Raw genomic sequence first — 144179 nt, 5'->3', positions numbered from 1 at the left:
GCTGTCTCCTGTACTGAATCTAATCTCCCCCTTCCTTTAGTCTGCAGGCTTGTCTTCAGCAGCATCTCAGTGCTTGCTGTAACCCCTTCCTTGCTATGCTGCTGCTGTATATACACTGTGTTGTCACCTGTACTGTTTCTATTCGTCCTCTCTGCAGCAGCTCAGTGCAAAGTGTAACCCTTTCCTTGTTGTGCTACTGATGTTTTTTTTTCCATATCTGCTCACCCAGCACTTTGAAAACACTGTGCACCAGTAACACTTTCTGACCCCATGTGCTATCTATAGTAGTGTCCTATATAAAATATCTGTAAGTACAGAGATACTTTAAATAAAAACCTGATCTGAAGCTCTGGACCTTAGACTGGGGTGAAGATTCACCTTCCAACAATACCATGCCCCTGAGCACACAGCCAAGACAAGACAGTAGCAGCTTAGGGACAACTCTGTGAATTTCCTTGAGTGGCCCAGCCAGAGCCAAAACCCAATGGAACATCTCTGGAGAATCCTGAAAATGGCTTCACTGATGGTCCCCATCCAACCTGACAGAGCTGAGAGGATCAGCTGAAAATCCCCAAATCCAGGTGTGTAGACCTTGTGGTTTCATCCCCAAGAAGACTGGAGGCCGGAATCACTGTCAAAGGGGCTTCAACTAAGGCCTGAGGAAAGGGTATGAATACTTATGTCACTGGAAGATCTGAGTTTTCCTTTTTTAATAAATTAGTAACGATTTGTCACTTTATTATTATTGGGTATTTTGTTATTTTAGCAATAGAAGCAACAAAATGTGACAACAGTGAGACATTTACAGAGGTTCATCCAGAAAAATAAGGTGCCGTGTGTGTGTGTATATATATATATATATATATATATATATATATACTGTGTATATATCCCAGGATCTCTGCACTGCGGGCCGGTGTAATGACATTATAGATAAATGGAAAGTGAAAGAACGTCTTACTGGAAATCAGATGTAATCCCGGGATACTGGTCCGGATGACTAAAAATAGACAGTATATTGGCTGGAGACACAATTTGTTACTGTATCATGATGATTTACAACTTGTGGCTCTCTAGCTGTCATAAAACTACTAAACCCAGCATGCCATCAGTTGTCAGTGCATGCTGGGGGTTGTCATTTTGCAACAGTTGGCGGCACTCTGGTTGGCCCTTGGCCCCCCCACGGGATGCCACCCAGAAATGCCTATAATCTGATTGACGAGTAGGTCTAACACAGTGTACCCCAAACAGGGTGCCTCCAGCTGTAGCAAAACTACAATACCCAGCATGCCCAGACAGCTGGAGACACACTGTTTGGAAAACACTGGTGTACTGTGTCCTGCACCTTAGAAATGCAGTGGACCGGTGGCTCTCAGAAATGCATTATGGTCTATGGCACATTTCCAAGAGTCCTAGTGACGGATTGTTCTGCCAGTGCCCGCTACAAACGGAATGTCCTCCCGGAATATCTCTGTAGTGTGAATGAGCCCTTATTCTCTCTCTCTCTTTCTCTCGCAGTCTCACTATATAGGTTTGCTTGGCCCCCGGAACCACCAGTCCTTTTGCTATCAGCTAAACACTCCTTAGTTTTAGAGATCATTGGGGGTCCCAGCACCTGGACCCTCACCGATCAATACTTTTCCCAATGAGTTGGGTGAATCCATCACATTGTTTTGATTGCTGCCCATGTTACGTTCATGTGTGCTACCCAAAAAAAACATCTTTAGAAATCACCCGGTGTCCCCTATGTGGTCAATTTTTGGCACACATCAATGCGTTATCCTGACGGCACGATGGGGTGTGTCCGACCCCGCAGCACGAACACAGCGTTTGGAACTAAATGTTCTGAGCGCTGGCCAGTGGAGTACCCCTTTAAATTGCTCACATGGCTTTATTTGCATCCATCATAGACTGCACACCAGTGGAAAGCTGGCAAGTGGAGTACCCCTTTAACACTTAAATTGCTTAGATAGCTTTTATTTCCAAACCATACCACCATGTTATACATCCCGCCAGGCTAATGAAGACCCTGGCATATAGACATATTTGCCAAATTTTTAAAAGGGAGATGGAGATACCTATGAGAATAAGAACTAGTGGCACATGTATCACACAATCTTCCCCTGGCTAGATTAAGGGTGCGAGGGGTAAGGAACTGTTAACCTATCAGTGCCCTTCCACTAACTCAAGTACAAATAACTCCAGGGACCCACAGGTGACGTCTTTTCTGATCAGAGTCTTTCTCTTTCCTTTTCTTTCCAATTATCCCAGACGGCCATGATGATATGTTCCAGCCACAATTTATCTCTCCAGAACCGGATGGAAGAACACCTTAGGGTCCGCACTTTTTATTTTAGCACCACTGTCACCTATAGTGCCCCCAAGGGTCATTATGCCTCCCTTGAAGTCCCACACAGTTAATTGGATAGGTATGTAGGTTGGTGTGAGAAGTAGATGGCTTAGGGAAGAGTAGGTAGTTCTCCCCACTAGATAGATAGGTTGCTTCAGTAGTTTTCCCCATGTAGGTTATTCTTTCCCTGTAAGTAGGCAAATTGCCCCCTGTATGCAGAGGCAAGTTAACCCCCCTCCATTACACACCCCGTATGCAGTCCTCCACTGCACAGTGCATCTGGACCCCTCATATCAATAACCACACTGACGCCCCCCCCCCTCACATGGGTGCGCCAGTGATTATGACGGTACCAGTGTTTTGGTCCAAATGTTAGGGTTAAAGGTTAGGGTTATACTTTAGCATCGGAGGGGTAACAACCCAAGACTCGTTCTCAGCCAACTGGCAGAGGATATTTATGGACATTTATCAACGGGTTTAGTCAGGTTTTCTTTACTATAATCGTCGCAAAATTGTCGCAACTGCGACTACGCGATTTTTTGTGCGACATTTTGACTGGAAATCGAGAAAAGCAAGTTTTCAAAAAAATTTACTACGTAGTAATAATTTTAAAATGGACTACGGGTAGTGAGGTATTTATTAACTGCGACAGTCACAACTGCGCAAAAAAAAAGTCGCAACAGGGTTAAAAATTGACTAAATTTACTCCAGCTCAAACATGGAGCAGAAAAAGCTACTACCAAAGTAAAAAAGGAAAAATTGCTTACGTGAAAGAAAATTATCAACAGGCTGAAAGCAGTTAATAAATAAGTCACAAAAAAGCAAAAAAAAAGTAAGGAAAAAATTACTAAAAAAAAGAATACAGAAGCAAACATTGATAAATGTCCCTCATTGAGGCTACTCATTTCTTCAGAAGTAGCTTTCATAATAGGAGAAAAACCTAAAGGGCCCAGTGCAGGGACTTCACCCTCTGAACGCCTGTTGTACATGGGCTGTTTCTGTTTTATTAAACTTTTTAAACAAATGTATTTTTTCTGGTGGCCTAAAACATCAATGTGCAAAGTCAAAAGACTTGCAGAGTCTGAAGTTGAGACCCATTGACAGAAGAGCTCTGCAGCCACTTGGTGAAGGTATGTCCGTCAGATTAATAACATTGCAAGGTTCTAAAACCGTGGCTAGTCCCTTCATGAGACTCCCTTCCTCTTTGTTGTAATGGCCCCATCTCTTCCTGCCTCGATGCCTCCGCATCTTCCATCTAAACGGGATGGACCAGGGGCTGTAGCGGCTAACAGGCTCGTCGGATTGGCTCGTATCAAAGCCTGTGGTCCAAAAAATCAGAAGGTTGTCCAAGTGTATTTCCACGTCTTCTATTATGGGGACCTCTGCGATTTCGTATCGGTTGTTTTTTTAAAGAGGTACTCCGCCCCTAGACATCTTATTCCCTAGGGGATAAGATGTCTGATCGCGGGGGTCCTGCCGTTATCTCCCTGGTGCACCCGACGTTTGTTTACAGTGCCGGGTGAAGTGCCGGAGGCTCGTGATGTCATGGCCACACCCCCTCAGTGCAAGTCCATGGTACGGCTGTCACGTCCCCTATCATAGACTTGCATTGAGGGGGCATTGCCGTGACATCACGAGCAGGGCGTGACCTTGATGTCACGGGCCTCCTCCCCGCATCGCCAGTCATCCGGCATGGAGCGAAGTTTGTTCCGTGCACCGGATGCCTTAGGTGCCGCAGCCAAGATGTTGGGGGTCCCCAGCTGTGGGACCCCCACGATCAAACATCTTATCCCCTATCCTTTGGATAGGGGTAAGATGTCTAGGGGCGGAGTACCCCGTTAAGCATTCCAGGTAAAAACTTGAGAACTTGTTGTACTCGCTTTGGTTGTTCCTGGGTACTATGTTAGTTAACTTCGCTGCGTGATCCAGGTGGGCTTGGTCCCATTCATTCATAAATGTTATGCAGTGTTTTGTGTTGGGGGTCTTCCCTATTGAAGTCAATGGAGAAAAATACTGTGAGACTGTAACTGATGGAGCGTGCAGCAGCCCTGTACTGTGGGGGATGCTTCCAATAATGATGAAAGTGAACGCCCGCACAAACTAGGCAACGATTGTTTGGGGCGCCATTAATTCCCGACAATCCGGCCGTCTTAATGGTCCTTTGAAAGAGCGAAACGAAAACTATGATGTCCTGTTGACTAGAAATGATGCTATTATCTATAATATAGGCAACAAGGGGGAAATCCTGTATGAATACAGATATCAAATCAAAATATAGAAACAGGAAATAAAGAAATGGGAAATTCAAAATTTTATAACAAAATTAGAAGAAAAACAAACAAAAACACTGCACATGTTGTTTATTGTTACACGAAAGCCAATGGCTCTTTGTAAGGCCCTTTAGAGTTCCCCCTCCAACCATTAAAGGGGTCATCAGAATATTAAACATTATCCCCTATCCATAAGAGGATCGCGAGAATTTTATGACGCTTCCAACATGGCTAGTATAACGTATTCCCTTTATTCTTTGGCTACGATTGTGGCTATACCATATTTACATCCGTTTTATGCTATACTTATTTTTGCCTTATTCTAAGACCTGTAACTTTTTTATTTTTCAGATGTGTGGGGGTTTGTTTTTTGTTTCTGATCTGGTGTTTTTTTTTTTTTTATATATATATATATATACAAGTATAGGACAGTGGTCTACAACCTGTGGATCTCCAGATGTTGCAAAACTACAACACCCAGCATGCCCGGACAGCCGTTGGCTGTCCGGGCATGCTGGGTGTTGTAGTTTTGCAACATCTGGAGGTCCGCAGGTTGAAGACCACTGTTAGAAGAAGTTGTACTCACCTGTCCCCGCCGTTACGGACCGTCACCGCTCGTCACCGCTGCCGGGGGTTGTAGTTTTGCAAGATCTAGAAGCACCCTTGTTGGGAAACTGTTAGACTCACCGCTGTAAACAGAAACACGGGAGTTAGTAGATCCGCTGGACCTGTGTGGCAGATGACACGGGCCGTGCCAAGGAGCAGAGTCTAAAGTGCCGCTGGTTTTCACCAGAGCCCGCCATAAAGTGGGATGGTCTTGCTGCAGCAGGCGGCACCAAGGTCGCTACAACTGACACGACTCGACCACACAGGCGGCTGAGGTGATGCGAGGCACAGGAAGGATGAGACAGGACATAGTATGGATAGCAGGAGGTCAGGGCAGGCGGCACAGGAGCGTAAACAGGAACGTTGCAGAAGGTCAGTAGGCAGATGGCAAGGTACACGGTCAGGTCACAGAATACAAGGTCTGGTACACAGTAAGGAAACACAGTATATCGCTTTCTCTAAGGCACTGGGGCAAACAAAGATCCGGCAGAGGTATGTGGGAGGTGCAGAAACGTATAAGTGTGTCACAAAATCTCCTGCAAGCGCGCGTCCTAGGAGGCGGGGGCATGCACCCTGGTGCTGAGAGGAAGCAGCGGAGGATTGAGGTGAGTGAGGGGCTGGGATTCGCATGCAGGTGCGTCCCGCGATGCGAATCCCAGCCCCGCCAGCTGGGGAAGAGAGGGGGACAATGCACTCACGGCCAGAGTGAGTGGCCAGAGCGTAGGTTGTCACAAATACACTATCCTAGACAGATTCTTGGAGGGGGGTTGTTGATCTTGTTTGGGGTCCTCCTTGTCTCGTCTTCTCTCCTTAAACAGCTTAGTGTCCAATAACTTGGCCGGGACATGTGACAGATGTAACCAGAGACCCTGACATTGTAGGAAACCAAAATAGTCAGTGCAGAGCTGTGAGGACAGTGAACCCTCCTGCAGCCTGGACTCATATACTGAGTGCGCCCTATATACAGGACCTGGGGTGATTCCTCCGACTGTATCATGTACCTGAAGGATACGACATGGAGCCCACTCATGAGGTGAGGAACATAACATTTGCTGATCTCATATCTATATATTCCTCAATTATGAAGATGAGGATTTTGTTGCAAAATTTGAGACTTTTTTTTATTGATTTCCAGGAGACAATTTTTCTATGTACGGGTTGTGGTCTGCATTGCAATAACTTAAAGGGGTACTCCTGAAGAAAAAAACTGTTTTCAAATCAACTGGGGCCAAAAAGTTATTCAGATTTGTAAATTACTTCTTTTAAAAAAAATCTTAACCCTTCCAGTACTTATCAGCTGCTGTATGCTCCAGAGGAAGTTGTGTAGTTCTGTCTGAGTAGGAGAGGTTTGCTATGGGGATTCGCTCCTACTCTGGACAGTTCCTGATACGGACAGAGGTGGCAGCAGAGAGCACTGTGGTCAGACAGGAAAGAACTACACAACTTCCTCTGGAGCATACAGGAGCCGGTAAGTACTGGAAGGGTTAAGATTTTTAAATAGAAGTAAATTACAAATTTGTATTACTTTCTGGCACCAGTTGATCTGAAAAAAATAAAATAAAAATAAAAATAATTCCCCTTTAAAAGGGGTACTTCGGCACTTAGACATCTTATCCCCTATCCAAAGGATAGGGGATAAGATGCCTGATCGTGGGGGAACCCTCTGCTGGGGACCCCCAAGATCTTGTATGCCGCACCTCGTTAAAATCAGTCCCCGAAGCGTGTTTGCTTACTGTCGATCATGGGGCCAGAGCATTGTGACCTCACGGCTCCGCTCCGTGTGACGTCACGCTCCGCCCCCTCAATGCCCTCCCATAGGCTTGCATTGAGGGGGTGGAGCCGTTACATCACAATGCTCCGGCCCCGTGATCGACAGTAATCAGACCCGGAGCGAACAAGCTTCGGGTACTAATTTTAACGGGGTGCGGCGTGCAAGATCATGGGGGTCCCCAGCGGCGGGACCCCCGTAATCAGGCATCTTATGCCCTATCCTTTGGATAGGGGAAAGGATGTCTAAGTGCCGGAGTACCCCTTTAAGGCTATTCAGGATGCACTGTCTTGTGTGTGTACATGAGGAGCAGCGCTATTTTTGCCCATTATATTATTTGTATATGGTATTTCCCAGAAGATTTCTGCTCTGCAGGCTTCATCAATAATTTGCAGTTCTCCTAGAGCTGGTGGGCAGAGCTTCCCGCCCCATAGACTTGTATTGGCTTGTCTTGCAGACACAGGACAAAGCTAAGCTGATTTTCAGAGTGGAATACAGCCTCACAGCAGAGGGAAGAAGCTTGATAACATGAGAAGAAGCATTTTTCTCTAATAAGATATATTTCTTAGTTTCTTATATTCGTTTGTACGGTGAACCCTCAACATACGACGGCCCCGACATATGGTAGTTTTAACATATGATAGACTCTCGGAACCCAATACAGCAACAACTTACAATGCCTCTGTATGTCAGAGCCATCGTGTAAGACGGCTATCCGGTGGAGCTGATTTTTGCAGCTGCCGCTGGGCCATTTTGAGTGCAAAACTACAACTCCGAGCATGCCGGTGTTGTAGTTTTGCAACAGCTGGAGGCACCCTGGTTAGAAAACACCACTTTAATAAGACGGATCAGGGCAGATCCTTCCTTGTGTAGACTGACTGCAGATGTCGGCGGATTAATCTGTAGCCGAGGACACAAAGGAATATTTTGTCAACAAACAGATACAGCTGAAACACAACAAAAAATTTTAGTGTACCCAATTTTTTTTTATTTGGCATTTTATCCCCTACATTTTTCTCACTACATGTCATGTGATTTTTATTTATTTTTTTGTCATGTGACATAAGAATTTCTATTATAGAATTGAAGGGAAAAAAAATGCCCCCCCCCCCAAAAAAAAAACTGTCGAAGTCTATAGGAGGAAAAATGACACGCTCCCAGCTAACATTTAGCCATAGCGTTTTTTTCATAAATATAAAAAAAAGCCACAAATGGCAGCAGTTGATTAAAAAAAAAAAAAAAAAAGGTTTTCCAGTGAAGTACCCCTTAAGGGACAGGAAGTACTGCGCATGCTCAAAAGCCATCCTATTCACGACTATTGAAGGACAGGAGGTACTGTGTATGCTGGGGAGGCATTATATTCACTTCTATGGAAGGACAGGACGTTCTGCACATGCGCAGGAGCCATTCTATTCACTTCTATGGAAGGACAGGATGTACTGCACATGCGCAGGAGCCATTCTATTCTCTTGTGTGGAAGTACAGGATATACTGCACATGTGCAGGAGCCATTCTATTCACTTCTATAGAATGACAGGATGTACTGCACATGCGCAGGAGCCATTCTGTTCTTCTATGGAAGGACAGGATGTACTGCACATGCGCAGGAGCCATTCTATTCACTTCTATAGAAGGACAGGGCGTACTGCACATGCGCAGGAGCCATTCTATTCACTTCTATGGAAGGACAGGACATACTGCACATGCGCAGGAGCCATTCTATTCACTTCTATGGAAGTAGAGGACGTACTGCACATGCGCAGGAGCCATTCTATTCACTTCTATAGAATAACAGGACATACTGCACATGCGCACGAGCCATTCCATTCACTTCTATAGAATGACAGGACGTACTGCACATGCGCAGGAGCCATTCTGTTCTTCTATGGAAGGACAGGATGTACTGCACATGCGCCGGTGATGTAAAGTATTGTCCAATCTGTGAAAAACGCCATGCGCATGCGCGAGTTTAACTTTCCGGAGCCAGTTGATTTAAAAGAATAAAAGGTTTTCACCGGAGTAGGGGTTCAATGAGTAATACCTTGATTTATGTTGTCCTTATCTTTTTTGGGGGTTTACTTACTTATTACTTTGACTTTTCTGCTTCTTTCCTCAGAGACACAGTACCCTCACAGCTTACACAGTTAGCGTAAAGCGTAACTACGCAGTTAGCGCAGCCTAAGTGCTACTGCGCATGTGGGAGATTGGACTTTTCCACAATAAATCTAAAGTATTTTCCAATCTGTTAAAAACGACATACGCATGCGTGAGTCTACACTATTTGCGTAGACCTAACGTACACTACGCTAATCGCGCATGCGTATGTCGTTTTCCACAGATTGTAAAAAACTTTATGTAATTTTTCACAGATTGGAAAATACTGTAGATCTATTGTGGAAAAGTTCAATCTCCCACATGCGCAGTAGCACTTAGGCTGCGTTAACTGCGTAGTTACGCTTTACGCTAACTGTCTAAGCTGTGAGGGTACTGTGTCTCTGAAGCAAAAAAGTCAAAGTAATGAGTAAGTAAACCCCCAAAAAAGTTAAGGACAACATAAATCGAGGTATTACTCATTGAACCCCCCCCCCCCCTAAAAAGCATCTGAACAATTAAGGGAAAGGACACAATTAAAGGATAGAAGGCCATAAATAAAGCAAATGAACCCTCTTGCTGTTGTGGTACAGTGCAACAAACTATTAACGCACTGCGCAGGCGCGGTTCTATATGCAGTGCACATGTGCGATATGAAAAATCCACGGGTGATCCAAGAAACTACACCTACGCTGATAACAAGCAAGTAATGCACTGCACAGGCGCGGTTCTATATGCAGTGCGCATGTGCTATATGAAAAATCCACGGGTGATCCAAGAAACTACACCTACGCTGATAGCAAGCAAGTAACGCACTGCGCAGGCGCGATCCTACGCTAGAACTACTGCGCATGCACGATATTACGCAATTAGCATAGCGTATGCTAATAGCGTAAACTCGCGCATGCGCATGGCGTTTTTCACAGATTGGACAATACTTTACATCACCGGAGCCATCCTATTCACTTCTATGGAAGAACGGGACATACTGCACATGCGCAGGAGCCATCCTATTCACTTCTATGGAAGACAGGATGTACTGCACATGCGCAAAGGCCATCATATTCATTTCTAGTGAAAGCTTGAAGCTCCTGTGCATGGCCTGGCTAATGCACGCTCCTAATGACCCAGCAAATACATAGGAGACAATGAAGCATGTCCATCGCTATCAATGAAAACCAAGCAAATCCAGTGAGTGACACAGACTACAGGACAACCTGTAACACAGGAGGTCATTGTGAAAAGGAAAACGTTACACCAGGAAGAAGTCACGAAGATGAAGGTGGATCATAAATATTAATATATCCTACCGATATAGACTGCGCCCGCTGCTAATCCTGGGAGGAGAGCGAGGAGCTCAGAGGCTTTTATGTGACTCATTGGGAAATCTAAACAAAGGAAAAAGGTGCGAACAAGAGGTGAAATATAGGAAATTCCTGTCTGTGTCCATATACGAGGAAGAGAAATAATACTAATGGATTACAGGGGGCTGGAGGGGGCTGCACCGAGGACTCGGGAAACTCCAGAATCCATCTCCATTCTGGAACTCATTAACCAAGACGAGGGACGATTTTTACTTTACTATTTATATTGGGCACAAGATTAGGAAAACATGGAAGCGCCATTCATGTCTGTTACTGCAACTCTGCAGAATGGGGATGAACTGCAATACCAGTCACAACCATGGGAGAGGTGTGGCGCTGTTAATGGAGTAAAGCAGAAATGTTTTTCTAGTAATCATAATAATAATAATAATTAGAGATGAGCGAACTTACAGTGACTCGATCCGTCCCAAATCTCACGGCTCTGCGTTTGCGGACTTTATCCTGCAGAAATTAGTTCAGCTTTCAGGTGCTCCGGTGGTTGGAAAAGGTGGATACAGTCCTAGGAAAGAGTCTCCAGCCACCGGATCACCTGAAAGCTGAACTCATTTATGCAGGATAAAGTCATCAACTGCCGAGCCGAGAAGTTCATGACGAATCGAATTACTGTAAGTTCGCTCATCTCTAATAATAACAGTAGTAGTACTACTACTACAACTATTACTACTACTACTAATAATACTAATAATATAGCGCACACAGATTCCACAGCGCAGTACACTCAAATCGGTCCCTGTCTCCATTGGGGCTCACAATCTAAACCTATCTCTATGTTTTGAAGATATGTTTTCTAGCATTTTTTTTCCTCACTACGCCATCTTTTTTTCAGCACGGTAGTCTAGAAATAACTTATGTGTGATGGAATAAAAATAATAAATTGCATATGATAGGAAAAAAAAATTGTGTATAATAGAAAAAAAGAATAAATTGTGATGTCACTTTAAAAGGCTTTTTTCACCTAATAAACTTCTAAAAAAAAAAAAAAAAAAGCAAAAAAACAAAAACAAAACAAAAAGCAAAAATTTACTAAATTAATCAAGCAGTTACCACTTTGTCCATGTATAGGCAATAAAAAATGCCATATTTATCAGTTTTTTTCACCCTTAAAGGGGTACTCCAGTGGAAAAAAAAATAAATAAAAAAAATATATATATATATATATATATATATATATATATATATATATATATATATATATACATATACCGGTATTTACATATATATATATATATATATATATATATTTTTTTTTTTTTAAATCAACTGGTGACCAAACGTTAAACAGATTTGTAAATTACTTTTATTTCAAAAACTTAACCTTATCAGCTGCTGTATGCTCCACAGGAAGTTCTTTTCTTTGCATTTCTTTTCAGTCTGACCACAGTGCTCTCTACTGACATCACTGTCTGTCTCAGGAACTGTCCAGAGCAGAAGCAAATCCCCATAGCAAACCTCTCCTGCTCTTGACAGTTCCTGAGACAGACAGAGGTGTCAGCAGAGAGCATTGTGGTCAGACAGTTAAGAAATAAAAAATAAAAAAAGAACTTCCTGTGGAGCAAACAGCAGCTGATAAGTACTGGAAAGGTTAAGATTTTTAAATAGAAGTCATTTACAAATCTGTTTCACTTTCTGACACCAGTTGATTTAAGTACAATTGTTTTTCACCGGAGTACCCCTTTAAGTGGGCATGCATGTCTGGCATTTGTTTCCCCCTTATTCCTCAATAGGAATCCTTTAGTCACATGATGAAATAATCACATGAAAAACATAGTGAATAAAAGACAAATAAAAAATTGCCTATACCAATACGCGGAAATTATTATTTTTTGCGCATTGTGTACCAAATTTAGCTGAAACGGTATGCGCGTTATTAGAGTTGCATTTTCTGATAGCTTACGCATAATTTTTACTTTGTTTCCACCATATTTAAAAATAATTTAAAAAGTGGGCGGGACTTAAACTGCAACAAAAAAACTTATAAAATGGAATTATATCCTGCCTTAGGCCAGGGATAGGCAACCTTCAGCACTGCAGATGTTTCAGACTACATCTCCCATGATGCTCTTACAACCAAAATGTTGCCAAAGCATCATGGGAGATGTAGTCCAAAACATCTGCAGTGCCAAAGGTTGCCTATGCCTGCTTTAGGCTATGGCTAAAGGGCGACATCCAGCCATGCAACATGCATCGTGGTCTGAATTTGCTTTGGCTGCGGTGTGCTGCATGATGGCTAGTGGGACTGGATGCAGTAGAAACGCGATCAGCGCGACACGAAAAATCGTAGATTGAGAGGCCAAAGCTGCTACTTAGCCTCGATCTTAGGATTTTCGCAAAGATAATATATAATCAATCTACAAGGGTTTTGACTGTCTGGAACGTGTTTCCTAGCCAGTGTGCCTCCAGCTGTTGCAAAACTACAACTCTCAGCATGCTCGGACAGCCGAAGGCTGTCCGGGCATGCTGAGAGTTGTAGTTTTTGCAACAGCTGGAGATATCCTGGTTTGGAAACACTGGTATATACAGATAAGTATCGGTCTAAGATATTCACTATATACAGATAAGTATTATCCTAAGATATTCACTATACACAGATAAGTATTATACTAAGATATTCACTATATACAGATAAGTATTATACTAAGATATTCACTATACACAGATAAGTATTATACTAAGATATTCACTATGTACAGATAAGTATTGTCCTAAGATATTCAACATATACAGATAAGTATTATCCTAAGATATTCACTATATACAGATAAGTATTATCCTAAGATATTCACTATACACAGATAAGTATTATACTAAGATATTCACTATGTACAGATAAGTATTGTCCTAAGATATTCACTATATACAGATAAGTATTATCCTAAGATATTCACTATATACAGATAAGTATTTGTTACGCCGAGCGCTCCGGGTCCCCGCTCCTCCCCGGAGCGCTCGCTACACTCCTCTCACTGCAGCGCTCCGGTCGGTTCCACGGACCCGGGGCGCTGCGATACCGCCTCTGGCCGGGATGCGATTCGCGATGCGGGTAGCGCCCGCTCGCGATGCGCACCCCGGCTCCCGTACCTGACTCGCTCTCCGTCAGTTCTGTCCCGGCGCGCGCGGCCCCGCTCCCTAGGGCGCGCGCGCGCCGGGTCTTTGCGATTTAAAGGGCCACTGCGCCGCTGATTGGCGCAGTGGTTCCAATTAGTGTTTACACCTGTGCACTTCCCTATATCACCTCACTTCCCCTTCACTCCCTCGCCGGATCTTGTTGCCTTAGTGCCAGTGAAAGCGTTTCCTTGTGTGTTCCTAGCCTGTGTTCCAGACCTCCTGCCGTTGCCCCTGACTACGATCCTTGCTGCCTGCCCCGACCTTCTGCTACGTCCGACCTTGCTTCTGTCTACTCCCTTGTACCGCGCCTATCTTCAGCAGCCAGAGAGGTTGAGCCGTTGCTAGGGGATACGACCTGGTCACTACCGCCGCAGCAAGACCATCCCGCTTTGCGGCGGGCTCTGGTGAAAACCAGTAGTGACTTAGAACCGATCCTCTAGCACGGTCCACGCCAATCCCTCTCTGGCACAGAGGATCCACTACCTGCCAGCCGGCATCGTGACAGTAGATCCGGCCATGGATCCCGCTGAAGTTCCTCTGCCAGTTGTCGCTGACCTCACCACGGTGGTCGCCCAGCAGTCACAACAGATTGCGCAACAAGGCCAACAGCTGTCTCAACTGACTGTTATGCTACAACAGTTACTACCACAGCTCCAGCAACCATCTCCTCCGCCAGCTCCTGTACCTCCTCCGCAGCGAGTGGCCGCTTCTGGACTACGACTATCCTTGCCGGATAAATTTGATGGGGACTCTAAGCTTTGCCGTGGCTTCCTTTCCCAATGTTCATTACACTTGGAGATGATGTCGGACCAGTTCTCCACTGAAAGGTCTAAGGTGGCTTTCGTAGTCAGCCTGCTGTCTGGAAAAGCCCTAGCTTGGGCCACACCGCTCTGGGACCGCAATGACCCCGTCACTGCCTCTGTACACTCCTTCTTCTCGGAAATTCGAAGTGTCTTTGAGGAACCTGCCCGAGCCTCTTCTGCTGAGACTGCCCTGTTGAACCTGGTCCAGGGTAATTCTTCCGTTGGCGAGTATGCCGTACAATTCCGTACTCTTGCTTCTGAATTATCCTGGAACAATGAGGCCCTCTGCGCGACCTTTAAAAAAGGCCTATCCAGCAACATTAAAGATGTTCTGGCCGCACGAGAAATGCCTGCTAATCTTCATGAACTTATTCACCTAGCCACTCGCATTGACATGCGTTTTTCCGAAAGGCGTCAGGAGCTCCGCCAAGATATGGACTCTGTTCGCACGAGGCGTTTCTTCTCCTCGGCTCCTCTCTCCTCTGGTTCCCTGCAATCTGTTCCTGTGCCTCCCGCCGTGGAGGCTATGCAGGTCGACCGGTCTCGCCTGACATCTCAAGAGAGGACACGACGCCGCATGGAGAACCTCTGCCTGTACTGTGCTAGTACCGAACACTTCCTGAGGGATTGTCCTATCCGCCCTCCCCGCCTGGAAAGACGTACCCTGACTCCGCACAAAGGTGAGACAATCCTTGATGTCCACTCTGCTTCTCCACGTCTTACTGTGCCTGTGCGGATGTCTGCCTCTGCCTTCTCCTTCTCTTCTGTGGCCTTCTTAGACTCTGGATCTGCAGGAAATTTTATTTTGGCCTCGCTCGTCAACAGGTTCAACATCCCAGTGACCAGTCTCACCAGACCCCTTTACATCAATTGTATAAACAATGAAAGATTGGACTGTTCCATACGTTTCCGCACGGAGCCCCTTCTAATGAGCATCGGATCTCATCACGAGAGGATTGAACTTTTGGTCCTCCCCAATTGCACCTCGGAAATTCTCCTTGGACTTCCCTGGCTTCAACTTCATTCCCCAACCCTGGATTGGTCCACTGGGGAGATCAAGAGTTGGGGGCCCTCTTGTTCCAAGGACTGTCTAAAACCGGTTCCCAGTAACCCTTGCCGTAACTCCGTGCTTCCTCCAGTAACCGGTCTCCCTAAGGCCTATATGGACTTCGCGGATGTTTTCTGCAAAAAACAAGCGGAGACTCTACCTCCTCACAGGCCTTATGATTGTCCTATCGACCTCCTTCCGGGCACTACTCCACCCCGGGGCAGAATTTATCCTCTCTCTGCCCCAGAGACTCTTGCCATGTCTGAATACGTCCAGGAGAATCTAAAAAAGGGCTTTATCCGTAAATCCTCCTCTCCTGCCGGAGCCGGATTTTTCTTTGTGTCCAAAAAAGATGGCTCTCTACGTCCTTGCATTGACTACCGCGGACTTAATAAAATCACGGTTAAGAACCGCTACCCCTTACCCCTCATCTCTGAACTCTTTGATCGCCTCCAAGGTGCCCACATCTTTACTAAATTGGACTTAAGAGGCGCCTATAACCTCATCCGCATCAGAGAGGGGGATGAGTGGAAAACAGCATTTAACACCAGAGATGGACACTTTGAGTATCTGGTCATGCCCTTTGGCCTGTGCAACGCCCCTGCTGTCTTCCAAGACTTTGTTAATGAAATTTTTCGTGATCTGTTATACTCCTGTGTTGTTGTATATCTTGATGATATCCTAATTTTTTCGGCCAATCTAGAAGAACACCGCCAGCATGTCCGTATGGTTCTTCAGAGACTTCGTGACAATCAACTCTATGCTAAAATTGAGAAATGTCTGTTTGAATGCCAATCTCTTCCTTTTCTAGGATACTTGGTCTCTGGCCAGGGACTACAAATGGATCCAGATAAACTCTCTGCCGTCTTAGATTGGCCACGCCCCTCCGGACTCCGTGCCATCCAACGTTTTTTGGGGTTCGCCAATTATTACAGGCAATTTATTCCACATTTTTCTACCATTGTGGCTCCTATTGTGGCTTTAACCAAAAAAAATGCCGATCCCAAGTCTTGGCCTCCTCAAGCGGAAGACGCCTTTAAACGACTCAAGTCCGCCTTCTCTTCGGCTCCCGTGCTCTCCAGACCTGACCCATCTAAACCCTTCCTATTGGAGGTTGATGCCTCCTCAGTGGGAGCTGGAGCTGTCCTTCTACAAAAAAACTCTTCCGGGCATGCTGTTACTTGTGGGTTTTTTTCTAGGACCTTCTCTCCGGCGGAGAGGAACTACTCCATCGGGGATCGAGAGCTTCTAGCCATTAAATTAGCACTTGAGGAATGGAGGCATCTGCTGGAGGGATCAAGATTTCCAGTTATTATCTACACCGATCACAAGAACCTCTCATACCTCGAGTCTGCCCAACGGCTGAATCCTCGTCAGGCCAGGTGGTCTCTGTTCTTTGCCCGATTTAATTTTGAAATTCACTTTCGGCCTGCTGATAAGAACATTAGGGCCGATGCTCTCTCTCGTTCCTCAGATGCTTCTGAAATTGAACTCTCTCCTCAACACATCATTCCTCCTGACTGCCTGATTTCCACTTCTCCAGCCTCCATCAGGCAAACTCCACCAGGAAAGACCTTTGTTTCTCCACGCCAACGCCTCGGAATCCTCAAATGGGGTCACTCCTCCCATCTCGCAGGTCATGCGGGCATCAAGAAATCTGTGCAACTCATCTCTCGCTTCTATTGGTGGCCGACTCTAGAGACTGATGTGGTGGACTTTGTGCGAGCCTGCACTATCTGTGCCCGGGATAAGACTCCTCGCCAGAAGCCCGCTGGCTTTCTTCTTCCTCTGCCTGTTCCCGAACAACCTTGGTCTCTGATTGGTATGGATTTTATTACTGACTTACCCCCATCCCATGGCAACACTGTTATTTGGGTGGTCGTTGATCGATTCTCCAAAATGGCACATTTCATCCCCCTTCCTGGTCTTCCTTCAGCGCCTCAGTTGGCTAAACAATTTTTTGTACACATTTTTCGTCTTCACGGGTTGCCTACGCAGATCGTCTCGGATAGAGGCGTCCAATTTGTGTCTAAATTCTGGAGGGCTCTCTGTAAACAACTCAAGATTAAATTAAATTTTTCTTCTGCATACCATCCTCAATCCAATGGACAAGTAGAAAGAATTAACCAGATCTTGGGTGACTATTTACGACATTTTGTTTCCTCCCGCCAGGATGACTGGGCAGATCTTCTACCTTGGGCCGAATTCTCGTATAATTTCAGAATCTCTGAATCTTCCTCCAAATCCCCGTTTTTCGTGGTGTACGGCCGTCACCCTCTTCCCCCCCTCCCTACCCCCTTGCCCTCTGGTCTGCCCGCTGTGGATGAAATTTCTCGTGATCTCTCCATCATATGGAGAGAGACCCAAAATTCTCTCTTACAGGCTTCTTCACGCATGAAGAGATTCGCGGATAAGAAAAGAAGAGCTCCTCCCATTTTTTCCCCTGGAGACAAGGTATGGCTCTCCGCCAAATATGTCCGCTTCCGTGTCCCTAGCTATAAGTTGGGACCACGCTATCTTGGTCCTTTCAAGATTTTGCGCCAGATTAATCCTGTCTCTTACAAACTTCTTCTTCCTCCTTCTCTTCGTATTCCTAATGCCTTTCATGTTTCTCTTCTTAAACCACTTATCATTAACCGTTTCTCTCCCAAATCTGTTCCCCCCACTCCTGTCTCCGGCTCCTCGGACATCTTCTCCGTCAAAGAAATTTTAGCATCTAAAAAGGTCAGAGGGAAAACCTTCTTTTTAGTGGATTGGGAGGGTTGTGGTCCTGAAGAGAGGTCCTGGGAACCTGAGGACAATATCCTGGACAAAAGTCTGGTCCTCAGGTTCTCAGGCTCCAAGAAGAGGGGGAGACCCAAGGGGGGGGGTACTGTTACGCCGAGCGCTCCGGGTCCCCGCTCCTCCCCGGAGCGCTCGCTACACTCCTCTCACTGCAGCGCTCCGGTCGGTTCCACGGACCCGGGGCGCTGCGATACCGCCTCTGGCCGGGATGCGATTCGCGATGCGGGTAGCGCCCGCTCGCGATGCGCACCCCGGCTCCCGTACCTGACTCGCTCTCCGTCAGTTCTGTCCCGGCGCGCGCGGCCCCGCTCCCTAGGGCGCGCGCGCGCCGGGTCTTTGCGATTTAAAGGGCCACTGCGCCGCTGATTGGCGCAGTGGTTCCAATTAGTGTTTACACCTGTGCACTTCCCTATATCACCTCACTTCCCCTTCACTCCCTCGCCGGATCTTGTTGCCTTAGTGCCAGTGAAAGCGTTTCCTTGTGTGTTCCTAGCCTGTGTTCCAGACCTCCTGCCGTTGCCCCTGACTACGATCCTTGCTGCCTGCCCCGACCTTCTGCTACGTCCGACCTTGCTTCTGTCTACTCCCTTGTACCGCGCCTATCTTCAGCAGCCAGAGAGGTTGAGCCGTTGCTAGGGGATACGACCTGGTCACTACCGCCGCAGCAAGACCATCCCGCTTTGCGGCGGGCTCTGGTGAAAACCAGTAGTGACTTAGAACCGATCCTCTAGCACGGTCCACGCCAATCCCTCTCTGGCACAGAGGATCCACTACCTGCCAGCCGGCATCGTGACAGTATTATTCTAAGATATTCTCTATACACAGATAAGTATTATACTAAGATATTCACTATATACAGATAAGTATTATCCTAAGATATTCACTATATACAGATAAGTATTATCCTAAGATATTCACTATATACTGATAAGTATTGGCCTGAGATATTCACTATATACAGATAAGTATTATCCTAAGATATTCACTATATACAGATAAGTTTTATACTAAGATATTCATTATATACAGATAAGTATTATCCTAAGATATTCACTATATACAGATAAGTATCGGTCTAAGATATTCACTGTATACAGATAAGTATTATACTAAGATATTCACTATATACAGATAAGTATTATACTAAGATATTCACTATATACAGATAAGTATTGTCCTAAGATATTCACTATATACAGATAAGTATTATCCTAAGATATTCACTATATACTGATAAGTATTGGCCTGAGATATTCACTATATACAGATAAGTATTATCCTAAGATATTCACTATATACAGATAAGTATTATCCTAAGATATTCACTATATACAGATAAGTATTGGTCTAAGATATTCACTATATACAGATAAGTATTATCCTAAGATATTCACTATATACAGATAAGTATTATCCTAAGATATTCACTATATACAGATAAGTATTATACTAAGATACTCACTATATACAGATAAGTATTGTCCTAAGATATTCACTATATACAGATAAGTATATTAACTAAAAGCTGTCTGGGAATGCTGGGAGTTGTAGTTTTGCCACAGCTGGAGGCATTCTGGTTGGAAAACACTAGTCTGCCAAATGATGTATGTAATTTAATATTCTTCCTTATCTGGGATTGAGCTGCACCAGTCGTCATTCCACAAATTCCTTCCTAGAACAAGGAGTAAGCAATGTGTAAGGAGTATATACACCAGGCACCTATATACCAGGCCGATGTACGGCTCATGTATGTAACAGGCTCCAATCGTAGGGAATTTTCCTTTTATGTGGAATCCAGTGGTGGGGAATCCCATATGCTGACACACACACACACACATATATATATATATACAGTGGTCCCTCAAGTTACAATATTACAATATACTCCCTGTACTGTAGGGGGCGCTACCAGACACCAGTCAGTGCATGCACTTCAGTAATACAGGTAAAGAGTACAGAACATGTAATACCTCCCTGTACTGTAGGGGGCGCTACCAGACACCAGTCAGTAATACAGGTGTTTTAAAAGTAAAATGCCCATTCTGATTGGTCGGTTCTCCCGGCCATTGACACATTTCACAGATCTGGACAGTCTGTAGCATTGTATGTTGAGTTTCAGCCACTGGGTTCCAGAAAGTTAAACAGATTTGTAAATTACTTCTATTTCAAAATCTTTACACTTCCAGTACTTATCAGCTGCTGTATACTACAGAGAAAATGTTGTAGTTCTTTTCAGTTTGACCACAGTGCTCTCGGCTGCCACCTCTTTCTGTGTCACGAACTGTCCAGATTAGAAGAAAATCCCCATAGAAAACCTCTCCTGCTCTGGACAGTTCCTGACATGGACAGAGGTGTCAGCAGAGAGCTTCACAAATTTCTCTGTAGTATATCTGTAGCATACAGCAGCTGATAAGTACTGGAAGTGTTAAGATTTATGGAAGTCATTTACAAATCTGTAAAATTTTATGGCACTAGTTGATTAGAATTTTTTTTCCCACTGTAGTACCCCCTTAATTGTGAGCTGCAGTACTTTTGGTTCTTTTCGATTAATGTAATAGTTCGGACAATATTACATGCAGTGAAACCCAATTTTTTTTTTACATTTCTATTATTTGGAAAATGGGAATAAATGGGGTGGGGGTGTTTTGAATTTTTATTAGGTTATATATATATATATATATATATATAAAATTGTTATGGTAACTTTTTCTTTAAACACTTTTAATTGCTTATTGAAGGCCTATGTAATGCATAAACATCACATGGATCTATTAGATCGGCCCTCTATTAGTACAGCCTGCCTGAGTAAACAAAATAAAATATATAGCTGCTTTGTTCCAGATATATATAACAGCATCACTCTTCACTTCAGTTTGGGTGTGGTATTGCAGCTTCATTAAAATAAACGGAGCAAAGCTGCAATACCACACACAACCTGAGAACAGGTGTGGCGCTATGTTTTGGAAGAAAGTAATTCTGGATTACTCCTTTAAGAAATGGCAGTCTGCCACATTTGCCATGGTGTTCCGGAAAATGATATGCTGCCACCCTTTCCAGTTAGGAGTTGTGTGCTCTTTATAATTGTATATTGTTTGTCTATGTATTTATTAGACTTTGCGCATATTGTCACCCAATGACCTCAGTGTCTGGTGGAGACACATGGGAGCATTGTGTGATACATCAATCTGCAACATTGTATCACAGGTGTATCACCTGCCAGGCAGAAGTAGCCGATCGTTCCAGAACAGAGCTGGTTTTGTTGTGATCTAGTGACATATTTGTTGTTATTATGTGACACTTATTATGTCTGTTTATGTTTCTGTTATTGTAAAGAAGGATGATGAAGATGTCTTTGGTGTTTATTACATCCGGTCTCCCTGCTCTCTTCTGTTATTACTGTATATAAGCAGTTCCTGGGCTTATACACAGCAGCCAGTCTGAAAAAAAGCAAGTGGAAAGCATGGGGGTGTCAAATGGGCCCAGTTTTTGATTGAACAAAAGACAGATTTCTAAAGCAGCTCAGGAGCTGCTGAGACAACACCACACTGACAATGAGAGGACTACACAACTTTTTGTCAGGAGAGAGGGAGGAGCTGGGGAGTTGCTAAGACCATACCATACTGATGATGAGAGGAAAACACAACTTCCTATCAGGAGAGAGGGAGGAGCCAGGGAGTTTCTAAGACCACACCACACTGACAATGAGATGAAAACATAATTTCCTGTTAGGAGAGAGGGAGGAGCTAGGGAGGTGCTGAGACAACACCACACCGGCAATGAGATGGCTACACAACTTCCTGTCAGCAGAGAGGGAGGAGCCAGGGAGTTGCTAAGACCACACCACACTGACAATGAGATGAAAGCATAATTTCCTGTTAGGAGAGAGGGAGGAGCCAGGGAGGTGCTGAGACAACACCACACCGGCAATGAGATGGCTACACAACTTCCTGTCAGCAGGGAGGGAGGAGCCAGGGAGTTGCTAAGACCACACCACACTGACAATAAGATGAAAACATAATTTCCTGTTAGGAGAGAGGGAGGAGCCAGGGAGGTGCTGAGACAACACCACACTTGCAATGATGGGATTACACAACTTCTTGTTAGAAAAGTGAGAAGAGCCGGGGAGTTGCTAAGACCACACAACACTAACAATGAGAGGAAAACACAACTTCTTATCAGGAGTGAGGGAGGAGCCAGGGAGATGCTGAGACAACACTACACTGATGAGAGGACTACACAACTTCCTGTCAGGAGAGAGGGGGGCGTAGGGGGGGGGGACCTAAATACATATAACTTGGTGAAAGTTGGTGGCAGTTGCCAAAGAAACAAATCCTGTCCCCAGCCGCCTCCCCCTGATCACGTGCTGCCCTAGGCACAGGACTTGTTGGCCTAGTTAAAGATACAGGGCAGCCCTACTGCACATGAACGTATATTTTTTTTTAGCTCTGATTGATTTGCATTAAAGGGGTATTCCAGAGTAAGAGAGTTATGTCATATCCATAATATATGAGATGCAGATTCAAATGGGAGTTGTTGCTATGTGGATATTTCAGGACTTTCAAAGCTGCCACGTCCAGGCGGAGAATGAACAAAAGTGGCCGCCCATGTGCACAGCCCACTCCATTTATTGCTATGAGAGTTACAGAACCTGCTGAGCATGCATTGAAGAACACTGCTCATCCTGATCCACCTGATTCACAGACAGAAGGTCAGGATCACAGTCTAGACTGGCATATATACAGATTAGATGCTGTTAGGACAAGGAGATACATGGTGCCTTCTGTATAACATAGAAAAATGCTTTTATTCTCTGGAGTAAAGAGTCAAAGGGGTGGTCTCAGGCCCCTGAAGTGCTGAAGGCTAGAACACCTCCTTGCTCTCCCTCCCATTACTGTCCCTGCTTGATTGACAGTCAGCTGGAAGCCAAGCACTGTTTTCAAATCTAATTTCTGCAAACGGTTCGTATTCACAGACGGCTCGCCTTCCAGCTGACTGTCAATCAAACAGAGACAAAGATGTGGGGTGGGGGAGGGGTTAGTGAGGAGGCGTTTTTAGCCTTCAGTACTTCAGGGGCTTAGGAATGCCTCTTTGACACTTTACATCAGAGAATAAAAGCATTATTCCATGTTATGGATGCACAGACAGATATACGGAAGCCGCCACATGTCTCTTTGTTTACAAATCTGTTTAACGTTCTTGCACCAGTTGATTTTAGAAAATTGTTTTTCACTGGAGTACCCCTTTAAGGACAAGCTTCAGTGTCAGACACTTTCATCATCATCATTGTTTTGTTTACTTGCAACATAATCCTCGGCGCCATATAATGCTGAAAGAGTTACTTAACTATGGAATGAAACAACTTCTTCATTTGGAGCTTATGCATCGTGTGGAAACTTAAAATAACACTGGGAAATCCCTCCAAGGAATCCTTTACCACCGGACATTCAGGGGCCACAAAACATGGCAAAAGGAAAATCTGCTGCTAGATAGGTGTCCATGTCATACACCTCCCCCGGCCATCCTCCCAGAGCTCCTGATCAGTGTCCTCTCTCGGTTACCCCATATAATATAAGACACGACCACTTAAAATAATGTATATAAAGAACTTAACATAAGTGGATCATAATGGACAAGCCCACGCTGGACCCATATAATGGACAAGCCCACGCTGGACCCATATAATGGAAAAGCCCACTCTGGACCCATATAATGGACAAGCCCACTCTGGACCCATATAATGGACAAGCACACTCTGGACCCATATAATGGACAAGCCCACTCTGGACCCATATAATGGACAAGCCCACTCTGGAACCATATAATGGACAAGCCCAGGCTGGACCAATATAATGGACAAGCCCACTCTGGACCCATATAATGGACAAGCCCACTCTGGAACCATATAATGGACAAGACCACTCTGGACCCATATAATGGACAAGCCCACTCTGGACCCATATAATGGACAAGCACACTCTGGACCCATATAATGGACAAGCCCACTCTGGACCCATGTAATGGACAAGCCCAGGCTGGACCAATATAATGGACAAGCCCACACTGGACCCATATAATGGACAAGCCCACTCTGGAACCATATAATGGACAAGCCCACTCTGGACCCATATAATGGACAAGACCACTCTGGACCCATATAATGGACAAGCACACTCTGGACCCATATAATGGACAAGCCCACTCTGGACCCATATAATGGACAAGCCCACTCTGGAACGATATAATGGACAAGCCCAGGCTGGACCAATATAATGGACAAGCCCACTCTGGACCCATATAATGGACAAGACCACTCTGGACCCATATAATGGACAAGCACACTCTGGACCCATATAATGGACAAGCCCACTCTGGACCCATATAATGGACAAGCCCACTCTGGAACGATATAATGGACAAGCCCAGGCTGGACCAATATAATGGACAAGCCCACTCTGGACCCATATAATGGACAAGACCACTCTGGACCCATATAATGGACAAGACCACTCTGGACCCATATAATGGACAAGCCCACTCTGGACCCATATAATGGACAATCCCACTCTGGACCCATATAATGGACAAGCACACTCTGGACCCATATAATGGACAAGCCCACTCTGGACCCATATAATGGACAAGCCCACTCTGGAACCATATAATGGACAAGCCCAGGCTGGACCAATATAATGGACAAGCCCACTCTGGACCCATATAATGGACAAGACCACTCTGGACCCATATAATGGACAAGACCACTCTGGACCCATATAATGGACAAGACCACTCTGGACCCATATAATGGACAAGCCCACTCTGGACCCATATAATGGACAAGCCCACTCTGGACCCATATAATGGAAAAGCCCAAGCCTAACAATTACACAAACCAGTTATAGGTTCTCCAGGCACCTCAAGCGCTCAAGACTACTTCTTTGGCCCTAAGCCACCTCCATATATACACTTTTGTTTGCCCCTACTGTGAGGTTCTACCATCGCCATACACTCAAGTACATCAGCATCAACTTTTACCATTGTAGTCTACTGTAACAGGTCATGGTGGTTCTACCACATACCGCCAGCCCCTGAAGCCCATATCCTCGAGGAGCACAGAGACTGCTGGGAACATGAAATACAACAATATATACAAAAACTGCATTTACCCCATCAAACAATTTAAAGGCCAACAAAGAACCGTTGAGAACATTACATTGGTGGCTCTGACCAGTCTTTCTATTCTTGGTTTGAGAATGTCCTGAAGTAACCCCAGATCATTCCCATATCTTTCTCCAGGCTGGTTCGTATAATTCCCATATCTTTCTCCAGGCTGGTTCGGATTATTCTCATATCTTTCTCCAGGCTGGTTCGGATTATTCTCATATCTTTCTCCAGGCTGGTTCGGATAATTCTCACATCTTTCTCCAGGCTGGTTCGGATTATTCTCATATCTTTCTCCAGGCTGGTTCGGATTATTCCCATATTTTTATCCAGGCTGGTTCGTATAATTCCCATATCTTTCTCCAGGCTGGTTCGGATTATTCTCATATCTTTCTCCAGGTTGGTTCGGATTATTCTATATCTTTCTCCAGGTTGGTTCGGATTATTCTCATATCTTTCTCCAGGCTGGTTTGGATCATTCCTATATCTTTCTCCGGGCTGGTTCGGATTATTCCCATATTTTTATCCAGGCTGGTTCGGATAATTTCCATATCCTTCTCCAGGCTGGTTCGGATTATTCCCATATCCTTCTCCAGGCTGGTTCGGATTATTCTCATATCTTTCTCTGGGCTGGTTCGGATAATTCCCATATCTTTCTCCAGGCTGGTTTGACTTATTCCCATATCTTTCTCCAGACTGGTTCAGATTATTCCCATATCTTTCTTCAGGCTGGTTCGGATTATTCTCATATCCTTCTTCAGGCTGGTTCAGATTATTCTCATATCCTTCTTCAGGCTGGTTCGGATTATTCTCATATCTTTCTCCAGACTGGTTCGGATCATTCCTATATCTTTCTCCAGACTGGTTCGGATCATTCCTATATCCTTCTTCAGGCTGGTTCGGATTATTCTCATATCCTTCTTCAGGCTGGTTCAGATTATTCTCATATCCTTCTTCAGGTTGGTTCGGATTATTCTCATATCTTTCTCCAGGCTGGTTTGGATCATTCCTATATCTTTCTCCGGGCTGGTTCGGATTATTCCCATATTTTTATCCAGGCTGGTTCGGATAATTTCCATATCCTTCTCCAGGCTGGTTCGGATTATTCCCATATCCTTCTCCAGGCTGGTTCGGATTATTCTCATATCTTTCTCTGGGCTGGTTCGGATAATTCCCATATCTTTCTCCAGGCTGGTTTGACTTATTCCCATATCTTTCTCCAGACTGGTTCAGATTATTCCCATATCTTTCTTCAGGCTGGTTCGGATTATTCTCATATCCTTCTTCAGGCTGGTTCAGATTATTCTCATATCCTTCTTCAGGCTGGTTCGGATTATTCTCATATCTTTCTCCAGACTGGTTCGGATCATTCCTATATCTTTCTCCAGACTGGTTCGGATCATTCCTATATCCTTCTTCAGGCTGGTTCGGATTATTCTCATATCCTTCTTCAGGCTGGTTCAGATTATTCTCATATCCTTCTTCAGGCTGGTTCGGATTATTCTCATATCTTTCTCCAGGCTGGTTCGGATCATTCCTATATCCTTCTTCAGGCTGGTTCGGATTATTCTCATATCTTTCTTCAGGCTGGTTCGGATTGTTCTCACATCTTTCTCCAGGCTGGTTCGGATAATTCATATTATTAAATTAAGATAGTTTTGGACATGGCTGTAGTGGATGGACAGTGCCCTCAGATGAATTTGTCAGAACTGGTCACATGTCAGTAGAAGGCATCCTTATTGTAGTATGGTGAAGACTTTGTGCGGTAGATGTCACCGGGTAGAGGAAACCAAGTTCTCCTATTCCTAGCACGAGACCATATTTACAGATCACTGTCTCTGACTCTATGTAAAATTAGATGGCCAAGTCTTCATGAAGGTCAGAGTCACTATTTTTGGCAGGAGACACTTTTTCACCAGATGGACCTCTGGAATTGAGCCGCCAATAACACTGTTCACAAGAACTACGCACATCACCAACATGAGGACACTGGTCTGGGGGGGGGGGGGGGGCGCATTTCTTGGACCTTTTGTCAGGTGCCCTGAATGTCCTGGCCCACATGTTTGAGAGAAGCCTATCTGCAGGAGGTGGACTTGGCATGGACAATAAGCCATGGGGGCACTGAGGCCGACAAAGGGGGCATGGTGGCTGCACCATGGGGACATTCATTCTGACATAGGCTGGTATGGGCACATTGTGACTAGCATAGGGGGCACTGAGGAAATTGTTGCTGGCATGGAGGGCATATTGGCTTTTATGAAAGCAATATGACTAGTATAAGGGACACTGAGGGACATTTATCAATGTTTGCTTATGTATTCCTTTTTTTAGTAGTTTTTTCCTTACTTTTGTTTTGCTTATGTGCGACGTATTTATCAACTGCTTTCAGCCTGTTGATAATTTTCTTTCACGTGAGCAATTTTTCCTTTTTTACTTTGGTAGTAGCTTTTTCTGCTCCATGTTTGAGCTGGAGTAAATTTAGTCAATTTTTAACGCTGTTGCGACTTTTTTTTGCGCAGTTGCGACTGTCGCAGTTAATAAATACCTGACTACCCGTAGTCCATTTTAAAATTATTACTACATAGTAAATTTTAGGAAAACTTGCTTTTCTCGCTTTCCAGTCAAAATGTCGCACGAAAAAGCGTGTAGTCGCAGTTGCGACAATTTTGCGACAATTATAGTAAAGAAAACCTGACTAAACCCGTTGATAAATGTCCATAACTGAGAGTATTGTCGCGGATAGGGAGGACCTTCTCGTTGCCATAGGGAACCCTGTGCCTGTAACTGTGGGTGCTAGAATTGTCATAGGGGCTTGCGTAAGAACCAGTGATAGCATTGTGGCTGGTATGGAGGGCCTTGTGGCTGGCATCTTGGACATTGTGGGTATTAAGACTGATATGGAGGGCATAATGGCTGTTGTAAAAGATGTTTTGCTGGCATAGGTCAATTGAGACCATTGTAGCTGGGCCTTGTGGTTGACATAGAGGACATTGAGGGCATTGGGCCTAATACAGGGGCATTGTGTCTGGCAAGGTGGCATTGAGAGTATTTCAACTGGCATAATGGCTGTTATGAAGGCAATAGTGCTGACATAGGTGAAATTGAGACCATTGTGGCTGGTATGTAAGGCCTTGTGGGGACATTGAGGGCATTTTGGGCATCATGGATGGCACTATAGCTGCCAGGGAGGCTATTGTGGCTGTTATAGGAAGCATTGAGGGAATTGTGCGTGACATGGGGGCATTGTGGCTGGCATAACTGGGATCAATGGCACTTTGTAGACCAATATGTCCAAGTGTAGATAGGACCATACAATTAATAACAGGAGAAGTAACACAACCATGTACTGTATATATCCTGTGTATATATATATAGTGCTGAGGTGGGAATTCTCCTCTACAGGAATCCGTCTCAGCGTCCTTCAGCCTTAAACAAACATTGTTGAACTTCTCACAATATGAAGTGGCCAGAAAGTAAATGTGAACGCTGAGAATCTCTCTAGGCAGGAAAACCTTCCAATTCTTCTGTATATTTTATTCTAAAAATAACATAATAAATTACATGATGGAAAATGAATAATATTTGTGTTTGTCCTTAGTTTGGAGTCACCGACAGCAAGCGGAGATCTTCAACATTTACTAACGCACGTGCGCCTGGAAACATAGCGCAAAATGGCAATGTAGACCGAGACTCTGCATTCTCTGCCTTTATTGAGCCACTTTCTGCAGTGTGCGCCAGGGACCGTGTTCAGTGCGTACAGTAGACGTGGTGTCACTGGCTCAGCTTTTGGCACCGGATTCATGGTCTTTTTGAAAAGTCACAAAAAATTGCCCGAATCCCAGGCCACCCCTGACCACCGCTAAATAACTGCACTTACATTGAAGTAACCAACTCTGTTAGCAAAGAGGATCTGAGATGTTAGGTTTGTTCTGTATTCTGAGATTTTACTGCAAAGGGGTCACCCCTTATCCACAGGATCCACAGGAGAGGGCAGGGTCTCCCTTCAGGTGCTGTCCCCTCTCTCTTACCCCCCCCCCCTTAACCCTTCAGGTGCTATCCCCTCTCCCCCCCCCTGTTAACCCTTCAGGTGCTATCCCCTCTCCCCCCCCCTGTTAACCCTTCAGGTGCTATCCCCTCTCCCCCCCCCCTGTTAACCCTTCAGGTGCTATCCCCTCTCCCCCCCCCCCCTGTTAACTATTCAGGTGCTATCCCCTCCCCCCCCTTAACCTTTCAGGTGCTATCCCTTCTCTTTCCCCCCTGTTAACCCTTCAGGTGCTATCCTCTTTCTTTTCCCCCTGTTAACCCTTCAGGTGCTATCCACTCTCTTTACCCCCCCTGTTAACTATTTAGGTGCTATCCCCTCCCCCCTTAACCTTTCAGGTGCTATCCCTTCTCCCCCCCCCCCCTGTTAACCCTTCAGGTGCTATCCCCTGTTTTTTTTTCATCCCTTTAATCGAATTAATTTTCCAACTAATCGACTTTGACAATAATGGTTGGTTTCAGCCCTAAAGCCAAGTAAAGAAAACCTTTAACAAACCCTGTTGCCCCTCCCGGCTTGTGGGCCTCCAGCGATGCAATATTCTGCCATCAGTATGAACTTCCAGAAGTAAACATGGACTGGACCTTTAAGTAGCTAAAATATTGATATACAACAAACATGATTTCCCCCAGCGGTCATACAGCCCAATGAAAGAATTCTGTGCATGACATAATAATCCCATTCCCAGTGCGTCCCCGAGGGTCTGGAAATTCCATAAAAATACTTTGTCATAAGGCGGCCAAGTCCATTACCATCTGTTCCACTTACAGGCTCATGTCTGCTCTGTGGGGTTCTGACCGCTGCTGTAGACTGAAACCCACAGCCATATATAAGTGCTGATCTCATGGAATATAGAGGGATCTTCCCTTGTTTATGGTGTCAGCTCCTTATAATGTGCAGTAGATGCTACAAGGGACTGAGCACAGTTATAAAGTATATGTAATTCTTCACCGTGGGATCAGGTTCACATACATTATAATGTTACACCCAGGTCTGCTCCTCCTGCATAGAATAGTACAGTAGAGCAGAGGTCCCCAACCCAGACCTTAAAGGGGAACTCCGGTGGTAAACAATTAATTTCAAATCCACTGGGGCCGAAAGTTAAACTGATTTGTAAATTACTTCTATATAAAAATCTTAATCCTTCCAGTACTTATCAGCTGCTGTATGCTCCAGAGAAGGTGTGTAGTTCTTTCCAGTCTGACCACAGTGCTCTCTGCTGCCAACTCTGTCCATGTCAGGAATAGTGTTGAGCGGCATAGGCCATATTCGAATTCGCGAATATTCGCGAATATATGGACGAATATTCGTCATTTATTCGCGAATATTCGCATATTCGTTATATCCCCGTTTTATTTTCGCGTATGCGAAAATATGCGCATGCGAAAATCAACATGGGTGGAAATTCGCATATGCGAAAATTAGCATATGCTAATGTTCGCATATGCGAATGTTCGCACGCCAGTCTCACACAGTAGTATTACAGCCTTCTTTACACCACACAAGCTGGAAGCAGAGAGGGGTGATCACTGTGATGTGTACTGTGAAGAAAAAAAAAAATAAAAAAAAAAAATAAAAAGAATATTCGTAATTACGAATATATAGCGCTATATTCGCGAAATTCGCGAATTCGCGAATATGCGATATTCGCGAATAATATTCGAATTGCGAATATTCGCGAGCAACACTAGTCAGGAACTGTCCAGAGCAGGATAGGTTTGCTATGGGGATTTGCTCCAACTCTGGACAGTTCCTGACATGGACAGAGGTGTCAGCAGAGAGCACTGTGGTCAAACTGAAGAGAACTACACAACTTCCTCTGGAGCATCCAGCAGCTGATAAGTACTGGAAGGATTAAGATTTTTAAATAGAAGCAACTTACAAATCTGTTTTACTTTCAGGCACCAGTTGATTTGAAAAAAAAAAAAATGTTTTCCACCGGAGTACCCCTTTAGGACCACCAACATTCTGTTTTTTTTTTAGTTTCTTCATTGGAATAGAACAGGGAAAAATTTGAATCGTGGCTGTTGGTGACCTCGAGGACTGGGTTGGGGACCTCTGGTCTGGTTAGCACTGGACTCAGGCTCCTTGGGTCCACCAGACTAGGTAATTTTGGGTCGGTCCTCCATCTTTATGCAATATTAGTAGCATTATTTGCAATCTTTGTTGATATCACTGCGCATAGATCAACAATAATATATAATGGAATATTTGTGATCCAATGTGAATCCAAAGCCACCTCCATATGGGGTTGTCTTCTGCTGGATCTTCATGGTTCTTGGTTATGTCCGGGCCCACCGGAGGATCATTTAGTTTCCAGTAGGTCAGTCCGATCCTGGGTCCTTTCCATTTTATTCTTCCAGATAAATATTTCGTTTGTTGCCTCCCTGTTGTTAAATACCCTGGCAAAGACTGGTACCCGGGCATATTCCATGGCACCTTCAACTACACCCATGGTTAATAGGACCTATACACTCTACTCTACAAAGCCGGCATTGACAGTGAAACCTCTTTGAGAAGAACTTCCAAAATTGTGTTAAAAAGTCTTCTAGGGAGGTGGTTTTCTCAAAGAACATGGCTACTATGCATAATGAATGGTAGCCATCTAGGGAGGTAGTCTTCTCAAAGAACATGGCTACTCTATATAATGCAGTGGGTTTAAAAGTGTTATCCAGGAATAGAAAAACTGAGCTAGTTTCTTTCAAAAACAGCCCCACGTCTGTCCCCAGGTTGTGTGTGGTATTTCAACTTGGCTCCATTCACTTCAATGGCACTGAGCTACAGAACCACACACAACCTGGAGACAGATGGGAAGTGGTTTTTGAAAGAAATGAGCTCTGTCTTTCTATTCCTGGATAACCCCTTTAACCCCTTAAGGACTTAGCCCTTTTACACCTTAAGAACTCGGCCGTTTTTTGCAATTCTGACCACTGTCACTTTAAACATTAATAACTCTGGGATGCTTTTACTTATCATTCTGATTCCGAGATTGTTTTTTCGTGACATATTCTACTTTAACATAGTGGTAAATTTTTGTAGGAAATTGCATCCTTTCTTGGTGAAAAATCCCCAAATTTGATGAAAAAAATGAAAATTTTGCATTTTTCTAACTTTGAAGCTCTCTGCTTGTAAGGAAAATGGATACTCAAAAAAAATTTTTTTTGGGTTCACATATACAATATGTCTACTTTATGTTTGCATCATAAAATTGATGAGTTTTTACTTTTGGAAGACACCAGAGGGCTTCAAAGTTCAGAAGCAATTTTCAAATTTTTCACAAAATGTTCAAACTCCCTATTTTTCAGGGACCAGTTCAGGTTTGAAGTAGATTTGAAGGGTCTTCATATTAGAAATACCCCATAAATGACCCCATTATAAAAACTGCACCCCCCAAAGTATTCAAAATGACATTCAGTAAGTGTTTTACAGGAATAGCAGCAAAGTGAAGGAGAAAATTCAAAATCTTCATTTTTTACACTCACATGTTCTTGTAGACCCAATTTTAGAATTTTTCAAGGGGTTAAATGGAGAACATTTTTACTTGTATTTGAAACCCAATTTCTCTTGAGTAAGCAAATACCTCATATGTCTATGTTAATTGTTCGGCGGGCGCAGTAGAGGGCTCAGAAGGGAAGGAGCGACAAATGATTTTTGGGGGGCATGTCACTTTAGGAAGCCCCTATGGTGCCAGAACAGCAAAAAAAAAAAAAACACATGGCATACCATTTTGGAAACTAGACCCCTCGGGGAACATAACAAGGGGTAAAGTGAACCTTAACACACCACAGGTGATTCACGACTTTTGCATATATATATATATATATATATATATATATATATATATAAAATTTTTTACCTAAAATGCTTGGTTTCCTAAAAATTTTACATTTTTTAAAAGGGTAATAGCAGAAAATACCCCCCAAAATTTGAAGCCCATACTGTTTTGGAAACTAGACCCCTCGGGGAAGGTAACAAGGGGTAAAGTGAACCTTAATACCCCACAGGTGTTTCAAAACTTTTACATATGTAAAAAATAAATAAATTTTTTTCCTAAAATGCTTGTTTTCCCAAAAATCTTACATTTTAAAAAGGGTAATAGCAGAAAATACCCCCAAAAATTTGAAGCCCAATTTCTCCCGATTCAGAAAACACCCCATATGGGGGTGAAAAGTGCTCTGCTGGCGCACTACAGGTCTCAGAAGAGAAGGAGTCACATTTGGCGTTTTGGAAGCAAATTTTGCTCTGGGGGCATGCCGCATTTAAGAAGCCCCTATGGTGCCAGAACAGCAAAAAAAAAACACATGGCATACCATTTTGGAAACTAGACCCCTCGGGGAACGTAACAAGGGGTAATATGAACCTTAATACCCCACAGGTATTTCACGACTTTTGCATATGTTAAACATTTTTTTTTTTTTACCTAAAATGCTTGGTTTCCCAAAAATTTTACATTTTTAAAAAGGGTAATAGCAGGATATACCCCCCAAAATTTGTAACACAATTTCTCCCGAGTACGGCGATACCCCATATGTGACCCTAAACTGTTGCCTTGAAATACGACAGGGCTCCAAATTGAGAGCGCCATGCGCATTTGAGGCCTAAATTAGGCACTTGCATAGGGGTGGAGATAGGGGTATTCTACACCAGTGATTCCCAAACAGGGTGCCTCCAGCTGTTGTAAATCTCCCAGCATCCTTGGACAGTCAGTGGCTGTCTGGCAATACTGGGACTAGTTGTTTTGCAACAGCTGGAGGCTCCGTTTTGGAAACAGTGGCGTACCAAACGTTTGTCATTTTTATTGGGGAGGGGGGCTGTGTAGGGGTATATGTATATGTAGTGTTTTTTACTTTTTCTTTTATTGTGTGTTATAGTAGTGTAGTGTAGTGTTTTTAGGGTACAGTCGCACGGGCGGGGGTTCACAGTAGTTTCTCGCTGGTAGTTTGAGCTGCGGCTGAGTGTACCCTGTACATTCACATTGGCGGGGGGGGGGGGGGGAGGGGGGGGGGACATCCAGCTGTTGCAAAACTACAACTCCCAGCATTTACGGTCTATCAGTGCATGCTGGGAGTTGTAGTTTTGAAACAGCTGGAGGCATTCTACTTTGGCTGGGGATGCTGGGGATTGTAGTTTTGCAACAGCTGGAGACACACTAATTTACTACTTAACTCAGTGTTTCACAACCAGTGTGCCTTCAGCTGTTGCAAAACTACAACTCTCAGCAGTCACCGAAAGCCAACGGGCATGCTGGGAGTTGTAGTTATACAACCAGCAGATGCACCACTACAACTCCCAGCATGCACTTTAGCTGATTGTGCAAGCTGGGAGTTGTAGTTATACAACAGCTGAAGGTACACTTTTCCATAGAAAAAATGTGCCTCCAGCTGTTGCAAAACTATAAGTCCCAGCATGTCCATAAGGGAATGCTGGGAGTTGTGGTGGTCTGCCTCCTGCTGTTGCATTACTACAGCTCCCAGCATGCCCTTTTTGCATGCTGAGATCTGTTGCTAAGCAACAGCAGGAGGCTGTCAATCACCTCCAACTGCTGCTCCATGCCGCCGCACACAGGTCAGTCCCTCGTCGTCGCCGCCGCTCCTGGGGCCCCGATCCCATCATTGACGCCGGCGATCGGGGTCCCCAGCTGCCGGGGTCAACTTCCCGCACCCGTTCACGTCCTCCGAAAGAGGGGCGGAGCGGGTTGCGGGAGTGACACCTGCAGCAGGTGCCCTGATTGGTCGGCCTGTAAACCGGCCGACGAATAAGGGCGATCGTGAGGTGGCACCAGTGCCACCTCACCCCTGCTGGCTATGGCTGTTCGGGCCCGTCAGAGGCGGCCCCGATCAGCCAGTAATTCCGGGTCACTGGGTCACTGGAGACCCGATTGACCCGGAATCCGCCGCAGATCGCTGGGCTGAATTATACAGCGATCTGGGCCATCATGACCCCCCCTGGGCGATATGCCGGGAGGCCTGCTGAACGATTTCAGCAGGCATAGGGCACCGGCTCTGCTCCAGCTGGCTGCGGGGGGCCGGGAAAGCTCATGACGTTCTCATACGTCATGAGTCCTTAAGGACTCTGAAATGAAGACGTATGAGAACGACATGAGTCCTTAAGGGGTTAACAATGATTGTTTTTAGACAATTTTTCCTTCCTGGAATTCCCATCCTACTGTAACAGAATCTATTCTGCTATTACCTTAAGAGGCTTTACCAGGTCGGCCCCATCCACCGCTCCTGCACGTAGCCACATTTGATAAGAAAAATTCCATTGTGTGAAAATACATTCTCAATCTACACTACATGGCCCTAAATATATCTTGTGGCCGATTACGACTCACATTCCGTCATGTTCTCGCCCAGCGCTCTTTCTATTTAGGAAATGTACCATAGATATAGCTGAGGGTGTCAGGAGGCCACACACATGGTGTCAGTGGAATTCATAGAACGCCAAAGGAATGTTTAGAGCAAAATACTTGTCTTTCCGCTATAATTCTCAATAAGGCTTTGGCGGTCTAAAAATCTGGTGTTGTTGAACTAATCCGACCAATGGAAATGAAATATAAGCTGGCTTTTATTGAAACATTTCTGTATATGAGGTCTTTTGTCAACGCCACATGATGCTGCATGCAGTTACTCATATTAAGGCATCGCTACATTGACGATTTTTTTTCTCATTTCTAATATTCGAAAGGTTTGCTCAACTCTATTTTGTGTTTTTGTTGGCCAATTGAGGTCTAAATCACAGAAATGATAGAAAAAATACATAGGTGGAGATTTATCATTGCATTTACAGCTTTTATTTCACTTATGCCGGGCGCACAAAATGTTGTGTAAACACTTTTTTTTTTTAAAGACTTTTGTGGGCACCAAAGGAAGAACCAAACAGCCTTACCTAAACAACTTTCAGTTTTCACTTTGCAGTGATCACGAATTTATGAAAAAGGTTCAAACCCCCTCCGAAAAAGTCACAAGTCAAAGCCAGGCTTACAAAACTACCTTTGGAGGGCAAAGGTTGCTCAAAAAGTTGCAAAAAAAGTCAAAGAGGAGAGGGGGAACCATACAAAATGATCTTCTGAAGTGATTTATTGTTTTTTGCTTATGTGCCCCAAATGTATCTACCCCCTTGATAGTATGATAAATGTGTCACACATAAAACCAAAGCAAAAAAATAAAGAGAGAACCGCAGCACTCCAGGAAATCCACGAAACTTTTATTGTGTCAACATGTGAAGTGGCTACAGTTTGGCTCTCTCCAGAGCCATTTTGGCACCCTGAGGTTTTTTTTAAATTATAATACACCTATTCTCTTGTCCCATGATGAACCAAAGATTTGAAAAAGAAGGGAAAAAACATGTCGGGACAAGAAGTGGCCAAATAAATGTCTAACTAGGTACATATTTCCAAACAAAAAGGGGCAGCCACACTTTCCAGATGGAGGTCAGGCAAATGGGTGCCGATGGACATAAAGGCCTGGTCCGTGTGGTCCTACATTTACAGTTCCAAACACAGAGAACTGCAGCACTCCAAGAATTGTAAAAAAAAAAAAAAAAAAAAATGTTTGTTGTATCTTTATGTGCAGAGACAATGTTTTGGCCCTCTAGAGCCATTTTGGCACTCTAAGTTTTTTTTAATCTATTACTCCTATCCTACTTATCTTATCCTATGATAACCCTAAAAAAATGTTAAAAAGGGAAACACGTCGGAATATGAAGTGGTTGAATAAATTGCTAATTAGGCATAGGGCCTCTATATTTTAAGATTAATTGCTTCCATTTACCGAGAGGGGTATTAAAGAGAGATAAAAGGGAAATTATTATATGTAAAGTAACTTACTTTGTTTTTTGGAAATCTGTAAGAAAACGTGAAGGAACAATCCTGATGAAGGTCTGATTTGAGCTTAATTCTATAAAATATATTTTTTCCTTTAATATTTGTACATTGGTATATAACTGTTTATGGCGCTAACTTATATGATGGGTGTTACCGATAAATGTTAGATTTTACCCAAGGTTTAGTTAAAGTGTATCTGTCATTTCAGGTGACTTTTAAGGATAAGCTGCGCTGTGTGTGTACATGGGGAGCAGCATTATTTTTGGCCAAAATTTACCTTGCATATGACATTTTTCAGCAGATTTCTGCTCTGCAAGCTTCATCTATAATTTGCTGCTCTCCCAGAACTCGCTGGCTGAGATTCGCCTCTCCCATCCATAGACTTGTATTGCTTGTCTTGGTCTCCCTCCTCCATAGACTTGTATTGCTTGTCTAGAGTAGTGATGAGCTTTTTTCCATGCAAAATTCGTATTGAAATTCGTATAGTGCGCATGCACGATTATATCTTTCAACTATCTGTGGGCAACTTTCCTATTGGTTACTAGGGATGTTGCTAACCTCTTACAATTGTACTTGCATGCTTCCCATTGGCCCACAAGCTAAAAGAAGGGAGGGATCAGTGTCCTTTGGAAGTGCCGATATTTGCGAATATTCGCATATATGAAATATTCGTGCTCCACACCAACTCACACAGCAAATAATATTGGAGCCTTCTTTGGACCACAAGCTGGAAGCAGGGAGGGATGATCACTTTTTATTTACACAGTACACATCATTGTGATGTGTACTGTGAAAAAAAATAACAAATATTCATCATAACAAATATATATTCTAAATATTCGCGAAATTGCGTAGTGCCAATATTCGCGGTAAAAATTTGCATTTTTAATATTTGCGCTCAACATTAGTCTTGAGCTCCCTCCTCCTCCCTCCTCCATAGACTTTTATTGCTTGTCTTGAGCTCCCTCTTCCCCCCTCCATAGACTTGTATTGCTTGTATTGAGCTCCCTCTTACCCCCTCCATAGACTTGTATTGCTTGTATTGAGCTCCCTCTTCACTCCTCCTCCTTCCTCCATAGACTTGTATTGCTTGTATTGAGCTCCCTCTTCCCTCCTCCATAGACTTGTATTGCTTGTTTTGAGCTCCCTCTTCCCTCCTCCATAGACTTGTATTGCTTGTATTGAGCTCCCTCTTCCCCCCTCCATAGACTTGTATTGCTTGTATTGAGCTCCCTCTTCCCCCCTCCATAGACTTGTATTGCTTGTATTGAGCTCCCTCTTCCCTCCTCCATAGACTTGTATTGCTTGTATTGAGCTCCCTCTTCCTTCCTCCATAGACTCGTATTGCTTGTCTTGAGCTCCCTCCTAACCCCCTCCATAGACTTGTATTGCTTGTCTTGCAGACACAGAGCAAATCTAAGCTGATTTTCAGAGTGGAAAACAATCTTACAGGAGAGGGGGAGAGGAAAGAAGCTTGATAACAGGAGAAAGAAGCATTTTTTGTCTAATAAGATACTGTACAAAGTTTCTTACTTGTGCTTGTACTATTGATCTATGCCAAGTTTGTTCAAATGACACAGTGCTCTATATTTACATTACAAGAATTCATTACTCTGGATGACAAACACTCTACATTATACTGGTATTGATGGCAGGATGCCATTATCAAAGCTTTGATTGCATAGTGTTTCTTTTTATTATTCTACCCCAATGTTTCCCAGCCAACTGGCCTCCAGCTGTTGCAAAACTACAACTCCCAGCATGCCCGGACAGCCTTTGGCTGTCCGGGCATGCTGGGGGTTGTAGTTTTGCAACAGCTGGAGACACACTGATTGGGAAATACACTCTTCTTTTTTTCGGGTAACTCATGATTACTGGCTTGTGATGCCCATGGCCGCCCCCATCCATTTTGTGGCCGACTGTTTTCTTCTTCCTCTTTTCAACCTATCACAGGACTTTGATTTAAAAAAAAAAAAAAAAAAAAAAAGGCGCGGATCCGTTTTTCTGTGCCCCTTCTTTTCTGCCCGGCTTTCAGGTCCCGTGTTGATCTCTAGATTTAGAGAAGTTGTTCTCACGCAATAGAAGACTGAAAGGGAATGACACCTGTCAAACTTTTGGTGATATATGGGGAGACCGGCTTTCAGCCGCATTTATGGGCAATTAAGTGATTAAATGGGCACTGTCAGATACAAAAACTTTCAATATGTTGTAAAGCATGTATAACCAATAAGTTTTGCAATGGCTTTTATTAGAAAATGTTCAGTATTTCATACAGAAGAAGCCAGTCAACTAACTGCCCCCCCTGCCTGCTTGGACACATACTAGTCCTGCTGTGTCCATGAGTCATCACCTATGTCATGGACACACTTCCTTGATTGACAGCTGTGAGTGCAGGTCTCACACCTGGAGGAAAAATCCTCCCCCTGTCAGCTTGTGTCAGTGAGGACAAGCTGGGAGTTGTAGTTCTGCTAATGCTAGGGGAGATGTGAGCAGACAGCATACTGAGGGAGGGGGCGGAGACCTGCACAGTGAGGCCACGCCCCCTTCCTTTGAGAGGTATTCAGACTAGTGAGCTAAATTAACCACGGAATCCCAATTAAAATCAATAAACAGGAGATAATGGCGTCATTTCCAGCGGAATTCCTTTGCAGGATTCCGCATAGAAATTCCGCCGTGTGAACGTACTCTTAAGAGATGTTTTAAAGTTGGAGAAGGTAAGGTGGGGGAAGTGCTGCACTGTTGAGGGTTAAAGGGGTACGCCGCCCCTAGACATCTTATCCCCTATTCAAAGGATAGGGGATAAGATGTCTGATCGTGGTGGTCCCGCTGTTGGGGACCTCCGCAATCTCCCTGCTGTACCTGGCATTCGTTTAGAGCGTCGGGTGCAGTGCCGGAGGCTCGTGACGCCACGGTTGCACCCTGCTTGTAATGTCACGACCATGCCCCCTCAATGCAAGTCTATGGGAGGGGGCGTGACTACGTCACGCCCCCTCCCATAGACATGCATTGAGGGGGCATGTCATGACATCAAATATATATATATATATGCTTGAAAATGGCTCCAGGAGGAGTTGAAACGTTGTAATGCTGACATGAGACATTAAATCACCTTTTTGTTGGAGTGTTTTTGTAGAACGGGGGTCCGCCATACTCACTGTCTTCCGCGATCACTGTGATTCAAGTGAGAAGATAGAAAGCTGTACACAGTGATCGCGGAAGGCAGCGAGTACGGCGGGGTACTCCACTTTAAAATATATATTTTTTTTAATCAACTGGTGCCAGAAAGTTAAACAGATTTGTCAATGACTTCCATTTAAAAAATCTTAATCCTTCCAGTACTTATCAGCTGCTGTATGCTACAGAGGAAGTTGAGTTGTTCTTTTCTGTCTGACCACAGTGCTCTCTGCTGACACTTCTGTCCATGTCAGGAACTGTCCAGAGCAGGAGAGGTTTTTAATGGGGATTTTCTCCTACTCTGGACAGTTCCTTAAAGGGGTATACCCGTGGAAAACCTTTTTTTTTTTTTTTTTTTTTAAATCAACTGGTGCCAGAAAGTTAAACAGATTTATAAATTACTTCTATTAAAAAATCTTAAACCTTCCAGTACTTATTAGCTGCTGAACACTACAGAGGAAATGGTTTTCTTTTCGGAACACAGAGCTCTCTGCTGACATCATGACCACAGTGCTCTCTGCTGACACCTCTGTCCATTTTAAGAACTGAGTAGGAGAAAATCCCCATAGCAAACACATGTTGCTCTCATCAGTTCCTAAAATGGACAGAGATGTCAGCAGAGAGCACTGTGGTCGTGATGTCAGCAGAGAGCTCTGTGTTCCAAAAAGAAAAGAATTTCCTCTGTAGTATACAGACCCTAAAAAGTACTGAAAAGATTAAGATTTTTTTAATAGAAGTCATTTACAAATCTGTTTAACTTTCTGGCACCAGTTGATTTAAAAAAAAAAAAAAAAAAGTTTTCCACGGGAGTACCCCTTTAAATGGACAGACGTATCAGCAGAGATCACTGTGGTCAGACTGAAAAGAAATTCAAAAAGAAACTATCTTCCTGTGGATCATACAGCAGCTGATGAGTACTGGAAGTAATTTACAAATCTGTTTAACTTTCTGGCACCAGTTGTTTAAAAAAATAATAAATAAATAAATAAATAAATAAAAAAAGAAGTTTTCCAGTGGAGTACCCCTTTAAGAAGGGAAAGAGGTTTTGTATCTATATCATGCTGGGGTCGGGGTTCCTCCCATGTTTTTTTTTTAAGACTAAATGCAGGATGTAGAAAGGCCTGTCCCATCACGTATCACCTGCAATCACTAGAATTAAACCCCTATTGCGTTTTCCTTAAATAAATAATTTCCTTGTGAGATTAATGATAAGGAACAAAAAACTTCCCTGGAATTAAAAGAAAAAAAAAAAGAAAGAGAAGGTGTAAGGATGTGTGGGAGGAGCCTGCGCCGTGTCTCCGAGCTGGAGCGAAGAACTAGACCAGTGGTCCCCAAACTGTGGCCCTCCAGATGTTGCAAAACTACAACTCCCAGCATGCCTGGACAGCCAACGGCTGTCCAGGCATGCCGGGAATTGTAGTTTTGCAACATCTGGAGGGCCACAGTTTGGGGACCACTGAACTAGACGGTGGGAATTGTCCTGGATGAAGAGCCCGCCGCTCGCTGCGCAGAACCAGGGACCCAGATCTGTCGTCTCAATTCTTGTAACTGCCATACAGTGGGGTAGCTGAGTACCCGGTGTTGCCCGTTCTTTGTACCTAAACCTTGAGGAGTGCCGGGAGGACAAGCAGCCTATCACTGCTGGGGTTTTCTGAAAACTGGGAAAGCTGGGTGGCACACTGTGAGTCACCCAGCTTTCCCAGTCTCCTGAAGCCCCAGCAGTGATAGGCTAATGGACCTCCCTGCGTTTCTCACTGCAGCTAATGCTGCCAAATGGGAATCGTGGCAAATTGTCCATAACCCAAGTGATCTAGAACAGTGTTTCCCAACCAGGGTGCCTCCAGCTGTTGCAAAACTACAACTCCCAGCATGCCCGGACAGCCTGGCACCGGTTGATTAAAAAAAAAAAAATGTTTCCACCGGAGTACCCCTTTAATGTCGGCCAGCTTTCCTTTCTCAGAAGTAGACAATACATAACAGAATACTAGCAGACAGATGGTTTCTGTACATGTAGCAGAGCTGAGTTTGTCAGTGTAGCAGAGCTGAGTTGGTCATTGTAGCAAAGCTGAGTTTGTCAGTGTAGCAGAGCTGAGTTTGACATTGTAGCAGAGCCGAGTTTGTCATTGTAGCAGAGCCGAGTTTGTCATTGTAGCAGAGCTGAGTTTGTCATTGTAGCAGAGCTGAGTTTGTCATTGTAGCAGAGCTGAGTTTGTCAGTGTAGCAGAGCTGAGTTTGTCATTGTAGTAGAGCTGAGTTTGTATTGTAGCAGAGCTGAGTTTGTCAGTGTAGCACAGCTGAGTTTGTCATTGTAGCAGAGCTGAGTTTGTCATTGTAGCAGAACTGAGTTTGTCAGTGTAGCACAGCTGAGTTTGACATTGTAGCAGAGCCGAGTTTGTCATTGTAGCAGAGCCGAGTTTGTCATTGTAGCAGAGCAGAGTTTGGCATTGTAGCAGAGCTGAGTTTGTCAGTGTAGCAGAGCTGAGTTGGTCATTGTAGCAGAGCTGAGTTGGTCATTGTAGCAGAGCTGAGTTTGTCAGTGTAGCAGAGCTGAGTTTGTCAGTGTAGCAGAGCTGAGTTTGTCATTGTTGCAGAGCTGAGTTTGTATTGAAGAAGAGCTAAGTTGTCATTGTAGCAGAGCTGAGTTTGTCATTGTAGCAGAGCTGAGTTTGTCAGTGTAGCAGAGCTGAGTTTGTCAGTGTAGCAGAGCTGAGTTTGTCATTGTTGCAGAGCTGAGTTTGTATTGAAGAAGAGCTAAGTTGTCATTGTAGCAGAGCTGAGTTCGTCATTGTAGCAGAGCTGAGTTTGTATTGTAGCAGAGCTGAGTTTCTCAATGTAGCAGAGCTGAGTTTGTCATTCTAGCAGAGCTGAGTTTGTCAGTGTCGCAGAGCTGAGTTTGTCAGTGTAGCAGAGCTGAGTTTGACATTATAGTAGAGCTGAGTTTGTCATTGTAGCAGAGCTGAGTTTGTCATTGTAGCAGAGCTGAGTTTGTCATTGTAGCAGAGCTGAGTTTGTCATTGTAGCAGAGCTGAGTTTGTCAATGTAGCAGAGCTGAGTTTGTCATTGGTCACAACGCCCCATTATCCAAATAAACCATCTCCTAAAAGCAACAGCAGAAAGGACAGACCCAACAGTTCTGCATCTTTTCTGTATCGCAAGGCTTTTTGGCTGCATTTAGAGGAAATGTTTTTTTTTTTTTTACAGACCCTGTACGGCAGTGGTCTTCAACTTGCAGACCTCCAGATGTTGCAAAACTACAACTCCCAGCATGCCCGGACAGCCGTTGGCTGTCCGGGCATACTGGGAGTTGTAGTTTTGCAACATCTGGAGGTCCGCAGGTTGAAGATCACTGCTATACAGGACCCTAGGAGGGATCAGAGATTTTTTAATGTGGGGTTTTCCGAAGTCATGGGAAGTTTTTGCATGCTATGAGGTTTGGGTGGGAGGACAGTGGGTGTAGCCGACTCATCTTTTATAAGAGCAGAACAGGATGCATGGAGCTCAGTCTGTACCAACCCCACAGCTATACCAACACAGCCCGCGCCTGGCACCACCGCCACACCAGGTAAGGAAACCATGTGTCACCTGTACCCATCTGTGTCGTCCTCTTTGTTACTTTTCTTTCTTTAAAACGTGTTGCCGTGCTGCAGCAGTGATGCAATAGTGCTGCAGAGCAGGGGCGCAGCTATAGAGGTAGCAGAGGTAGCAGTCACACCGGGACCCTGGTGCCTAAGGGGGCCCCAAAACACATCTGCCCCATAAGAGACCAGTATTATATTTGGCATATGGGGCCCTGTTGCAGATTTTGCATCTACAAGCGACTTCTCTGCTGCATGGTGTCTGCATAATGACATATCCGGCTCTGCTACATCTATAATTTAATTTCTGATTCTTTCTATTGCTCCCTGTTGTCAGCCGGGGGAGAGGCTGCCTGCGGTGTTAGTTGGGATTTACAGTGTTTACGGTGCCTCTAGCTTTGCAAAACTACAACTCCCAGCTGTCCGGGCATGCTGGGAGTTGTAGTTTTGCAACAGCTGGGGGCACACTTGTTGAGAAGTATCCCTGCCTGCCCCCCTGATCTTTACTGTATGTCATATGTCCCTAGTGCTGAGAATTCCCAGACCTTGGTTATGTGTCCATAGGTCAGTGTTTCCCAACCAGTGTTCATCCAGCTGTGGCAAAACTACAACTCCCAATATTTCCGGAAAGCCTTAATCCAGTGTTTCCCAACCAGTGTGCCTACAGCTGTTTCAAAACTACAACTCCCAATATGTTTGGACAGCATTAGTGCAGTGTTTCCCAACCAGTGTGCCTTCAGCTGTTTCAAAACTACAACTACCAGAATGTCCGTACAGCCTAAGTCCAGTGTTTCCCAACCAGCGTGCCTCCAGCTGTTTCAAAACAACAACTACCAGCATGCAGAGAGTTGTAGTATTGCAACGTTTCTAGGCACCCTGGTGGGGAAACACCCCTATAGGCTGACAATAGCCATGCAGCTCCTTTAAGTTTCCCCCACGTGTCTGGCACAATCACTCGGCCATTGTTTCCGAAATTTTCCCATTGTGAAACCTTGTGCATTTGAGAACAAAGATCACAGATTCGATTGTAGCCGCAGATTGTGAGAGATTTGAAATTTGTGACTAAGAGGTTGTGACAGGACCCTATAATGTTCCTCATTTAAAGAGACAGTCCCTACAGTCTGTTTCACTATATATTCCAAAGCATCAGGGCAGGAAAGGGTTAGACAAATAAAATTGATAGTTAACAAAATAATAATAATAATAATTATATATATATATATATATATATTAATTCTAACTATATATATATATCTAACTATATATATATATATATATATATATATATATACACATACACACACACACACACACACACACACACATATATATATATATATATATATATATATATATATATATATATATAATTTAATACAGAACATATAAAGAATAAAGTGGGTGCCAGATACCTATGCCTTTTGGCTAATGTGGTCACACGCACAGGTTTTCACAGCAAGCTGATCTATGTGGAGCGCACTTGCGCACTTGTCAGTCGGCCCGACGCAACCGCCTGTGCCCGGTCCTGACTGGAGTGATCCGTTGCGCCAAAAAGCACGACTTTTGCAAAAGTCACATGTCGTAAATCAGTGGCTATACTGTGTTCTTGGGAAATCATGCCCAAACTACTCTCACAAAAAACGCCCACTGGATTGGCCGGCGCAGAAAGCCAAATACGCTGGCGAAAGACGCGCCAGACATACGGCGGACACTGTGAGACGCAATTTTGCATATATGGATATATTAAAAAATAATAGATTTATTAAAAATGATTTATGGTTAAATAAAAAAAATATAAAAGGCATTGGCGTAACACCCAAACTAAAACCCACAATTTGGATTTATTTATTTATTTTATATTTATTAATTTTATATTAATTTTATTTGTATTTATTTATTTATTTTAATGAGGCGCCATGTTTTTTTTCTTTGTGCCATTTTTTTTTTAGATCTTACTAAAAAAAATAAAATAAAAAAAAAGACAGATTATGATGAATATTATTATTATTTTTATTATTGTTACTTATCTACGGGATAGATGATAAGATGCAACTGCTGGGACCCCCACTGATCTCAAGATGGGCTCCAATCACTAGGGCAGTGTTTAGCAACCAATGTGCCTCCAGTGGTTGCAAAACTACAACTCCCAACATGCCCGGACAGCCGTTGGCTGTCCGGGCATGCTGGGAGTTGTAGTTTTGCAACCACTGGAGGCTCACTGGTTGGGAAACACTGCTCCTGAGCAATTAGGGTCAAAGACCTCTCAACCTCTTCAATTCAGTGAGACCTGCATAGATCTGTATACAATGAGCTCCCTCTAGTGGTGGCCGCTGGTGGTGTCTTTAAAAACACATTACTGAAGACCATTATGACATTTTTCGGCATAAAATAGAAGCAATTATTTATGGATTCCTTATATGACAAGGGGCAGATGGTATTTGTCTGTCTATGTTACGTCTACAAAGGAAACATTGTGATCATTGCTCCATCAGTGATCAGACCCCCACCAGATTCCTGATACAGAGCTCCAAACCCCCTGCTTAGATAACGCGCTGCGGTGGAAAGTTTATAAACTTCTAATTAATCTGACGTCGCAGATCGTAATCCTCAATTATATTCAGGATAAACCGGTTCTACTTCCGTGTTTAGTAGAACATTTTCCCTGGTGGCGTCGACCGGTCCTGGTGAAGAGCTCGGAACGTTGAATCCCTATCATACATGGGGGTAAATATGGCTTCATCCCAGGACAGGAGCAGGATGGCGGTGTTGGCAGGCGGGGTGGGGTTCCGGCAGCCTCCGGTGGCGGCTGTCATGTGGCGGAGTAGAGGCGGTTCTAGACTTTGTGAGGCCTTAGGAGAAACTTGATCATGGCCTCCCCACCCCCACCCCCGGGCCTGTGAATTTTATAGAGAATGGCGGTTTATACAGTGTATGCATCGGCGCTAATCTGGGGAGCACGTAGGAATTTATTTTTCAAGGGTTACGGTTTAGAAACGCAAAATAATAATACCTCCACACCAGGAAGATATAATACTACTGCAGTGACTGATACCATCATAATGTTATTACCTAAAAAACACTATACAGAGACCAAAAACACCACTATACAAGGGACAGATAATACTGCCACGCCATGACCACTATCATTACCACCATATAGTGAAGGGTTAATACTACCATACTGATACTGAATAAAACCACTGTACACCGACAAGGATTACCAATAATGTCACGATACAAGGGACAAATAATACTGCCACACCGTGACTACAGTGACTGGATAATACCGCTATACTGATACTGGATAAAAATCGTGGCACTGTAGAGTGGCGATGGGTACATTGTGTACACTCAGGGGGCTGCGAGGAGGCCTTAGGCGGCCGCCTAAATTGCCTATTGGGAGAGCCGCCTCTGTGGTGAAGCTGAAGTTCCGGAAAACATACTGCATACTTTTATGAGTATTTCAGAAGGATACTGGGCTCTGCTATCTCATAGGGCTCTACTACCCGATAGCGCTCCACTACACCACAGGGGTCCGCTACACCATAAGGTTCCACTACCCCGTAGGGCTTCGATACACGATAGGGTTCCATTATACCATACGGTTCATAAGGAGCCTCCGCTACGCCATATGGCTCATAGAACTCCGCTACGCCATATGGTTCCGCTGCACCATAGGGCTCTGCTGCCTGATAGCGCTCTGCTACCCTATAGGTCTCTGCTACCCTATAGGTCTCTGCTACCATATAGATTTTTGCTACCCCATATGGCTCTGCTGCATTACAGGGTTCCACTACCCCGTAGGGCTTCGCTAACCCATAGGGTTCCACCATAACATACGGCTCCGCTACATCATAAGGCTCCGCTATCCCATAGAGCTCTACTACTCCATAGGGCTCCGCTTTCCCATAGGGCTCCACTGCATGATAGCGCTCTGCTACCCTATAGGTCTCTGCTACCATATAGGTTTTTGCTACCCCATAGGGCTCTGCTACCATATAGGTTTTTGCTACCCCATAGGGCTCTGCTACCATATAGGTTTTTGCTACCCTATAGGTCTCTGCTACCCCATAGGGCTCTGTTGCATTACAGGGTTCCACTACCCCGTAGGGCTTCACTACCCCATAGGGTTCCACTATACCAAACGGCTCCGCTACATCATAAGGCTCCGCTATCCCATAGAGCTCCGCTTCTCCATAGGGTTACGCTGCACCATAGGGCTCCGCTTTCCTATAGGGCTCCACTGCATGATAGCGCTCTGCTACCATATTGGGCTCTGCTACCATATAGGTTTTTGCTACCCCATAGGGCTCCACTGCATGATAGCGCTCTGCTACCCTATACTGCATGATAGCGCTCTGCTACCCTATAGGTCTCTGCTACCATATAGGTTTTTGCTACCCCATAGGGCTCCACTGCCTGATAGGGCTCTGCTACCATATAGGTTTTTGCTACCCCATAGGGCTCTGCTGCATTACAGGGTTCCAATACCCCATAGGCATCTGCTACACCATAGAGCTCCGTTACCCCACAGGGCGCCATATACCCAGTATCCTAGGAGGATCCGCTGCTTGTTTATTGCTGACCCCATGGCTTTCCCCCACCCTTGTTTGCTATGACAAGAAGTGAATATGAGCTGACGCTTCATTTTCTATCAAAGCCCTTTAATGTTTAATTTCTTGGAACTAAAGGAAAAATATTATCTTCTTTATCATTGGGGACACGCAAATGCTCATCCGAGCTACAATGTTTCCTTTGTAGATGTAACATAGATAAAGACACATAACATCTGCCCCTTGTCATATAAGGAATCCATAAATAATTGCTTCTATTTTATGCCAAAAAATGTCATAATGGTCTTTAGTAATGTGTTTTTAAAGACACCACCAGCGGCCACCACTAGAGGGAGCTCATTGTATACAGATCTATGCAGGTCTCACTGAATTGAAGGGGTTGAGAGGTCTTTGACCCTAATTGCTCAGGAGCAGTGTTTACCAACCAGTGTGCCTTCAGCTGTTGCAAGACCACAACTCCCAGCATGCCCGGACAGCCTTTGGCTGTCCGGACATGCTGAGAGTTGTAGTTTTGCAACAGCTGAAGGCACACTAGTGGGGGACACATTGCATTACAGATGGGTTCTCTCACTTTTGGAAAAGATTTGGGTTTAGCCAACAATCTCCAGTCATGTTTTAAGGCTCTAAAATAGGTCACACTCTTGATGGCAGTTCTGCCCTCTGCAAGAAAGTTATTTCTCCAGGTCCTGACATCTGCAAAACTGTCACCCCAGTAGTAAGGAGATTACATGAGGAGGAGGTTTGTTACAGTGTGTCACCCCAGTAGTAAGGAGATTACATGAGGAGGAGGTTTGTTACAGTGTGTCACCCCCAGTAGTAAGGGGATTACATGAGGAGGAGGTTTGTTACAATGTGTCACCCCAGTAGTAAGGTGATTACATGAGGAGGAGGTTTGTTACAGTGTGTCACCCCAGTAGTAAGGGGATTACATGAGGGGGAGGTTTGTTACAGTGTGTCACCCCAGTAGTAAGGAGATTACATGAGGAGGAGGTTTGTTACAGTGTGTCACCCCAGTAGTAAGGGGATTACATGAGGAGGAGGTTTGTTACAGTGTGTCACCCCAGTAGTGAGGAGATTACATATGGAGGAGGTTTGTTACAGTGTGTCACCCCAGTAGTAAGGAGATTACATATGGAGGAGGTTTGTTACAGTGTGTCACCCCAGTAGTAAGGTAATTACATGAGGAGGAGGTTTGTTGCAGTGTGTCACCCCAGTAGTAAGGAGATTACATGAGGAGGAGGTTTGTTACAGTGTGTCACCCCAGTAGTAAGGAGATTACATGAGGAGAGATTTGTTACAGTGTGTCACCCCAGTAGTAAGGGGATTACATGAGGAGGAGGTTTGTTACAGTGTGTCACCCCAGTAGTAAGGAGATTACATGGGGAGGATGTTTGTTACAGTGTGTCACCACAGTAGTAAGGTAATTACATGAGGAGGAGGTTTGTTGCAGTGTGTCACCCCAGTAGTAAGGTGATTACATGAGGAGGAGGTTTGTTACAGTGTGTCATCCCAGTAGTAAGGAGATTACATGAGGAGGAGGTTTGTTACAGTGTCATCCCAGTAGTAAGGAGATTACATGAGGAGGAGGTTTGTTACAGTGTGTCACCCCAGTAGTAAGGAGATTACATGAGGAGGAGGTTTGTTACAGGGTGTCACCCCAGTAGTAAGGAGATTACATGAGGAGGAGGTTTGTTACAGTGTGTCACCCCAGTAGTAAGGAGATTACATGAGGAGGAGGTTTGTTACAGGGTGTCACCCCAGTAGTAAGGAGATTACATGAGGAGGAGGTTTGTTACAGGGTGTCACCCCAGTAGTAAGGTGATTACATGAGGAGGAGGTTTGTTACAGTGTGTCACCCCAGTAGTAAGGTGATTACATGAGGAGGAGGTTTGTTACAGGGTGTCACCCCAGTAGTAAGGAGATTACATGAGGAGGGGGCTTGTTACAGTGTGTCACCCCAGTAGTAAGGAGATTACATGAGGAGGAGGTTTGTTACAGTGTGTCACCCCAGTAGTAAGGAGATTACATGAGGAGGTTTGTTACAGTGTGTCACCCCAGTAGTAAGGAGAATACATGAGGAGGAGGTTTGTTACAGTGTGTCACCCCAGTAGTAAGGAGAATACATGAGGAGGAGGTTTGTTACAGTGTGTCACCCCAGTAGTAAGGAGAATACATGAGGAGGGGGTTTGTTACAGTGTGTCACCCCAGTAGTAAGGTGCGGTGTGTCAATGGGAGGAGTCAAGGGGGCAGCAAAATTAGCTTTTGTCCAGGGTGGTAAAAATCCCTGCACCAGTCCTGGCTAGAAAGGCACCGGTATAAATACACGACCCTAGACCATCAAATATGCGATCTTGAGCATCATGGGAGTTGTAGTTTTGTGACAGCTGAAGAGCCACGGTTAGGATACCCTAGACCATGAAATCTGCATCTGTATGTGGCATGCTGGGAGTTGTAGTTTTGCAACAGGTGGAGAACCACAGAATGGGCAGCACGGCTTTGTGCTATGCAGAGGACATACTGTGGTCAGTGTCACCCAGAATAGCATCAGCTCATAGCACAGATGGCATGAAGGGTGCAGGGCGACCATAACACATGCAGGAGCCAACCCTAGAAAGACATGATGACTAGGATCTAAACCATCATCGCCATACCTGGGCGCGGTCAAGAATGCTACATCAGTGTTTCCCAATCAGTGTGCCTCCAGCTGTTGCAAAACTACAACTCACAGCATGCTCGTACAGCCTTCGCCAGCAGTTTTGCAACAGCTGGAGGTACTGTGGTTGGGAAACACTGCTGTAGATGGTATAAGTCAGTGTTTCCTTGCCAGGGTGCCTCCAGCTGTTGCAAAACTACAACTCCCAGCATGCCCGGACAGCCTTTGGCTGTCCGGGCATGCTGGGAGTTGTAGTTTTGCAACAGCTGGAGGCACTCTGGTTGGAAAACACTTTGCTAAACTTGAACTGTAGTCCAAGGTTTGGAAGCGGCTCAGCTGATATAATAAACAGGAAACGCCATTTTCACCGTATCCGTCTCTTTTTTGATGGGTTTACATGCAAGGAAGGATCTTCTTCAGAAACTTTAACCCATCCATTTCCTTTCGTTGCAGCTGCGTTCCCATATATGAAGAAAATTAAATCCACCATGGCTGCGGTGGCCCAGCTGGCCACACCGGAGACAATAAATGGCAAGAAGAGAAACAGCATTGACAACGGTCAGAAGAAACATGGCATCATTAAGGGCATAAAGAAGGTCTTGAATCTGCCCAGTAAAAAGACTCACAATCCGGAAGTGACTGAGACAAAAAAGGAGCCAACAGGTAGGACATACTATTATGGCTACTGCCTACCACCCAGCTTTCCAAGTTTTCTGAAGCCCCAGCTATGTCAGGGATTCTGGATCATAATTTAAAGGGGTACTCCGGTGGAAAACTTTTTTTTTTTTAATCAACTGGTGCCAGAAAGTTAATCAGATCTGTTAGTTACTTCTATTCAAAAATCTTAATCCTTCCAGTACTTATCAGCTGCTGAATACTACAGAGGAAATTATTTTCTTTTTGGAACACAGAGCTCTCTGCTGACATCACGAGCACAGTGCTCTCTGCTGACATCTCTGTCCATTTTAGGAACCGTCCAGAGTAGGAGAAAATCCACAAACATATGCTGCTCTGGACAGTTCCTAAAATGGACAGAGATCTCAGCAGAGAGCACTGTGCTCGTGATGTCAGCAGAGAGCTCTGTGTTCCAAAAAGAAGAGAATTTCCTCTGTAGTATTCAGCAGCTAATAAGTATTGGAAGGATTAAGATTTTTTAATAGAAGTAATTTACAAATCTGTTTAACTTCCTGGCACCAGTTGGTTTAAAAAAAAAAAAAATTTCCACCGGAGTACCCCTTTAACTTGATGAGTATCCTATGTTGCCTGGTCTCCCTACCTAAACCTTGTAGAAGAGGAAAAGCAACGCTCTTCAAGTGACTAGGAAAGATGGTTGGCACTCATACTGCGTACCACCCAGATTTCCAAGTTTTCTGAAGCCCCAGCAGTGTCAGGATTTCTGGATTTTACATTAACTAGCTAATTACTAGTGTTGAGCACAAATATTAGTAATGCAAATTTTTATCGCGAATATCGACACTTCGCAATTTCGCGGATATTTAGAATATAGTGCTATATATTCGTAATGACGAATATTCTTTTTTTTTGTTTGTTTTTTCACATGCAAATTTTAATGCAAATTTTCAATGCAAATTTTGTGAACATAGGACGAATAATCGTCAGCAAAATATCGCAAATTCGAATACGGCCCCTAATTTTCCTACATTGCCTGATCTTCCTACCTAGACCTTGTGGAGGAGGAAAAACAATTCTCTTTAAGGGACTTGGAATACTATGTGGCGCTTATGCTGCGTGCCACCCAGCTTTACAAGTTTTCTGAGGCCCCAGCAGTGTCAGGGTTTATTTTTTATTATTTAGTTGAGTACCCTATTTTGCCCAGTCTTCCTACCTAAATCTAGTGGAAGAGGAAATCTAAATTGGCACAAAGTTACCTATTTTGAATACTTCTTGCTCCCCATGGCTCAGTTCTTTTTTTCTTTTTTTTTAAAGGGGTTATTCAGGAAAAAACGTTATATATATATATATATATATATATATATATATATCAATTGGCTAAACACTCAGACATCTTATCCCCTACCCTTTGTATAGGGGATAAGATGTCTAAGGGCAGAGTATCGACTGGTTTGTAAATTACTTCTATTAAAAAATCTTAATCCTTTCAGTACTTATGAGCTGCTGAAGTTGAGTTGTTCTTTTCTGTCTAAGTGCTCTCTGACGACACCTGTCTCAGGAACTGTCCAGAGTAGAAGCAAATCCCCATAGCAAACCTCTTCTACTCTGTGCAGTTCCCTAGACAGAGATGTCAGCAGAGAGCACTATTGACAGAATAGAACAACTCAACTTCAGCAGCTGATAATTATTGGAAGGATTAAGATTTAATTAAAAGTAATTTACAAATCTGTTTAACTTTCTGGAGCCAGTTGATATATATAAAAAAGTTTTTTTTCCTGGAATACCCCTTTAATCCTTCAAAATTGTTTATTTTTTATTTTTATTTTTTTAGTTGAAGACATTAAAGAACAAATTGAAAAATCCCACTTTTCGGAGGCCAGCAAAAACCTGATCCATCTAGAGCGCAAGGTTCTCCAGGATCCTCTACTCCAGGACCAGGTCCAGGAACTGGAGTCTCTTTACTTGAAGTTGGAGAACGCAGTATTCAAAGTGATAACGGACTCCATCACGGAAACCAATGGGGGCCTGCTGTCTCAGGCTGTAAGTGTCATCGTGGAACAGGAGGAGGAAGATGCAAAAAGGGTCTCAAATAACGCCAAGCCAAGAACCTGGAAGAGAACATGGGAGGACTATGTTAGGCTTTCCGTCAGCGAGCGCATTTGTAAATGGGACAAGTTTTCACATCACGGCTCGCCGTCATCTGTGTCTGAACATTTTCTTACTTTGGCAAAAACTTTGAAAACCGACTTGACCCACGTGGTCACGCATCTGAAGGGTTATTACCCTGAGGACTTTGATGTTTGCAACACTTATGGCCGACATTACCACCTGTTCCTGCTATCGCAGATGGAGTTTGTACAAGAATTTGAACTGGGATATAAAGACACTTACTACGTCTTGTGTTTCGTGTTTAACTATTATCCAAAGTAAGTAAAACATTAGGGTGTTCTATGGCCATTCACATGATATGTCACTTTATTTCACAAGAATCGTAACATCATAAAAATCCTGGTCGCCAACACGAGGTAACAGCCGTTTCACGTCCCAAAGGGACGTGAAACGGCTGTTACCGCTTGTTGGCGTCCAAGATTTTTATCCAGCACTTGTGGAGGACCAAACTGGGCATACTTTCCCTACATGGGAGGGTTGCTTATTGAGGTTTGGTCCCAATGATCACATGATATGTCCCTTTTAAGGAGGACCCAACTGGGCATGCTTGCCCAGCATGGGGTTGGGTCTGATTTTTGGATGACCCACTGCATGTTGAAATTTGGTCTCATTGATGAGCAAAGCTGGAGACAAGCTAGTACAACATGGAGACAAAGACAAGAGTTCCAGAGGCACTTACCAGGAAAATTTATCACTTTATTTCACAAGAAACATAACATCATAAAAATCTTGGATGCCAACATGAGGTAACAGCCGTTTCACGTCCCTTTGAGACGTGAAACAGCTGTTAGCTCATGTTGTCGTCAAAATTTTTTATCCAGCACTTGTGGAGGACCAAACTGGACATGCTTGCCCTACATAGGGTCTGATTTTTGGATGCCCTATCTCTTGGGAGGGTTGCATGTTGACGTTTGGTCTCAATGATGAGCAAAGCTCCTCCTTGGGGTCACCAGAGATGGCAGAACTTTATAATAACCAAATATTATATAGTAAACACGACTAAAAGGGCGTGGTCTAAGATGACAGGCAGGAAGTGCTCAAAACCAAAATGTGGATGTGCATTTATACTAAGGGACAGCAAGTCCTAAACTTGTGGTCCGTTGCTATGGGCAATCCCCAGCAAAAAATGCATACAATGGAGGATGCCTGCAACCGACCGCAAGTACCACAATGGCATCCTTCCCCGATGATGGGTGTGGATGTAAATCATATAAAGTACAGTAGTACAAAAACACAACAACTACAAATATAGGTGCACTACTGTGGTGGATGTAACAATGACATTAGCTAACCCTCAAAACTGATATTAAATTAAGACATTAGACAGTTCCAAATCTTATATAGTGCAACATGGCGATAAAAAGAGTTCCAGAGGCACTCACCAGGAAAATGTCTCACTTTATTTCACAAGAAGCGTAACATCATAACAATTTTGGACGCCTACACGAGGTAACCACCGTTTCACGTCCCTTTGGGATGTGAAACGGCTGTTACCTCGTGTTGTCGTCCAAGATTTTTATCCAGCACTTGTGGAGTATCAAACTGGGCATACTTGCCCTACAAAGGGTCTGATTTTTGAATGACCTATCTCTTGGGAGGGTTGCATACTGACGTTTGGTCTCAATGATCACATGATATGTCCGTTTTAAGGAGGACCCAACTAGGCATGCTTGCCCAGCATGAGGTCTGATTTTTGGACGACCCATCGCATGTTTAGTCTTAATGATGAGCAGAGCTCCTTCTTGGGGTCACCAGAGATGGCAGAATGTCCACATGAAATCTTGATGGATTAGCCAAACACACGAGTCAGATACTATTTAATGACCAAATATGATATAGAGCAACATGCAGACAAAAATATTTCCGAAGGCACTCACCAGCAAAACTTCTTCCTTTATTTCACAAGAAGCGTGACATCATAAAAATCTTGGACGCCAACATGAGGCTACAGCCGTTTCACGCCCCAAAGTGGCATGAAACGGCTGTCACCTAGTGTTGGCATCCGTGATTTTTATCCAGCACTTGTGCTTTGTGTATGATATTTTTTTTTTACTTTATTTCACAAGAAACATAACATCATAAAAACTTGGACACCAGCATGAGGCTACAGCCATTTCACGCCCCAAAGTGGCGTGAAACGGCTGTCACCTTGTGTTGGCGTCCGGGATTTTTATCCAGTAATTGTGCTTTGTGTATATTTTTTTTTACTTTATTTCACAAGAAACATAACATCATAAAAACTTGGACACCAACATGAGGTGACAGCCATTTCACGCCCTAAAGGGCATGAAACGGCTGTCACCTCATGTTGGCATCCAAGATGTTTTATCCAGAACTTTTGATGTTACTCTTCTTGTGAAATAAAGTGAGACATTTTGCTACATCCCTGGTGAGTGCCTCTGGAACTCTTTTTGCCTGCAATTTTGCTACACTGCTGTATAATAATGCCACCCTCTGTTTTGCAGCATGATCTTGAAGAACCCAATAATGGCCGGACACTTCGATGGATCGTTCCTGATCGATCTTCTCCAGTCTGAGGTTAAAACGAGGCTGAAAGTAAACTATCTTGCATATGAAATAGTGAGTACTCACAAAACTGTGTCACTGTTTTAAGTCTCTTTTCCTACTTTTAGAATATAAAAGTTTTTTTTATTTTTTTTATATTTTTTTTTGTAACCCCTGGCTATATATTCAGTATAAGGGAGTAAATACTGATCCTCCTAAAGCTCTTTGGCAGGTGTTAAAGGGGTTAAATCAACTGGTGCCAGAAAGTTAAACATTTTTGTAAATTACTTTTATTAAAAAATCTTAATCCTTCCAGTACTTATCAGCTGCTGTATGCTCCTGAAAAGAAGTTCTTTTCTTTTTGGATATCTTTTCTGTCTGACCACAGTGCTCTCCTCTGTCTATGTCAGGAACCTTCCAGAGTAGGAGAAAATCCCCATAGCAAACCTATCCTGCTCTAGACAGTTCCGGACATGGACAGAGGTGTCAGCAGAGAGCACTCTGGCCAGACTGGAAAGAAATTCAAAAAGAAAAGAACTTCCTATGGAGCAGCAGCTGATAAGTACTGGAAGGATTAAGATTTTTTTTATAGAAGTAATTAACATATCTGTTTAACTTTTTTGGCACCAGTTGATATAAAAAAAAAATAGTAGAGAGCTAAATACGTAACAGCTCACCCCGTTGTAGGCGCACGGACCTGATGTGGACTTTGTCCGAAAACTTAGAAAGAAATGTAGTGTCCAGCGCTTGACTCAGGAACGATTCTTTATTAAGGTGCCAATATAGGCATACAGGAACACGGTAAAAGGTGACGCATTTCGGAATGCACTAAGAAGCCTTAGTCATACCTACTATGCATACATACTATGACTAAGGCTTCTTGGTGCAAGCCGAAACGCGTCACCTTTTACCGTGTTCCTGTATGTCTATCCTGGCACCTTAATAAAGAATCGTCCCTGAGATAAGCGCTGGACACTACCTTTCTTTCTAAAAAAAATAGTATTCCACCGGAGTACCCCTTTAAGCCAAATAGAGTCCCGTCATGGTTCTTCGGAGAACTACTGAGATTGACAAGCACTGGAGGACTGAACATATCTGACTAGGGTTGACCTCACTTCTGATCCCCTTGTACCCTCGGAGTTCCCTTGAATTTGTATTGCAGTTCTTTGGTCTGTGGCCTGTTGCATGTATGATGAATAATATCCAGGGCTCAAGTCCTGTAGGAACTCATGGGAACGGTGTTCCTGCATTTTATCCACAGCAGGAACGCAGTTCCAATTAGCAGGAGTCCTGCAGGACCAGCCCTTAAAGGGGTCCCGCTGCTGGGGACCCTCTCGGCTGTGGCACCCCAGATATCTGGTGCACGGAGCGAACTGGAGATGCAGGGCAGAGGCTCGTGACGTCACAGTAATGCCCCCTCAATGCAAGTCTATGGGAGGGGGCGTGTCACGCCCCCTCCCATAGACTTGCATTGAGGGGCAGTGACCGTGACATCATGAACCTCTGGCGCTGCACCCAACGCTCTAAACGAACGCCGGGAGCAGAAGGGAGAACGTGGGGGTCCCCAGCGGCAGGACCCCGGGATCAGTCATCTTATCACCTATTCTTTGGATAGGGTATAAGATGTCTAGTACCCCTTTAAGTGGAAACCTAGGGTGAGTTCCCACACTTTTTTCCCCAGGACTTGACCCCTGATAATATCCATTGTGCACCCAATGAAGGTAACATTACTGTCTATTCTCCCTCTCTAAGGACTCTGTGAGGACTTATATGAAACGAAGTTTGGACTTGGAGGTTGAGCGATGGAAGAGCGGGAATGAACCGGAGATAATAGGGGACTGCCACCACATTGAGCTACACATCGATATAGTCCAGGTAAATTCACATATGTCTCTATATCTTTCTCTTTTGATTTCTCTGAGAGAGTGTTAATTGAGAGAGTGTTGTGGGCATGCTCTGAGCTGTGCAGAAGTCAGTACAGCAATAGCACATATTTAAAGGGGTACTCCGGTGGGGAAAAAAAAAAAAAAAAAAAAAAATATATATATATATATATATATATATATATATATATTTTTTTTTTTTTTTTAATCACCTGGTGCGAGAAAGTTATGCAGATTTGTAAATTACTTCTATTTAAAAAGTTTAAACCTTCCAGTACTTATCAGCTGCTGTATGCTCCACAGGAAGCTGTGTAGTTCTTTTCTGTCTGACAACAGTGCTCTCTGCTGACACCTCTGTCCGTGTCTGGAACTGTCCAAAGCAGGAGAGGTTTGCTATGGGGATTTGCTCTTTCTCTGGACAGTACCTGACATGGACAGAGGTGGCAGCAGAGAGCACTGTTGTCAGGCAGAAAAGAACTACACAACTTCCTGTGGAGCACACAGCAGCTGATAAGTACTGGAAGGGTTAAGATTTTCAAATAGAAATTATTTACAAATCTGTTTAACTTTCTGGCACCAGTTGATTTATAAAAATAAAAATGATAAAAACTGTTTTCCACCAGAGTACACCTTTAAGAGTTTCAGTTTTCGGACAACCCTCTTCCAAGTAACGCAGATGGAACCAATGAAGTCCAATACCTAGGACTATTTATAAGTTTAGAAAGAGTTACCGTAAAAGGGCAAGACCTGGTGTCTTCATGGACAACCCGAGACCTTCCTATCCAAGATGATTGGATTATTTAGGAGAATGACCAAATTTCGGCCTAAATTTATCTGCAGATTTACGAGGCTGCCATCAAACATGCGGCAGAGATAAACAAGGACATGGCGGATAAAGTGACTTACATGCTTCCTCCTGAGGTGAAGGAGTTTTTGGAGAGGTAAGGGAATTGTTTATTAAAAGTATTGGAGATCTGCCAAATTGAAGTTTAATTTATGAGGACGGGTATGGGGCAATTGGCACCTGCCTCACTGTGCATCAACACTTTAGGGTTTTAGGTTGAACTTGATGTTTTAGGTTGAACTTGATGGACTCTTTTCTTTTCTTTAACCCTATAAACCAAGTAACTATGCAGCTGGCACAGCATGCTAAACATTTTGGAGGAGAAAAAACAACACTCTTTAAGTCACCGGGAAAGCTGGGAAGCTTTCATACTGTGTGTCACCCAGCTTTTCAATTTTTCTGAAGCCTCAGCAATGTCTGAATTATAAATTAAGTACCCTACGTCGCCTGGTCTTCCTACCTAAACCTTGTGGAAGAGAAAAAACAACACTCTTTAAGTCACTGGGAAAGCTGGGTTGTGTGTCACCCAGCTTTTAAATTTTTCTGAAGCCTCAGCAATGTCTGAGTTTCTTAATTATAATTTAACTGGCTGAGTACCCTACATCGCCTGGTCTTCCTACCTAAACCTTGTGTAGGAGGAAAAACAATGTTCTTTAAGTGACTGGGAAAGCTGAGTGCGACTCATATTTCTTGTCACCCAGCTTTCCAAGTTTTCTGAAACCCCAGCTGTGTCAGGGTTTCTGAATTATAAATTATCAATGGGACTGTTATCAATGGAGTTATCAATGGGGCTGTTGGAGATATTCAGGTATTTACTAGACCAGTGTTTGTGCTACTAGACCAGCTTGAGCAAAACTACAACTCTCAGCATGCCCGGACAGCCGAAGGCTGTCCGGGCATGCTGAGAGTTGTAGTTTTGCAACAGCTGGAGGCACAGCGGTTAGGATTTAAAGGGGTATTCCAGGGAAAAAACTTTTTTGTTATATCAACTGGCTTCAGAAAGTTAAACAGATTTGTAAATTACTTCTATTAAAAAAAATCTTAATCCTTCCAATAATTATCAGCTGCTGAAGTTGAGTTTTTCTTTTCTGTCTGGCAACAGTGCTCTCTGATGACATCTCTGCTTGTCTCAGGAACTGCACAGAGTATAAGAGGTTTGCTGTGGAGATTTGCTTCTACACCCGAGACAGGTGTCATCAGAGAGCACGTAGAAAAGAACAACTCAACATCAGCAGCTCATAAATACTGAAAGGATTAAGATTTTTTAATAGAAGTAATATACAAATCTGTCTAACTTTCTGGAGCCAGTTGATATATATATATATATATATATATATATATATATATATAAAGTTTTTTCCTGGATAACCCCCTTAAAGTGGAGTTACAGTTGCCGCTGGCTAAAGTCTTTCTAAAGCTTTCTACAACAGTTGGGAAACATTGTCCTGGACTTTCTCTAAAAAACTATATAGTGTAACTGCTGTTTAAATATAACTTAAATCTGATAGAATGTGTGACTGGTGCAGGACCCCAGGGGGCGGAGCATCACTCAAAGAACACACAGTCTTATGCCCCACCCCCGCGGATCACCATGCACTATGAGTTTTTGTGCCATTGTTTTTATGTATGTATTTATTTTTACAATATTTTAGACCATTGTCTCTCTTGTATCAATGCATCATCGTAAATATCATCTTTTTTATTTTATTTAGGTATAAAGCCAGTCTGGCGGAATTCTTAGAGAAAAATAAGACACATTCCTTCTATAGAGAGATTGGTATTGCCAACCTAAACTGCTGCCGGCACTTCAGGTAAAATGATGATGATTATTATTATGATTATTATTTATTATGTTACTTTTGTATTATGTTATTATTTGTATTATATTATGTTACAAGGATTATTATGATTTATTATTATTATTTTGTTACTTAGTAGCATTATTATTATGATTAATAATAATATTTATTTTGTTAATTAGTAGCATTAATATATTATTATTATTATTATTTTAGTATTACTTTACTGAAGAGTTTTTTTTTAATTTTTTCTTTATTTATGAATTAAAAGATATCTTTTTTAAAAAAACCACTTCAATTTTTTGGGGGGGAAATTGCCTGCCCTGGAGTATGGTGGTGTGCTTACTCACCCGCGCTGATCCTTATCACTTTGCAGGGATTATTTCCCCATTCATAGGCCGTTTTGGTCACGTTGAACGCCCATGTTTCCGCGCCTCTGACTCTCCTCTATTTACGGTGCATTTGGTTAGAGTGGAAGTCGCCGTCTTCTGTGTATATCTATGAGATGCTTATAAAGATACATAAAAGACAGTGACTTTCTGTCTTACCAATCCTGCTCTACATGGTAGTTAAGCGTGACCGAAACGGCATCAGAATAGGAAGATCTCGCCACGTCAGAAGACAAGGATCAGCTCAGCTGATTAGTCACAGGGCAGGTTTACAATGACAGGTAACACTGCTATTATAAAGATGAAGGCAGAGAACATAAGATCCACCATTCACAGTAATTAATGTTCACAGCTCCCCTCCTCCCCCTCCCTGTACTGACTTCTGCACAGCTTACAGAGCATGCCCACAACACTCTCTTATACAGTATGATTGGTAATGTTCACAGCTCCTCTCCTCTCACAGCTCCCCTCCTCCCCTTCCCTGTAGTGACTTCTGCACAGCTCACAGAGCATGCCCACAACACTCTCTTATACAGTATGATAGGTGATGTTCACAGCTCCTCTCCTCTCACAGCTCCCCTCCCCCCCACTTTACTGACTTCTGCACAGCTTACAGAGCATGCCCACACCATTTCTTTCATACAAATCGATAGGTGACCTTCACAGCTACTGTACTCCCTCTCACTTTACTGACTTCTGCACAGCTCACAGAGCATGCACACAACACTCTCTCATACAAATCGTTATGTGATGGTCACAGCTACCTTTCTCCCTCTCGCTTTAGGGACTTCTGCATAGCTCACAGAGCATGTACACAACACTCTCTTATACAATTCAATAGGTGATCTTTACAGCTCCTCTCCTCTCACAGCTCCCCTCCTCCCCCCCCACTTTACTGACTTCTGCACAGCTTACAGAGCATGCCCACACCACTTCTTTCATACAAATCGATAGGTGACCTTCACAGCTACTGTACTCCCTCTCACTTTACTGACTTCTGCACAGCTCACAGAGCATGCACACAACACTCTCTCATACAAATCGTTATGTGATGGTCACAGCTACCTTTCTCCCTCTCGCTTTAGGGACTTCTGCATAGCTCACAGAGCATGTACACAACACTCTCTTATACAATTCAATAGGTGATCTTCACAGCTCCTCTCCTCTCACAGCTCCCCTCCTCCCCCCCACTTTACTGACTTCTGCACAGCTTACAGAGCATGCCCAAAACACTTCTTTCATACAAATCGATAGGTGACCTTCACAGCTACTGTACTCCCTCTCACTTTACTGACTTCTTCACAGCTTACAGAGCATGCCCACAACACTTCTTTCATACAAAACGATAGGTGACCGTCACAGCTACTGTACTCCCTCTCACTTACTTACATACTGACTTCTGCATAGCTCACAGAGCATGCACACAACACTCTCTCAGACAATTCAATAGGTGATGTTCACAGCTCCCCTTCTCCCCCTCCCTGTACTGGCTTTGCATAGCTCACAGAGCATGCCCACAATACTCTCTCATAGAAATCAATAGGATATGTTCACAGCTCCCCTCCTCCCCCTCCCTGTACTGGCTTTGCATAGCTCACAGAGCATACACACAACACTCTATCATACAATTCAATAGATGATGTTCACAGCTCCCCTCCTCCCCCTCCCTGTAGTGACTTCTGCCATCTCACAAAGCAAGCCCACAATACTCTCTCATACAAATCAATAGGATATGTTCACAGCTCCCTTCCTCCCCCTTCCTGTACTGACTTCTGCACAGCTTACAGAGCATGCCCACAACACTCTTTCATGCAATTAAATAGGTGATGGTTACACATTCCTTCCTCCCCCTCGATGTAGTGACTTCTGCATAGCTCACAGAACATACCCACAACACTCTATCATAGAAGTCAATATGTAATGGTCACAGCTCAACTCCTTCCCCTCCCTGCACAATGACCCCTTACTTAGGTCACAGAGCATGCCTACAACACTCTCCCATAGATGAGTCAATTCTAGACTAGGCAGATTTGCTATTTAAGAGCTGGAAAAATTGGAAGCCATATTGGTCGTCATCCTGTTTTCCCATATTCGTATTTATCTTACAATATTCTTACAATAATCTAATACTTTTTTTTATATGTAGATTGTTTAAGGTATTTTATACTGAAATGTTGTTGTTGTTTTTTTGTGAATTTAGGGAATTTATTGAAAAGCGGGATAAAAAGTTTGATCTGCAGCAGGAGATGTTGTCCACCATTCTGCAGTGTGAAGACCTTGTGTACGACGCTTTGTTTCAGTATCTTTATCAGGAGCTGAAGGTAAATTGTGACAGAAGCACAATAAATAAATAAAATAAGTAAATAACTAAAATAAATAAATAAAATTAATCAATCAATAAATAAATAAAATAAGTAAATAACTATAATAAATAAATAAAATGAGTCAATCAATCAATCAATAAATAAAAAAATAACATAAATAAATAAATAATATAATTAATGAATAAAATAAATAAAATACATTAATTAATTAAATTAATTAATAAAATAAATAACATAAAAAATTATATAATTAATGAATAAAATAAATAAATAAAATAATTAATTAAATTAATTAATAAATAAAATAACATAAATAAATAATATCATTAAAAAGGAAATGTTAATGTAGAAAATTTTTTTTTTTCCTTTCAGCATTTTACATATTGAATTTCCTATTTGTCCCCGTCCAGGTACACTTCAAGAAGATGTCTCAGGGCAGCGCTCTATGCAGCTACCAGACCATGCAGGACATTATAAGGACCACCGAGAAGTCTGTGTCCGGCCTCCAGACGCTGTGTGCACCTTGTTACAAGGTAAGAGCCACTATACGACGCCCTATACCTTCTCCAGTCTCTGCCATAACTATTATATACATCAGTGGTCTTCAACCTGCGGACCTCCAGATGTTGCAAGACTACAACTCCCAGCATGCCCGGACAGCCAACGGCTGTCCGGGCATGCTGGGAATTGTAGTTTTGCAACATCTTGAGGTCCGCAGGTTGAAGACCACTGATATACATGATGAAGCATTTTCAGTAAATTGAGTCACCCTTTTTTTGTCACGGATATCCGTTTCTGGCAAAGCTGGGTGAAAATCTATATGACTTCGGAGATTTCTATCCAACATTCTCAGAGACCTGACTGATTTTAAGATTTGTTGTTCAGGAAAGCTGGGTGACGTTTTTTTTGTTGTTGTGAGTGGGGACTTATTGGGGGTTATCCAGCCTTGTCTTATGGTATGGGGGGAGGTGTCCAACCTCAGAGACCCTCAGAATGGGCCGACGCGCCCTCCATGCTTTGTCCAGCGCCGGAGATACAGTGACCAAGTGTTCTTGGGTGTTACTCATCCCATTGAGCGCATGCTGTCTACGGCTCCATCTAGTTGGGAGAGCCTGGACCCCATTTTGGAGATTATGGGGGTTTCAACAGTCGGACCCCAACGATCAGACATTTATCATCTACTTGTTAATGATACTTTCTTTTTTGTTTTGTTTTGCTAGAAAATGTACTAAAATAGAAAAAACACTATACTTACCTACCTCTATTCACTCGTTGGCCCTTCACAGCACTGGTTACTCTTCTTCTGGTCCCCTGAATGGTCGGAGTAGGATCTTCCCACTCATCCAGTGACTGTCCACCGCTGTGTCCTGTCTTGGCCAGTGATTGGCTGGGTGGGAAGGTCCTGCTCTGAGCCCTCATCTTGGAAGCTGGAAGAAGAGATAAGTGGCGGGGCACCCGAGGAAGGGTAACCGGAGCAGGGGTTAGATAAACATAGTTTAAAAAAATATATATTTTAACATTGCCCCAACATGATAATAATGTGACTCCCTTAGATGATAACTTATACAGCTTCCATATTGCCATATTTATAAAGAGGTTCAACATTTGGGTAAAGTTGATGGCAACATAAGCTGTTGGCTGTTGTGCATTGACCATCGATGCCGATCATACATTAGGGTCATAGTCAGGAGTCCAGACATTGGGGTCATAGTCAGGAGTCCAGACATTGGGGTCATAGTCAGGAGTCCAGACATTGGGGTCATAGTCAGGAGTCCAGACATTAGGGTCACGTGATATGGGCACATAGGTGTCTGGGCAAGGCTGGCATCAATCCTCAGGGGCTCGCATAATAACCCATTTTTCAGCAGCGACCCCCCCCCCCCTCTTTATCATTCTGTACCCATTACATGGTGTTCGTTCTCCATAACTATCTCAGGATATGATCGGAAGGATTCAGAAGCATCTGGTGATGGAATATCTCAAAAGACTCCTCAAGAAAAAAGTCAGCCATAAGAACGCTCTGCAGCTGCAGACCCTGGCTAAACAGATCAACGAGAACGCCAATCTCATCAGTGACTTCTGCGATGCCAATGTAAGTAACGTATCCGTTAAAAGTCAGGGGTATGTAGACTTTTTCACGCAACTTATTTTTTATTGCCTCTGTGCATCTAAAATAATAAATAAAGCGACTTTGCAAATAATTTTGATTAAAAAAAAAGAAAAAAATTCTTTCTTCTGTTTAGTGTACACAGCTCCAGTGCACCGCTATGTGTCTCCATGGTAACAGACTACAAAGAAACCCTGTGCAGTCTGATCCTGTAGTCGTGTGTTACTCCCGTCTACCTCTCTACCTCATAACCTACAGACAGGGGAGGAGCTAATAGATAACACGTGACTGTAGGATCAGACTACACAGGGTTTGTTTGTAGTCTGTTACCATGGAGACACACAGATCTTCCTAGGAACTGCATACACATATGCACAAGATATTATTTTGATATTTACTATTGCAAATCGAAAATGGTTGTAAAAGTCTACACACCCTTTCCAGTGATTTAAGATAAATAAAGCTTATTATTGGTCACATTGGGAATTAGATACAAAGACTGAAAGGCACTTCTGCTGACAAAACGGAGGGTTTGTTACAGTGTATCAGTGTAATTTAAAGGGGTATTCCAGGAAAAAGGTTTTTTTTTTTTATTTTATTTTTTTTATATCAACTGGTGCCAGAAAGTTAAACAGATTTGTAAATTAATTCTATTAAAAAATCCTTAATCCTTCCAATAATTATCAGCTGCTGAAGTTGAGTTGTTCTTTTCTGTGGGGCAACAGTGCTCTCTGCTGACATCTCTGCTTGTCTCAGGGAACTGCACAGAGTAGAAGAGGTTTGCTATGGGAATTTGCTTCTAAACTGGGCGGTTCCCGAGACAGGTGTCATCAGAGAGCACTTAGACAGAAAAAAGCAACTCAACTTCATCAGCTCATAAGTACTGAAAGGATGAAGATTTTTTTTATAGAAGTAATTTACAAATCTGTTTAACTTTCTCTAGCCAGTTGATATATATATATAAAAAAAGTTTTTTTCTGGATAACCCCTTTAAACTTCATAAGTTTAAAGTGGTATTCTGAGTTAAAAGTACGTCGGCTGTCAGGGCATGCTGGGAGTTGTAGTTTTGCAACAGAGTGTTTCCCAGCTGTGCCTCCAGCTGTTGCAAAACTAAAACTCCCAGCAACAACATATGAAAAGCTTTTAAATCGGACAGCGCCCATTATAGTTTGTCACGGTTGGTCTCTGATAAGGTGACATCTCAACCAAGCTTGGCTGGGAAATCCCTTTCTTTAGGTCGACATATTGTGAGTTCACGAAAGGCACGGTCTGGGAGCGCTTACTGGTTGCATCTTAAAAGGACTCGTATACTTTAAGTGAACTTTTTGTCGACTGCCCTGTTAGAACATAGGTTTCCTTAAAGGGGTACTCCGGTGGAATACATGTTTTTTTTTTAAGTCAACTGGTGCCAGAAGGTTAAACAGATTTGTAAATGACTTCTATTAAAAAAAATCTTTACCCTTCCAGTACTTTTTAGCAGCTGTATGCTACAGAGGAAATTCTGTTTTTTTTATTTATTTTTTTTGTCTTATCCACAGGGCTCTCTGCTGACACCTGATGCCCGTATCAGGAACTGTCCAGAGCAGGAGAAAATCCCCATAGCAAACCTATGCTGCTCTGGACAGTTCCTGACACGGACAGAGGTGTCAGCAGAGAGCACTGTGGACAAGACAAAAAAGAAAACAATATCCTGTGGGGCATACAGCTGCTAAAAAGTACTGGAAGGGTAAAGATTTTTCAATAGAAGTCATTTACAAATCTGTTTAACTTTCTGGCACCAGTTGATTTAAACAAAAAAAAAAAAAAATGTTTTCCACCGGAGTACCCCTTTAATGAGACTTAGAAAGTCTAACTATAAAAATCGGGAACCTCAATGGGGTCCGCGACAAGGCCGTCCCACGTAACCAACTGCACTGAGGTGATCAGTCCTGATCCAGAACATAGGCCAGTGTTTTCCAACCGGGTTTCCTCCAGCTGTTGCAAAACTACATCTCCCAGCATGCCCAGACAGCCGTTGGCTGTCTGGGCATGCTGGGAGTTGTATTTTTGCAACAGCTGGAGACACACTGGTTGGGATACACTGCTATGAACAGCTGTAGCGAATAAAGCGTCCTGGTGACCTTGTTCAGATCTTGTAGCCTCTGGCTCCACTTGTTGCATAACTATAAATCCCAGCATGCCCAGACAGCTGTTAAAAAAAAAAAAAAAAAAAAGTTAAAATTACGTATCCCCTATACAGAGAATAGGGGATTAGTTTCAGATTATGGGGATCCAAACACTGGGACCCCCAACAATCTATAGAACGTGATGAGCGGCAGGGGCCATATTTGAATTTGCGATATTTCGCGAATATATGGATGAATATTCATCCAATGTTTGCAAAATTCGCATATTCGCTATGTTTGTTCTCTTTTTTTTTCATGCAAAAATTTGTAATGAAAATCACATAGTGCGCTTGCGCAATTATATCTTCCACGTAAAAGAAGGGAGGGATCAGTGTCCAGTCTGGAAATGCCAATATTTGCATAAATATTCGCACAAATTTGCATTAAAAAAAAATGGTATATTCCTCATTCGGAATATCTATCACTGTATTCTAAATATTCTTGAAATCGCTGTAAAAACTCGCATTTGGAATATTCGCACTCCACGCTGTTTGTTATGAATAAAGTCTATTTATTGTCTATGGGGCTGCGGATAGGAGCCGAGTACAATGCTCAGATCCCAGTGGTTGGACCCCCTGAGATCTGATACTTATCCCCTCTCCAATAAATAATTTTAACTCGGAATACCCCTTTAACACCGCAGCAGTACCCACCTCTCTCCAGGCTCATAGCTTTTATACACTGTAGCAAACCCTCAGGATAGGCTTTCAAAACAAAGTAAAGAATGAACATTTCCAAACACTTACAGCAAGCGCTGGTATTGAAACCTGATGAAACAATGAGGCATTTATAAACTGATTTATTTGCATAAGACCGAGATTGCACCTAACCGGAAGACGCTCCCTTATTTACTCCAGGCTTACATGCCACTCATGATCATCCTCCCTGTCTTTAAAGGGGTACTCCGGTGGAAAACTTTTTTTTTTTTTTAAATCAACTGGTGCCAGAAAGTTAAACAGATTTGTAAATTACTTCTATTAAAAAACCTTAATCCTTCCAGTACTTTTTAGTTGCTGTATACTACTGAGTAAATGCTTTTCTTTTTAGATTTCTCTGATGTCATGACCACGGTGCTCTCTGCTGACCTCTGCTGTCCATTTCCTGAACTGTCCAGAACAGGAGAAAATCATTATAGCAAACATATGCTGCTCTGGACAGTTCCTAAAATGGACAGCAGAGGTCAGCAGAGAGCACTGTGGTCATGACATCAGAGAAATCTAAAAAGTAAAGCTGTAGTATACAGCCCATAAAAATTACTGGAAGGATTAAGATTTTTTAATAGAAGTAATTTACAAATCTGTTTAACTTTCTGGCACCAGTTGATTAAAAAAAAAAAAAAAAGTTTTTCATGGGAGTACCCCTTTAAAGGCTTATAAAGACAACCGCTATCCTTATGCATTATTAAGGAATATGCATATCATAATAAAGGGGTACCCCTCCCCCACTCAGGACCCCCCTCTAATAGTCTGAGCTCTGGAGGACCTGGCACTTGATTTACTACATGACTGGCTATTACAGGGGTACTCCAGGGGAAAACTTTTTTATGTTATTTTATTTTTTAAATCAACTGGGGCAAAAAAATATTAATCCTCCCAATACTTATCAGCTGCTGTATGCTCCAGAGGAAGTTGTGTAGTTCTTTCCAGTCTGACCACAGTGCTCTCTGATGACACCTCTGTCCATGTCAGGAACTGTCCAGAGCAGGAGCAAATTCCCATTGCAAACCTCTCCTGCTCTGGACAGTTCCTGACATGGACAGAGGTGTCATCAGAGAGCACTGTGGTCAGACTGGAAAGAACTACACAACTTCCTCTGGTGCAGATAGCAGCGGATAAGTACTGGAAGGATTAACATTTTAAAATAGAAGTAATTTCCAAATCTGTTTAACTTTCTGGTGCCAGTTGATTTAAAAAAGATTAAAAGTAATAATGTATCTAAGAGATGATACAAAGTAACAACTTATTTAGTAGCAGATATAAAGTAACAACGCATCAAAGATGATTTTATTATTTTTATTTTATTTTTATTATTATTATTGTAAACACACACATTGAGAAATAAAGATAGCTTAAATATATTAAAACAAACAAACAATATATCCAGTAGATTATTCATAGTAACAATATATCCAGCATGACATATAAAGTAAAAAGGTTTTTAGTAGGAGATACATAATAACAATTTACCAAGAGGTAATACAATATAACAGTGTATCCAAGAGGTGATACAATAGAACAGTGTATCCAAGAGGTGATACAATAGAACAGTGTATCCAAGAGGTGATACAATATAACAGTGTATCCAAGAGGTGATACAATATAACAGTGTATCCAAGAGGTGATACAATATAACAGTGTATCCAAGAGGTGATACAATATAACAGTGTATCCAAGAGGTGATACAATATAACAGTGTATCCAAGAGGTGATACAATATAACAGTGTATCCAAGAGGTGATACAATATAACAGTGTATCCAAGAGGTGATACAATATAACAGTGCATCCAAGAGGTGATACAATATAACAGTGTATCCAAGAGGTAATACAATATAACAGTGTATCCAAGAGGTAATACAATATAACAGTGTATCCAACAGGTGATACAAAATAACACTGTATCCAAGAGGTGACAGAAGGTAACAAAGTATCCAAGAGGTGATACAAGGTAACAAAGTATCCAAGAGGTGATACGAGGTAGCAAAGTATCCAAGAGGTGATACAAGGTGCCAAAGTATCCAAGAGGTGATACAAGGTAACAAAGTATCCAAGAGGTGATACAATATAACTGTGTATCCAAGAGGTGATACAATATAACAGTGTATCCAAGAGGTGATACAATATAACAGTGTATCCAAGAGGTGATACAAGGTGCCAAAGTATCCAAGAGGTGATACAAGGTAACAAAGTATCCAAGAGGTGATACAAGGTAACAAAGTATCCAAGAGGTGATACAAGGTAACAAAGTATCCAAGAGGGGATACAAGGTAACAAAGTATCCAAGAGGTGATACAAGGTAACAAAGTATCCAAGAGGTGATACAAGGTAACAAAGTATCCAAGAGGTGATACAAGGTAACAAAGTATCCAAGAGGTGATACAAGGTAACAAAGTATCCAAGAGGTGATACAAGGTAACAAAGTATCCAAGAGGTGATACAAGGTACAATGTATCAAGTAGGAAATACAAAGTAACATGGTATTTAAGAGGAGTTACGACGTAACAATGTATCCGGCAGGACATCCAGTATAAAGTAACAATGTATCCGGCAGCACATCCAGTATAAAGTAACAATGTATCCAGCAGGATTCCCATGTCTCAGTAGAATAACAGAGATTTCTTTCTATCGTTTTCAGAAGTCGGAGGAGGAATGGTTAAAAGCTGTGATACCCAAAGTAGCCGAAATTATCCGTCTCCAGGACGTGTGCGCCATTCAGCTCGAAGTAGCCACGCTGGTCGAAGCCTATCCAGATATTCGGTGAGAATGACAGACAAGCATTGTAAACAGAAAATGGTTGCACAGAGTATTTCAGCAGGGGCATCTTCAGTTTCAAGTTAAAAAGTGCAAGGAGCATTGTGTCCAGAGTGTTTAAAGGGGAACTCCCCTGGAAAACTTTTTTTTTTTTTTTTTTTTTTTAATCAACTGGTGCCAGATAGTTAAACAGATTTGTAAATTACTTCTATTTAAAAATCTTAATCCTTCTAGTACTTATCAGCTTCTATATGCTCCACAGGAAGTCCTTTTCTTTTTGAATTTCATTTTCAGTCTGACCACAGTGCTCTCTGCTGACACCTCTGTCCATTTTAGGAACTTTCCAGAGCAGCATAGGTTTGCTATGGGGATCTGCTCCTACTCTGGACAGTTCCTAAAATGAACAGAGGTGTCAGCAGAGAGCACTGTGGTCAGACAGGAAGGAAATGAAAAAAGAAAAGAACTTCCTGTGGAGCAAATAGAAGCAGATAAGTACTAGAAGGATTACGATTTTTAAATATAAGTCATTTACAAATCTGTTTAACTTTCTGGCCCCAGTTGATTAAAAAAAAAAAAAAAAATTTTTTTTCCAGGGGAGTACCCCTTTAAGGAAAGAAGGTGTCAATCTTGTGTAAGGTCATAGACTGAGTTATATAGTGCATGGAGCAGGGTCCATTAGTAGCACAGGATACTGTAGAGCAGTGTTTCGCAAACAGGGTGCCTCCAGCTGCTGCAAAACTACAATTCCCAGCGTGCCCGGACAGCCGAAACCCTGGTTGACCCTTGTCCCGCCACGGAACGCCAACCAGAAATGCATAGAATCTGATTGAAGAGAAGGTCTAACTGCAGGGTATCCCAACCAGGGTGCCTCCAGCTGTTGCAAAACTACAATTCCCAGCATGCTCGGACAGCCAAGGGCTGTTCGGGCATGCTGGGAGTTGTAGTTTTGCAACAGCTGGAGGCACACTGACTGCAAAACACTGCTGTAAAGGGCAATGATATGTCAACTTGTTATGTCAGTGTGAACAGGGCTGTAGGTAACAGGGTTAGAGCCAAATGAGCTGGGGATTGAAGGGCGCAGAGTATTTCAGGAGAGAAGCGTACTGGTGGAATGTTATCAAAGTAATTCTTCCCTACGACCGGATCTACATTGATTGTATCTAAATGTACATCAGTGGTAAACATTAACTTTATACCGGGAAGTCATCCAAGTGACCATTCTATATAAACACAGCGCTGGCGCGGCTCTAACGTCTTCCAGATGGCTCCACGACTATCCTAGGCAGAGCCCCAGCTTTCCCGGAAATCATTGATTCTTGAAAGTCCCCGGGATCCATAAATGACCGTCCTCCTCCTTCCTGGCAGAAAAGCCACATTTCTGGGCTCAGAACCATTGGCATTCTTGATTCACATCCAGGCACAGTTCACACTCGGGATATTCTAAGTAGCAGCTTAACCAAGGCAAACACCCTGCGTCCTGGTGACCTTCACCAGATCTTGTAGCCTCCGGCTGTTTACCAACCAGTGTGCCTCCAGCTGTTTAACAACCAGTGTGCCTCCACCTGTTTACCAACCAGTGTGCCTCCACCTGTTGCTCAACTATAAATTCCAGCAATCCCGGACTGCCGTTGCCTGTCAGGGCATGCTGGGAGTTGTAGTTTTGCAACAGAGTGTTTCCCAACCAGTTTGACTCCAGCTGTTGCAAAACTACAACTCCCATCATGTTTCCCAACCAGTGCTCCTCCAGCGGTTGCAAAAAAAATACAACTCCCGGCATGTCTAGGCATGCTGGAAATTGTAGTTTTGCAACAGCTGGAGGTCCACTGTTTGGGACACACTTCTATGAACAGCCTTAGCGAATAAAGCGTCCTGGTGACCTTGTTCAGATCTTGAGGCCTCTGGCTCCACCTGTTGCATAACTATAAATTCCCATCATGCCCGGACAGCCGTTACCAAAAAATGTCACTGGGGCATCATGAATATGGAGTTAGCCAAAATTGCAATAGCATTTATGTACTGTATAGACACGTGGAACTAGTCTAAAGAGATTTATCAGTTTCACTTTTCTGCCTATAAGTATAATAGAAGATAGGAGACAGTGACATCACTAAATGTTCAGCCAATCAATACAGTAGGAGCCGGTGATGTCAGCACATATGGCGCCGATCAATACACCATCAAATAAGCTCATTGTGAACTAACAAGAACAATTCTATAGGAATTTATGACATCACTAAGTGTTTTGCTACAATAGGAGCTAGTGACATCATCACAGTGTTCAGCCAATGAAAACAATAGGAGACAGTGACATCATCATAGTGTTCAGCCAATGAAAACAAAAGGAGACAGTGACATCATCATAGTGTTCAGCCAATGAAAACAATAGGAGACAGTGACATCATCATAGTGTTCAGCCAATGAAAACAATAGGAGACAGTGACATCATCATAGTGTTCAGCCAATGAAAACAATAGGAGACAGTGACATCATCATAGTGTTCAGCCAATGAAAACAATAGGAGACAGTGACATCATCATAGTGTTCAGCCAATGAAAACAATAGGAAACAGTGACATCATCATAGTGTTCAGCCAATGAAAACAATAGGAGACAGTGACATCATCATAGTGTTCAGCCAATGAAAACGATAGGAAACAGTGACATCATCATAGTGTTCAGCCAATGAAAACGATAGGAGCTAGTGACATCATCATAGTGTTCAGCCAATGAAAACAATAGGAGACAGTGACATCATAGAATATTCAGCCAATAAAAACACATTACAATATAGCCTATTCGATTAAAACAATAGGAGACAGTGACATCATAACATTTTCAGTCAATCAAAACAAAAGGAGACAGTGATCTCACTAAATGTTCAACCAATCAATACATTAGGAACCAGTGACATCATAGGGTTTAAGGAAAGGATAGAATGATAAGGATAGGAGACAGTGACATCACTAAATATGCAGTCAATAAATACAATAGAAGCATGTGACATCACTAAAGGTTCAGCCAATGAAAACAATAGGAGACAGTGAAATCATAGCATAGCCAGCCAATGAAAACAATAGGAGACAGTGACATCATAGCATATTCAGCCAATGAAAACCATAGGAGACAGTGACATCATAGCATATCCAGCCAATGAAAACAATAGGAGACAGTGACATCATAGCATATCCAGCCAATGAAAAAAAATATAGGAGACAGTGACATCATAACAGCAACATATTTAGCCAATCAAAACAATCAAACGCACGATTGTTATCAACTACAACAATAAAAACAATTAACAATTGTTTGGAGTCGCGATGCAGTCAGACACATGCTGGCCGTGGCGCACTCCCCCTCCGCTGCCCTTGTTGTCCCCATGTGCTTCCTGCTTTCCGGCGCGCGTCCCTGCCTCCAAGGGCACGTGTGCTCCGGCTCTGTGAAATTTAAAGGGACAGTACGCAATTAACTGGTTCTTGCTTCCCCATGACCCTATGAGTACAAGCACTTGCTTTTGACCCCTGCCGGATCTTTGTGCCTTATCAGCCTTAGAGAAAGCGTTCAGTTTTGTGTCTTGCCTTGCCATGTATCTGACCTTATTGCTACACATCCTGACCTTGTTACTGTGCCGTCTGTCCACTGACCTCTTGCTCCATGACCTGACCTTGCTACTGTGCCGCCAGCCCTGACCTCCTGCCTGTCCAGACTTCATGTTGCCTCTTCCTTCCTGTGCCACATTACACCTCAGCCACCTGAGTGGTCGAGCCGTGCCAGGAGTAGTGACCTGGGTGCCGCAGCAAGTCCATCCTGCTTTGCGGTGGGCTCTGGTGAAAACCAGCGTCACCTTAGACTCCGCTCCCTGGTACCTCCCACGCCATCATCCACACAGGTCCAGCGGATCCACTTCATCGCCAGTCGTTACAACAATAATGCACATTCCACCCATGGGTGACATCATAGGGACCAGTGAGGCCACAGGGTGTCTTGGATATCAATACAATGAGAGGCAATGACATCACTTCCTATTCAGACCATATACTGGTGCTGAGGTGTATGAGGTGACCCTAATGGGGCGTAAATCCCCTATGATAACATGTAACAGAGAGAGGATGACTCCGGGACTGATGGATACTTTTTTACTTTATGGTTTTGATTCTTTATATCACAACATTTCTCTCTCTTTTTCAGGAACAAACAAATCGAAGCCATTTTGTACTTCAAGGGGAACCTGACGAGACAAGACATCAAGTACATCCTGAAGGTGGCGGAGGCGGTGGAGCGGAGACCTTCCGGCAAACACAAACTCTTCGAATTAATCCTCTAAAATAAAACATAACAGAGACCAGAACCTCATGGATTCTCTTCTCTATCATGTATCCAGTTTACAGGATTCGGGGCCGAGGGGGTGCGGCTGTCCTCCGCCCTTATGTGGTCAGGATGTCAAGGCCTGGTACTGGTCACCCATCAGGACCCTTCATTGACCTCCACCGGGATGCCGTCTTACTCTGCATCACTTTACCAGTCGCTACATTGTTCCAATGTGGCCCATAAGGGACTCACTCTGAATGTGAAGCAAATCGGACAACATTTTTTTGGGTGTTTTTTTGTGTTTTTTCTGTTTTTTATTGTGTTTACTTTTGCAACTTGTTGTATCTTATGAATCACATGTACTGTATTTGATACCCAAGCATGTATCCGGTATTGGAATATTGGACGCATAACTAGTGTCCCTACTTCAAAAAGCGCTACCGTAAGGAATGTTTATATTTGCACTGATGTTTTAGCGTTTTTTACGATGGACTAAAAACAAAGCAAAGAAACCGTCCCCACCTAAAACCTCCCGTTCCTTAAAGAACCCTGTTTGATTTTTGCAAAAAGGGTTACCTTAAATTTTACACCAACAATGTACATAGTGCTGTAACCCTTGGCAACCTATAAGCTGTTACATTTGACGTATCTCTATGTAGATGTTTTTAGCGTTCCACGATGGAATATTCAGCCGTTGGCTGTCCGGGCATGTTGGGAGTTGTAGTTTTGCAACAGCTGGAGTCACCTTGGTTGGGATACACTGCTATGAACGGCCGTTGGCCGTCCGGGCATGCTCGGAGTTGTAGTTTTGCAACAGAGTGTTTCCCAACCAGAGTGCCTCCAGCTGTTGCAAAACTACAACTCCCAGCATGCCCGGACAGCCGAAGGCTGTCCGGGCATGCTGGGAGTTGTAGTTTTGCAACAGCTGGAGGCCTACTGCTTGCGATACACTGCTATGAAAAGCAGACGGCTGTCCGGGCATGCTGGAAGTTATCGTTTTGCAACAGCTGGAGGCCCACTGGTTGGAATACATGGCTATGAACAGCCGTTTGCTGTCCGGGCATGCTGGGAGTTGTAGTTTTGCTACAGCTGAAGGCACCCTGGTTGGGATACACTGCTATGAACCACCATTGGCTGTCCGGGCATGCTGGGAGTTGCAGTTTTGCAACAGAGTGTTTCCCAACCAGGGTGCCTCCAGCTGTTGCAAAAATACAACTCCCAGCATGCCCAGACAGCCGTTGGTTGTCCGGGCATGCTGGGAGTTGTCGTTTTGCAACAGCTGGAGACCCACTGCTTGGGATACACGGCTATGAACAGCCGTTGGCTGTCCGGGCATACTGGGAGTCGTAGTTTTGCCACAGCTGGAGGCCCACTGCTTGGCATACACTACTATGAACAGCCAGCCGTTGGTTGTCCGGGTATGCTGGGAGTTGTAATTTTGCAACAGCTGGAGACCCACTGCTTGGGATACACGGCTATGAACAGCCATTGGCTGTCCAGGCATGCTGGGAGTTGTAGTTTTGCAACAGCTGGAGGCCCACTGCTTGGGACACACGGCTATGAACAGCCATTGGCTGTCTGGGCATGCTGGGGATGTATTACTATGTAGATGTTTTGGGCGTTTCACGTTGGAATCCAGCGAACAGACTGCAGTCAACTAAAATTTCCGGTTCCTTAAAGAACCCTGTTTGATTTTTGCTAAAGCGGGTTCACTGAAAATCTGCACCAACAATGTTTTAATGTGCTGTAACCCTTGGCAACCTATAAGCTGTCGAAGTAAATGTAAGCTAATGACCTACCAATTCATTGCACTGAGGATTTGGTATTATGGAGTACCTGTCATATCTCACAAAAAAAGTTATCTCAGTATCTAATCCTAATCATGTACATATATTTTTTTATATGTCTAGCACCTATGTTTCTGTCACGAATACCTTCTTCCTGTTGCTCACTTGGTTTGTCATCCTGTGCTCTGGTGGTGGGGGGGCGTGTCCTCACTCTTAATTCTTCCAGTACTTATTAGCGGCTCTATACTACAGAGGAAATTCTTTTCTTTTTGGATTTCTTTTCTGTCACGACCACAGTGCTCTCTGCTGACATCATGACCACAGTGCTCTCTGCTGACACCTCTGTCCATGTTAGGAACGGTCCAGAGCAGCATATGTTTGCTATGGGGATTTTCTCCTGCTCTGGACAGTTCCTGACATGGACAGAGGTGTCAGCAGAGAGCACCGTGGTCGTGACACAAATGAAATCCAAAAAGAAAAGAATTTCCTCTGTCGTGTACAGATGCTAGAAAGTACTGGAAGGATTAAGATTTTTTTAATAGAAGTAATTTATCAATCTGTTTAACTTTCTGGCACCAGCTGATTAAAAAAAAAAATAAATAAATAAAAAAGTTTTCCACCGGAGTACCCCTTTAATGAGATTTACAAAGACTAACTATAAAAATCGGGAACCTCAATGGGGTTTGCGACAAGGCCGTTCCATGTAACCAATTCCAGATCCAGAACATAGGCCAGTGTTTCTCAACCGGGGATCCTCCAGCTGTTGCAAAACTACAACTCCCAGCATGCCCGGACAGCCGTTGGCTGTCCGGGCATGCTGGGAGTTGTGGTTTCGCAACAGCTGGAGGAACCCCGGTTGGAAAATACTGATGTAGGCGCTGAAATAGGTTTACATTATCACACAGGGATTGTTCTAACAATGTATTCTCATTGAACGGAATGTTGAATTATCATTATTATTATTATAATTTTAGAATGTGTGTATTTTATCCGTGTCAGGGTTGTGTGTTGTAGTATAATTTTTGTTTTTCATCATTTTGATATTTTGTCTTTTTTTAAATAAAATTTATATATATTTTTTGCAATAAACTATTTATAACTTATGTTATTTTTACTTTTTCATGTTTCTGTGAAATATTTTCCATTTGGAAAATAAAATATATATTATATGAAAAATTATCTATGAACAGATGAGGGAGAAACCAGAAGATGGTTTTCATGTGATGGTTTTAGTTACGCAGGTTTGGAAGTCAGATTGGACGTGTGTAGGGATGTCCCTGTAGCGATACTGGTGTCGGTATCGGCAACGGTACTGGACATTTGCACCAGTACTTGTACTAATGTCCCCAATACCCATCCCGACCATAAATAAAGTAAATTCCCTCCACTTCTGCGCTAAGGCCTCTTCATCGTTCACTTCCTTATCTAGATGCAATGGCGTTGTTTCATCGCTCTGCAGGTCCTGCACCACTCTCTGGCTTGCAGAAGAAGGTCCTGCACCACTCACAGAGCGGAGGATGCAGAGGCCTCAGTGAGGAAGCGGAAGGAAGGAGTGTGGGATTTTTATTATTTTCTATTGAAGGGAGGGGGAAACTTACCTACCTGATTACATAATTACTCGGGGCTTCTACCTTAAAGAGGATGGTCCCCTACCTACCTACTGAAGGCTTCTACTTAATAGGGGGGATTCCCTACCTACTGAAGGCTTCTACTTAATAGGGGGGATTCCCTACCTACCTACTGAAGGCTTCTACTTAATAGGGGGGATTCCCTACCTACCTACTGAAGGCTTCTACCTAATAGGGTGGATTCCCTACCTAACTACTGGGGTCTTCATCTATTAGGAGCACTCTGCATCTAACTTCTGGGGCTTCTACCTAATATGGGGATTCCCTACTTACCTACTGTGGACTTCTACCTAATAGGGAGGATTACCTACGTATTGGCAGCATCTAACTAAAAGGGGGATTTCATACCTACCTAACTACTGGGGTCTTCTACCTATTAGGGGGATTCCATATCTTCCTATCTTCTGGGGGCTTCTACCTAATTGGGAAGATTCCCTAGCTTACTACTGGCGGCTTCTACCTAATAGGGGGGATTCCCTACCTACCTACAGAAGGCTTCTACCTAATAGTGGGGATTCCCTACCTAACTATTGGGGTCTTCACCTATTAGGAGGACTCTGTATCTACCTTTCTTCTGGCGGCTTCAACCTAATATGGGGATTCCCTACCTACCTATCTTTGGGGGTTTCTACCTAATAGATGAGATTCCCTATCAACTGTGGGCTTCTATCTACTGGGGGCTTCTACCTAATAGGGGGGATTACCTACTTACCTACTGTGGACTTCTACCTAATAGGGGGGATTACCAACGTATTGGCAGCTTCTAACTAAAAGGGGGATTCCATACCTACCTAACTACTGGGGTCTTCTACCTATTAAGTGGATTCCATATCTTCCTATCTTCTGGGGGCTTCTACCTAATTAGGGAGATTCCCTACCTTACTACTGGGGGCTTCTACCTAATAGGGGGGATTCCTTCCCTACCTACTGGGGGCTTCTACTTAATAGAGGGAATTCCTTACCTACCTACTGTGAGCCCTACCTAATTTGGAGATTACCTACCTACTGTGAGCTTTTACCTAACAGGGAGGATTCCTTACCTACCTACCAAACCAGGGTGCCTCCAGCAGTTGCAAAACAACAACTCCCAGCATGCGGGCATGCTGGGAGTTGTATATTTGCAACAGCTGGAGGCACCCAGGTTGGGAAACACAGTTCCATGGTAATTCTTCAGGGCCCCATGAGGATTATATGACTCATCATACAGATTCATCATTACAGTCGGACTCACTGATCATAGAATACAAGGCTCCTATTCTAGATAATTTCCATAGAACAATAGATATTATTTTCCTCCCGGGAGGAAGTGGAAAACAACTTCAGAGATAGAGAAACCTTTAGAATTTTTGTCACGAATTGACCTTTATTGACCAAAATCTAATTAATTTCCCCATAGACCTCTTCAGGGAATGTGCGGGACTTTTGTTTGACAACAATCACTATTGACTTTTCTGATAAAAGTCATCGACTCGGAGAGCGAGAGGCGAAAAAGAGCAGCGTTTATTTACATTGTAACTCGCAGGAAACAATTGGGCCCTTCGTCAGGATCCTGATAGACTCTCACACATCTCTGCTGCACAATGCCAGGATGGAGGCGCGGACAGCTCAGCAATTCTCACTTATACTTTGAATTTCCCAAAAGTAACATCGAAATAATGGAGAATTAATTAGAGAAAGGAAACAAAATAATGGAGAATTAATTAGAGAAAGGAAACTGCAATAACAGGAAGATACGGACGGGAACTGATGGGATTCTGGATTCCCTGTTGGTAAAACATAGTTTATAGGGCCAGGATAAGTCACACTGTCCTGGGGTAGGGGTACACACTATAAATGGTATTTTCAGGGGTAAAAGGTTGGTTGAACCTGATGACCTTTACACAAGATTTGAAAGTTTAAACATGAAGCTACATAAAAGTTGAGTAATATTAAAAATGCACTACATTACTTCACTTTACATTTAGCTATAATATACTCCAGAGCTGCACTTATTATTCTGCTGGTGAGGTCACTGTGTACATACATTACATTACTTATCCTGTACTGATCCTGAGTTATATTCTGTATTATACTCCAGAGCTGTACTCACTATTCTGCTGGTGAGGTCACTGTGTACATACATTACATTACTTATCCTGTACTGATCCTGAGTTATATTCTGTATTATACTCCAGAGCTGCACTTATTATTCTGCTGGTGAGGTCACTGTGTACATACATTACATTACTTATCCTGTACTGATCCTGAGTTATATTCTGTATTATACTCCAGAGCTGCACTTATTATTCTGCTGGTGAGGTCACTGTGTACATACATTACATTACTTATCCTGTACTGATCCTGAGTTATATCCTGTATTATACCCCAGAGCTGTACTCACTATTCTGCTGGTGGGGTCACTATGTACATACATTACATTACTTATCCTGTACTGATCCTGAGTTATATCCTGTATTATACTCCAGAGCTGTACTCACTATTCTGCTGGTGAGGTCACTGTGTACATGCATTACATTACTTATCCTGTACTGATCCTGAGTTATATCCTGTATTATACCCCAGAGCTGTACTCACTATTCTGCTGGTGGGGTCACTGTGTACATACATTACATTACTTATCCTGTACTGATCCTGAGTTATATCCTGTATTATACTCCAGAGCTGTACTCACTATTCTGCTGGTGAGGTCACTGTGTACATACATTACATTACTTATCCTGTACTGATCCTGAGTTATATTCTGTATTATACTCCAGAGCTGCACGTATTATTCTGCTGGTGAGGTCACTGTGTACATACATTACATTACTTATCCTGTACTGATCCTGAGTTATATTCTGTATTATACTCCAGAGCTGCACTTATTATTCTGCTGGTGAGGTCACTGTGTACATACATTACATTACTTATCCTGTACTGATCCTGAGTTATATCCTGTATTATACCCCAGAGCTGTACTCACTATTCTGCTGGTGGGGTCACTATGTACATACATTACATTACTTATCCTGTACTGATCCTGAGTTATATCCAGTATTATACTCCAGAGCTGTACTCACTATTCTGCTGGTGAGGTCACTGTGTACATGCATTACATTACTTATCCTGTACTGATCCTGAGTTATATCCTGTATTATACCCCAGAGCTGTACTCACTATTCTGCTGGTGGGGTCACTGTGTACATACATTACATTACTTATCCTGTACTGATCCTGAGTTATATCCTGTATTATACTCCAGAGCTGTACTCACTATTCTGCTGGAGTTGTCACTGTGTATTATTATTAGGTGGCCAAGCAATGAAAGTTGCACTGGACACCTATTCTAATTATTATTCTAATTTTTATTATTATTCTGTAGCGGACTTTAAATGCTTATATCGGCTGCAGTTACTCCAGAACAGATGTGACTGTACATAGTGGTAGACACATGAGCTGTGCACAATCTTATGTAATATAAAGGTCATAGGTCACATGGTAAGGTCGCCATCTTGGTTTTTGTGGCAAATTTGCTCAATATTCAAAAATCTTCTTCTCTACAACCACTAAAGCTACAGATATATAATTAGCTGTATGTGGTGACACTGTTATGAAGAGTCAGATTTGTTCAGTATAAGACTTTTGGTCATATGGTTTGGCCGCCATATTCAATTGCACAATATACTACAAACATATTCTTCTCTGAAACCGTTTGTTAGAATAATTTATAATTTGGCATACATGTTCATCGTTACCTCCTGTACCAAGATTGCTAAAGCTGGTTAATTTGCATATTCAATATGGCCACCGTACACCAATAACATTTAGATGGCATTAATATTAATGCGCAATTCTTTTTAAATGTGTGTAATATCTACATTGTTAATTAAAAACATATGTTTCTTTGCACAATGATAGAGTACTCTATTGTGCTTAAGATTTTTATAACATAAAGGTCATAGGTCACATGATCTGGCAGCCATATTGGTTTGTGTTGCATGTTTTTGAAACCTCTGCATTTCTGCAATTACTAATAATATAGATTTAAAAATTGTTGTACAGTGGTCCCTCAACATATGATGGTAATCCGTTCCAAATAAATACAAATAAAACGTTTGCTAAAATAATTTATAATTTGTTAGACATGTTCATGGTCACCTCCTGCAGTAAGGTTACATAGTTACATAGTTACATAGTTAGTACGGTCGAAAAAAGACATATGTCCATCAAGTTCAACCAGGGAATTAAGGGGTAGGGGTGTGGCGCGATATTGGGGAAGGGATGAGATTTTATATTTCTTCATAAGCATTAATGTTATTTTGTTCCAGGAATGTATCTAATCCTGTTTTAAAGCTGTTAATTTTTCCTGCTGTGACCAGTTCCTGAGGTAGACTGTTCCATAAATTCACAGTCCTCACGGTAAAGAAGGCGTGTCGCCCCTTTAGACTAAACTTTTTCTTCTCCAGACGGAGGGAGTGCCCCCTCGTCCTTTGGGGGGGGTTTAACCTGGAACAGTTTTTCTCCATATTTTTTGTATGGGCCATTAATATACTTATATACGTTTATCATATCCCCCCTTAAACTTCTCTTCTCAAGACTAAACAATTTTAACTCCTTTAATCGCTCCTCATAGCTAAGATGTTCCATGCCCCATATTAGTTTAGTCGTGCGTCTCTGCACCCTTTCCAGCTCCACAGTGTCCCTTTTATGGACTGGTGCCCAAAACTGAACAGCATATTCCAGGTGAGGCCGTACCAATGATTTATAAAGGGGGAGTATTATGTCCCTGTCCCTCGAGTCCATGCCTCTTTTGATACATGACAATATCCTGCCGGCTTTGGAAGCAGCAGCCTGACATTGCATGCTATTCTGTAGTCTGTGATCTACAAGTCACCCAGATCCTTCTCTACCAGTGACTCTGCCAGTTTAATTCCCCCTACGACGCATGCAGGTTCCCCTATTCCCCCTACGACATACGACGCATGCAGGTTATTAGTACCCAGATGCATAACTTTGCATTTATCCACATTGAACCTCATTTGCCAAGTGGATGCCCAGACACTTAGTCTATCCAAGTCATCTTGTAACCTATACACATCCTCTATAGACTGTACTGTGCTACAAAGCACCCCCTCTATATACACAGCCCCCCTCTATATACACATCCTCTATAGACTGTACTGTGCTACAAAGCACCCCCTCTATATACACAGCCCCCCTCTATATACACATCCTCTATAGACTGTACTGTGCTACAAAGCACCCCCTCTATATACACAGCCCCCCTCTATATACACAGCCCCCCTCTATATACACATCCTCTATAGACTGTACCGTGCTACAAAGCTTGGTGTCATCTGCAAAGATAGAAACAGAGCTGTTAATACCATCCTCTATATCATTGATAAATAAATTAAACAACAGCGGGCCCAGTACTGAACCTTGGGGTACACCACTAAGGTTGTTAAAGCTGGTTCATTTGCATAATCAATATGGCCACCGCTCGCCAATAACATTTAGATGGCATTAATAATGATATGCAGTTTTGTTAAATGTGTGTGTTAAATATACTGCATAGTGCATACAAAGTTTTCTCTTAAAGGGGTACTCCACCCCTAGACATCTTATCCCCTATCCAAAGGATAGGGGATAAGATGTCTGATCGCGGGGGTCCCACCGCTGGGGACCCCCGCAATATAGCACGCAGCACCCACCTGTATCTGCTTCCGGCAGGGCTGGAGGCTCTGGCTCCCGACCACGGGAACGGAAGATCGTGACGTCACGACTCCGCCCCTGTGTGATGTCATGCCCCGCCCCCTCAATGCAAGTGTATGGGAGGGGGCGTGATTGCCGTCACGCCCCCTCCCATAGACTTGCATTGAGGGGGCGGGGCGTGATGTCACACAGGGGCGGAGTCGTGACATCACGATCTTCCGTTCCCGTGGTCGGGAGCCAGAGCCTCCAGCCCTGCCGGAAGCAGATACAGGTGGGTGCTGCGTGCTATATTGCGGGGGTCCCCAGCGGTGGGACCCCCGCGATCAGACATCTTATCCCCTATCCTTTGGATAGGGGATAAGATGTCTAGGGGTGGAGTACCCCTTTAAAATGCTGATTTGAACAATGTGAAAATAATCAGACATGTTCGTAGTCACTTTCTGTACCACAACTGATGACCTGGTTTGGCAGCCATATTGGATTGCGCAATATTCTGCAAACACAGTTTTGTATAAGATTACTGGTAATAACAGTGCAAAAATAAGCACACTTGTTCACAATCACTTTCCGTACCGCATCTAATGGTGGCCATATTGGATTCCACAATATTTTGCAAACATAGTTTCCTCTGAAAATGCTGGTGAGAACAATGTGAACATTAGCACACATGTCCGTGATCACATTCTGTACCACAAGATTTGGCGGCCATATTGGATTGCGCAATATTTTGCAAATAAAGTTTTCTCTGAAATTGCTGGTCAGAACGATGTGAAAATTAGCTCACATGACAAAATTAACTTGTCGACTCACACAGACGGGGGGAGAGGGCCCTGCCGAGAGTTGTAGGGGCTCCCTGGTGGGGAAACACCGCTATAGGCGGAAATTAGCCGCACAGCTCCTTTAAAGGGGTACTCCATTGGAAAACATTTTTTTTTTTAAATCAACTGGTGCCAGAAAATTAAACAGATTTGTAAATTACTTCTATTAAAAAAATCTTTATCCTTCCAGTACTTATTAGCTGCTATATGCTCCACAGGAAATTCTTTTAGAATTTCCTTTCTGTCTGACCACAGTGCTCTCTGCTGACACCTCCATGCCAGGAACTGTCCAGAGCAGGATAGGTTTTCTATGGGGATTTTCTCCTGCTCGGGACAGTTCCTGACATGGACAGAGGTGTCAGCAGAGAGCACTGTGGTCAGGCAGAAAGGAAATTCCTGTGGACCATACAGCAGCTGATAAGTACTGAAAGGATTGAAGGGGTACTCAACTATTTTCAAATCACCTGGTGCCGCAAAGTTAAACAGATTTGGAAATTATTTCTATTAAAAAAATCTTAATCCTTCCAGTACTTATCAGTTACTGTACGCTACAGAGAAAGTTGTGTAGTTCTTTCTAGTCTGACCACAGTGCTCTCTGCTGATACCTCTGTCTGTCTCAGGAATTGTCCAGAGCAGGAGAGGTTTGCTATAGGGATTTGCTCCTACTCTGGACAGTTCCTGACACGGACAGAGGTGTCAGCAGAGAGCACTGTGGTCAGACAGAAAAGAACAACTCAACTTCCTGTGGGGTATACAGCAGCTGATAAGTACTGGATTTTTTTTTAATAGAAGTAATTTACAATTCTGTTTAACTTCCTGGCACCAGTTGATTAAAAAAAAGAAAAAGTTTTCCAGTGGAGTACCCCTTTAAGTTTTCCCCACATGTCTCGGCCAATGTTTCCAAAATCTTTCCCGTTGGGAAACCTTGTGTATTTGATTGGGATTTCATCAGTGTTTCCCAAGAAGTGTGCCTCCAGCTGTTGCAAAACTACAACTCCCAGCATGCCCGGACAGCCTTTGGCTGTCCGGGCATGCTGGGAGTTGTAGTTTTGCAACAGCTGGAGGCACACTTCTTGGGAAATGCTGCCTACTAGGGTAATCTGTCCAATACTGCTGCGCCCCCATACATAGACCTTGTTTTCCCCTTTTTCTAGCACAGAATCTCCATATAGAACTTCATCCTACTAGGTTATAGGGCGCTGTGTACGCTTTCTATGTGCTGTTGCTGCCATCTAGTGTTCACATGGTGCAAATGAATATACCAAGAAGACGGGCACTGCCCACAATTATGCAGCTGGGGTGCAAACTAGTTGCAAGAATTGCCACTATAACCCAAAGAAAAAGCTAGCAACCAAATGATGATGCACATCCATAAGTAAAGGTAAAAAAAATTATCTTTATTGAATCGAACATGCAAAATGAGTAAAGAAACAATTAAAATCATTTAAAATACAGATGACCAGAGCGGAGGAATATGATCCTACCACACTTACCCTGCACTGGGTATAATAACCATAGGAAAAAGAGGTCCCGATACAATGCAATAAAAAAATTATAAAAATAATAAATAAAAAATAATAATAATATATATATATTTCAAGCAGCTACGCCACAAAACTGGAGGAAGCAACTAAATATGAAATAAGCAAATATGCCTAGATACACTAAATGATATATCCTCAAGCTCAACCACAGTCCTAAAACGACATTATGAGGTAATATCAATACAAATGGCAATACCACTCACCTCCAATACATAATACCAGAAAATGGTGTATGATAGATGTTTAGCAAAAAAAGTGCTTTGTGCTAGAAAAATGCTCAAATGTCTATGTGATTGAGCGCTACCAAGATGCACTGTGGCTGTGAAGTACCAGGACTCCGTGGACCAAGTGCAGGGATAGCAGACTCCACGCGTTTCACCTGCAGCTATGGTGGCTTCCTCAGGAATGAATAGGTACTCACTATCAGGGGTGGACATATCACCTGTGCAGCCGGTTCAGCTGCACAGGGGCCCAGCGTGTGAGGGGGCCGACCGCCCTTTCGCTGCGCCGCCGCTGTTTACTGTTCTAAAGCGGCCACGGTGCATAATAGCGCAGTGGGTAATTTAGACAGTGAGTCTGCAGCCTGCCTACCCAGGTCTGACGAGGGACACAGGTAAGTGTGCTTCTGTGTGTGTGTGTCTGTATCTGTGTCTGTGTGTGTCATTGTGTGTGTCTCTGTGTGTGTCGGTGTGTATTGGTGGGGGGGGGGCTATGCTACTTAATGTGGGGAAACTGCTACCTAATGGGAATCTATGCTACCTAATGTGGGGGAAGCTATGCTACCTAATGTGGGAAACTATACTACCTAGTGTGGGGAAACTATGCTACCTAATGTGGGGAAACTATGCTACCTAATGTGGGGAAAATTGCTACCTAATGTGGGGAAACTGCTACCTAATGTTGGGAATCTATGCTACCTAATGTGGGGAAACTGATACCTAATGTGGGGAAACTATGCTACCTAATGGGGGGAAACTATGCTACCTAATGTGGGGAAGCTATGCTACCTAATGTGGGGAAACTGCTACCTAATGTAGGGAATCTATGCTACCCAAAGTGGGGAAACTGATACCTAATGTGGGGAAACTATGCTACCTAATGTGGGGAAACTATGCTACCTAATTTGGGGAAACTGATACCTAATGTGGTGAAACTTACCTAATGTGGGGAAACTATACTACCTAATGTGGGGAAGCTATGCTACCTATTGTGGGGAAACTGCTACCTAATGTGGGGAAACTATGCTACCTAATTTGGGGAAACTGATACCTTATGTGGGGAAACTATGCTACCTAATGTGGGGAAACTATGCTAACTAATGTGGGGAAACTGCTACCTAATGTGGGGAAACTATGCTACCTAATGTGGGGAAACTATGCTACCTAATGTGGGGAAACAATGCTAACTAATGTGGGGAAACTATGCTACCTAATGTGGGGGAAACTATGCTACCTAATGTGGGGAAACTATGCTACCTAATGTGGGGAAACTATGCTACCTAATGTGGGGAAACTGCTACCTAATGTGGGGAAACTATGCTACCTAATTTGGGGAAACTGATACCTTATGTGGGGAAACTATGCTACCTAATGTGGGGAAACTATGCTAACTAATGTGGGGAAACTGCTACCTAATGTGGGGAAACTATGCTACCTAATGTGGGGAAACTATGCTACCTAATGTGGGGAAACAATGCTAACTAATGTGGGGAAACTATGCTACCTAATGTGGGGGGAAACTATGCTACCTAATGTGGGGAAACTATGCTACCTAATGTGGGGAAACTATGCTACCTAATGTGGGGAAACTGCTACCTAATGTGGGGAAACTATGCTACCGAATGTGGGGAAACTATGCTACTTAATGTGGGGAAACTGTTACCTAATGTGGGGAAACTACTACCTAATGTGGGGATACTGCTACCTAATGTGGGGAAACTATGCTACCTAATTTGGGGTAACTGCTGCCTAATGTGTGGGAACTATACTACCCATATATATTGGGCTGCCTACCTAATGCTGCAGATTAATGTGAGTTGCAGTGCAATTTTATGGCATAGTACTTTTTTTTTTTAACTAAGTCATCATCACATGGTGCAAATAGCAATCAAAGTTTTTTTCTCAATAACATCTGAACTCTTTAACCCCATAACGACAATTGACGTAAATATATGTCATGGTGCGGTGGTGACGCGCACCATCACGTACATTTATGCTCTGTAATGACTTGCTATTAATATAGCATAAAAGTATAACATAAAAAGTGTAAAAAAAAAGTAAAACAATTAGAAAAATCCGATTCCCCAATAAAAATGTAAATGGACCCCTTTTTCTCATTCTACTCCCAAAAAGCGTAAACATTTTTTTTTTACAAACTTATTTGGTATTGCTGCATGCGTAAAAGTCTGAACTATCAAAATATATAGTTAATTATCCCATACGGTGAACGGCGTAAACGTAAATAAAAAAAAAGTCAGAAATTGCTGCTTTTTTTTGTCACATTTTATTCCAAAAATTTTTTATAAAAAACTTATAAAAAGTTAAATATAAGCAAACGTGGTACCGATAAAAACTAAAGATCACTGCGCAAAAAATGAGCCCTCATACCGCCCCATATATGGAAAAATTAGGAAGTTATAGGTGGTCAAAATAGGGCAATTTTAAACATACTAATTTTGTTAAAATATTTTGAGATTTTTTTTAAAGCGGTACAATTATAGAAAAGCATATAAAATGGGTATCATTTTAATCGCATTGACCCACAGAATAAAGAAAACATGTCATTTTTACCAATAAGTGTACAGAGTGAAAATAAAACCTTCCAAAATTTTATAAATTGCGGTTTTCTTTTCAATTTCCCCACATAAATAATATTTTTTTGGGTCGCGCCGTACATTTTATCGTAAAATAAGTGATGTCATTACAAAGTAAAATTGGTGACACAAAAAAAACAAGCCCCCATATGGGTCTGTACATGGAAATATAAAAGTTATGATTTTTAGAAGGTGAGGAGGAAAAAACAAAAATGCATAAATAAAATTGGCCTGGTCCTTAAGGGGTTAAGCAGTGTTTCTGCCCAAAATTCTGCACAGAAAATTCTGCAGTAAATTCATAAGAAATTGTTCCTTTTGCTCCAATGGGATTCCTGCAGCAGAAATTCTGCCATGTGAATGGGACAGCCAGGGCCATTTGAAGGAATTTGGGGGCCCCAAGCAAAAGACACATGGAGCCGGAGTACCCCTTTAAGGACCAGGGTTTTTTTCATTTTTGCACTTTCGTATTTTCCACCTCACCTTCAAAAAATCAGAACGTTTTCAATTTTGCACCTACAGACCCATATAAGGGCTTGTTTTTTGCGCCACCAATTGTACTTTGTAATGACATCAATCATTTCACCCAAAACTTTATGGCGAAACCAGAAAAAAATTATTTGTGGTTCAAAATTGAAAAAAAAACGCTATTTTGTAAACTTTGGGGCTTCTGAATCCTACGCAGTGCACTTTTCGGTAAAAATGACACAATATATTTATTCTGTAGGTCAATACGGTGACAATGACACCCAATGAACCAAAATTAGTATGTTTAAAATGGTCATCTTCTGACCCCTATAACATTTTAAATTTTCCATATACGGGGCGGTATGTGGGCTCATTTTTTGTGCCTTGATCTCTTTTTTATACATTTTTTTAAGGTATACAAAGTGACCAAATACGCAATTTTGGACTTTGGAATTTTTTTTTATGTGTACGCTATTGAGCGCGCCGTTTAGGTAACATTATATTTTTATAGCTCAGACATTTACGCACGCGGCGATACCACATATGTTTATTTTTATTTTTGTTTAAATTATTATTATTTTTTTTATGGGAAAAGGGGGGTGATTCAAACTTTTATTCAGGAAGGGGTTAAATCACATTTATTCACTTTTTTAAAATGATTTTTACACAATTTTTTAGCCCCCATAGCGCACTATTACATGCAATCCTTTGATTGCATACACTGGACAATGCTATGCCATAGCATAGCATTGATCAGTCTTATCTGCGCTTGATTTCTAAAGCCTGGATTTCAGGCTTGGAATCATCAAACGATTATCGGACAGCATGGTGCATGGTAAGGCACCTCCCGCTGTTCTTTCTCAGCTGTTCGGGATGCCGCGATTTCACCGTGGCGGTCCCGGACAACTCCACTGAGCTAACCGGCAGTGTTTTCTCCCGGTTTAGACGCTGCGATCAACTTTGATCGCGGTGTCTAAAGGGTTAATACCGGACATCAGCCCGATCGTCAGTCTCCGTTATTAGCCGCGGGTCCTGGCTGCTCATAGTAACAGGGACCCTGCAGGTACGAAGCACACTCAGCTCCTGAGCACGCTTCACATAAGGGAGCCGGCCACGAGTGTAAATATATGCTCGTGGTCGTTAAGCGTTAAACTTATGTGAAACAAAAATAGAGAAACAGAAACACGGCCGCACATCCACCATTTGTAATTTGATCTACTTGCTTCTCAGCATAATTTCAAAAACTAACAGGTTGTTATTATACATTTTGATCAAAAAGTACAAAGCCCACTCGCCACGTCAAGGCCACCTAGTCAGAGTGGGTCCCTATCCAAACACTGGCATAGTGCCGGGCGGGGACCACCACCATGACAGCAAGCCCACATGGGGAACGACTCAGTGGCCAGGCAGTCTCATTGCTGCCCGACCGAGCCTCTGGCAGGAGACTGCCTGTGGGTTTCCTCCTAACATTCCCCCAGCCCTCTGGTAGGGACCACATGGGAGGTGTTCATACTGGTGTGGTTCTCTTTGGCGGCCATTGTTTCTGTGATGCTTTGTCTGTGGGGTGGGGTGGCCCAGAGCCAGGGGCTTGGTCGGGCAGCCATGGGGCTGCCTGGCCACTGGATCATTCCCCTGGTGGGCTTGGTGTTGCAGAGACAGTGGTCGCCGCCCCAACGCTATGCCAGTGTTAGGATAAGGACCCACTCTGACTAGGTGGCCTGGACAACAAGTACATGATGGACAAAGGGGCGAGGTAGAGGCAATGTCTACAAACAAGATTGTGGTCAGGATCAGGGTTAAACCATTATTTTCCTTATCTAGTCAAACCTGACTTAATCTTCATCCCAAGCCTGAATAAGAAGGCCGCGGTGATAGATGGCCCACAGCAGGAGTGCAGGGAACGTCCAGTTGCTAGGCTCAACATGAACCGTACAATCTATCTGTATGTATTCAACCGCAGGAGACTATATGATTACCTCGTTATCATTCACTCCATTGAGTTAGATTGTAAGGATTGAAGGAGTACTTACCTGCTAGACAATAATGGACATGCTTAGTAAGTATCCATCCTCGTCTTGGGGCTAAACAGCTGTGTTGTGAGATTACCATAACACTGCTGATTTCTTTTTGTGAAATGGCTATTTCCTGTTGGAGTTCCTTCCCTTCAACTACAAGTCCCAGGATCCGTTGTTTGTAAGTGTGAGATCACTTTTCTCCCTCCCACAAATCAGCCACCCCACCCATTGCAGCACAGCTGAGCTCACTTCCATGCTGTTCTGTGAACTATACACCAGTGTTTTATAACCAAGGTGCCTCCAGCTTTTGCAAAACTACAATTCACCACAGAATGATCTCCCTCCCACCCAGCAGTCGCTCCACCCATTGAAGCACAAACAGTTCCCTTTGAACACCTGACTAGTGATGTAATGTCTCAGGTCGCACTGCTACCTGGGAAAATCTGAGATGACAGTCATTTTGTATGCTGTTAAAAACAAACATCGGGGCAGAGATCACAGAAGAATTGCAAGACCAGCATCACACACAGGTACAGACACTATATTATGAACTACACTAACTTACAGCCCCTGCAGTCAAATAAAAGAAATCCTGGAATACTCCTTTAATCCTGACAACGGTGAAGAAGCGATAAAGATATGTAGAAGCTGCAGTGAAGCTCCTCAGCACTGGGTGTCAGTATAGGATCAGGATTCGGGGAACACAAACACACGGGTCCATTTCCACAATTACTAGGTACATAAAAAACTAAGCGAAAAGCCTGGTATGAATTATTCATCTCATCTTTACTTTTCTACTGGAAGAAATTGATTGAAGGTCTTAGACAAAAACAATGAGCGAAAACAGGAGAGTGGTTGGAATATCTTCATTATACAACAACATTAAGAAGGAACCCGATAGGGAGTAGGACATCATGATGACACATCCCAGGGCCAGGCATAAACATTAAGGCCATTGACTTCTTTCTTCATCCATTGAGATGTGTTAAAGGGGTTCTCCAGGGAACTAAACCCATAACCCATCCTTTCCCTCTAATCAACCTATTTAATTGTCTAAATATCATTAATTAGCTATATAGAGCAGCTTCCCTCCTTTGGTTGTCACTTACATGCATGAAGTGAGGGAATTACATTATCCAGCCATCCACTCTGTCTCTGTCCAAGTCCCTCTCTGAAATCAGCCCCCACCCACCTGAGAGACACAGACCATGTGGTTTCTGCCCTGCTCTGATGAGTCATGCTCCCTTTAGTATTGAGAACTGGGAGGTGTGTGCAGTCTCAGCCAATCAGACACTGAATCTCTCTATGCTGTTCATAGCAGGAGAGTGAGGGGCTGGCAGAGCAGAGCTGTAATGGTTGCTGGGAGATGTAGACAAGGGGAGGGAAGGATGGCAAAGAATATTAAGCAGCCAGAGAAGTCAACAGAGGCCACAGGAGCCATGTATATCAGGCAGGAAGGATTACAGGGAGCATATTTTTATATGTATATACAGTCATGGCCGTAAATGTTGGCACCCCTGAAGTATTTCTTACAGAAAAGGATTGCAGTGACACATGTTTTGCTAAACACATGTTTGTTCCCTTTGTGTGTATTGGAAGTAAAGCAAAAAAGGAGGAAAAAAAGCAAATTGGACATAATGTCACCAAACTCCAAAAATGGGCTGGACAAAATTATTGACACCCTTTCAAAATTGTGGAAAAATAAGATTGTGTCAAGCATGTGATGCTCCTTTATGCTCACCTGGGGCAAGTAACAGGTGAGGGCATTATAAAAATCACACCTGAAAGCAGATAAAAAGGAGAGAAGTACATTTAATCTTCACATTGTGTATCTGTGTGTGCCACACTAAGCATGGACAACAGAAAGAGGAGAAGAGAACTGTCTGAGGACTTGAGAACCCAAATTGTGGAAAAATATCAACAATCTCAAGGTTACAAGTCCATCTCCAGAGATCTAGATTTGCCTTTGTCCACAGTGCGCAACATTATCAAGAAATTTGCAACCCATGGCACTGTAGATAATCTCCCTGGGCGTGGACTGAAGAGGAAAATTGATGAAAGGTGTCAACGCAGGATAGTCCGGATGGTGGATAAGCAGCCCCAAACAAGTTCCAAAGATATTCAAGCTGTCCTGCACGCTCAGAGAGCATCAGTGTCAGCATGAACTATCCATCGACATTTAAATGAAATGAAACCCTATGGAGGAGACCCAGGAGGACCCCACTATGGAGGAGACCCAGGAGGACCCCACTATGGAGGAGACCCAGGAGGACCCAACTATGGAGGAGACACAGGAGGACCCAACTATGAAGGAGACCCAGGAGGATCCCACTATGGAGGAGACCCAGGAGGATCCCACTATGGAGGAGACCCAGGAGGACCCCACTATGGAGGAGACCCAGGAGGACCCCACTATGGCAGGAGACCCAGGAGGACCCCACTATGGCAGGAGACCCAGGAGGACCCCACTATGGAGGAGACCCAGGAGGACCCCACTGCTGACACACAGACATTAAAAAGCAAGACTACATTTTGCCAAAATGAACTTGAGTAACCAAAATCCATCTGGGAAAACGTCTTGTGGACAGATGAGACCAAGATAGAGCTTTTTGGTGAAGCGCATCATTCTACTGCTTACCGAAAACAGAATGAGGCCTACAAAGAAAAGAACACAGAACCTACAGAGACATATGGTGGAGGTCAATGATGTTTTCGGGTTGTCTTGCTGCCTCTGGCACTGGGGGCCTTGAATGTGTACAAGACATCATGAAATCTGAGGATTACTAATGGATTTTGGGTCGCACTGTACAGCCCAGTGTCAGAAAGCTGGTTTTGTGTCCGAGATCTTGGGTCTTCCAGCAGGATAATGACCCCAAACATGCGTCACAAAGCCCCCAGAAATGGATGACAACAAAGCGCTGGAGAGTTCTGAAGTGGCAGCAATGAGTCCAGATCTAGATCCCATTGATCACCTGTGGAGAGATCTTAAAATTCCTGTTGGGAAAAGGCGCCTTCCAATAAGAGAGACCTGGAGCAGTTTGTAAAGGAAGAGTGGTCCAACATTCCGGCTGAGAGGTGTAAGAAGCTTATTGATGGTTATAGGAAGCCACTGATTTCAGTTACTTTTTTCCAAAGGGTGTACAACCAAATATTAAGTTAAGGGTGCCAATAATTTTGTCCAGCCCATTTTTGGAGTTTGGTGACATTATGTCCAATTTGCTTTTTTTCTTCCCTTTTTTGGTTTAGGGAATGAAGGGAATAAACATGTGTATAACAATATTTATATAGATATATAAATATATATATATATATATATATATATATATATATATTCCCCTGTTTGTATATATATATATTTTTTTTTATAAATTGACAAACTTAGAGTTATCATTGTCCTCACAGCCAAACAGGTAGGTCACATCTCACAAGTCCTGTTGTAAGATGGTCCTTTGATCCTATGACTATACTTTATACAGTATAGCCCTTCTTAGAGGTAAGTCTTTTTTGTGGGGACGATACGACTGATGAGCAACCCTAAAAATGGCCAAACGCAAGTTATATATTTTTCTGTGTATCTCACCAACTTGATGTTCGGCAATAACCCAACTTGGTCAAACTGGGTGCATTTTGGCTAATCCAATCTTTTTGTCTGTAATAGGGTGGGGTCAGTGTTATCACCCTGTGGTTGAACTACAATTCCCCTCATGCAGTGTAGGGGGATGATGGGAGTTTTAGTTTGGCAAGGGCACAGGTTGGGGAACACTAGTCTAGATCAATGGTCTCCAAACTAAGGCGCATGATGGGAGTTGTAGTTTTGCAACATCTGATGGGCCACAGTTTGGAGATGAAATGTCTAGAAGATAAAGCCTTGAAAATGCCAAATAACATTGTTATTTATTGATGGGGTACCCATTTGGATTATGGGCAACTAATAATACTGGTTCTATTCCCATAAGGACCATCAACAACTTGAGAGTTATTTTATTGTAATGCTAGGGTGAACTCAACCTACAGTGTGTTAGTTATATGAAGTATCTTCACTGGTCTCAAGAAAAAGAAATACAACATAGTCACATGCCTGAAGAATCCTTCTCCGTAAATCGGAATCTTTGTGAGTTTCACCTGTATTTCTTATCATATTATCCGTCACACTGCTATTTCTGCATACACTGAAGGATTAGGATGTGTAAGGGTTAAATATTGATTTGCACTGCCACCTATGAGGACTCACGTTCAAAGGATGCATGGAGCTTTGGTCACGTGACCTTCCTTCAGACTAGCTTTTACTAGAAGTTGCTAGAAGATTCTGAAAGAGTCCAAGCTTCGATTCCCAGAGGGCTGGAACCAGACTAAACCTGTTCAGTCTACTGTGGGCTAGGCTACTGTGCAGACAATATGCCTAGTGTCTAGTGTGCCTGCCCCATGCTAAGCCATGGAAGGAATGATTGTTTAGGACAAATCCAGTTTTTATTTACTAGAAAAGCCCTGGCTTTGCCAGAGAATCTACATCCAGTTTTAGTTGCTAAATTATAATCTCAGTCAGCTCCATGTTGGTCATGGTGATTACGGCGCCATAGGGTGTTTCACCGATTATCTGTCTTCAGTCAACGCTGAAAGGACATTCATCTCTAATAACCCGTTCTTGCTTCAAGAGGAGGAATTGATTGCCTATAAGAGAGAAGAGCTGTGCAAGGACTCATCTGCCAACACTTCACTCTCGGTGGTGTTCCATTGAAGCAAGTGTTGCAATTGCCTTTTTCTTACACCCTGCAATAGGGAATCGTAACACCAGTAACCATAAGTACAAGTCTTTTAGTATATAGTCACTACAGTCAGCCAAGCTGTGTAGGCCCTCCTCAGTAGAGAATATTCTACTTGCATGTCTCCCCATTAGCAACACCAAAGTGCAAGAAGCATAGTCAGAGACTATTCTTCAGCATTACTGCTCCTAAATCAACTAAAAAGTACGGTGACCAAATTCCACGCATCCAAAAGACTGTAAAATCACTATGTTGTGCTGTAAACACTACTTGTTGTATGGTTGTGTACAGCTGAACCTATGTTTTGCAAATTATCTATGTGTCTGAACTGAATCAGTTGCACACACCATTATGGGTACAACTACTCAGACACCTCCCCCCCGTATACTCCAGCGTAAAGGACTTACTACTTTTGTGTAGACCCACATTTATAAAAGTTGCACTGATCCACAGGGGGACGTTCATTGTTGCCCCAAAGCAATCCATGACCACACCAGACTTGCCAGTGAGACTACTACCTTCTGCTACCCTGGACTACTCCAACCATCCTCCTTCTGGGCCCCACACACATCTACCCATGTAATAGGGCATGTGAGGCCTATGAATAATGGAGATTAAGCAGATTTCTAGATCATTTATCCTTGTATGGTGGTCGAGCCTTGTGATAGGTTCTTTAAATGAATGACGATGTAGGAGATTGGTAATCATTTAATCCTGTGTTGGCCAATATAATATGGGCCTTAGAGTTATGCAATAAAAAGGAAAGTGTCACCCAACAGAACAAATAATAAAGTAGAGAATAGACAAGAACTTTTGCAGTGGTCCTAAATATTCAGGAGAACCTAGAAATTAATTTATGGTTCAGTCTTCATTTTGGTAGAACTGACCTTGAGAGAATCTCAAAACCAAATCAAAATCCAAACACAAGATCTGGTTAGATTGTAGAGTTCCCAGTAGAGACAAAACCATCACAATAATCATCATCTGCACTAAACCTCTATGTCTATAGTTGTGATGGTTCTTTCTTTTTGTTCAAACCAGGAAATTCGCATTTTCTAAAGTTCATATAGTCTTTAATTTTGATGGAGATGGACTTGAAAATATCTTTAACCCAAAAACAAAAATATTACTAGATGAGGTGAGCTTGTAGACTCTTCAGAAGAGAACAATCATTACCAATGCTGGAGAGATAACCTGCTCTTTTTATATTAGTCTCTGAAACCTATCCAGTTCATCTAATCCTGGATTTTTTGTAGAGATGGTCTTGAGAATATCTTTAACACAAACCCAAAACTGATATTAGATGCGGTGAGCTTGTAGACTCTTCGGTAAAGATATAGTATGGCCAGCATACCAATCATTGCCTATGCTGCAGAGATAAGCTGCAGGTTCTAATTTATATTAGTCTCTGAAAGTTATACAGTTCATGTAGTCCTGGATTTTTAGTGACAATGTGGACATCTTCAACCAAAATCCAAAACTGAAGCTACATGAGGTGAGCTTGGAAAGGCACCAGGAGGAATATAGCCACCATAGACATCATAGCCTATGCTGCAGAGATAACCTTCTCTTGGCTCTTGATTGTAAGCCAAGGTTATTCTAGATGATAGAATCTTGTAGACTCTTCAGAAGAGATACAATATTGTCACCACACCAATCATTGTCTGTGTTGCAGACGTGACCTGCTCTGTCTACTCTATATAGTGTTCAGAGTTGACTAAAAATCATGGTCTGAACACTATCCAGTTCATCTAGTATTAGATTTATAGTGAACATGGTCTTCTTGAAGTTGTCTTGAACCCAAATCCAAAACTGATACTACCTGAGGTGAACTTGGAGAGACTCCAGGAGGGATACAGCCACCACAGAAATCATTGCCTGTGCTGCAGAGATAACCTGTTCTTGACAAGAAACCACAGTTATTCTAGAAGAGATGAGATGAGCTTGTAAATTCTTCAGAAGAGATACAATATTCCTACCACACCAATCATAGTCTACTCTATATAGTGTTCAGAATTGACTTAAAGCCATAGTCTGAAAGCTATCCAGTTAATATAGTCTTAGATTTTTAGTGGAGATGGTTTTTAGGATATCTTCAACCCATATCCAAAACTGATGTTGCATGAGATGAGCGTGGAGAAGCTTCAAGACAGCCACCATAGAAATCATTGACTATGCTGCGGAGATAACCTGTTCTGTCTACTCTATACAGTGTGCAGAGTTGCCTAAAAGCTACAGTATAAAAGCTATCCAGTTCCTCTAGTCTTAGTGGAAACTGCCTTGAGGATATTTGGATTCCTTCACAATAATCCAAAACTGATGGTACATGATTTGAGCTTGGAAATGCTCCAGGAGGGATACAGCCACCATAGAAATCAATGCCTGTGCTGCAGAGATAACCTGTCTGACTACTCTGTATGCTCCCATCAGAGTTGACTAAAAGCCCCAGTCTAAAAGCTATCCAGTTCATCTAGTCTTAGATGGCCTTGAGAATATCTGGATACCTTCAACAAAAATCCAAAACTGATGCTACACAATAATTGCCAATGCTGCAGAGATAACCTGCTCTTGACTCTTGATTAGAAGCCATAGTTCTATTAGTTTATCCAAAGGAAAGGACTTGGTAGATCACCAGTAATGGAGGCCATTGGTGGCATCTTCCCTAGGTCTATGTGGATGACATCTATACACCCAAACTTAATTCTCTATTCCATCTAGAACATTAGAACCCAACTTTCTGGACCCATTCCCGAGAAGCCTGTGTAATTGCCATCATTACTTCCATCTATTATCTTCCGCCTTACAATGGTTCCAGGACCCCTATAGCAAAGGTCCCCCCCTGACTCTAGTAATATCCAGTAATTATGTCGTCTTGTAATGTGTTCCTTCACCATGGGCTCCTTGTGCTGCATAATTTGCTGGAAGGAGCCTTCTAATGAAATGCTTAACATTTGCTCGCACATATGGAAGATTTTGGCTTTGGTTGTGTAGAAACAAAGTCTGCGGGCATCGACAGCAGCTCCAAAGCCAAATGAAATCTGTGTTCATTGAAGATAAGAATTTCTGGAGGACCCGAGGATCCCGGTTCTGGGTAAATGACAGCTATAATTAGGAGTGTGGCTAAGCCTATTTGTTGCTAAATGTATATTGTCCCAGCGGCCACACTGCACCGACAAGGTAATGCGGGTCCTGACTGTCTGCAGATGCTCCACTTGTCTGACTGCAGGAATAGCGGCGTCCCAGCTGTTCATTATATCACCGTGATTATTATCGGCATTAACACATATTTGCCAATCGGCATGGAATACGTTGTAATTTGGCGGAGAAGCTGGCAGAGGAATATGGAGGTTCATTACACAAAAATCGGACCAAATCTGCCTTATTCCATTGGCTTATTGTGACAAGAAGGTTTAAAGGGGTACTCTGGTGGAAAACATATATATATATATATATATATATATATATATATATATATATATATATTTTTTTTTTATTTTTTTTTTTCAAATCAACTGGTGCCAGAAAGTTATACAGATTTGTAAATTACTTCTATTAAAAAATCTTCACCCTTCCAGTACTTATTAGCTGCTGTATGCTCCAGAGGAAGTTGTGTAGTTATTTCCAGTCTGACCACAGTGCTCTCTGCTGACACCTCTGTCCGTGTCAGGAAATGCCCAGAGCAGGAGCAAATCCCTATAGTAAACTGGACAGTTCCTGACATGGACAGAGGTGTCAGCAGAAAACACTGTGGTCAGACTGGAAAGAACTACACAACTTCCTTAACTTTTCCAGTAAACTTAACTTTTCCAGTACTTATCAGCTGCTGTATGCTCCATACAGCAGCTGATAAGTACTGGAAAAGTTAAGTTTTTTGTAATAGTTTACAAATAATTTACAAATGTGTAGAACTTTCTGGCACCAGTTGATTTGAATTTTTTTTTTTTACACCGGAGTACCCCTTTAAGGCAGTGGTCTCAAACTATGGCCCTCCAGATGTTACACAACTTCAACTCCCAGCATGCCCGGACATCCGTTGGCTGTCCGGGCATGCTGGGAGTTGAAGTTTTGCAACATCTGGAGGACCACAGTTTGAGACCACTGGTTTAGAGTAAATTGTCACATTGGCATTGGAAGTCTTTAAAGGTGTATTCCAGGAAAAAACTTTTTTTTATATATATCAACTGGCTCCAGAAAGTTAAACAGATTTGTAAATGACTTCTATTAAAAAATCTTACTCCTTTCAGTACTTATGAGCTTCTGAAGTTAAAGGGGTACTCCAGTGAAAAACTATTTTTTTTTTTTTAATCAATTGGTGCCAGAAAGTTAAACAGATTTGTAAATGACTTTTTTTTAATAAAAAGTCTTAATCCTTCCACTACTTATTAGCTGCTGAATACTACAGTGGAAATTCTTTTCCGTTTGAAACACAGAACTGTCTGCTGACATCACGAGCACAGTGCTCTCTGCTGACATCTCTGTCCATTTTAGGAACTGTCCAGAGTAAAAGGAAATCCCCATAGCAAACATATTCTGTTCTGGACAGTTCCTAAAATGGACAGAGATGTCAGCAGAGAGCACTGTGCTCGTGATGTCAGCAGAGAGCTCTGTGTTTCAAAAAGAAAATAATTTCCTCTGTAGTATTCAGCAGCTAATAAGTACAGGAAGGATTAAGATTTTTTAATAGAAGTAATTTACAAATCTGTTTAACTTTCTGGAGCCAGTTGAGATATATATATATATATATATATATATATATATATATATATATATATATATATAAAAAGTTTTTTCCTGGATAACCCCTTTAAGTTAGACGTATTAAAAGGATCTATGATTGGGGGGAAAAAAAACATGGCTGCCTTGTACAGCATCACAAATGCCTATAGGTTGTATGCAGTATTGAAGCTCAGTTATATATCAGACAGGAGGCTCATATCTTATGCATTATTCTTTCTTTAATAATGCCCATAGCAGAACAAAATTCAATAAACAATCAGTGTAAAGAAAAAACTACAACTCCCAGCAGTCCCGGGACCACAGCAGCCACTCCTCGTCTGTAGCCTCTATATAAGGACTGCCCACATATAGATCCTCCTCTTTCTTTCTGCTCATGGCAGAGCATACAAGCTAAGTGCTATCTGTGATTTAATACTTTGGGTTTTTTCCTTACTTGTTATATCATAACTATTATAGATATTGTGTTGTTGGGAGAAGATAATCGCGATTATCTTCGCCCATTCGCATTTTATGCGATTTTACCCCGTTTCGGACAACTATTTCCCCGGCGCTAGTCTTTCTCCTTGCTCCGGTTCATCACTCCACTATTCTCTTCCACTCTCCGCTCCTCATACCTTCCTCCGCTTCCCAACACCACCCCCCCCCCTCCCGGCGCCATTTTACCTTCTTCTCCTACGTTCTGCGCTTCGCGCGCGCGGGATAGGGGCGGATCTTTCGCGCGTCGGCCGCATTTCTTCGCGGCCTACACACTGAGAGGGGCGGAGTTTCCTTTTCGTCACTGGACCGCGCTCCTGCGCCTTCCAATCAGTACCCAGCCGGACGTAGTCTCGCGAGACTTCGTCCCCGGGTACAAGGACTCTCAGGCTCACCTCCCACCGCTGCGTCAGTGCAACGCTAGCGGTGTGGAGGACGGAGCCTGTACCATCACTTCCCTATACGTATTTTCTGTAGGTAGATTTCAGGAATTTATTCCTTCCCCTCATCTTTTCCCTCTAGTCTACTACAAGATAACCTGGTAGATTACAGGAATTTATTCCTCCCCCTCATCAATCCTTCTTTTTTCCCACTAGTTCTCCTACAGTTAACCTGTTAGTCAATATGGCTGAGGAACCCTCATCTGCTCCCAGTAGAGGGGAGAGCTCTTTAGACTCGGCCCAATTTATGACCGCCAACCAGATACAAGACTTAATTAATAAGTCTGTTCAGGCAGCTTTGGCCTCCGCCATGGTAACCTCTGGATCACTACCAGCGGTATCCTGTGCATCTGTCCCGCCATTCCAAAGCGGTGAACCGCCAATTAAGAAGGGAAAGGTTTCCCATAAAAGGAAACATACATTGGCGACATCTGACTCCCCGGCAGGGGAAGATAATAATGTGCTCCAGGCAGCCCCTACCCCGGCCTGCCAACCCCAGCATCCATCAGACTCCACTCGACCCCTGGGCCTCAGGGAGTTACATGAGAAGAGGCACAGATCCGCTAGACGGACCAAACCCGACTCTTACGTAGATTCCTCTGACGAGGATTCGTCGGGATCATCCAGCGAGTCTGACGACTTTGAATCCAACACTAATATCGAGGATGCTGGGGATACGGCGTTCTGTGATCCTAGACTCCCTAGGTGAACCCCTTTTTCACCCTGATTCCATCTCTCATCCACGATCGGGTGAATGGTCCCCACTTCCTCACGTGACCCAGTATGTGGAGCTCTGGGCTCGTAAGTCCCTAGACAGGACCAGCCGTAACAAGCTGAGAGCTGAGTGTCCCAGGCCCTTTATTCCCAATAAAGTAGTGGCAACCCCCGAAGTGGACCCCATTTTGATGAAATACCTAATGAAATCGGGTAAATTCCCTAAGAAGGGAATAGAACGCTCATTTAAAACTATTCAGGAGCGTATCTTAGACTTATTGGGCCCTCTCACTAAGATACTCAACCTGTCTGAGCAGGCCGCAACGACAGATCAACCTGTCGATACCCGTCAACTCCGGGGGTGGGCCCAGAGGGCCATATGCCTGGCAGGTACGGCCAACACCACCTGCTCAATTGAACGACGTAGGTCGATCCTGATGCGCCTCGACCCGCAACTGTCCCACCTAGCTGAAACTGAGTCTGGGCCTGCAGCAGCAGGAATGCTCTTTGGGGACAACCTGATGAAGGACATCAACAGGTTTGTCGGCCTGTTTACAGGTCTGGATAAAGCCCAGACTTCATTAAAGAAATCAGGGACAAATAAGCTTTTTCCTCGGGCCGGCAGAGGTAGAGGCCGATCTGCCGGCCGCACCCCCTCCTATAGGCCACAGGGCAGACCCTCTGCCCAATACCAGTACCCTCAGGCTCCTCCGTCCTACACAGTCCCAATGGCACAACCGTCGCCTTTCTTCCCCCCCAGAGGTCGACCTTGGCGCGGACGTGGCGGACGCGGATATCCCCGTTCCCGTCCAACTACCGGTAAGTGTGCCAGATATTCCACATGCTCACATCCCTGTGGGGGGACGCCTGATGTATTTTTCCCACGCCTGGTCTGCGATTACGGCAGACGCGTGGATCCTACAGACAGTAGCGGGATTTCACATAGAACTCCAATCTCTACCGGTCCTGGGTATACAGCCAACCCCTATCCGTTTTTCACAACACAACATGTTACTCATAGACAACGAGATTCAAGATCTCCTGTCCAAACAGGCGATCCGAGAGATCGACCCTTCTTCCCTAGGGTTCGTAAGCAACCTTTTCCTAGTGAAGAAAAAAGGGGGCGGTTACCGTCCGATCATAAACCTTCGGGAACTAAACCAACATGTCACGTATCGCCATTTCAAGATGGAGGGAATTCACTCCCTTCGCGATTTGTTACAACCAGGCGATTGGCTGGTGAAGGTGGATTTGAAGGACGCTTACCTCACCGTCCCTATCCACCTAGATTCACAACATCTTCTTCGTTTCCTCTGGAGGAACCACATGTGGCAATTTACTTGCCTTCCGTTCGGCCTGTCATCAGCTCCGTGGTGCTTCACCAAACTGATGAAACCAGTGGTGGCATCCTTGAGGAGCAGAGGGGTCCGTCTGATCATTTATCTGGACGACCTCCTCATCATGGCCCGCTCCAAAACGCAAGCTTCTCTTCACATGTCATGGACGGTACTGCTTCTGCAGAGTCTGGGATTCATAATCAACCGAGAAAAATCGGTTTTGATCCCTCTACAAGAGATGGAGTTCCTTGGCTTCTTGGTGGACACCAATCAAGCCGTTCTCCGCCTCCCCAAATCCAAACTGGCCCTGATCCGCAAGGAAATCAGAGCAGTCTTACGCAGAGGGTGCTTATCCTTAAGGGTACTAGCACGCTTGGTGGGCCTATTAGCAGCCTCCATCCAAGCCATCTTCCCGGCCCCCTTGCACTACAGGGCCCTTCAGAGACTCAAGATTATGCATCTGCGCCAGGGTCTCAGGTATGCGGACGAAGTTCCTCTTTGTCCGGCAGCCATCGAGGAGTTGCAGTGGTGGCTTCGTCATGCCGTCGAGTGGAACGGCAAAACCATATTCAATTCCTGCCCGGACGTCATCATAGAGTCGGACGCGAGTCGTCTCGGCTGGGGCGCGCGGTGCGGGGAGGCTTCCACAGGAGGGACTTGGTCCGCCACGGAGGTCGCCCTGCACATCAATGCCTTGGAGCTCCTAGCGGCATTTTTTGCCCTCAAGAGCTTCTTGCCACAAGCGTCCAATTGTTGTGTTTTGTTACGCATGGACAACGTGGCGGCGGTCCAATACGTCAACCGCCTAGGGGGCACCAGGTCCAAGATGCTTGCAGATCTTGCCAAGGACTTCTGGCATTTCTGTCTAGAGCGCAACATTATCCCGGTGGCGGAATATATTCCGGGGGTCTCCAACACGGTGGCCGACTGGAATTCTCGCTACTTACTAGATTCCAGCGATTGGCGGCTGGATCGATCAGTTTTCCTACGGTTGAGACAGCTTTGGGGTCCATTGTGTACGGATCTTTTCGCTTCTCGCCTCAATCATCAATTACCTCGCTTTTTCAGCTGGAGACCGGACCCAGAGGCGTCGGCAGTCGACGCTTTCCGTCTCATCTGGCCCAGGGGAACGCACTACGCGTTTCCCCCATTCCAGATGATCTCCAGGGTCCTCCTACATACGATGAACCAGAGGGCGACGATTGTACTGATCACCCCCTGGTGGCCCACTCAACCGTGGTTCCCTCTCCTTCTGGGGATGGCAGTGGACTACCCCAGACTTCTGCCCCAATTTCCACAGCTCCTCTCCAACCCGACCGGGGATCTACATCCTCTGGTGTTGGAGGGCAACCTTCCTCTCCTAGCGTGGTTGGTTTCGGGGTCCCGGATGCGGACCAGGATCTTTCAAGATCAGCTAGGGATCTCCTCACCCTGGCCTGGGCCCCCGGGACTAGATCGGCTTATCGATCAGCCTGGAGGCTCTGGGTTCGTTGGTGTGATCAACGACAGATTGATCCCGTACATGCACCTGTGTCTGTAGTGGTGAACTACTTGGCGGATTCCTTTGAATCCGGCAAATCTTATAGTTCCATCAACGTTTACCGATCGGCTATCGCGGCTTACCATTGCCCAGTGGACTCTTTGCCGGTGGGCAAACACCCACTGGTATGTAGACTGCTGCGTGGCATTAAGTTTACACGGCCCCTGCGGCCGAGATATCAGTCGACCTGGGATGTCTCCAGGTTGCTCGAGATGTTTGTCTCTTGGGAAGACAATGACGATCTTCCCCTAAAACTGTTGTCGTACAAACTGACTGTCCTTCTATGTTTGGTGTCTATCAAACGCGTCTCGGACGTGAAGGCTTTGGACGTCTCTAGGCGACAATTTTCGCCTCAGGGAGTCAAGTTTTCGGTGGTCCGACGGACCAAGACAGGTATCCACTCGGTTTTTTACCCGTTTTTTCCCGCGCATCCTCGACTTTGTGTGGTTCGTTGCCTACAGGCGTATGAATCGCAGACTGCAGATTTACGGTCTCCGGATTTCTCTCAACTTCTTATATCCTACGTCAGACCTCACCATCCGGTGGTCTCCGCTACTTTGGCTCGTTGGGTGCGTTCCGCCATGGATATGGCGGGCATAGACGTCTCCCTGTTTGGAGCTCATTCTTCTAGGGGTGCTATGGCTACTAAAATAGTCACAGCAGGGGGCTCCCTTTCTGACTTGCTCATGGCTGCTGATTGGTCTTCAGAGACTACCTTTCGCCGGTTCTACTTCAGACCGGAGGATCATGTTTCCATGTCAGTTTTGTAATACTATTTCTGATTTTGTTTTCTCTGTCGTTACTTATTAGCTTTGAACTTGCATAAGATATGAGCCTCCTGTCTGATATATAAATCGAGATTTTCCTAGCTTGTGACGGAAAATATTAGTTATATGAAGACAGGAGGCGAGTATCTTCCCTCCCTACCCACCCTGTTATGATTTTTATTGTCTTTTCAGGATACTGAAGGCATTGACTGGTTTCCTGTCTGCGGATAACCTGTTGGTTAAGCACTGCTGGAGTTCTCTACAGTCCCCGTTGGGACGAAGTTAGGCCGTCGATTGGCCTCGTTTCCTGAGTTCTGGCCTTGCTAGCCGAAGATTTAAGGAGCGGTGTGGACGTCTGGCTGGCGTTTCGGTTTCCTGTGCGGCTCTGATTCGCGTGAAGAAAGAGGAGGATCTATATGTGGGCAGTCCTTATATAGAGGCTACAGACGAGGAGTGGCTGCTGTGGTCCCGGGACTGCTGGGAGTTGTAGTTTTTTCTTTACACTGATTGTTTATTGAATTTTGTTCTGCTATGGGCATTATTAAAGAAAGAATAATGCATAAGATACTCGCCTCCTGTCTTCATATAACTAATATTTTCCGTCACAAGCTAGGAAAATCTCGATTTATATGGTAGTAATTACGGCTAAGCTGCAATACCAGACACAACCTGAGGAAAGATTGGAAGAATGCGGCCATGTTTTTCTAATCCTGGACAACCCCTTTAACCCCTTGCCAGAAATGGATGTTCATTAACGTCCATCTGTGGCTCCCGAGGTATGACGCATGCTCAGCAGGTGAGCGCGCAATCATACCCGGTGGGTCCCGATTGCTATAGGCAACCAGGACCCACAGCTAATGCTGGACATCGACGATCGGGCTGATGTCCAGCATTAACCCTTTAGACGCGGCGATCAAACTTGATCGCCGTGTCAAGAATGAAAGTAAACATTGCCAGTTAGCTCAGTGGTGCTGATCCGGGACTGTGAACAGCTTGCAGGACGCGAGGATGATCCCTACCTGCCTGCTTGCTGTCTGATCGCAGAATGACTGCTCCGTGCCTGAGATCCAGGCGGGAGCAGTCGAGCGGGGATAACACTGATCAATGCCATGCTTTTGCATGGCAGTGATCAGTGTAGGAAATCAGTGTGTGAAATGTTATAGTCTCCTATGGGGGCTATAACATTGCAAAAATAAAGTGTTAATTAATAGTGTTGAGTGGCATAGGCCATATTCGAATTCGTAATATTCACATTTTATTTTCGCATATGCGAAAAATTTGCGTATGCGAAAATTAGCATATGCGAAAATCAGCATATAAAAAAAACAGCTTAAGCGAAAATTCGTATATGCGAAAATTTGTACGCCAGTCTCACACAGTAGTATTAGAGCCTTCTTACACTACACAAGCTGGAAGCAGAGAGGGATGATCACTGTGATGTGTACTGTGAAGAAAGAAAGAAAAAATATATATATATATATTCGTAATTAGGAATATATAGTGCTATATTCGCAAATTCGCGAATATGCGATATTTGCAAATAAAATTCGCTTTGCGAATATTCGCGAGCAACACTATTAATTAATAAATGTTTTTCGACCACTTCCCTAATAAAAGTTTGAATCACCCCCCTTTTCCCATTAAAAAAAAAAACTGTGTAAATAAATATAAACATATGTGATATTGGCGCGTGTGGTAATGTTCGAACTATAAAAATATATCGTAAATTAAACCACACGGTCAATGGCGTACACGTAAAAAATTCCAAAGTCCAAAATAGCGTATTTTTGGTCACTTTTCATACCATAAAAAAAATGAATAAAAAGTGATCAAAAAGTTCGATCAAAACAAAAATGGTACCGATCACGGCACAAAAAATTAGCCCTCATAACGCCCCTTATACGGAAAAATAAAAAAAGTTATAGGGGTCAGAATAGGACATTTTTCAACGTAATAATTTTGGTGCATGTAGTTATAAATTTTTTTTAGTAGGAAAATAAAATCAAACCTATATAAATTGGGTATCGTTGCGACCATATGGACCTATAGAATAAATATAAGATACAATTTTTACTGAAAGCTGCACTGTGTCCAATTTTGCCGCACATATAATTTTTTTCTGGTTTCACTGTAGATTCTTTAGTGACATTATTAAGGGCATTACAAAGTAAAATTGTTGGTGCAAAGAACAAGCCCTCATATGGATTTTTGGGTGGAAAATTGAAAGTGTTATGATTTTTAGAAGGTAGAATGAAAAACTGCCATAGAGGGAAGGGGTTAAAGGGGTATTTAGGTATCAGGAAATTGTATTTAAATAATCGGACTGTAACTGCAAGAAATATACCTTACCAATATAGTGTTATCGCAAATTGTACTGGATTCAGCATGTATTTTATGCTTGAAATACGCCTGACACGTCTATAGCTGATTGACAGAGCAAAGAGCCATTGGCCCCGCCCTGTCAATCTCTCTTGTAGCTGCCTGCGATATGCAGACAGCCGCATGAGGCCCGAGCATCCTTCCTTTGCGCTCCGGTGCATGAGTGATGTCATCATGAGCTGAAGCGCAAACCGGAGGAAGAAGGGGGAAGACGAGGCCGTGCTGGGGACTACAGGAACAGGTGATTATCTTTATTTGTTTTTTAAACCACTAAAATGGGGCTGCTGCTGTTTTTATTACCTAAAGGGGCTGCTGCTGATTTCAGTACCTATTGGGACTACTGTCGTTTTTATTACCTAAACGGGGCTGCTGCTGTTTTTAATAAATACAGTGGGCTACTATTATTACTCTAACCCTTGAAAAAATCCCTGCATGCTTCCTGTATGAGCGTCCATGCACATACTGTACGCACCGCTATTCTCTTAAATTCACAGGGGTTCCTGATCAAGTTTGCCTAAGGCCTCACAAAGTCTAGGGCCACCTCTGGCTGGAGGGAAGGTGTATAACTACTATATATCCTGATCCCATAGAAATAGCAGCAGTATACAGATAGAGGCTGAAGGGGAGGTGTATAACTACTATATGTCTGTCTGTCCTCTGTCAAGTGATCTCTGTGAATTTTCCAATAAAGAAAAAGCTTTTATCCGCAAGCCTTGCGCTGGACAATCCCTTTCTTCTACTATATATCCTAATCCTATAGATATAGCAGCAGCAGTATACAGATAGATCTGGAGAGAGGGTGTATAACTACTATATATCCTGATGCCATAGAGACAGCAGCAGTATAGAGATAGAGCTTGGAGGGGAGGTCTATCACTACTCTATATACTGATCCCATAGATATAGCAGCAGCAGTATACAGATACAGCTGGAGGGGAGATGTATAACTACCATATGTCCTGATCCTATACATATAGAAGCAGTATACAGATACAGCTGGAGGGGAGATGTATAACTACCATATGTCCTGATCCTATACATATAGAAGCAGTATACAGATAGATCTGAAGGGGAGGTGTATAACTACTATATATACTGATCCCATAGAGATGGCAGCAGCAGTATACAGAGAGATGTGGTAAGGGGGGGGTGGGGGGGGGGGGGGGTCTGGGAGCTGCCAGGAGTGAAGGCTGAAGGTGAGGTGTATAGCTACTAAATATCCTGATCTGATGGAGGCAGCAGCAATATACAGAGAGCTGGAGGTGTGGTGTATAGCTACTAAATATCCTGGTCCCATAGATATGGCAGCAGCAGTATACAGAGAGATGTGGTAAGGGGAGGGGGGGAGGGTTTCTGGCAGCTGCCAGGAGTGATCTCATAGGTGAAATAGATGATGATGTCATCCTGAAGTTCACCGGATGTCAGCTGACAGACTTTTCTGTGGACCAGACTGGTGATCACATGACATTGTTATAGTAATAAAAAGCATGGATTCAGCTGTGCTGGAATAAAACAGATGGTGCTGTAGGACTAGTGATGGTGAATGTGCATCAAATTGGCACAATCCAGGCGGCTTCCTATAGGGAGGAATTACTGAGATGTGTTTGTGTCTTTTCTGTACATCTCTTTGTATATAGCTATAAGTGATGTCCTTATGATGAGGGACACATATACTGTGTGATGCATCTTGTGTTACCATTCGTTCCCGCGCTGATAGATCAAATCTTGTTTTGCAGCGAACAATAATGCGGCCACTTGTGGAGGTTATTATGATGGTCGATTGCATTGTGTAAATGGAATATCCTGTATTATTACGAGCAGTGTATTAAAATCCAATCTCAGCCGCGAGTCCGGAGCTCATCATCTGTCATATAATGTCCCGGCAGACGGTTATTACTCTATGATTACATGTTTAGATTGGACCATGATGGCGGCATCTGCGGAATTAGCTGCCATTTATATAACACAGCAGAGCTAGACCGGAATATACTGTACATGATTCCTTATCAGGGATGGATATTATGGAGCTGGCAGCACCCTGCTGGTGGTAGATGGTACTACAACCCATCCCCCAACACCCCCACTCAAAGTATGTAACTCTGTACAGGATAAGTAATGTAATGTATGAACACAGTGACCTCACCAGCAGAATAGTGAGTACAGCTCTGCAGTATAATACAGGATATAACTCAGGATCAGTACAGGATAAGTAATGTAATGTATGTACACTGTGACCCCACCAGCAGAATAGTGAGTACAGATCTGGAGTATAATACAGGATATAACTCAGGATTAGTACAGGATAAGTAATGTAATGCATGTACACAGTGACCTCCCCAGCAGAATAGTGAGTACAGCTCTGGAATATAATACAGGATATAACTCAGGATCAGTACAGGATAAGTAATGTAATGTATGAACACAGTGACCTCACCAGCAGAATAGTGAGTGCAGCCCTGGAGTATAATACAGGATATAACTCAGGATCAGTACAGGATAAGTAATGTAATGTATGTACACAGTGACCTCACCAGCAGAATAGTGAGTACAGCTCTGGAATATAATACAGGATATAACTCAGGATAAGTAATGTAATGTATGTACACAGTGACCCCACCAGCAGAATAGTGAGTACAGCTCTGGAGTATAATACAGGAAATAACTCAGGATCAGTACAGGATAAGTAATGTAATGTATGTACACAGTGACCTCACCAGCAGAATAGTGAGTGCAGCTCTGGAGTATAATACAGGATATAACTCATGGTCGGAGTCTGTATGAGGGAACCATGAATGCCAACATGTACTGTGACATACTGAAGTGGAGCATAATCCCTTCACTTCAGAGATTGCGCCACATGGCAGTACCTGTCAAGATCTGGTGAACTCCATGTCCAAGAGACTTAAAGGGGTTCTCCACCATAAGGTGATTTTAGTACGTACCTGGCAGGCAGTAATGGACACGCTTAGGAAGGATCTGCGCTTGTCTTGGGGCTAAATGGCTATGTTGTGAGAATACCATAACACTGTGGCTAGCTTTTTGTGAACTGGTATTTCCTGTTTGAGTTCTCTTCTTTTGCCTACAAATTCCATAATTTCATTCCCCTTCCTCCCACACGTCAGCCACCCCACCCATTGAAACATAAATGAGCTGCATCCATTCAAAAGACCTGTGGTTTTCAATCAGGGTGCCTGCAGCTGTTGCATTAGTTGCAGATTGATCCCTCCACCCATTGATGCAGACAGGCTCCCTGTCATCAGCTGACTAGTGATGTCAGGTCTCAGCCACATTGCAACCTGGGAAAAATCTGAGACAACAGTCATTTTGTATGCTGTTAAAAATAAATATTGGGGTTAAAATCACAGAAGAATTGCGAGAAAACCGTCACACACAGGTGCAGACACTATATTGTGAACTACACTAATGTTACAGCCCCTGTAGCATAGACAAACAAAAAACAAAAATCCTGAAATACCCCTTTAAGGCAGTGCTGGGAATTAATAATGGTCACACAAAATATTACAGACACTTTGGGCACAATTTTGACATTTCCACTTAGGGGTGTGAGGATTTAGGCATTAAGTTGGGTTCTTGTGAGGGGACACAACATTAAACACTGGTATACATCTTCAATAGTGTTGAGCGGCATAGGCCATATTCGAATTCGCGAATATTCGCGAATATATGGACGAATATTCGTCATATATTCGCGTTTTATTTTCATATATGCAAATATTCGCGTGTGCGAAAGTTAACATATGCGAAAATTTGCATATATAAAAACCCGTACAAGCAAAAATTTGCATATGCGAAAAGTAGCATATGCAAATTTTCGTATGTATGAAAATTCGCACACCAGTCTCACACAGTAGTATTAGAGCCTTCTTTACACTACACAAGCTGGAAGCAGAGAGGGATGATCACTGTGATGTGTACTGTGGAAAAAAAAATTTAAATAAAAAAAAAGAATATTCGTAATTACAAATATATAGTGCTATATTCGCGAATATTCGCGAATATGCGATATTCGCGAATAAAATTCGTATTGCGAATATTCGCGAGCAACACTAATCTTCAATAGCTATGGTGTGCAGACAATGTGCAGCTCTGGCTGTGACTAGAGTATACAACTCAATGTAACTGTAGATCAGGTCAAGCAAAGCATCTGAGAGGTTATTCTGCTTCTATGATATCCGAATCATTTGGAAATTGATATTCATAATTTTTTGTGGATTTACAACCTGCAGGGAATGGATTTTTGCACAGATGGAGATTTCCAGGTTCTATAATTTGTGGTTTCTCCTCCATTTGTCATGTGTCGGCGCCGTATATCAGGTCGCGGCTGCTAATGAGAATCCAATACTTTATTACAGTGACACCGCTCTCCTCCATGATGGTGCGAGGTAACGTACAGTATATTATCGAGTGATCAACTATGTATCATCAGAGGTGTAGCGTGGGGGGTGCAGGGGGGGCCGGCCGCACCGGGCGCAACATCTGGGGGGGGGGGTGCGCTCGCACTCGCAGCTCTCTGCCCCTGCCTGGCTCACTCACTCTCTCTGCAGTGCTGGCTGTGCGAATCCGATCCAAGCCGCCAGGTCGCCGCCCACTGTGGAGGCAGTGGCGGATCCAGAGGGGGGGGGGGTCAACGGGGCAATTGCCCCCCCCCCCCCCGAGATTGTTGCCCCTCTCCCTGAACTATCGCATGGTGGAGCGGGAGCTGTCGGCTGTCCCGCTCCACCACCCCTTTCTCACGCCCGTCACCTTGCTATCACACGGCTGCTCCATTCCTGCAGTCAGTGAGAGCCAATCACGGCAGGCCGGCGCGATGACATCACATCATCGCGCCGGCGCCCGGAGATCACGTCCCCGCGGCTCTCACTGACTGCAGGAATGGAGCAGCCGCAGCGTGGGAGAAAGGTGACGGGCGTGAGAAAGGGGAGGGGGAAGCAAATTATAAGTGAGAGGGGCAAATGATGAGTAAGGGGCACATGTCAGGGGGGCATTATATGTGGGGGCACATGACAGGACCCTCCCCCTGTCATGTGCCCCTCATATATAATACCCCATGTCCTGTGCCCCTCACATATAATGCCCCCCCTGAGATGTGCCCTTCACATGTAATGCCCCCTGGGGCACATGACAGGGGGGCATTATATGTGAGGGGCACATGTCAGGGGGCAATATATGTGGGGGCCCTGACATTTGCCGCTTACTTATAATACCCCCTGTCATGTGCCTTGGATCATCTCCAGGGTTCGGTTCCATTTTGATGTTTAGTTTTTGTTCTTGATATTTTTTGTCGTTTCCGATGGTTGTGAGACGACATATAATGGCGCGGCCCGTGCTCGGTTACTACATTTGTAGATTTGTATTCATAGACCGGCTGACAATGTGGAGAATGTGTAATGTTCGCACTCAATAAAGTGTTTGAAAATAAACTTGTATTTAGATGCATCCCACACACTTATATCTCTGGTTCTCCCATAGACAATGCCTGGGTTATGTGCTGACCCCACTGCTCCATGCACAGGGAGAGCCGGGGCCCCGGTCTGGAGATTGCGGGAGGTATTTGACCTCTAAGACACTTATCCTCTACCCTGTCGATGTCTGTTTAGAGATTTTCGAACATATTCCACGACAAAATCTTTCTGAAATCTGCTAGAACATGTAATTGTGGTGTCCCGGTACCATATAGTATACTGTACCTTGTATGGTGGTCCCCAAATCCAGAGTTACTCTGTTCCGGTAGGGTCCTCCTGGTGGGGTAGCCCCTAGTCACCTCTTCCTTTTTTAATTTTGTGATGTTTGTGTGTGTATATTTAATTGTGTATATAGTGCTGCAGGACCTTTGGTCATGTGACTAATGTTAATTCTCTTAGAGTATGCTAAAGGACCTTCCTAGGTCACGTGTGTGGTCACATGTTTAGACCATTATCCCTTGTGTAAAGTGACTGACAGATGTTATGGACCAATGAGCTCAAGGCCAGCCCCTGCCCATATAACGGAGCTGCCAGCCAATCCTCGCTCTCTTGGGTTCCGGACTATCAGAGAGGAGAGATCCGTGCAACTTTCAAAGACAAGACAAGACCAGGCCGAAGCCTGATAATACCGCAACTTACCAAATTGTGAGTTACAATACAACTCCCCGCTAAAGTCTGCGTGACTGCTGGACCTAAACTCAATCCCCTAAATCCAGCGGAACAGCGCATATAAATCTCCTGAGCTTAAAACTCACAAGGTCCCAACCAACTGTCAGGATCCTCATAGACTCTGAATGTACAAAGACTGTTCCTGTTTAACATCTGCATAAACCCTGCAGTAAAAGTTCCGACAGTTTTCTGAAACCTCCGGTTGTGGACATTCATTTATTATCCCTCCCTATCGCTCTTGGGACAGGTGGCGATAGGACAAGCATACACAGAGGAGCCCTCACCCTGGCGTCACGAGTGTTAAGGGTTAACCAAACACCCTTTAGTCACTGCACAGCTACACCCCATATACCTTACACCCCCACAAGCTTACCACATAGCTGACTTTTAATATTAATTGAATATTTATTGAATCCATGTAATATTGAATAATATTGTTGAATTCAATTTAAATAGAATTTTAATTGACTTTAATGGAAAATTGACATAGCAGATATTTCTGCCCTTGTATTTGAAATGCACAGTGTTTAAGAGGTCACTTTTTAAAGGGGTACTCCAGTGCTCAAGCGTTCTGAACATTTTGTTCTGAACGCTCGGACACGGAGGCCATGATCGTGATGTCACGGCCACGCCCCCTCTCAACGTCAAGCCACACCCCATCCATTCTGGATTGTTTAGAATGCTGGGTGCTGTGGGAGATCACGGGGGGCCCCAGCAGCGGGAACCCCACAATCAGCCATCTTATACCCTATCCTTTGGATAGGGGATAAGATGTCTAGCAGCGGAGTACCCCTTTAAAGGGGTATTCCGGCACCAAGACATCTTATCCCCTATCCAAAGTATAGGGGATAAGATGTCTGATCGCGGGGACCCCCGCAATCTTGCATGCAGCACCCACCTGTAAGCACTGCTGGAAGCGCTGGAAGCTCTCAGTGTTATGCCTCCCGAACACGGAGTATCGTGACATCATGACTCCGCCCCCTTGTGACTTCACCCCCCCCCTCAATGCAAGTCTATGGGAGGGGGCGTGACGACAGTCACGCCCCCTCCCATAAACTTGCATTGAGGGGGTGGGGCGAGATGTTCCACGGGGATAAGATGCCTTGGGGCCGGAGTACCCCTTTAAGGACGCATGGCTGCCCAGTGATTCATTCCGAATATCATCTTGTGAATGCGATCTGTGCAAAACTTTTGTGCTTTTTTATTTATTTATTTATTTAAATCATTTTAAAACCAGTGTTGTAACTTCCATGGCGAGCGTTGGGTAAGTGACTCCGGCGATGGTTCAGCCGCCAATCTGGCGATTAGTATTCAGCGCGCACAAGACAAACATCTCAAGTTTAACTTCCTCGGCCTTTTTTAATGGATATTTTTCAGTCTCCGCTCCTATAAACTCCCCATTTTATGCTTATCCCTGATTTACTTCCTCTGCTTAATACTATGAAGCTTGTTTAAGACTCGGCTTTATTCCCAACACGACGTTCGCTGCTCCGGCCCCGGATTCATCTGTGAAACTATCTTTTGTCTGGATGAATAGTTGAACCTTAATGAGAATACTAAGGAGCGCCGGTATAAGGGCGACAACTTATTACTCGGGAAATGGCCTCGAAATGCGTCTGTGTCCCTGCAGATCCCTGCCTTAAAGCAGCATAGCTCTTCCAGCAAAGTAAATGGTAGGATATAAAATGATAGAATTTTGCCGTCCGCTTTGTGTATTGCTTGCTGTCTTTGCAGTAAAAAACCTTAAAGGGGTACTCCGCTGCTCAGCGTTTGGGACAAACTATTCCGAACACAGGAGCCGACAACGGGAAGCTCGTAACATTATAGCCACGCCCCTCATGATGTCACACCCCCACCCCCTCAATGCAAGTCTATGGGAGGGGGCCTGACAGCTGTCACGCCCCCTCCTATTGACTTGCATTAAGGGGTGGGGCATGATGTCATGAGGGGCGGGGCTATGATGTCACAAGCTCCCGATGCCGGCTCCAGTGCTTGGAACAGTTTGTTCCAAACGCTGAGCAGTGGAGTACCCCTTTAAAGGGAACGTGTCACCATTTTATTTATTTTCAATAAATAAAATGTTTCTATCAAGATAACACATTTCATTTATGTATTTAGTTTTAGGACTATGTCGTTTTAATGTTATTTATTAATAAAGTGTGTACTGGGGGCTGCCATTACTGTAGCCTCTTTGTGGTGTGTCACTTCACAACACCTACACAGTTGCTTTATGGCAGGCACAGGGCATAAGTAAGTTAAGACTGAGAGTGTTTAATAGAAAAGCATTGACTAGGCTAGGTGAAATGAAAGGAGGCGCCAGCAGCCATAAGGAGCAGTGACCTATCAAGAGACATCTAGTCTGTTCTTTACCACTCTTCAGACACAAATAAAATGATGACAGTGGAATTGAAAAAAAACTGCAAAACCCTCCTTTTGCTCAGAGTCAGAAGAGGAAGGTAGACGGGCGAGGTCAAATTTGCAGCAGTCAGAGAAGTTGCTTGCTTTCACCAGATTCTTCATATTAGCTCCCTCTGCTGGTCAACAGTGGGAGATACGACAAGTTATCATTTAATTTTTCATATTTTGTGACAAGTAATATTTTTTTTTAAAACATTTCCAAAACTATCTAAAAAAAATTTGAAAAAATGATTTAACCTCTAAAAAAAAAAATTATCACATTTGGTGACACATTCCCTTTAAGGGGTAAACTGGAAATAGAAAAAGAGAGCGGATTTCTTCAAAAAACAGCGCCACCCTTGTCCTCAGGTTGTGTATGGTATTACAGCATGCTTTCATTTACTTTAATGCAACTGAGCTGCAATAACACAGACAGCCTGAGGACAGGGGTGGAATGCTGTGTGAAAAAAAATTATTTACTCTCTTTTGCTTATTCTAGTGTAGATAACCCTCTTTAGTTAACAGCCAACAGATAAAAGTCTGTTCTGATCAGGGGACGATCACAGAGTGTCTTGTAACAAAGTAACAAGTATCTTAAAATAAATCAATAAGTAAATAAAAAATAAAAAAATGATTTAATAAATAAATATAAATAAATAAATACATTTAACCACTTAAGGACTGGGCCATTTTTCATTTTCATACTTTTGTTTTTATCTCCTCTCTTTCTAAAAATCATAACACTTTAAATCTTACTCTTACAGACCCATATGAGGGCTTGTTTTTTGCGCCACCAATTGTACCTTGTAAAGACTAGTGTTGAGCGGCATAGGCCATATTCGAATTTGCGATATTTCGCGAATATATGGACGAATATTCGTCATATATTCGCTACATTCGCATATGTGTAATGTTCGCGTACATTTTCGTATATGCGAACATTCACATATACGAAAATTTACATGCGAGAAAATGCGCATAACCATTCGCATATAAGAAAATTTAGCATACATGAAAATGCGCATATAAAAAAATTTCACAACAGAAGATTCGCATATAAGAAAATTTAGTATACGTGAAAATGCGCATATACGAAAAATGTCATAACAGAAAAATCGCATATAAAAAAATTAACATACATGAAAATGCGCATACACGAAAAATGACAGCAGAAAATTCGCATATAAGAAAAAAAAACATACATGAAAATGCGCATATGCGAAAAATGTCATATCGTAAAATTTGCACATAGGAAAATTAACATAAGCGAAGATTTACATAGGGTAAAATTCGCAATAGGGTAAAATTCGCACGTAAGAAAATTTGTGCATGGAAAAATTTAGCATATGCGGACTAGTGTTGCTCGCGAATATTCGCAATACGAATTTTATCGCGAATATCGCATATTCGAAGGCTCTAATACTACTGTGTGAGACTGGTGTGTGAATGTTCGCATATTCGAAAATTAGCATATGCTAATTTGCGCATATGCGAATTTACGGGTATGTTAATTTTCCCATATGCGAATTTTCACATATGCGAAAATAAAACGATAATATTACGAATATGCGAATAAACGCGAATATATGACGAATATTCGTCCATATATTCGCGAATATTCGCGAATTCGAATATGGAATATGCCGCTCAACACTAATGCGAACATTTACATAGGAGAAAACTGACAATTAAAATGACACAACAATTAGAATTATACACAACTTACATAGGTTTGATTTAGTTTAACTTCTTTTGAAAAATTATAACTTTTTGTACGAAAATTTGCATGTTTAAAAAATGTCCTCTTCTGACCAATATAACTTTTTTGTTTTTCCATATCCAGGAATGAGGGCTCATTTTTTGCGCTGTGATCTGTAGTTTTTGTTGGTAATGAAAAAATTTTGATGGAACTTTTTATCCGCTTTTTATAATTTTTTTTAGGGTGTACAAAGTAACCAAAAATCCGCAATTCTGGACTTTGGTATGTTTTTTTTTTTTTTACATATACACCATTGACCGTGCGGTTAAAGTAATGGTACACTTTTTATAATTTGAACATTTACACATGCGGCGATAGCACATATGTTTGTTTATTTTTGTTTACACACATATCTATATATATATATATATATATATATATATATATATATATATATATATGTACAGTGGTCCCTCAACATACGATGGTAATCCGTTCCAAATGGACCATCGTTTGTTGAAACCATCGTATGTTGAGGGATCGGTGCAATGTAAAGTATAGGACAGCCAACGGCTGTCCGGGCATGCTGGGAGTTGTAGTTATGCAACATCTGGAGGTCCGCAGGTTGTAGACCACTGTTAGAAGAAGTTGTACTCACCTGTCCTCGCCGCTCCGGACTGTCACCGCTGCCCTGGATGTCGCCGTCCATCGCTGTCGCCGCGTCCCTGGGGTGTCCCCGACGCTCCGTCAAGGCCTCTGCTTCCCCGGCATCCTTGCCCTCCGTCGCCACCATCACGTCGCTACGCACGCCGCTCCTATTGGATGACGGGACGGCGTGCGCAGCGACGTGATGACGGCGATGCAGAGCACCGACGATGCAGGGGATCCCGAAGAGGACGCGCCGGAGCCCCGAGGACAGGTAAGTGATCGTCAGCGGACCCCATTGGGCACCGTAAATGGCTATCTGGTGGCAGCTGAAGCAGTCTGCGCTGCCGGATAGCCGTTTATGCGATGGCCCCGACATACAAAAGCATCGTAGGTAGAAATGATCGTATGTCGGGGCCATCATAGGTCGGGGGGTTACTGTATGTATATATATATATATATATATATATATATATATATATATATTTAAATGGGACAAAGGGGGTGATTCAAACTTTTATTAGGGAAGAGGTTAAATCACATTTATGAACTTTTTAAAAAAACTTTTATTTACACAACTTTATAGTCCCAGATCATCGATCGGATGGTAAGGAGGCAGGTAAGGGTCCTCCCTCCGTCCTCTCAGTTGATCGGGACATCATGGTTTCTTAACATTTTAGATGCCGCAATCAACTTTCATTGCGGCATCTAAGGGGTTAATGCCGGGCATCACAGTAATCCTGGCAGATAACCACCAGGTCCATCCCGCTATGACCCTCGCTCAGCTCCTGAGCGCAGGTCATAGAAGGTGAGCAGGACAAGGGCATATAGGTGCGCCCTTTGTCCCCAAGAGGTTAAAAGCTAACGCCATCTACAATCTGTTCTTCCTCCATGACAATGTTTACAAACTGTTGCAAAATTACAACTCCCAGCATGCCTAGAGAGCCAGAGCAGGAGAGGTTTGCTATGGGGATTTGTTCCTGCTCTGGACAGTTCCTGACACGGACAGAGGTGTCAGCAGAAGTACACAACTTCCTCTGGAGCAAACATCAGCTGATAAGTACGGGAAGGATTAAGATTTTTATATAGAAATAATTTACAGATCTGTATAACTTTATGGCACCAGTTGTTTTGATTTTTTTTTCCCCTCCGGAGTACCCCTTTAAGACAATGCAAGAACGGAGACCAATGCTACTTGTTTGGTGCGAGTACAGTTCTAGGCATCAGACAGGACACTGAATAGTTAATAATTGGGGTAGAATTCTCAGTATATTGGCTTTTAGCGTATTTCATCATCTACAGTGACTGTAGCCGCAGGTAAGTGATCCCCCCCTGTACCCGTTGCTTAGCAGAGCTCAACCTTAAAAGGGTTTTATAAATATATCCCATTGTCTTAAAGCGATCCACCCGCAGCACCTAGGCAGCCTGTTCCCTCCCTGCCGCGCCACTCAAAAGGCTGCAACGTGCATTAAAGGCAATGTAATCAAGAGACGAGGCCCCCCCGTGCCAGTGTGTGCCCCCGCATATCAGGCCACTCACCCACTGCTTAACCCTTCGCTGCTACAGCTGTTACCTGAAAATCTATTTATTGTATTCCTCTCATCTGTGCCCAGCAGGATGTGGAGAAAGATGGATATTTCCTCTACTTCAGTGTATTGTCCCTGGTCTGAGAAGAATAAAAATCATCTGTCTTTTCATACATCTTTCTCTCTCATATCTATCTATCTATCTATCTATCTATCTCATATCTATCTGTGGTAGCCCTTGGGGGGTGTATGGTAGTGGTGGTATGGTATAGGTATATACAGGGTTAATGTTAACCCTAGAAGAGTTCGTGATGCCAGGCTGAGGGCTGGTATGCTGAATCAGTGTTCCGGCCTATCGCCGCTGTTACACCGAGCGCTCCGGGTCCCTGCTCCTCCCCGGAGCGCTCACGGCGTCTCTCTCTCTGCAGCGCCCCGGTCAGACCCGCTGACCGGGAGCGCTGCACTGACATTGCCGGCAGGGATGCGATTCGCATAGCGGGACGCGCCCGCTCGCGAATCGCATCCCAAGTCACTTACCCGTCCCGGTCCCCGGCTGTCACGTCCTGGCGCGTGTGGCTCCGCTCCTTAGGGCGCGCGCACGCCAGCGCTCTAACATTTAAAGGGCCAGTGCAACAGTGATTGGTGCCTGGCCCAATCAGCCTAATTAGCTTCCACCTGCTCCCTGTCCATATAACCTCACTTCCCCTGCACTTCCTTGCCGGATCTTGTTGCCTTGTGCCAGTGAAAGCGTTTAGTGTTGTCCAAAGCCTGTGTTCCAGACCTTATGCTATTCCTATTTGACTACGAACCTTGCCGCCTGCCACGACCTTCTGCTACGTCTGACCTTGTCTCTGCCTAGTCCTTCTGTCCCACGCCTTCTCAGCAGTCAGAGAGGTTGAGCCGTTGCCGGTGGATACGACCTGGTTGCTACCGCCGCAGCAAGACCATCCCGCTTTGCGGCGGGCTCTGGTGAAAACCAGTAGCAACTTAGAACCGGTCCACCGACACGGTCCACGCCAATCCCTCGCTGACACAGAGGATCCACATCCAGCCTGCCGAATCATAACAGCCGCCCTTCCCAGTAACGATAGGTGCATAAAATAACTGAAGGACTTGAACTTGAACTGGAACCACTTTTACTGAAGCACTTGCAATGTCCAAATACAGTAACAGTCTCATATAACAGTCTTGAGGTTGCTTAGTGACTGGCAGTAGTTGTGGACCTTGAGTTAGACAATAAGTCTCTACATTTAGGAAGAGATTTGCAGATCCGTCCGGATTTAGGGGAGGTAGTAGGTCCGGAGATACTGCAGAGTGTTTGGGAGGTGATACACTCTATAAATATATTCGTACAGCCGTTGCCGCAAGGCTCAGGCCTAACTCCCTGCGATTACTGCTGTACAGGTCTTGCTTGCTTGCTATCCCAGGAACAAGAAAGCGATAAGATGGCTGCCGCTCCCTTATATGGGCAGGGGGCGTGGCAAATCTGATTGGTCCGAACGTTTGCCATTCACTTTACATGGTGTCATAGGATTGCTCACGTCACAGGATCTATACACATTGTAAAACAAAAATGAGGCTAGAGATACCAAAGTGAGGCCTGGAACGCATCCAGAATGAGGCTTGGAACGCATCACATGACCCCAAGGCCCTGCGACACCATGGAAACAAGTAATTAACCATTTATCTACATTTATACTATTTACATTATCTGTGCATAAATTACTAATTATACATGAGGATAGAGGTGACTAGAGATAGACTGGATTATAGGAATCCCTAAGTCCTAGGGACTCTGGCTATGGGGACCCATAAATAAATAAGTACTGTATGAAATGCGGTACTGGGACACCACATATCTATCTATCTATCTATTTTCTATCTATCTATCTCATATCTATCTATCTATCAATTTCATATCTATCTATCTAATCAATCTATCTCATATCTATCTATCTATCTCATATCTATCTATTTATCTCATATCTATCTATCTATCTATCTATCTATCTCATATCTATCTATCTATCTATCTATCTTTCTATCTATCTATCACATATCTATCTATCTATCTATCTATCTCATATCTATCTATCTATCTATCTATTTCATATCTATCTATCTCATATCTATCTATCTCATATCTATCTATCTCATATCTACCTATCTATCTCTCATTTCTATCTATCTGTTTCATATCTATCTATCTATCTATCTATCTATCTATCTATCTATCTATCTATCTAGAAAGGAGAAGACTGTAGCACTCCAATAAGATGAAAAGTGAATGTGGCTTTATTCCAATTCAAACATCAAGGCTACTTTCCTTCATACCCCTTCTGTTAACGATATTCAACGTCTATATGAAATGGAATCTCGCAAAATGTTGTCTTTAACCTTACATCTTACCACCTTGGGCGAATATTTTAAAACCCAAAGGATTCCCCGTGGCCTTAGGGTACAACCACAGGACAATGCATATACAAGTGACCCAGAATACCGGACCAAATATGAATCTATTGCTAATCGATTCTCTCTTGAACTTATTTTGCTTAATATCGACTTTCTCCAGAGAGACATTGTTACTACACGCACTAAAATGACTTCACTGGAGGATACTTTAAAATCATCCTCCTCCTCCACTGAGGTTGATACCTTTATGCAAAAACAAATTGGCTCCCTCCAAAAATCGAGGAGCGAGCAAGAGAACTTTAAACGCCATAAATGGCACAGGGACAGCCTTGACTATGAGAATGCCCGTGTGTACACATGGAATGATGTCACCAACAAACGTTCCAAGCGGATTAGAGACTTTAAGAATCAGGACATTCGGACTGCACAAACCTCTTCTTCAACGGACACTACCACCGGCCCACATGGACTTAAACATAATAGCCAGTCTTTTTTAGGACCTCGTCCACCTTTAAGCGACCCACCAGACGGGGAGGAAGCAAACAATGGAGGCGTAGGAAGAACAAGGGGACGTCCCCCCAAAGCCCAACCAGTGAAAGTGACCACGAAACGTCAAAACAAAACGTGGTAAATATTTCTTCAACTAATTTGTCTCATGATCAACTTGATGTTTTGAGTAAAGGTTTAAATTTTTGCCCCGCTAACAGAGTAGATTGGTTTTCTCTTGAAATTGATTTACAACAGTTTTTTCGTAAACTGAAACTGCGGCTCTGGTTCTCTGACCCCAACCATGCTCTTGTGGGGCCTGGAACCACACCCGCAGAATCAGCTAAGATTTCCTTTAAATTTGATGATTTTGCTTTACCCAAGAAAAGTAAATTTACTCCTACTGTTAACAATAGTATACTTGATACTTTCTGTACTTTTGTTAACCAAGATGTTGCTACACTAAGATCTAGTCCGGGTCAACTTAAGCATCCTAACCTTACTTCCCAGCAAATCTTAGCCTTACAATCCTTTATGCAGGACCATAATTTGATTTTAAAACCTGCCGACAAAGGAGGCGCAATAGTTGTCCTCGACCGCAGCAAATACATTTGCGAGGCCTTACGCCAGCTTAATGACCACAGTACATATAAACAACTGTCCAGAGACCCTATCAATGATATTGAACGTAAATTAGCAGCTATACTTACTCCTGCTCTCGACCAACAATTGATTGACGATAACCTTTGTTCTTTTCTGATGGTTTCGCACCCGGTGACACCAATTCTCTACCTATTACCCAAAATTCATAAGTCCTTGGTGGACCCTCCCGGACGACCAATTGTCTCCGGGAGGGACTCCATCACTAGTCATGCCTCCATTTTTCTTGACCAGCTTCTACGCCCATATGCCACTCGTGCTAAATCATTCCTTAGAGACACCTCTGATTTTCTATTAAAACTTGAATCAGTACCATTACCGAGGGATGTCACACTAGCATCCCTCGATATAGTGTCCCTGTACACCTCAATCCCCCATGCGGAAGGCATCGCAGCAGTCACTCACGCTATCACTCCTGATTTCTCTTTACCTGAAACTCAGTTTATTATCTCTCTTCTCGATTTTGTTCTCTCTAACAACTATTTTTTGTTCAATGACACATTTTATGCACAAATCGCCGGAACCGCCATGGGGACCAATGTGGCCCCAACGTACGCCAACATCTTTGTTGCGTCGCTGGAAGAGTCACACGTCTATGTATCCCACCACTTCAGCCAAGTGCTGGGGTGGTGGCGATACATCGACGATGTGTTCCTCATTTGGTGCGGTTCCGACGAGTCTCTGCTTTCTTTTCAGTCCTTCCTTAACTCTATCTGTCCACACATTCAGTTTACTCTCAATTTCTCTCACTCTTCTATTCAGTTTCTAGACACCTTGGTCTCTGTTAGCGAAGGCACACTAACCACCAGTCTCTTTACCAAACCCACTGATTGTAACTCGATTCTCCACTTTTCCAGTCATCATCCACGCCCCATGATTAAGTCTCTTCCCCGCAGCCAGATGGTTAGGGCCCGTAGGATCGTCAGTGACCAACATCTGATCTCTGACACACTGGATAAGATGGCCTCCAATTTCTCTAAACGGGGTTACCCCAAAAAACTTACTGCACAATGCAAACAGGAAGTCCTAGCGATGGACCGTCAGTCCCTGATTCATCAACCAAAAACTAAGTCCCCCTCTAACCGCATTGCATTTGTCACACAGTTTTGCGACAAATCCAGTCAAATTTCATCCATTATCCGACAACACTGGCCCCTACTCAAACAGGCTTTCCCACATATTCAAGAGTTCCAAGTACCACCTCTCATGTCATATAGAAGACCACCCAACTTACGTGACAGGCTTGTTAAGGCAGATGTGGCAGATAAATCCCGCACAGGACAACGCTACCTGACAGTGAGAAGCAGAGGCAGCTATCCATGCTGTCACTGCATCAACTGTCCCAAAATGATAAAAGGTCCCACTTTTCTACACCCCAACTCCGGTAAAATTTATACGTTGAGACATTACCTCACATGTACCTCCAGTTTTGTCATTTACGCTTTACTCTGTCCCTGCAATCTTTTGTATGTGGGGGAAACAACCGGTGAGTTCCGTACCAGATTCAATCAACACCGGTACACAATCCGCAAGGGGAGATTGGATCTCCCAGTCCCGAAACACTTTATTGAGTCCGGCCATTCTGAACGTGATTTACGTTTTGTACTTCTCGACCATATTCCTCCTCTCAAAAGAGGTGGTAACCGAATGGCCTTACTACATAAACGAGAACTATGGTGGATCTTTGAATTAAAATGTCTTAAACCTAACGGCCTGAATATTGATTTTCCTATTTCTAACCTCTAAGTTACCCCAGACACTCTGTTGTCTTGTAGATTGCCCCCCTGAGTATGTATGTTTACATATTGCCATTCGAGATGATTTATCTCCTCCTTTTATTTCCTTCTTACAGAGACGGCGGAACGGATCCTGCGTGACCTATATTCACCTGCTCCTCTCACCTTGAACAGCAACCGGAAAAACTTCATCAGTTCTATTTTATTTTATTTCATTTTTTGCCTTCATTATTCTTTTTTATGCATTATTTTTATTTACTTTTTATTCTCCTATATTTTTCCTATACTTATATGGCCTGCTTTTCATGTCTGTCGTTTTCCCCTGTTGCAATTTCTTAACCGCAGTGGTGGAGCATATTTTCTATATTCTAATTGGTGCACCCCTTACTTACCTTCATTATAGGTGGGCCAGCGACGTGTGCGAGTACTTGATGGACACTTCTGGCGTGGGCATCAAATAAAGGCCACCCTCAGTGACTGGGGTTTGGTGGGCAGGACTCCCCTATCTACATAGAGGTAGTCCCTTCCCTCCATCTGTATGTTGGGGATCCTTTCGGCAGGTCTCCCAACTCCCTAGAGAGGGTCCAGAGTGCAGTGTCCAGTATGCATGGTTCTGCTTGTGTGGCCCCATTTATCCATTGCTGTCTGTGCTAGGCGAGAGATATATATAAGACTTTTCGCCCTTACACAGTACAACAACTATTTTTAGGTGCACCCCTATTCATACTCCTGCTGCTCCGCCACTTCTTTATTACCTTCTTTATTATTTTCTCTTATTTTATTTTTGCCCTTTCAGCTGCCCTCAACAATAATGGCCAGACATGCTTCCTTGCTCTCTCTGCGCATGCGCATGTGATACCCACTCACTGCGCGTGCGCGACATCCCCCCATGCCCGAACTGCAGTCTCCTCTGCTCTTTTCCACCCATGCGATTGGGTGCGATCGCACCATTTCCGGTTGCGTTCCAACCCCACCTTCCGGTTGCGGTCCAAGCATTTCTCTGCTGCATTGAACATCGCGCGCCACTCCGCCATAGGACGGAGCGCCCGATGCTCTTCTGTTACATCACGCAGGACCCGCCCAGTGATCCCGTCTCTGTAGATTTACGTTGTGAGTTCTCTTCACATTCTCTTACGTTTATTACCACTGTACACCTAATATGCACTTGTAGTTCACTACTGCCTGATATACAATGATTATGATGTAATATAATATATATTGATTGTTTGTTTTGATATGCTAATGATGTGATGTAATTGTGACGTCATGTCCTTCCACCATATATATACCGCACCATGTGCACTATGTAACTGCTTGACAAAGGCTGCCTGCGTGCAGCTGAAACGTTGCCTTGATGTTTGGCCTTGATGTTTGAATTGGAATAAAGCCACATTCACTTTTCATCTTATTGGAGTGATACAGTCTTCTCCTTTCTACATTGTGAAGTGTCTCCCGTGACCTGGGATTCCGACCGTGTGCACCCATCTTCGACCTATAATTTACAGAGTGCTGCTCCTTATCCTTTGTTTTTTTATCTATCTATCTATCTATCTATCTATCTATTTCATATCTATCTCATATCTATCTATCTATCTCTTTCATATCTATCTATCTCATATCTATCTATCTATCTCATATCTATCTATCTATTTCATATCTATCTATCTATCTATTTCATATCTATCTATCTTTCTCTCTGTCTCATGTTAATCTACCGTCCATTACTCCATGCATTTGTCTTATGCTATTATTACTACTACCATTCATATTATTACTCATATTATTATTATTAACATCATAATCTTTATAAATAGGGGGCGTCCTCCTTCTCAAGCTCTGTACTTGTGCAGGGGTTCTGTTACAGTGTTACAGTCAGCTGGGTGCTGTAGGGTTGGTATTAAAGGGGTACTCCGGCCCTAAGACATCTTATCCCCTAACCAAAGGATAGGGGATAAGATGTCTGACCGTGGGGGTCCCGCCGCTGGGGACCCCCGCAATCTAGCATGCAGCACCCACCTGTAAGTACTGCCGGAAGCGCTGGAGGCTCTCAGTCTTATGCCTCCCGACCACAGGGATGGAGTATCGTGACGTCACGACTCCGCCCCCGTGTGACATCATACCACGCCCCCTCAATGCAAGTCTATGGGAGGGGGCATGACATCCGTCACGCCCCCTCCCATAGACTTGCATTGAGGGGGCCTTGGCCGTGACGTAACGAGTGGGACATGGCATCACGAGCCTCCGGCGCTGCACCCAACGCTCTAAACGAACACCGGGTGCAGCGGGGAAATCGCGAGGGTCCCCAGCGGCGGGATCCCCCTCGATCGGACATCTCATCCCCTATCCTTTGGATAGGGGATAAGATGTCTTAGGGCCAGAGTACCCCTTTAATGCAGCACGTCGGGGCCCAGTCCACAAGGTCTAGACGTCCATTGTTTCTCCCCCATTGTTCTGGGCATTAGGAGGATGGAGCGGACCGGTCTACCGGCTGGTATTAGGGAGCTGACTCACTTCTCACACACAGACTTTTGTTACAATGTGTCTGCGGGTTCCCATGGACACTGGAGATGTTCTCAGAACACTCGGCGGCTGCTTTGTTTATAAGGAACACTTCACAAAGTGTCTGAACAGCGTCTTATCGGGGACTCTTTGTTGCACGGATGCCCCCGTGGCCTCTCCATTGTACCGGATCCCCTCAGCCACCCACATTGTTACAATAACTTTATTCGCACATTCTATAACTTTCTTTCAATGTAACAATTTCCCTTCAGCGTTGCGGTCGTGTTCAGCCCCATGGATTCTTATCCAGGAGAAAACAATGAGGAGTCCGGGAGGTCCCCGCATTCATCCTATAGATCGATACCCCACAATAACTCCAATATTCCCTCCACATACTGAAGATGCAGCCCAATATTATGGTGTTTTTATTTTTATTTAACAGTGTGTCTTCAGCTGTTGTAAAACTACAACTCCCAGCATGCTCGGACAGCCTCTGGCTCCTCCAGACCTATCTGTATACTGCTACTGCTATCTCCATGGGATCAGGATATATAGTAGGTATACAATTTCCCTCCAGCTCTATCTGTATACTGCTGCTGCTATCTCTATAGGATCAGGATATGTAGTACTTTTATACCTCCCCTCTATCTTTATCTGTATACTGCTATCTCTATGGGATCAGGACAGAGGTGTAGTAGCTTGTAGCTTCTTGGCCCCAATGCAAAATCTGCAACAGGGCCCCATATGCCAATTATAATACTGGTCTATTATGGGGCAGATGTGTTTTGGGGCCCCCTTAGGCACCAGGGCCCCAGTGCAACTGCTACCTCTGCTACCTCTATAGCTATGCCCCTGGATCATGATATATAGTAGTTATACACCTCCTAGCTCTATCTGTATACTACTGCTGTCGTTATGAAATCAGGATATGTAGTACTTTTATACCTCCCCTCCAGCTCTATATCTGTATACTGCTGCTATCTCTATGAGATCAGTATGTATCGTAGTTCTACCCCTCCCCTCCAGCTTTAAATGTATACTGCTGCTATATCTGTAGGATCAGGATATATAGGAGTTATACACCTCCCCTCCAGCTCTATCTGTATACTGCTGCTATCTCTATGGGATCAGTATATATTGTAGTTTGACCCCTCCCCTCCAGCTCTATCTGTATACTGCTGCTGCTATCTCTATAGGGTCAGGATATTTAGTAGTTGTATGCCTTCCTTCCAGCTCTATCTGTACACTGCTGCTATCTCTATGAGACCAAGAAATGTAGTACTTTTATACCTCCCCTCCATCTCTATCTGTATACTGCTGCTGCTATCTGAATGGGATCAGGATATATAGTAGTTATACACCTCCCCTCCAGCTCTATCTGTATACTGTTGCTATTGCAATGTAATCTGGATAAATAGTACTTATACAAACCCCTCCAGCTCTATCTGTATACTGCTGCTATCTCTATAGGATCAGGATATATAGTATTTATACACCTTCCATTCAGCTCCATCTGTATACTGATGCTATCTCCTATGAGATCAAGATATATAGCAGTTATACACCTCCCCATACAGCTTATCTGTATACTGCTGCTATCTCTATGGGATCAGGATATATAGTAGTCACACACCTCCCCTCCAGCTCTGTCTGTATACTACTGCTGCTATCTCTATGGGATCAGGATATATAGTAGTTATACACCTCCCCTCCAGCTCTATCTGTACACTGTTGCTATCGCAATGTAATCTGGATAAATAGTACCTATACAACCCCCTCCAGCTCTATCTGTATACTGCTGCTATCTCTATGGGATCAGGATATATAGCATTTATACACCTCCCCTACAGCTTATCTGTATACTGCTGCTATCTCTATGGGATCAGGATATACAGTAGTTATACACCTCCCCTCCAGCTCTATCTGTATACTGCTGCTATCTCTATGAGACCAGGATTCGTAGTAATTTTATACCTCCCCTCCATCTCTATCTCTACCTGTGTACTGCTGCTGCTATCTCTATGGGATCAGAATATATTGTAGTTATACACCTCCCCTCTCAGCTCTATCTATATACTGCTGCACCAGGCATACACATAAACCTTTACACTATTCTCTAATTATAACCTATGCAGCACTAAGTAAGCATAATATATATATATATATATATATATATATATATATATATATATATAAATAATACATTCCTTGTGTGCTTCTTTCACCAGATTTGTCTGTGATCAGATGACGTCAGAATCTCCCGTACCCGCCCGCCGGCGGAGAACTGCAATGGTTTTATTACCTGTAGCTATTTTCTGTCCTTCTTTCTTCATCCTTTCTCTGTTATCTCCTTCAGTTTCACAAATTGCTTTTACCAAACGCAACTCGGAGCTCGTTTTCTGCCCTGACCCCCGAATTCTCCTATCACAGTATTCCGGAGTCTGGGAGTTTATATCCTTACCTGGAGAAAAAAAGAAGCGTAAGGGGAATAAAGCCGAAAATAGATCAGAATTTCTCTACGAAAGAGTCAAAGGAAAAGTATCACAAAATTCAGCTCAAAAAGTCTCAGTGGCAAGAATGTGCCCCCTGTTAGTATTGGCCCATATCCCATCTACTGGATCATATCTCTATTAGTCTAATAGTAAGTATCCAGTTGTAGCTCATCGCTATTCTCTACTTCATACAGGGAGAATACTGTATACATCAGTGTTTCCCAACCAGGGTGCCTCCAGCTGTTGCAAAACTACAACTCCCAGCATGCCCGGACAGCCGTTGTAGTTTTGCAACAGCTGGAGGCTCCCTGGTTGGGAAAACACTGGTGTAAATGTGTACACAGCAGACTGCTCAGTCCCTGAGGAGAGGGGTGGTAGAGGGAGCGGGCTCAGGACTACAGTATGACTTGCATTATGTAATGCACCTTTTAGGCCAATAAGAGTATGCAAATACGGAAAAACTGCTTGTCCTCAGTGTACAGAGCCCTGCTTGTCCTCAGTGTACAGAGCCCCGCTTGTCCTCAGTGTACAGAGCACCTCTTGTCCTCAGTGTACAGAGCCCCGCTTGTTCTCAGTGTACAAAGCCCCGCTTGTCCTCAGTGTATAAAGCCCCGCTTGCCCTCAGTGTACAGAGCCCTGCTTGTCCTCAGTGTACAGAGCCCTGCTTGTCCTCAGTGTACAGAGCCCTGCTTGTCCTCAGTGTACAGAGCCCTACTTGTCTTCAGTGTACAGAGGCCCGCTTGTCCTCAGTGTACAGAGGCCCGCTTGTCCTCAGTGTACAGAGCCCTGCTTGTCCTCAGTGTACAGAGCCCCGCTTGTCCTCAGTGTACAGAGCCCTGCTTGTCCTCAGTGTACAGAGCCCTACTTGTCCTCAGTGTACAGAGGCCTGCTTGTCCTCAGTGTACAGAGCCCCGCTTGTCCTCAGTGTACAGAGCCCCACTTGTCCTCAGTGTACAGAGCCCCGCTTGTCCTCAGTGTACAGAGCCCCGCTTGTCCTCAGTGTACAGAGCCCCGCTTGTCCTCAGTGTACAGAGCCCCGCTTGTCCTCAGTGTACAGAGCCCCGCTTGTCCTCAGTGCTCAGAGCCCCGCTTGTCCTCAGTGTTCAGAGCCCCGCTTGTCCTCAGTGTACAGAGCCCCGCTTGTCCTCAGTGTACAGAGCCCCGCTTGTCCTCAGTGTACAGAGCCCCGCTTGTCCTCAGTGTTCAGAGCCCGGCTTGTCCTTAGTGTACAGAGCCCTGCTTGTCCTCAGTGTACAGAGCCCCGCTTGTCCTCAGTGTACAGAGCCCCGCTTGTCCTCAGTGTACAGAGCCCCGCTTGTCCTCGGTGTACAGAGCCCTGCTTGTCCTCGGTGTACAGAGCCCTGCTTGTCCACCCACACTTCATGTATTTGGTCTCCTCACAGTCAGTTTAGGGTTAGGGGGCAGATTTGGGTTTTTACTAGGGGTAGTTTCAGGGACACTGAAGGTCAGTGGTGTTTGGATTAGTGTTCAGTGATGTAGGGAAGATTCAGGGAAATCTGATTTTCTGTATCTTTCGTCTGTGCCATCATCTGTCCCACATTATCATTTCTGTCATCTTTTGGTGAGTACCTATTCTTCTTATGCTTGTTATTATATGGAAGCATTTACATGTGCTTCCATATATTTGTTCTTGTGACTGTCTTGTTGTTACATAATTCAACCCTGCTGTAAGTCCTAGGGGCATCGGAGTGCGCACAATTCAGGGAAGGCATGGATTGTTTCTTTTCCCTACAACTCGATAACTTTCCTACTTTCCACTCAGAGAGGTTCCACTGTATCCAGTTTATGAACTCTGCACAACATCTAGAACCCAAGATCTATCCGGAACATTATAGCTACTGAGCGATTTGATACGTCCACATAAACTGCTGTTTATTTCCTAATTTTTACTGTTATAGCATTGTAACTCAGTTCTATCACCTTGCTTTACGGCTCTTACTGACTGGTCGACACTTTCATCCTTACATCTGCATTACTATATGTCATGTTAATAGGCGACTTTATGTATTTGTAGCCTGACTCATATAAAAAGTACTTACTCTTTATGGTGTCGTCTTGCCTGCAGGACTTCTTGTCACTTTCCTTAACAAATCAAATAAGAACTATCAATTTAAAAAATATATAAAAATAAATAAATAAATAAAATGCTGCCCACCAAAGAACTCACCCTCTCCCCAAAATAAAATTTCTGATTGCGTCCCTTCTGACACTTTTTCAGGAAGGAGTATTTTTTTTTTAACTCAATATTAAAGGGATTTTTTTTTTTAATCAACTGGTGCTAGAAAGATAAGCAGATTTTTAAATGACTTCTATTTAAAAATCTTAATCCTTCCAGTACTTATTAGCTGCTGTATGCTCCAGAGGAAGTTCTTTTGTTTTTGAATTTCTTTTCTGTCTGACCACAGTGCTCTCTGCTGACACCTCTGTCCATGTCAGGAACTGTCCAGAGCAGGAGTGGTTTGCAATGGGGATTTGCTTCTACTCTGGACAGTTCCTGACATGGACAAAGGTGTCAGCACAGAGCACTAAGGTCAGACAGAAAAGAAATTCAAAAAGAAAAGAACTTCCTCAGGAGCATACAGCAGCTGCAAAGTACTGGAAGGATTACAATTTTTAAATAATAGTAATTTACAAATTGGTTTAACTTTCTGGCACCAGTTGATTAAAAAAATGTTTTCCACCGGAGTACTCCTTTAAAGGAGTTATCCAACATAAGGTAACTTTAGTAACTAAAGGGGTTATCCAGGGAAAAACTTTTTTTTTTATATATCAACTGGCTCCAGAAAGCTAAACAGATTTGTAAATTACTTCTATAAAAAAAAAATATTAATCCTTTCAGTACTTATGAGCTGCTGAAGTTGAGTTGTTCTTTTCTGTCTAAGTGCTCTCTGATGACACCTGTCTGGGGAACTGTCCAGCGTAGAAGCAAATCCCCATAACAAACCTCTTCTACTCTGTGCAGTTCCCGAGACAAGCAGAGATGTCAGCAGAGAGCACTGTTTTCAGACAGAAAAGAACACCTCAACTTCAGATGCTGATAATTATTGGAAGGATTAAGATTTTTTAATTTAAGTAATTTACAAATCTGTTTAACTTTGTGGAGCAAGTTGATATATAAAAAAAAGTTTTTTTTCCTGGAATACCCCTTTAAGTGGCATACAGTAATGGACATGTTTACCAAGGATCTATGCTTGTGTTGGTGGTAAATGGCCGTGTCCTGTGTCCCCCCCATCACGCTGCTGGTTTGTTTTTGAGAAATGGCTACTTCCTGTTTCTATGGCCTTCCCCCGACTACAATTCCCGGGATCTCCCAACTACAATTCCCAGGATCCTTTGTTTCAAGGAAGGTGACTTATCTCCCTCCCACACATTGGTTGCCCCACCCATTGCAGAACAGCCCCGCTCCCTTTGATCACATGACTTGCCCGACATCACCTGACAGACAAGCTGTGGATGTGCATGATGTTGAATGCACGCACGTGTGCTCCGGTCACGCCATGAGGGGGGCTGACTTCACACACAACAGACGAAGCAGCCAAGCCCCCTTTTACAGCACCTAACTTGTGATGTAATGTCTCGGGCCGCACAGCAAGCTGGGAAAGGTCCGAGACAACACTCATTTTGTAGGCTGCAGAAAATGAACTTCCGGGGAAAAGAACGACAAAGATATTCGATACCAGCTACCGAACACAGGTAAGGGAAGTATATTAGTAACTAGACTAACTTTGCTGGCCCCTGTCTTACATTTAAAGAACTAAAAATTTCGGAATACCCCTTTAATGAAAAACGTACAGTATTTATTAATTTTTTTGCTTTTTTAATCTATGTAATTGAAAAAAATAAAAATAAATACAAAATAGTCAGAACTATATGGTGTCATCCATTGGAACGGTGTTTCCCAATCAGGGGTCCTCCAGCTGTTGCAAAACTACAACTCCCAGCATGAAACTGTATGATGAGTCGTATAAGCCATAAAGTCCTCATGGGGCACTGAAGAATTACCATGGGATAGTGTTTCCTAATACGGGCGTTTCCAGTTGTTGCAAAACTACAACTCCCAGCATGCCCGGACAGCCGTTGGCTGTCCGGGCATGCTGGGAGTTGTAGTTTTGCAGCAGCTAGAGGCACCCTGGTCAGGGAAACACTGCACTGGAAGACTACATCAGGAAATCCTACTAATGTAGAACTAAGAGGAAACACTACAAAATGCAATGTGAATGTGGTGTCCTGGTACCGTATTACATACAGTACCTTGGTAGTGGTCCCCAAAGTCAGAGTTCCTAGGAACCGTGGGGTCCTCAGATCTAGTCTTCCCCTAGTCACCCCTTAGATAGTGAATATATTGTTAAGGTAAATGGGGGACATGTATCAAAGATTTTACCCCTGTTTTGTGTGTATTTTTTTGCGCAAAATTTTGCGCAAGCCATTTTTTTGCGCAATTTTTTTGCGCACGTTTTGGTACAGCATTTCCTCCAGATGTGGCTGAATCAGGGTACCTTAGAGTGACCTCTATAGTACACATGGATTTATTAACTGCGTACTTTTTTTTTACACCAAAAATTTTGCCGCAAGAGCTGTTTTTTTGGCGCAAATATAAACCATCTTGGACTTAACGTAGCAAGATGCTCTAAATCATTGATTCTATTTTCCAAAGAGTGGATTGAGGAGATTACTATATTTACCCGCAATTTATGAAGCTCATTGCACTTGATTGATAAATTTAGCGCTTCTGCACATAATTTAGAATTCGGGAAAAGGGGTAAAATGCTTCTACCATACACAAATAATGATACATGTCCCCCAATGTGTATAAATGTATATAGAAAGTGTACTTACCTTGCGCTAGTGTCGCAGGACCTGTGGGTCACGTGACGAGGCTTTAGTCTCTATGGTTAGTGAAAAGGACCTTTGGAGGTTCATAGGCCATGTGATACCCACAATGCTTTGTGACGCTGATTGACAGATGGCGTGGACCAATCCTAAAACGGCCAGCCCCTGCCCCTATAAGGGAGCTGCGGCCATTATTCTCTCTCTTGGGTTGCTGTCACTGAATGAGGTAGGACCTCCGCAACTTTCAACGACAATTACTAGGCCAAAGCCTTGCGGCCTCGGCTGAATTACACAGTGAGTTCTTATAAATTCTCCGCAATTATTGGCAAGGACCCTGGACCTAAACTTAACCCCATATCCAGCGGATCTGCGCATACTAAATTCCTACAAGTTAAAGAACTTACTTAAAGTCCCAACCAACAGTCAATCTCAGCCAAGCTGTTCATAGACTCCGTTACGAAGAATGTTCGTATGTTACAGAAAATCTTCAGTAAAGTTTATGCAAATCTTCAGCGAAGCTCTGGTTGTGGACAATACTTTATTCTGCAAACCCCTATCGTCCTTGGGAAGGGTGGCGATAGGCCAAGTCATACAGCATTTAACCCGCACCCTGGTGTCACGACTGACAAGGGTTAATAACACCCTTTATAACCCGCACAGCAACATCCCGACCACCATTCATACCCACAAGTTGACCACCACATGAACATAGCCTAAGAATGTCACCAGTAATGACAGAATAAATTACCTACCTCCCGGAAAAACCTTTGAATGAAAGGAATGTTTGCGCGACGGCGGTACGTTGTCAGCAGGAGCGAGTTCACACATCGCAGTGTACCGTACCGTGAGTGGCATCTGACGGCCTGATACATTCGCCCTGGAGTGTGATCCGCGTATATCGCATACGAAAAGATGTTATCGGTGGGGACATATATAGGCTGCAAAATATAGACATATTTAACCTCTTAAGGACCAGGGGTTTTTCCGTTTCCGTTTCCGTTCCGCTTTTATTTTTTCCTCCTTACCTTTAAAAAATCCTAACTCTTTCAATTTTGAATCTAAAAATGATCCCTATGATGGCTTAGCTTTTGTGCCACCAATTCTACTTAGTAATGACATCAGTCATTTTACCCAAAAATCTAAGACGAAACGGAGAAAAAAAATCATTGTGCAACAAAGTTGAAGAAATAAACACTATTTTGTAAATTGTGGGGGCTTCTGTTGCTAGGCAGTACATTTTTCGGTAAAAATGACACCTTATCTTTATTCTGTAGGTCCATACGATTAAAATGATCCCCTACTTATGTAGGTTTGATTTTGTTGTAAAATCATAACTACATGCAGGAAAATTTATACGTTTAAAATTGTCATCTTCTAACCCCTATAACTTTTTTATTTTGCTGGGTTCGGGGCAGTATGAGGGTTATTTTTTAATGCCGTGATCTGAAGTTTTTAGCGGTGCGATTTTTGTATTGATCGGAATTTTTGATCGCTTTTTATTCATTTTTTCATGATCTAAAAATGTGACCAAAAATACGCTATTTTGGACTTTGACCGTGCGGTTTAATTAACAATATATTTGTATAATTCGGACATTTCCGTACGTGGAGATCCCACATGTTTATTTTTATTTACACTTTTTTATTTTTAATGGGAAAAGGGGGGTGATTCCTACTTTTATTAGGGAAAAGGTTAAATGATCTTTATTAACTATAACACTGCACACACTGATCTTTTACATTGAGCATTGTTATCCCATAGGAGGCTATAACACTGCACACACTGATCTCTTATACTGATCATTGTTATCCCATAGGATAACATTGATCAATGATTCTGCCGCTTTACTGCTCCTGCCTGGATCTATGGCACTGAGCAGTCATTCGGCGATGGGACAACAGGAGGCAGGTGTCCTGCAAGCTGTTTGGCACACTGTGATTTCTCCGCGGCGGTCCTAAACAGCTTTACTTTCACTTTAGACGGGGCAATCAACATTGAACGCCATGTCTAAAGGGTTAATAGCATGTGGCATAGCGATCAATGCCGCCCGCTATTAGCCACGAATCCCGACCTTTGTTAGAAGCTGGGCCCGACCCGCTAAGACGTGGGGCCATGGAATGGCCCCGCGTTATAGAAAGGGAGTGGACTCAGGGCATACAGGTACGCCCTGTGTCCTCAACGGGTTAAAGAGGTATTCCAAGATTTTCTTTTCTTCAGCCTTTGAGCCCATGATGCCAAATTATAATCCTGTGTAATGTAATGCCTCTAAGCATCTGAAAGTGCTGTAGTGCAGGTCTTTTTATTATATTGTTGTCTCTGACCTTTCCCAGCATTCCATGCGGCCAGAGAAAATGTGTCATAAGTCACCATAGGTCGCTGTCTGGGCATGCCGGGAGTTGTAGTTTTGCAACAGGCAGAGGCCCCCTGATTGCACTAGGCTTTCTTTTACTAGGGCTATTATTAGGGTATCAAAACCTGTGCAGAGGAAAAGTTGACCAGTTGCCCATAGCAACCAATCAGATCGCTTCTTTTATTTTTCATAGGCCTTGTTAAAAATGAATGAAACGATCTGATTGGTTGCTATGGGCAACTGGTTAACTTTTCCTCTGCATGAGTTTCGATAAAACAGGTAATCTCTTCTCTTTGCAGCAGGTTGTAAACTGATATACCTCTTTCCCCACCATTCAGGAGTAGTCAGATGAAATAAAACTCATTCCCTATTCCCGTGGCACAGATGAGCTGAGGGCTTTTTACTTTATACTAGTCTATTGCTCAGGGGATCTACATATGAGACCTGCAACAGAAACCCAACCCCGAGGTTGCCCCAGATGTTCATTTTTAGCAACATACAAAAAAAGTGTTGTCTTAGCCGAGAGATTCCATCACTAGTCAGGTGTTGAAAAGGAGCATGTCTGTACTTCAATGGGTGGAGCGACCGCTGGGTGGCAGGGAGAACATTCTCCATAGGGCTGCAGGGAATTGTTGTTTCAAGCACAGCACAGCATGGAAGGAAACCTAGCTGTGCTGCAATGGGTGGGATGACTGATGTGTGGGAGGGAGATAAGTCCCCTCCCACCTTGAAACAAGGGATCCTGGGGATTTTAGTTAGAGGGAGGGCACAGAAACCGGAAATACCCTGTTCACACAAACAAGCAAGCAGCCTGATGGGGGAAACAGGACATGGTCATTTGCCACCAACACAAGCACAGATCCTTGGGAAGCATGTCCATTACTGGCTGACATGTAATTAGTAAAGTCACCTTATGTTGGATGACCCCTTTAAGAGCAGTGTTTTTCCCAACCAGTGTGCCTTCAGCCACAGGGTGGGAGGGAGATCATTCTCCATAGGGCTGCAGGGAATTGTAGTTTCAAGCACAGCATGCATCGAAGGGACCCTAGCTGTGCTGCAATAGGTGGGGTGGTTGGTGTGTGGGGGGAGGTACGTCACCACCCACCTTGAATCAAGGGATCCTGGGGATTGTAGTTGGAGGGAGGGCACAGACACAGGGAATACCTAGTTCACACAAACAAGCCACCGGACACGGGACACGTCCATTTACCACCAACACAAGCACAGATCCTTCCTAAGCATGTCCATTACTGGTTGACAGGTAATTAGTAAAGTCCCCTTATGTTGGCTAACCCCTTTAAAAGCAGTGTTTTTCCAACCAGTGTGCCTCCAACTGTTGCAAATCTACAACCCCCAGTATGCCCGGACAGCCTTCGGCTGTCCGTGCATGCTGGGTGTCGTAGTTTTGCAACAGTTGGAAGCACATTGGTTGGGAAACACTGCTTTACAGACCTTTTTCTGTCCGTCTACTTAAGAGCTTGCACCCTGCCGTCCCCTTGTGGCCACAGACCTTGCATGGACCATGATGTACAACGCACCTACAGGCTTTCCGAAGAAATCATTGCGTACGTGGGCAGATCTCAGTAGCGGCTCCGAATAGTCCCATTAGTATCATACAAACAGATGAGGCTGGATGTAATGTATCTCTGACTTACTTAAGTGGATGAACGCTCTCCAGTGCCGGTTTAGCATTACGAGTTAGGTCATAGATACAGGGGAATTCTATTTCCAGCTTAATCCATTTACATTTTTCCTCTATTAAGCTTTTTACAACAATAGCGTTTGGGGCATAGCTTGTAAACTAAAAGGCAATAAACCCTCAAGTCTGATTAAATTTGTCTTAAAGGAGGGCGCATAGATTTCTTCATCCGGGCCGCCAGGATGGGGATTCTCATTAAGAACAGATTTGTTTGCAAAAAAAACTCCTGGATGTAACACACATTAAAATCATTTACATGAATGATATAGAAGCCGCCATTGTATGTTGTTACTCACCGCACTCATTAGAAGCTAATTAGCCGAATTGCCGGCTAAAAACAGCCGCACCGCGTGCAATAAAGCCACGTCATTGATTCTCGTACAAATGGTAATTACATTGTAAATAATGACATTAATAGGTGGGAAAGCTGAAGTTCAGAAAAATAGACCAGTGCGGGAGAATAAAAAGAAAGCTTGATTTGATTGTAAGGTTGTGGATGCCGAGGGGATCTCAGTGTGCACGCCGCGCCGAGGGCTGGTAATTCGTTCAATGATTTAGTGGAGGAGGGAAGGGGGAAGGTAAGGAGGCAAAGAGGTGGGAGGTAAGATGGTAGGTAAGGAGGCAGAAGGCAAAGAGGTGGGAGGTAAGATGGTAGGTAAGGAAGCAGGAGGCAAAGAGGTGGGAGGTAAGATGGTAGGTAAGGAGGCAGGAGGTAAGACAGAAGGTAAGAAGGTAAACATAGAAACATAAACATAGAAACATAGAATGTGTCGGCAGATAAAAACCATTTGGCCCATCTAGTCTGCCCAATTATCTGAATCCTATCCATAGTCCCTGGCCCTATCATATATGAAGGATAGCCTTATACATGTTTAAACTCCTTCACTCTATTTGCAGCGACCACTTCTGCAGGAAGGCTATTCCATGCATCCACTACTCTCTCAGTAAAGTAATACTTCCTGATATTACTGCAGAAACTTTTGCCCTCTAATTTAGTTTTTCTTCTTTTAAATATCTTCTCCTCCTTTACCATGTTGATTCCCTTTATGTATATAAAAGTCTCTATCATATCCCCTCTGTCTCTTCTTTCTTCTATACATGTTAAAGTCCTTTAACCTTTCCTGATAAGTTTTATCCTGCAATCCATGTACTAGTTCAGCATCTTCTCTGAACTCTCTCTTGAGAAACTATATCCTTCTGGAGATACGGCCTCCAGTACTGCGCACAACAATCCAAATGACGTCTCACCAGTGTTCTGTACAGCGGCATGAGCTCTTTTTACTGCTTATACCTCTCCCTATACACCCACGAGCACTTCTCTCTCTACTGCTTATACCTCTCCCTATACACCCATGAGCACTTCTCTCTCTACTGCTTATACCTCTCCATATACATCCATGAGCACTTCTCTCTTTCTACTGCTTATACCTCTCCCTCTACACCCATGAGAAATTCTCTCTTTCTACTGCTTATACCTCTCCCTATACATCCATGAGCACTTCCCTCTCTGCTGATACCTCTCCCTATACACCCATGAGCACTTTTCTCTACTGCTTATACCTCTCCCTATACATCCAAGCATTCTGCTAGCGTTTCCTGCTGCTCTATTACATTGTCTTCCTACCTTTAAGTCTTCTGAAACAATTTCTCCTAAATCCCTTTCCTCAGATACTGAGGTCAGGACTGTGTCAAATATTCTGTATTCTGCCCGAGGGTTTTTACGCCCCAGGTGCATTATCTTGCACTTATCCACATTAAATTTCAGTGTCCAGAGTTCTGACCATTCTTCTAGTTTGCCTAAATCCTTTTCCATTTGGCGAATCCCTCCAGGAACATCAACCCTGTTACATATCTTTGTGTCATCAGCAAAAAGACCAATGGCGAACCATCAAGACCTTTTGCGATATCACTGATGAAGATATTAAATAATATTGGTCCCAGTACAGATCCCTGAGGTCCCCACTGGTAACAAGACCTTGCTCTGAATATTCTCCATTGACTACAACCCTCTGTTGTCTGTCATTCAGCCACTGCCTAATCCACTCAACAATATTGGAGTCCAAGCTCAATTACTGTAGTTTATTGATAAGTCTTCTATGTGGGACAGTGTCAAAAGCCTCACTAAAATCTAGATATCCAATGTCTACTGCCCCTCCGCCATCTATTATTATATCACTACACTGCCCCTCCGCCATCTATTATTATATCACTACACTGCCCCTCCGCCATCTATTATTATATCACTACACTGCCCCTCCGCCATCTATTATTATATTACTACACTGCCCCTCTGCCATCTATTATTATATCACTACACTGCCCCTCCGCCATCTATTATTATATTATTACACTGCCCCTCTGCCATCTATTATTATATCACTACACTGCCCCTCCGCCATCTATTATTATATCACTACACTGCCCCTCCGCCATCTATTATTATATCACTACACTGCCCCTCCGCCATCTATTATTATATCACTACACTGCCCCTCCGCCATCTATTATTATATCACTACACTGCCCCTCCGCCATCTATTATTATATTACTACACTGCCCCTCCGCCATCTATTATTATATCACTATACTGCCCCTCCGCCATCTATTATTATATCACTACACTGCCCCTCCGCCATCTATTATTATATCACTACACTGCCCCTCTGCCATCTATTATTATATCACTACACTGCCCCTCTGCCATCTATTATTATATCACTACACTGCCCCTCCGCCATCTATTATTATATCACTACACTGCCCCTCCGCCATCTATTATTATATCACTATACTCCTCCTCCATCTATTATTATATTACCACACTGCCCCTCCGCCATCTATTATTATATCACTACACTGCCCCT

At 43.5% G+C, this 144179-nt stretch overlaps 1 protein-coding gene and 1 long non-coding RNA gene across 4 annotated transcripts; one reads left to right on the top strand and one right to left on the bottom strand.

The window, feature by feature from the left end:
- The first annotated feature begins 34927 nt into the window (after window positions 1-34927).
- TNFAIP2 (TNF alpha induced protein 2) lies at window positions 34928-76618 on the top strand. 3 transcript variants are annotated; one of them, XM_056545493.1, is made up of 12 exons: window positions 34928-34972; window positions 51662-51871; window positions 53673-54267; window positions 56476-56590; window positions 58268-58390; window positions 59239-59339; window positions 60955-61053; window positions 63631-63751; window positions 64165-64287; window positions 65691-65846; window positions 71380-71501; window positions 75680-76618. In XM_056545493.1, exons 1-12 carry the CDS (start codon window positions 34957-34959, stop codon window positions 75813-75815), a joined length of 1917 nt encoding a protein of 638 aa, XP_056401468.1. In that variant the 5' UTR covers window positions 34928-34956; the 3' UTR covers window positions 75816-76618. The 3 variants fall into 3 exon arrangements, with proteins under 3 accessions (XP_056401468.1, XP_056401469.1, XP_056401471.1); XM_056545494.1 differs by lacking the exon at window positions 34928-34972 and adding an exon at window positions 43869-43968; XM_056545496.1 differs by lacking the exon at window positions 34928-34972 and adding an exon at window positions 46670-46705.
- Window positions 76619-132233: 55615 nt separating this feature from the next.
- On the bottom strand, window positions 132234-141284 carry LOC130295157 (uncharacterized). The gene is made up of 3 exons (XR_008848712.1): window positions 141154-141284; window positions 134475-134517; window positions 132234-132383 (listed from the first exon to the last, which is right to left on the bottom strand). It is a non-coding gene; the product is annotated as an uncharacterized LOC130295157 (long non-coding RNA).
- Between the last annotated feature and the right edge of the window lie 2895 nt (window positions 141285-144179).

This window comes from Hyla sarda, chromosome 11 (genome assembly GCF_029499605.1).
Source record: "Hyla sarda isolate aHylSar1 chromosome 11, aHylSar1.hap1, whole genome shotgun sequence".
In the NCBI taxonomy this organism is placed as follows: Eukaryota; Metazoa; Chordata; class Amphibia; order Anura; family Hylidae; genus Hyla; species Hyla sarda.
Note: the sequence above shows the minus strand (reverse complement) of the source record. Positions and strands in the feature narration are given on the sequence as shown.

Excerpts from the sequence above, each read along its gene's own strand:
- TNFAIP2 (XM_056545493.1), top strand. Across the intron at positions 59,340-60,954 it reads GTGAAGGAGTTTTTGGAGAG|GTATAAAGCCAGTCTGGCGG; the intron begins GTAAGGGAATTG and ends TATTTTATTTAG. Across the intron at positions 71,502-75,679 it reads GAAGCCTATCCAGATATTCG|GAACAAACAAATCGAAGCCA; the intron begins GTGAGAATGACA and ends TCTCTTTTTCAG.